At 37.2% G+C, this 144,179-nt stretch overlaps 5 protein-coding genes across 7 annotated transcripts; 3 read left to right on the top strand and 2 right to left on the bottom strand.

The window, feature by feature from the left end:
* Positions 1–2,639: 2,639 nt before the first annotated feature.
* LOC131681350 (activating transcription factor of chaperone) lies at positions 2,640–84,324 on the bottom strand. 2 transcript variants are annotated; one of them, XM_058962106.1, is made up of 4 exons: positions 84,163–84,324; positions 77,581–77,862; positions 77,395–77,517; positions 2,640–4,522 (listed from the first exon to the last, which is right to left on the bottom strand). In XM_058962106.1, exons 2-4 carry the CDS (start codon positions 77,693–77,695, stop codon positions 3,570–3,572), a joined length of 1,191 nt encoding a protein of 396 aa, XP_058818089.1. In that variant the 5' UTR covers positions 77,696–77,862; positions 84,163–84,324; the 3' UTR covers positions 2,640–3,569. The 2 variants fall into 2 exon arrangements, with proteins under 2 accessions (XP_058818089.1, XP_058818090.1); XM_058962107.1 differs by lacking the exons at positions 77,395–77,517; positions 77,581–77,862; positions 84,163–84,324 and adding an exon at positions 54,809–55,955.
* Positions 84,325–89,069: 4,745 nt separating this feature from the next.
* On the top strand, positions 89,070–95,353 carry LOC131681351 (large ribosomal subunit protein uL30-like). The gene is made up of 4 exons (XM_058962108.1): positions 89,070–89,176; positions 89,256–89,596; positions 89,708–89,900; positions 95,020–95,353. Exons 2-4 carry the CDS (start codon positions 89,256–89,258, stop codon positions 95,284–95,286), a joined length of 801 nt encoding a protein of 266 aa, XP_058818091.1. The 5' UTR covers positions 89,070–89,176; the 3' UTR covers positions 95,287–95,353.
* Positions 95,354–98,288: 2,935 nt separating this feature from the next.
* LOC131679755 (large ribosomal subunit protein uL30-like) lies at positions 98,289–104,474 on the top strand. Its single transcript, XM_058960500.1, has 2 exons — positions 98,289–98,513; positions 104,208–104,474. Exons 1-2 carry the CDS (start codon positions 98,289–98,291, stop codon positions 104,472–104,474), a joined length of 492 nt encoding a protein of 163 aa, XP_058816483.1.
* Positions 104,475–112,508: 8,034 nt separating this feature from the next.
* LOC131681352 (DNA topoisomerase 2) lies at positions 112,509–130,015 on the bottom strand. The gene is made up of 6 exons (XM_058962109.1): positions 129,637–130,015; positions 126,387–128,934; positions 113,935–115,379; positions 113,765–113,875; positions 113,381–113,701; positions 112,509–113,319 (listed from the first exon to the last, which is right to left on the bottom strand). The coding sequence occupies exons 1-6, from the start codon at positions 129,649–129,651 to the stop codon at positions 113,242–113,244; spliced, it is 4,518 nt and encodes a 1,505-aa protein (XP_058818092.1). The 5' UTR covers positions 129,652–130,015; the 3' UTR covers positions 112,509–113,241.
* Positions 130,016–138,150: 8,135 nt separating this feature from the next.
* Positions 138,151–140,439, top strand: LOC131681355 (putative uncharacterized protein DDB_G0268364). Of its 2 annotated transcripts, XM_058962111.1 has the most exons (4): positions 138,151–138,361; positions 138,427–138,676; positions 138,841–139,090; positions 139,862–140,439. In XM_058962111.1, exons 2-4 carry the CDS (start codon positions 138,660–138,662, stop codon positions 140,009–140,011), a joined length of 417 nt encoding a protein of 138 aa, XP_058818094.1. In that variant the 5' UTR covers positions 138,151–138,361; positions 138,427–138,659; the 3' UTR covers positions 140,012–140,439. The 2 variants fall into 2 exon arrangements, with proteins under 2 accessions (XP_058818094.1, XP_058818093.1); XM_058962110.1 differs by having other exon boundaries at positions 138,151–138,676.
* Positions 140,440–144,179: the final 3,740 nt, after the last annotated feature.

The following is a 144,179-nucleotide window of genomic DNA, read 5'->3' on the forward strand; positions in this document are numbered from 1 at the left end:
AGCTCTTTGATTGCCTTTTTCACCTCTTCTAGCGTCGGAGGCTCCACAGCTTGTCCATCGTCACTTATCCTTATTCTGTTCGTTGCCGCGCTAACATTCTCTCCATTCAACAATGTCTCGAAGTGCTCTCTCCACCTGGCTGCTACCATAGTTTTATCTGTCAGCAAGTTACCTTCACGGTCATTGCACATGACAGCGCTGTTTTTCTCCGTACGCCATTGACATTGCTCGGTTGCTGCTTGGCTGATGGTAGCGCGAATGAAAGCTACTCGCTGTTGGATGCTGTGTCCGTCTTTCGCTGCGTCCGAAACGATCCCCATATCAAAGACACCATATAGTTTTCAAACTTTATTTGGTATCACAACATCTCTATCCTACAGTCGCCTATAAGGTACTCATTATTGTTCAGTTTCGCAGGCAGCGCCCGTTGGGTGAATTCTTAAGCAGTGAGAAAGACCTGGTGTCTCCCCGTAGACAAATCTTGGCTGAATTCCGGGAATACGACTTTGCGAACTCTTCATTTGTTTGGGTATTTCAAGGTGGTGTGCGATTCAGTAAAGCGAACTGTAGTAAAAAAGGTTTAAACGTGGCTTGCCGACATGAAATCACAATACCTTACTTAGAACAGTTGGATTTGAATGTTTCATGTTCCACTCGTCAGTAACTGACAGTAACTGCTATCTGTTAGACTATATAGCCAAACTAATACCAAATTGGCACTTGTTAGACACTTAATCCAAACAGTTCACACAACATGTTGGACAGACTAAAGCAACTAGCTGGTATCGGATAATGGTCTCGGTTAGCCAAGCACAGAAGCTCTGGGTCGCTGACGAGTAAACGAGAGAAACGAAATGTCTTTTGACATGAGAGCCAAACGCCTGTATGTATGCAACATATGTTTTGCCCAAGGTAAAAAAAATGGATGAACCAATTTGCACATGATGGCTCTCATACCAAAAGACAGATTTCGTTTCCCTATACTCATCAACGACCCAGAGCTTTTGTGGTTGGCTAACCGAGTCATCACTCAGTACCAACCAGTTGTTCTATTCGTTCACATCTGTTGTTTTTTACCCCATTTGCTCGGCGTTTGAATGAATGTTACGAGTGTGTACAAATCTTTGGCAAATTTGTGATCGATCTTTGGCAACTGCGACGCGAATATGAATTTTCATTGTCTATTCGGCAGATATTCGCTTCCACAAATGCTAGAATGGCCATAAAAAATCTTAAAATGAGTTACCGCAAAACGTGGTATCTTTGATCACCGGGGTAAGTTTGATCAAATGAGACTTTTTTCAGTTACGTACGATATGATGATTCCCTCTGACAAAATCATCAAAAAAATACAAACCATTTTCTAAACATATTCAGCATCTACCGGCAACGATTATTTTGTCCTTTGGTCGGTGTTAAGTCAGACCGGACTAAGTGACAAATTATTGATTTCGAGAAAAACGAGTTTAAAGTTTGGATCGCAGCATCCTTTACATTATAATTAAAAATATATTTTTGCCACAACTATTGCTTATTGTTACATATTTAAAATCTGGCAAAAATCGAATGTAGCGGAAGATCTTCTTTACCCAGTCCTATCATTATCTCATTTTTTGATGTTTTGCGACTTAGTCCCGTCTGACTTAACACCGACCATTTAATGTACCTTTTATAAACTCAAACTCAAATTAAAATGATACAACTTTCATGCATCATTTCAATCTGTTCAAACAATTCCTTTTATATTAATGAAATCAACCAAGTTCAACTGAACTGATCACTTTTTTCGAAACCTTAAATATTTCTATCCAATAATTTATTTAAAAATCCGCGATTTTTATTGCTAACTGTTTTATTTCGACTGTTTTCCCGAAAAAGTTCGATAAAAGTCGGCCGTATCCTTCCAGGCAATTTTGTTTTCTTACGGGACGACACAATATCGGGCCATAAAATCGCCTGCTGATATGCAATTTACACAACATTTGAAGCGTTATTTCTTATTTCGATACACATAATTTGCTAATCAAAGTTACCTCAAAAACAACGAATGAAAATTTACAACAAATTTATTTTATTTTCATAGTAAAACGAAATAAATTACCAAACAATTTGGACGTTTTCAATCTGTGGGTGCCAGTACTTGTTTTAAAAATGCAAACAATTACATCTACCTGATTTGAAAAAAGTTATTCGAAAAAATGTACAAAAATTGATCAATATTCCCCCGTTGTACGGTAACTTGTTTTTATTGTAGGTTTCAAAATGCTAAAGATTCTCTCAGCGACTAGTCATCGAAAATTTCAAATTTGAGGATTTTGTTCCAAAAACATGGTTTTTTGACCTTGAGCTTGTGCGACCACCCCTGGCTGCTACTCCTTTATCGATCTGGACTAGCTGAAGCTGCACAGGGAATAAGTAGATAATTATGCTTGGGAGTAGAAACCAGAAAAGAATAAAATGATACAGTTACAATGTTATAGATTATGACTAGTTTTCGTTTTTCTCTACCTCGAAATGAACTTTTTTCTGTTGCGCCGTTCATGCACCGAGTAAAATTTGTGTGGCCAAAACGGACCGAGAAACAATTGGCTATAAACCCGTATCAAAGGACATTTTCGGATGTTAACTAATCGAATAGCTTCTGTTCTTCTTAACCCTTTTTATTGCACAATAAAACTCATAGATCCAGGCTAAGAAACGTTGAAATGATCTCAGCGATTGACGTTGGTATAGAGTACTTTTCAAACAATTCATAGCTATTTTTATCCATTTATGCTTTATAATGCAATTATGTTGGCATCAGTATGATCTTAATGATGCCATTTTCTTAACCATTAAGCTACATCGTAGAAAAAATCATTAGGCCGTCCTACTGTCTCTATCGAATCGTGTCCGATTCACTGTGAGTGGCTAACAAGCAGAGCCAGTGCTAGGGAAATAGAAATGTTCAGTATCCATCGTTAAGAAAATGCCACTTGGAATTAAGAAGATTTCAATTTTCTATTAAAATGTGCATGAATACCGCAGCCCAAGTAGAAAGGGATGCATTTGAATTTGAAATTTATTCTTCCACTTATAACCAACACAGTTTCACCCGAGAGACCAATCGAAAACGAACACATCAAAGCTTCGGTCACGCTTAGCGGACGTCATACGCGAGTGTTTCTTTTTACAGCTGATCTCTCGCAATGGTGAACTACAGAAGACAGCATTTATACGGCATTCATCAGCGATTCAATGTGTGGATTTTTATTGGATAACGATAATCGATTGAGCTACACACTTCACTAAAGACTACAGATTACAGCAATGCTACTTTTACAACGTACATTCGGCCAGTATGTTATCAGCTTACCCACTAAGTTTCTTGATTACAAGCTAGTAAAAGATTCTCAAACAAAATACACTGTCACGCATTGTAGTTTAGAATGAAGAATCGAAGAAAACAAAACTTACCCACTAGTTCACTTACAGATCTAATTGTTTGACAATGGAACGAGTTAATATGATATTAGAGAAAAAATCAAAGGTACTTAAGTATCTTCAAACTCCGTTTCTGAAAAAAGCAATTAGATCAAACCTTTCGCCTTGCAAACTTCGCGCATCAAACTTTTGAGATAGCGTATCTCGCGAGCGATGTCGGCAGATTGTTCCTTCAACTCTTCATTCTTGTCTCTCAGTTTGCCCTCTTCAATAAGAATCTCTTCGATCTCGGCCTTCTTTTTCTGGCGGTATCGTGTGGCAGCGTTCTTGTTCTGCTCCTTCTTGCGCGACTTTTTATCTTCGTGTCCGCGACCATATGCACGAGTGCGTTTCTTAGTTACGCCACCACCGGAGACTTTGGAACTTTTCTTGCCACTAGACGGACTCCACTCGTCGTCTTGATCACGGGAATACGCGGAACCACAGTAGGACGAGCTAGAATCACTCATCGGGCACGAGCTGGAAATGGAGCCGTCCTCGGAGAACGAGCAAGAATCGTCGTCATCGTTGCAATCGGGAAGATCTTTCGAACGAGAACGGATGATCTCGTCGACCAGTTCCAAATTGCGTGCGATGTTCTCTACCTCATCCACCGGCTGAAAACCAAAGCTGTCGGCCAGTTGATATTCTGTGGATACCGGCTGCTGCGGCTGGTTGATAGTTTGGGCCGAATTAACCAGCAAACCATTCATTGGGGCTCCGAACCCGTAGAACTCGGTGGCCGTGACAGGGACGACCTCCGGCTGGTGCTGCTGTTGTGGCGGGTGTGCAGACAACGGCAAAAACAGTGCCGGTTGCGGTTCCGACTGACCAACGAAGTTTGCCTCCTGTGGTGGTGTTTGTGGCGGTGTCAAATGAGTCAACTCGACGTTCTCATATACGTAATCAAATTCCATCAGCAGGTCCTCGGTGTTCTGCACTTTCTCCGGTTTTTGCTGGTGGGAGAATGGGCCGATTTCGGGACCGATGACCGGTGTAGGCGAGACATAGCTACCGCCCACCAGATGGGGCAATTTCAACTTCTCACCGAGCCATTGATCTGGAATGGAAAGAAGGGTGGAAAGGGTTAGTTAACTCAACAGAAGTTAGGAAGGTTTCATGGGTACTTTTTATTAATTCTTTAAAAAGGTTGGGACACATTAAGTCACTTTTTAATTGTTTCGTGTTTACAAATGCTGCCAAGTTTGAAGTGCTTGAAATTACTTTAAATACACAGGATTTAGGCAATAGATAGTTACATCAATGTCCTGATTAAAAAAACTACGAGTCCATGAAATTTGATTTCAATTCGTTGTGATGTAGAATACGGTTGCGTATGCAATGCGCATTCAGATAACTCACCTACCAACGATAGCTATCGCCTCTACAATACTGAGATTTTAAATATTAGACAATTTTTCGAAGCTGCTAATAAATGTCTTGGAATCTTGAAAAAAAACGGTTTTCACAACCTGACGAGCAAACACTTTACCACATGACTATACTGACAATTATATTATCCAGTAATCCAGCGACAAATTCCTACTCATTTGAAATGGCAGTTATTGCAATAAAATACAATATATTTTGTATAGAATTCTCAATCAGGCCGGTAATGTCTGAATTGTGTGATGAATACTTTCGGGCGTAATGCGAGTGCATGGTCAATTGAGGTTAGATATCGAGTTGTTCATCGTTACGAACGTGTAAAAAATACATGATTTTATATTATACACAATTTATACAAAAATAAATTCGTCAGAATAATTTTTTTTTTAATGAGATGAGATTTTTTTAATCAGCTCTTATCGATTTCAACTGCCGCTCAACGTCCTTTATGAATCGGTCGGGAACGTTCGACTCTTTCATCATTTTTATTTTGTTCGCTATGGTGGTTTTGATCGATGTGTCACGCTTCTTCATGGCTTCTTGCATGGCAGCATGTTCTTTCTTCGAGCGAAGCTCCAGCTCGCGACGCTCCTGCTCCTTCTGATTGATCTGGCGAACGATCTCCGCGCGATATTTCTCCCGAAGCTGCAAGAGTTTACGCTTACTCTCGATTTCATTTTGCTCCTGCTGTTTCAACTTTTCAACTGCTTTTTTGTGGTCCACATCGTCTCGGGCAATCTGCATGGCTCGCTCGGTTTTCACCGCTTCTAACTGTGCCGCTCGAGCTACTGCTATTTGTTGCTCTAATTCTCGTTTTCTGCGCGCGGCTTCCTTTTCGCGTCTTCGAAACTCTCTTTCTATGTGCTCCTGGCCCCTTCGTAAGTCCATATCATTTTTAACTGTTTTAGTATTTAGTAACTTCTGCTGGATTTTAAGCATTCGATCCTGTTCCCGTTCCTTTACTTCAGCTGCAATCTTCTTCTCAAAATCGAGCTTTGCTTGACGTTCATTACGCTGTCTAGTGTACTCTTGCACTTTCAACTCCGCAATACGTTGCTCTTCAAAGTCCAACTGTTTGTAGTACGCAGATAGTTCATATGCTTTTTTTAAATCTTCACGAATCGCGATAATGCGGTCAATTTTTTCCTTTTCTTTGCTTTTTTCTTTAGCTGCAATAGCCATCTGTGCTTGCTTCAACACTCGTGCCTCTTCCTCAATTCTCTCGGCTTCTTTAAGTTTCATTTTTTCTTTCTGTAACAGTTGATTGCGTATTTCTTCAGAATGAATTGTACTCAAATGTTTTGTCTGATCTCTCTTTTTTTCTTCCTCTTCTAGAGCTTTCTTATTTTCTTCTAACATAATTTTCTCCAGCCTGAGTTCTTCGGCACGTAGCTCTCGTTCTATTTCCTGCTTCTCTGCTATCTGGGCGTCTCTTATAATGTGACATTTAGCAGCAAGAATTACTCTATTTGCTTGCTGAACTTCCTCCTCTTGTTCTTGCTTTGCAATTAGCGCCCTGTCAATAATCTTTCGTGCAGCTCCATCAAACACAGGATCGTGCATTTCTTCTAGTACATTCCCTGCACATTTTGCTTGTCGGTCCCGATCAATTTCTTGCAGGCGTTTTTTTCGTTTCTCGGACTCATCCAACATGTTCTTCTTGTTCAACTCATTGAGCTTGAATTCATTGAGCTTATCGTCCATTGATTTCAGTTTTGCTTTATTTTGTAGCTTTAAATATTCAAATTTAGGCCACAAAACCGGAGCCATCGACATGTTTTGGCAGGGGATCGCTATGCTTCGGTAATCTAATGATTGGTAAAAGAGATTTCTCGTTGGTTCATATAATTATTAAAAGTTGTTTGTCACACAATTTATATTTAATTTGATTGATTTAATTTGCCTTTTCTTATAACATTTGACGAATTACTTTTGTTGGAATGCAATATAGTGCGTATTTCAAGTAATAACTCGCGTTCTCGACCGTTGCGTTCGACAACAAATACACGTCGTCATGGCTAAATTGTTACCTTGGATATATAGCGTTACGATTGTTACGATAGTGGATACTTGCAACGTTTTGTGTCTAAAGTAGATAGGGTAGCTAGTGGTAAGTAGGGTCAGCGGGGTAAGACGAATCAGGCGAGATTTATGTTGTTTTCGTTTTTGAAAGTGCACTACACCGATGTAGTCGGTGTTATACTCATTCAAATTTGAGTGTAATCAGTCTGTCTCTTTTTTGTACTACACCGGTGTAGCACTAGGTAAAAACGAAAACGCTTTAGATGGTGATTATGTATTAAGGTTTTTGATGTTACTGGCGGTTAGTGTACATATTTCATATCACCCTAATATAAAATGCGTTTGACATGAATATAAACAGAAAAAAAAGTTTTACTGAGTTGACGAGATTCTTTGCCGGCTCTCAATTTTAACATTATGAAGTGAAACTGCATTTCCTTGCTGTGATCTAATTTATAACGCACATTTGAGATAATTGGAAATTAATTACGTAACAGTTATCCAAATGCATCACTGCCCATTAAAGCATAAGAGTCCCATATTAAAAAAACAGCAAACCGAGAAAAACGCTGTAAAAGATTTATATTTTCATAGAGCCTTATGGATATAACAACCATGTTCTGGTATTTTTTCGATATTTTCTGAACAATTCTTGGTAATCTTAATTGTGCACTGTAATTCAGTGGTAATACAGAATACAACCCAACAGCTAACCCATTCTCGACAAAAAGCCATATGCTTTGATGGCCAGATTAGTGGTTGCTAATTGAGGAATGATCCATCTGAAAATCTCTAAAATCGTGACCGACCATCTTAGATTCCGATGAAACTTCACAGGTTTAACCGGCATGGAAGACTAAACATTTTCCACAGTAAATAAGATTATTTTGACTCAAGCGCAATTTTTTAAAAGGGCGTAGACGTTTCTACTTGCAATAATTTCAAATTTTTTTGTTAGATTGCACTAATTTATGCAGTAAAACTTTCTGAGAAAGAGTTACAGGTAATGAATACTTCTGCACGAAAAAAATACACTCAGAAAAAAAATTTGTGTCAAAAATTCATGATAAAAATTCAATTTGCAAAAAAAACATTTTTTCTGATTTTTTATATTTTGTCAAAAAAAACTAAAGAGAAAAGAAATATTTTTAATGTGACTTCATGATGGAGAAATTATCAGCACAAAAGTTTTTCCAACAAAAACTTTATACATGTATTTAAATTTCATGCTAGTTGACATACAAAACTGTATTTTTGTTACAGAATATAATTCTAAGTATCATTTTAAATCAAAATGCATTTGACAAATGTTTTCCAAAATGCGATAGTGTTCGCGATATTTGGAATTTTGCTCCAACAAAAACAATTAATTCATGTAATTATGTCCTTTTTAAAAGTTGTTTGCGTTACCCCACCATAAATTGTCAAAAGTCTAATGTTTATCGTTTTAAAGACATAAATGAAGCTTTTTCGGTGTATTTAGATCATGGAGAAGCTTTTAATAAAAAAGTTTTCCTAACAATAACTTTTGACAAATTTTTATGATTCATGCTATTTGCAGTCAAAAGTAGAATTTTATTTATGAATACGATTCTAAACGCCATTTTAAATCAAAATGCTTATAACAAAAAATTTCTGAAATGTAGTTCTCGAGATATTTTAAATTTTATTTTAACAACACAATTATTTTGTTTTATCACGACTTTTTCAGAAGCTATTCGCGTTTCTCCAGCAACGACAATTAGCTTTTCGAAAGGCCCATAATATTTCCTATAACTTTCCCATTGACATCAAGGCGATATTGAATGCTACATGAAAACAACCAAAATATAATTCAACTATATATTTAATCAAAGACAATAATAATTTAATTTAATCATCAGACCCTTCGGTTTTGCTGATAATTTCTCCATCATGAAATCACATTAAAAATATTTCTTTTCTCTTTAGGTTTTTGTTGACAAAATATAAAAAATTAAAAAAATGTTTTTTTTGCAATTTGAATTTTTATCATAAATTTGTTTTTGTGAAAAATGACACATTTTTTTTCAGTGTTTATTTTTTTCGTGCAGAAGTATTCATTACTTGTAACTCGTTCTCAGATAGTTTTACTGTATAAAATAGTGTAATCTAACAAAAAATTTAAATTATTGCAAGTAGAAACGTCTACGCCCTTTCAAAAAATTGCGCTTGTATCAGAATATTGCAATTGCCAGAGAAGATCGTGGAGATTCATAAGCCGTACACAAATGTAAAGTTTCGTTCGAATAGACGATGGTCATATTTTGCGGTCGGCCGGTTTCTCATGGAATCCCTCTCAATTCAGAGATAATTGCTCTGCAATGTTTTACTCTATAGTTGCGAGAGAGATGATTTGGTAATTTATTGTGGCCAACATCTTGAAATATGTTTAAATACGGCAATTAAATTTCATTTGTGTTAAAACTATGTAATATAAAAAAACAAACAACTCTGGGTTCACGTCTTAACCCAAGCTCCTCTGTTGTTTTCTTTTTCAAGCGGACACGGCGACCGGTTGCTTACGACAACCGTTCAAGTTGCTTCCGTTGTTGAGGATGCGTATCACGAATGTGGTTAATGTGATTCTACATCTCGTACGAACTCAATGGAAAGTATGCTTCCGAGCTAGTTTTTGTTTACTACTTTGAAATTCCAATTGGAGACATTAGTTTTAAACATATACTCCAGTAAATTCCTAAGCTATGATGTTATGCGATTGGTTTTAATTCGAGGGGTTATGGAGATCGTAAATTCGCGGTACAGTTGGTACGCTCGAATATTTACAACATTATTGCGGTATGATGTTTTACGGGGGATAAACAAAACAATGATTGAAAAAACGACTACACAGGTGTATCTAATTATTATTTTATAAAAACATATAGTCACTGCATAATTGATTACAATAAAGAACCAAGGTAATTGTCTGTTCAGTTTTTTCAAGTTACAATTTTTGGGACCGTTCATAAACCACGTAGACCGAAATTTGAGAACTTTTAACCCCCCCTAGTAGACCTTACCCGAGCAGAAGAAAATAACTGCGGAATACTAAATTTAGGTATCAATACCAACGACTGTTTACCACAATATCGTATTAATGAGCTCTACATAAGAGGTAAAATACCAAAAAAAATAACACAGATATGTTCTACAAATAACTATTTGATAATAAAACGAGTTATTATAATACCTGAATAATAATAAAACATTTTTCAACTTTCCAGTAACAAAATTCACTCTATGGAGATATTCAATAAGGTATTGATTTGGTATTTAAAAAAAATCACTGGAATACATAAATAATACTAAAACAAAGTATTATACCTCATTGAGGTATTAAGCAGGTATTGAAAAATGTTTCTTCAATACCTGCATAATATCTCAATGAGGTATAATAATCAATTAATACCATGTTTTGGTATGAATACCAAAAAATAGTATGCTCGGGCTATTGCCCAGTTATTTTCTCCTGGTCGGGTAGTAGACTTTTACCAACCCCCTCCCCCCGCCAAAAGTCTACGTAGACTTTTAATTTTTTTTATTCGCAGGAAATGTGAATTTAGCAAGAAGCACATTATAATGTTCAATTAAAAATAAGCGTTCAGATTTATTTCAAGCTTTTTAAATATTAAAGAAAGATTTTTCACATTGGTTTTTTGTCAATTAATACCGATTGAAGGTGCTTTCCAACGTTTGTGTAGCGGAATACTTCTTTTCAAGGTTAGTCACTCAAATATATGTATAAAGATACATTGCTATAACTAGCTTAAATTTTGGCCGCAGTGCGACCTACACCAACAACGCAGAATTGCTAAAAACTTTTTGAGCCTTACTGGTGCATTCAAAATTGTTAAATTATAACAACCAATTACAAATTAATACTGTCGATGTGTACTATCATCTAGCCTAAAATAATAAACCAAACATGCACACAAATTTAACTTTTCGTGAACAAATTTCAATATTTCTAAGATAATAAGATAATCTAAATTGCCTTATTTTATTAAGGGAACGAAGCTATTTAAATCTTCCCAAAAATATTTATATTTCTTATGAAATTAATAGCCGTATCACCTTAGAGTATTATCGCAAAGTATCAAAGTTTAACTCCGAATTTTTTTCGAAGATAAATATAGTAGAGCCGGTTTGCACGGAGTTGCATAGGGTCAAGACGTAAAATTTAACACTCGGAATACCAAGGGGGTAAAAAGTTACGCGGACTACCAAGGGGGTCTAAAAAAATGGGAACGCTTACTTTGACCGGTCATATCTCAGCCGTTACATAATCGATTTTAAATCTGTCTTCACCAATAGAAAGATATGTCTTTTGTGAATACGTCAAATTAAAAAATATAAGAATAGAGTTGTCTACCGTAAGTTACAGTAAAAAGAGTATAACAAAGTCAGTGAGAAAAAAAATGGGAACGCTTCTTTGACTTGCCATATCTTAGCTGTTTGATCACCAATTTTAATTCTTTCTTCACCATTGGATAGGTAAATCTTTTATAAAAACAGTGAACAAAGAATGATGGAAATCAAATTTGTATATCTGAAGTAATTGTAAAAACAGTAATTGAGAGTCAGTACAGAAGAAATGAGTTTTTCTGTTCAAACAATCGTATCACGACCGTTTGTCAACCAATTTCAATTTTCCTTACACCAATGCAATCCTTAGAGCTTCTAGACTTGTAATATATGCAATAAATAGTAGATTTTCAAAAATTACTATACTTTTTCGAGTTTTTAGGAGATAGGATTTTTACAATGTACGTGGCATACGGTTGATTGAAATTCTTTGCGACTTGTTAGTTTTACGGTTTGAAAATTACCTGTTTACTCAATAGTTCTACATATTATACATGTATATTATTATATCAAAATGTTTGCACGAACGTGGAGAAACACATTATTGTATGTAAGTTACTAAATAATAGAGTATGTTAGGACGATTCAGTAAATACGAAAAAGTTCAGAATTTTAAAATATTCATCATATAACTTTAAATTTGAAGCGATGACCTATACATTTTAATACACCAGTCGATTGTAATTGATGGCGGCTACAATTTCTGAAAAAACACATTTTTATATTTTCTCAAAAAATAGCCAAAAGTACGTAGAAGTACAGAAATTTCATTTAGTTGGCAAATAACGTCGAATTCAAAGTGATGGCATATACCTTTTTATATACCAATCGATTATAATTGATTTTGGTTACAATTTCTGAAAGAACGATTTTTATATTTTCTCAAAAATAGACAAAAGTACGTAGAACTACAGTAATTTCATTTAGTTGACAAATAACTTCAAGTATTCAAAGATATCACCTATGCATTTTATACACCAATCGATTGTAATTGATTTTGGCTACAATTTCTGAAAGAACATATTTTTATATTTTCTAAAAAAATAGCCAAAAATACGTATAAGTACAGAAATTTCATTTAGTGGGTAAATAACGTCGAATTTTAAGGGATGATTTATACTTTTTTATACACCAATCGATTGTAATTGATGGTGGCTACAATTTCTGAAAGAACACATTTTTATATTTTCTCAAAAAATAGACAAAATACGTAGAAGTACGAAAATTTGATTTAGTTGGCAAATAAGGTCAAATTCAAAGTGATGACTACACTTTTATATATACCAATCGATTGTAATTGATTTCGGCTACAATTGTTGCAAGATAAACTTTTTATATTTTCTTAAAAAAACGACAAAAATACGAAGAAGTACAAAAATTTCGTTTGATTGACAAATAACTGCAAATTAAAATGACCTACACTATTTATACACCAATCTATTGTAATTGATGGCGGCTACAATTTCTGATAGAACAATTGTTTATATTTTCTCAAAAATTAGTCAAAAATACGTAGAAGTACGGAAATTTGTAGTTATGTGCCAATCAGACGAAATTTCTGTACTTCTACGTATTTTTGTCGTTTTTTTGGGAAAATATGAAAAGTTTATCTTGCAACAATTGTAGCCGAAATCAATTACAATCGATTGGTATATATATAAAAGTGTAGGCCATCACTTTGAATTTGACCTTATTTGCCAACTACATCAAATTTCCGTACTTCTGCGTATTTTGTCTATTTTTTGAGAAAATATAAAAATGTGTTCTTTCAGAAATTGTAGCCGCCATCAATTACAATCGATTGGTGTATAAAAAAGTATAAATCATCCCTTAGAATTCGACGTTATTTGCCCACTAAATGAAATTTCTGTACTTGTACGTATTTTTGGCTATTTTTTGAGAAAATATAAAAATTTGTTCTTTCAGAAATTGTAGCCAAAATAAATTACAATCGATTGGTGTATAAATTGCATAGGTGATAGCTTTGAATACTTGAAGCTATTTGTCAACTAAATGAAATTACTGTAGTTCTACGTACTTTTGTCTATTTTTTGAGAAAATATAAAAATTGTTCTTCCAGAAATTGTAACCAAAATCAATTATAATCGATTGGTATATAAAAAGGTATGGGCCATCACTTTGAATTCGACGTTATTTGCCAACTAAATGAAATTTCTGTACTTCTACGTACTTTTGGCTATTTCTTGAGAAAACATAAAAATGTGTTTTTTTAGAAATTGTAGCCGCCATCAATTACAATCGACTGGTGTATTAAAATGTATAGGTCATCGCTTCAAATTTAAAGTTATATGATGAATATTTTAAAATTCTGAACTTCTTCGTATTTACTGAATCGTCCTAACACACTCTATTATTTAGTAACTTACATACAATAATGTGTTTCTCCACGTTCGTGCAAACATTTTGATATAATAATATCCATGTATAATATGTAGAACTATTGAGTAAACAGGTAATTTTCAAACCGTAAAACTAACAAGTCGCAAAGAATTTCAATCAACCGTATGCCACGTACATTGTAAAAATCCTATCTCCTAAAAACTCGAAAAAGTATAGTAATTTTTGAAAATCTACTATTTATTGCATATATTACAAGTCTAGAAGCTCTAAGGATTGCATTGGTGTAAGGAAAATTGAAATTGGTTGACAAACGGTCGTGATACGATTGTTTGAACAGAAAAACTCATTTCTTCTGTACTGACTCTCAATTACTGTTTTTACAATTACTTCAGATATACAAATTTGATTTCCATCATTCTTTGTTCACTGTTTTTATAAAAGATTTACCTATCCAATGGTGAAGAAAGAATTAAAATTGGTGAGCAAACAGCTAAGATATGGCAAGTCAAAGAAGCGTTCCCATTTTTTTTCTCACTGACTTTGTTATACTCTTTTTACTGTAACTTACGGTAGACAACTCTATTCTTCTATTTTTTAATTTGACGTATTCACAAAAGACATATCTTTCTATTGGTGAAGACAGATTTAAAATCGATTATGTAACGGCTGAGATATGACCGGCCAAAGTAAGCGTTCCCATTTTTTTTACCCCCTTGGTATTCCGAGTGTTAACGAGTGTTTAAAGATTTTTAAATCAGTGTAAATGATTTTAAGAGAAACTGATTAACTCGAGTAAACACTTTGTTGTAGAAGTTTAACTACACTACTGCTTTAACCATCGAAATTATTAAATAAAAATAAAAAAATTAATCTACTTATTGTTAAAAATCGGGTGTTTTGTTGTTACAATGCTTAACTTTGAACATTTTTTAACTTTTTATGGTTCATGCATTTAATGGTCCATGCATGTCTGCTAACTAGTGGTGCTTTAGATGATTTCACAGTCAAAATCTTCCGACGAGAGGAATTTTTGGCGATCGTCTTTGGAACTGTCATTTTGTATTATTCCCAGATCAAAACTATATCAAAATATACGCAAGAAACAAAAACGTGTGAGGTTGTCCAAAAAAAATCGTGGGTTCTGGGTTGAGTGGTCGCTTAACGAGTAGTTACCTCAATAGTGTACTAGCTCTGAAGTTTCTGCATAAATACTGAATAGACCGATATTTTGAATACAACTCTCTTTAAATCCCATTCATAATTAGTAATACGAGAATAACAAAAAATAAAAGTCTACGTAGACTTTTTCAAAGACCCCCCTCCCCCCTCGTAGACAAACGTAGACTTTTGCCAGACCCCCCCGTCCCCCCTATGAGTCTACGTGGTTTATGAACGGCCCCTTTCAGCTATTTCAGAGGTAAAAACCAATATTAATCCACCAAGTGGTGCAATTGCACCTTTCTCATTTATCCAAACTATGATTCATTAGCTGGTTTTGTTCAATAGAATTTTGAAAATGTCTATTACATTCTTATTTCACTAAGCACGACTACCACGAAAGTAGACGCAGACTCACTTTAAACAAAAAAGTATAGGAGAGACCGGGGCTAGTTTGGGGTGTTTCCATTTTTTACCGCTTTGATGTAGATAAATCTTGCAAAATAGAACATGTGGCTGTAGCCAACATCCCTGAATTTTATCAGTGTTTGTTGCATTGTCTTTGTTTTTAAAGACAAAAACGTGTGACACGGAAATCCCGCCAATTTATCCCGGCCCCGGGGTAAGATGGCGGTATGTATGAATACGCCAGAAAATGGAGATTCAATTATATCAAAGGTTCATGCTGAATGTCTTTTCAATAAAATTGTATATTAACCGACGATTGCAAATATATTTCAGTCTCAATACCTCGGCATTTTACTTTGACGCGTATTCCATATTCAAAAGCATATTTTCAAAATTCTTCAGGCGATTGGCCGAACTGTCGAAGGTCCCAAATTGTCACGAACGGAAAAATACGGTGGGAAAATCACGGGCCGGAAACTGTACACACAGAGATGCCGACGAAACCTCATTGTCTCACCATGGATGATGGAGCTTACATCAAGACGGACTTCCGGCAGCTCCCGGCGCTACTGTGCTTCTCCGCTCAGCACAAGTTTGGTGTTCCGGAGGAAGTAAGAAAGCAGAAACTAAACTAAATACAAGATTTGGCAAGTGATCTGCTCATGTGGCAAACGGAGTGCGGCCGTTCGTGACAACCGGGACTGTAAACGGGGAGTTCTACCTCAAGGAGTGTCTACAGAAGTGTTTGCTTCCTCTGTTAGAAGCAACACCCTACTATCTCCTGGCTGAATATTGTCTCATGTTACTAATTCAAATGTTGTCCTGAAGTGGTACGAAGCCAACGGGGTCACTTTCGTACAAATGACTTGAACGCCCCAACGCACTGGAACTAAGGTCCAAGGGCACTTATGAAACAGGCACTACGGAAGCATCCCAAGGAGGTCAAATCTGAGGAAGACGTGAAGAAAAAGTGGGTTTCCGTACAGAAGAAGCTGCAGCCAGATGTTGTATAGAGCCTAATGAGTAAAGTAAAGCGTAAGATGCAAGCTTTCGGTTATGGTATTGAAATTGAATGAAATAAATATGTCAAAAGCTTATTAACACTCGGAATACAAAGAGAGTAAAAAGTTACGCGGACTACCAAGGGGGTCCAAAAAAATGGGAACGCTTACTTTGCCCGGTCATATCTCAGCTGTTACCTAATAGATTTTAAATCTGTCTTCATCACTAGAAAGGTATGTCTTTTGTAAACACATTGAACCAAAAATATAGAATAATATGGTTGTCTACCGTAAGTTATAGTGAAATGAGTAAAACAAAGTCAGAGAAGAAAAAAATGGGAACGCTGCTTTGACTGGCCATATCTTAGCTGTTTGTTCACCGATTTCTATTTTTTCTTCAGCATTGGATAGGAATATCTTTCACAAAAACGGTGATCAAAAAATAATGGAAAACAAATTTGTATATCCGAAGTAATTGTAAAAATATTAATTGAAAGTCAGCACAGACAAAATGAGCTTTTCAGTTCAAATAATCGTATCTCAGCCGTTTGTCAACCATTTTCAATTTTTCTTACACCAATAAAATTCTTAGAGCTTCTAGATTTGTAATATATGCAATATCAATACATATTACCAAAAAAATACTGTATTTTTTCGAGGTTTTAGGCGATATGGTTTTCACAATGCTCACCGCACAAGGTTGTTTGAAATTTTATCCGCCTTGTTTAGTTTTACGGTTTCAAATGTAACATGTTTACTGAATATTTCTTCATATCGCATATGGATACTATTATATCAAAACGTTTGCACAAGCGTGGAAAACATTTTGATATTATAAGTTACAAAATAATGGTTTAGAATTTTTAAAATATTCGTCATATAACTTTAAATTAAAAGCGATGACCTATAGTTCTTTATACACCAATCGATTGTAATTGATGGCGGCTACAATTTCTGAAAGAACAAATTTTTATATTTTCTCAAAAAATAGACAAAAGTACGTAGAACTACAGAAATTTCATTTCATTGGCAAATAACTTGAAATCCAAAGCGATGACTTATACTTCTTTATATACCAGTCAATTGTAATTGAATTTCGGCTACAATTTCTGAAAAATAAATTTTTATATTTTCTCAAAAATAGACAAAAATACGTAGAAGTACAGAAATTTCATTTAGTTGAAAAGTATCGTCGAATTCAAAGGGATGAGCTAAACCTTTTTATGTACCAGTCGATTGTAATTGATTTCGGTAACAATTTCTTAAATAACAAATTCTTATATTTTCTCAAAAAATAAACGAAATTACGTAGAACTACAGAAATTTAATTCAGTTGGTAAATATCGTAGAATTCCAAGCGGTGACCTATACCTTTACATGCACCAATCGATTGTAATTGATTCCGACTACAATAACTAAACTTACAATTTTTATATTTGCTCACAAAAATAGACAAAAATACACAGAACTACAAAAACTTCATATAGTCTATTTTCTGAGAAAATATTAAACTGTGTTCTTTCAGAAATTGTTTGCTGAAATCAATTACAATCGATTGGTACATGTAAAGGTGTAGGTCACCGCTTTGAATTCGAAGTTATTTACCAATAAAATTAAATTTCTGTACTTCTACGTATGTTTGTCTGTTTTTTGAGAAAATATAAAAATTGATTGTTCAGAAATTGTAACCGAAATCCAATTACAATCGATTGGTGTATAAAGATGTATAAGTCATCGCTTTGAATTCCAAGTTATTTGCCAATGAAATGAAATTTCTGTAGTTCTACGCACTTTTGTCTATTTTTTTGAGAAAATGCAGGAATTTGTTTTATTTCAGAAATTGTAGCTGCCATCAATTACAATCGATTTGTGTATAAAAAACTATAGGTCATTGCTTTAAATTTAAGGTTATATGACGAATATTTTAAAAATTCTGAACTTCTTCGTATTTACTGAATTTTTCCTTATGCACTATTATTTTGTAACTTACAAAGTTGTGTTTCTCCACGTTTGTACGAACATTTTGAATATTTTTGCGTATTACAATATCCATATGTAATACGCAAAAATATTCAGTAAACGTGTTACATTTCAAACCGTAAAACTAAACAAGACGCAAAAAATTTTAACCGGACGTGTGCCACGTGCATTGTGAAAATCAAACCGCCTAAAACTTCGAAAAAGTGTAGTAACTTTTCAAAATCTACTATCTATTGCATCCATTACTAATCTAGAAGCTCTAGGAATATCATAGGTGTAAGGAAAACTGAAATTGGTTGACAAACGGCTGAGATACGATTATTTGAACTGAAAAGCTCATTTTGTCTGTACGGACTTTCCATTACTATTTTTACAATTACTTCGGATATACAATTTTTTTCCATTATTTTTTGATCACCGTTTTTGTGAAAGATATTTCTATCCAATGCTGAAGAAAAAATTGAAATCGGTGAACAAACAGCTAAGATATGGCCAGTCAAAACAGCGTTCCTATTTTTTTCTTCTCTGACTTTGTTTTACTCATTTCACTATAACTTACGGTAGACAACCCTATTATTCATTTTTATCTTTGCGATATGATTACGAAATACATACCTTTCCAGTGGTGAAGAGATATGACCGGTCAAAGTAAGCGTTCCCATTTTTTTTTGACCCCCTTGGTATTCCGAGTGTTAATGGATTATATTTTATTGTCGTAAAGTTTGTAAAGGATTCACAATTTTCTAGAACTTTTTTCCGTAATGCAATTTGATGTGGGACACCCTATGCCTGATGATAATGCCTGAGGGTAGTAAATTACCCTTGAATGTACAACTCCTGTTAATCCCATGTTAATATTGATCAATACCGGCACCGGCCAGACCCGAACGTACTACAAGTATCAGCCTGTTAGTAGCAATAAGGATTCGATTAAAAATTGTGCTGTATATTACCCGCTATTCAACATTTCAGTTGTCTGGGCGTCCGAGCAACAAGACACAAACAAAAAACCTGTTTTAATCCACCTAGCGGTGCAATTGTGCCTTTCTCAATCATGAACACGAGAATATTTAAGTTGTTTATATTCATTAAAAGCTTTCAAATGCATATATTACATTTTATTATTATACATGACATGACAACTGTATACAAGAAAAGAAATCATTATTCGAGTTCTAAAATTATGTAAAAAAAACAGCCACGGTAATATTGAACTGAAAAAAAGGTGCGAAATCGACAAAAAGTCGATTTTCATAAACAAAAAAAAATCGTGATAACATAGAATCTCGACGTTTCATGCATTTTAAAGATGTTTGGCATCAAAAATACGAATTCGATTTCTGAAATTGCATGGGGTCCCCCCCTTGAAAAAAATGTTGTGTTCCTGCTTATATGGGAATTTCATATGTGACCGGACGGTTCAGTCTATATTTCCGGAACCATATAAGCGATCCGTGCGAAATTTTACATACATCTGTGGGGATAATATAGCTATCATTTGGGATTAAGTTTGTGGAAATCGGCCCAACCATTTCCGAGAAACTGATATGAGTTTGCTAGTTTTGAAAGATGGCTGCTTTTCCCAGGCACTTCCGGAACCGTCTATGGTGGTCAATGTAGTCAACGAAAGTTTGGTTGGCCGTCGGTGATCTAGAAGTGCAAATTTAAGTTGTGTGAGAGACATTTTAGCGAAATTTTTACCTTTTTTGCTTTCATCGGAGTATCGGTTTGAATCACAATTTGCTATGTGATCGCACGCCACAACCCGTAACTACGGAACCGGAAGTCGGTTCGGGATAAAATTTAATAGCCATTTACGGGGACGCAACATCTTTCATTTGAGACTAAGTTTGGTTGATTCGGTCTAGCCATCTCCGAGAAACCGATGTGACTGTTATTCTGAATCTGGATACTTCCGCCGGGGCTTCCGGAACCGATGATGGTGGCCAATGTGACCAAAAAGACTTTGAATGGGTGTTAGTGACCTAGTACTACAAATCGAAGCAGTTGTGGTCACATTTTGGAAAAAATTTCACCATTATACATTAATTGCAGAATTTATTAAAATCGACATTTTCTACGTGATCGTACTCATCACCCTGTAATTCCGGAACCGGAAGTCGCATCCATTAGAAATTCAATAGCAGCCTATGGGAACGTTGCACTTTTCATTTGGGATTAAGTTTGTGAAAATCAGTTCAGCCATCTCTGAGAAAAGTGAGTGAGATTGTGTTCGCGTACACACACAGACGCACATACACACACATACATGCACGCACATATACATACACACACAGACATTTGCCGAATTCGACGAACTGAATCGAATGGTATATGTCACTCGGGTCTCCGTTAAAAAGTCGGTTTTCAGAGCAATTGCAATACCTTTCTATTGAGAAAGGCAAAAAGAACAAACACCAAATAGTTTCGAAAAAAATAATCGATGGTAGTGTACAAACTGAGGCTACAACTAAAAAACTACCGATGGTATTAGCGAAGAGAACAGAAAATAAATTAAGCGGCCTAAAATAATAAAAAAAAAGAAATTCTCAAAGCCCCTCTCCCCTCATATTGTGACAAATGTCCAAATTTCACATCATTTGGACAATTCTAGACCCCACCCACATCGCTTGAAATTTTTGAAAATGGTACTATGGGGCCATGCATAAATGACGTAGCATTTTGGGGCGTAGGGAGGGTATACCAAATTTGTGACGAAGTGTGACGAGGGGGAGGGTAGGGTCAGAAATTGCGCGACGTAAGTTTAAAATTTTTTAACGGGCATCAAAACCCATTGATTAGAGAAAAAATTCAATGTTTCTCCATTCACCACGCCCCCCCCCAATTCAAATTCACACAAATTACTTTTCATGTGGTTTTTCATGAGGTAAATTTTACGATTCGCGGACTTACAAGCTCGCAAAAATACGAAAAGATTCAGTCTGCGGATTTAACTTGCTACATTAGTTAGCTAATGTTGCTAACTAGTAGACTTACTTTGGTAGCTGAATTAAATTTTCACTTCGGATTCAAGCAAACGAAATTTAGTTATTTAGATTAACGTATGCTTCTTAGAATCATTGGCAGCTGCAGGATTGTGAACTGAAAGAACTTCTCTACATGCTCCCCTTGACATATAAAATTCAAAAGAAAACTATCAACACTATATTTGTCGTTTTAGAAATGTTGTAATGTCGAATATCTGTAAACTGTCTAGCCTAGTTAATTAAGTTTTTTCACAGAAAACAATCCAAGAATATCGAGGGTAGTGTACAAACTGATTGTACAACTACCAATTCTATTAGCTAAGGGAATAGAAAATCATTTTGAGCGACCTAAAATATGCATTACCTGTACCGAAAACATTACTTTGCATGACGAGCACATTAGCAATTTCAGGCGCGTGTCATTAGTTATTAATATAACTACTAGAAAAAGAAGCAAACAGTTACGAATAGATTAGAAGAATGATTCGAAATTAGGTTACTAATTTAGAATAATAAATTAGTAAGTCTAAAATACGTAGGAACTGAAGAAGATAGTTATGTTTTTGTCGCTTCTTATGACATGGGAGCAGGAACCCAGGGTATCAATTGTTAGCATCTGCCTTCGGATGGCACACGGCATCTAGTTTGGGTATGTCCGGAGCTAGGGGGGGTTGGTTTGAGGACTACTCCCACTACTACGCCACTGAAAATGGGTACACATGTTTCATGAGATTATTATAAGTATCCTCAATCGATTCTTTGGACTTTTTCACATAAGAAATACCAATTTTGGTCAGCCGAATACAACTCTTGAATATAAACTAAAACAAAAAGAGGATTCGGGACAAAATGAGCGTGATAGTGTACCGTGCGGTCATTGTAAATGCCTGAAATAAATTTTTCAAACTCTGTTACATAAAGAACACTTTTTTTGGTAAACTTTTTCCAGCCAAAAAGTTATGCGTACAGTGTGTCCCACATTTATACGTTCACCCTGTTTTTTCAGTATAACTTTTATTTCGTTCGAGTAAACTGCACCAAATTTTCAGCGTTTGTTTTAAAACTTAATCAACGATGTTTCTCGAAATTTCGAAGCCCTAGTGCGTTTTGTTCGTTTGTTATGTGGCGAAAAAAGTGGTGTCCCACATTTATACGTTCACCCTACTATTTTTTGGATAACTTTTTTTTCTATTCACACAAACAGCTCCAGATTGTCAGCGTTTATTTTAAAGCTTAATCAACGATTTTTATCGATGTTTGGAAACCCTGGTGCATCTTGTTCGTTTGTCATGGCAATTTAAGTGAAAAATGTGTCCTTTATTTATCCGTTCCCCTTATTTTCTCAGATTAACTTTTTTCAGTCAAACGTACTGTACCAAATATTCTAAGTTTATTTTGAAGCCTAATTTACGAAGTTTCTCTAAATTTGGAAGCTTTGGTGCGTTTTGTTCGTTTATTATGGCAGTTTAAGTGAAAAAAAAATGTTCCTGCATTTATACGTTCACTAAGAAAAAATAATTTTTCTCAAAAAATGCTTTATTTAAGTAATAATCCAGTAATAATTAACACTTCATGTAATAGTGAATCGAATTCCCATCATTTTTGAGTACAAGTTTCATTCGCTTCGGCATTTAATCATTACGATTTTTATATTTCTTGCACTAAGTTTGTTTTAGAATGATTTGATTGCTGTCTTGAACTTTACAACTGACGAATACTGCTTAGCGTGGTTATATACATCACGAACCATCATACTCGAAACATTTTCAGTCGGGATAACGTCTGGAGAAAGCGATATTTTAATGACCTTCGTTAGCGTTATCTCAACTCCATGTTGACACCAGCCACTTGACCACTAGTTTGTCTAATCCTACGAAAAATCTGTAATTTCAGACATCGTAATAAAAATTAAATGTCGCATTGAGTCCTCTTTTATGTTGGTCCCGATCTTCTAAAGAGGAGCTGCCGAAATACAGTGAAGTCCTTGGTCCAACGATTATTGACCACTAACAATTATTCCTTATAAGTATTCTGAATATTACTCTGGTTTGAATTTTGATTATTCCCACGTTTGTCGATACAGTGATGACCCGTTTTTATCAGTCCCTTTGTGAATTTTAAGCTGATGAAACGATGACATTGACAAAATTGGGACATATATTTTTCTTACATTTTCATGAACAGAAGCTCGTATAATATTCTTCCTTAGTCCCTAGATATAGCGTCATAACCCTTTCTGATTATTTAGTTTAATTTAAAAGGTCTAACAGTGCAAAATTTAAAATTTTGATTTTTGCATATTTCGGATCTCTAACATAAGAAAAATTTGCTCAAGAAAGGATTTTCTCTAAATCAACTTAGTTCGTCTGCTAGAGCCCATCAAACTAATAACTATCAATTTGCATATGAGGCTTACAAAATCGAGTCAAAAACAAAACAACAAAATCGGGAGTAGACAAAATCGGGGGCTGTTAAAATCGGGGGAAGATAATATCGAGTCTTCACTTAATTGCTGGAGGCTGGAAGATGAATTGGAAAATTCTTCAAAATTATGAATCTTCAAGATGACAAATTCTATTCTCCAAACGAATCGTTCAAATGAGTTACTAGAGTATTAAGGTTGAACAGAGAATGGGCAAAATCTAAAACGAAAAAAGCAGTACTGTAACAACATTCTACATAAGCTGATTGATTTTTATAAAAATCTAACACACGGTGTGGAAAAAAACTGCTTTTTTAGTGTTCGATTTTTGCCCATTCTCTGTCAAACCTTAAAGGGTTTTAAAGCAAGACAAGAACAATTTTCGTTACAAAGTCTACAAAGGACGTGAGAAACATTCATCTGTAGATTAAAAGGCGACGGAGTCCCTTAAATGAATGCAATCGGCTCGAGCCATTTAAAATAACCAGGCTCGATTGGTCGAACTATAAAAATAACTCTATAAAACTCAACAATCTGTTATCATTCAGTGCTGCACTTCATTTCTGAGAATTAGCAAAAGTAAAACTTTGGTTTTACTGTCTGTGATACAACTTGATAATCTGATCTAGCAAATTTCGTCGCCAAATCTTAGTGTACTCAATTAGTGTATTAATATCAATACTTGAAATTCATTTCGTTAGTCCGGTCCAACTACGCGTTCCCAAATCATTATTTCAAAAGCTTCAGTGATACTAATGCCGGCACCAATTCCTTATGTACTGAATTCTCAGATATCAGAGACTACAGTAGTATTAAAACGCACAAATACAAATGGTGGAAAGAATTTTGAACATGTTTGGTAGTCGTTATAAGAACAAATAGTCGGTGTTAAGTCAGACCGGACTACGTCGCAAAACATAAAAAATAAGATAATGAGAGCAATGGATAAAGAATTACGTCATCTACATTCGACTTTTGCCAGATTTGAAATATGTAACAATAAGCAAGAATTATGGCAAAAATAAATTTCCATTTATAATGTAAAGGATGCTGCGATTCAAACTATACTATAAACTCGTTTTTCTCGAAATCAATATTTTGTCACTTAATCCGGTCTGACTTAACACCGACCAAATAAGAAATAGACTCAGTTACACAATAAATGTTTCAAGCCCGCAATACAAAATATTTCGACACTATTTAAATATAGCAATTTACAATATTTCTTATTTTTTTCTGGCATCGTACTGCGTTCATATGCTTCTGCAGAGCGTAGATATTTTCTGGTAAGACAGGTTTCAACAACTTCAAATGTATAAAAAAACAAAGCATTGCGTAATTCTTATTTTTAGAGTCAACCCCAAAATGAAAACAAGCAAACTCATTTAGCATCGAAACTTTCACTGCAGTTTCCTGCACGGGTGCCATCATAATTTATTCAACCCTTCATATTCCAAACGGTCGCCGCCTTTCATTTACCTAAATCGATAAATTCTACATCACACATTTCCGCTCGTAACGTGTAGAGTCAAACTTTTCCGCTGTTGGCGCGATTGGGCACGCGAACGGTTTCGCCCCTCCTGCCAGGCACCTCCTCTGCTGCTGCTTGACAACCCGTCGATTCGTATCTTCATTGACACCAATCTTATCGCTGTTGGAGTGGTAATCCGTATCGAAATTTCAGATACAGCAATCGAAGGACTCCGAGTGGTGATAGTTTTCAAACAACTGCACTAGAACTCTCCCTGCAACGGCCTGTTTATGACTAACCCCACCAGTACCGGCCAATAGTCTACGGGTGCTATCACTCAAAGTAGCGATAAGCCATGTGCGTTCTTGAACCATATGCAAACATGACCAGACCGAAAAACCTTCAAGTTTGCCCAACATGTTCTCATTTCGCGTTGTGTGCTCTATTCTGTAGCGAGAACTCTCGTTCCAAGTCTATCGTCTTATCAGGGTGATTTGCGGAGATAATTCCGCGGTTCTCTTTACACCAAGGCAATTGGAAGCAATATTCCGCAATGAATTCCCATAATGTGCAATGATCTTTGCGCTGACCCCTCAAGCGAAAGACAATCAACAGTTGATAGGACCCGCCCGAATGAGTCGAGCACGGGCGCCAACTTTCGCTTCGAGCGCGTCTTTTGATCAGTTTACCTTGGGCCAGAGTCATGTGTATCTGCCGTGCCGTGGATGCCGCTTGAGGTTTCTTTGTACGCTTGATAGGCGTCGTTCTGGTAAATTTTAATTTCACATACAATGTGGTAAACGTTTCGTAAACAGGAAGAATCGTGTGCGAATCAGCCGAAAGTAATTATTGAATGGAGGTTTTTTGCAGTCGCATCCCAACTTTTTTCGTTATTCCAAACCATTCGTTTTATTTTTGTTGGACAGTATAGTACTGGCCTTCTGGAAACCAGTTTTTCGATATTATAGGCTTTATAACGGAGCATGAGACCGCTTCATGTTTGGCTTGCCCTTACACAAATAAAATATTTGGGCAAGTTTTGTATCCAATATTTTACATCACACGTGTATCGTTGTTTCTTTTGGTAACTCCACCGAAAGGATGCTGGCCTTGTTGTGTGATCTTACGTTAAAACTAAAAACAATCTTTACAAAGATTCGGACACATTTGGGTAGCGTAACCTGATAGTTTCTTTATTGATCGCGGAGCAACTCATAGTCACACTATGGCCGGTGTCCACACATGCCAACAATCGAAAATATATTCTCCATTCTTTCGTTCTTTATGTAATTTTTATACTTATTTTGATATGGATGCGAAAATTGGAACAATTTTTGGACAGAATGGAAAAAAGGACTAGTGCTTTATTTCATTAGAAAAATATTACAACACGAGGCGACGACTTCAATCACCCTTTTGTAATTGTGTCTAGGGAAATTTTAATGATGAACCCTCAAAAAGGCGCGGGGTCGCAGAGGCCCGGATAGTTACAGTTCTCTAGTTTCAGTGGACTTGTAATTTAAAATAAAAATGATCGAAACTTTTCGGGCTTTCGATTCTCTCACTGATAAAACTACAAAAAATAGGCTTTTGATTTCATTGGCTCTTACAGGCGATTCTTCTTCAAGTCACAATTTTAGCTTACCTTTTTGAGGGTTAAAATTGGTTTTTGTGTCAAGCTAATTATTATTTAATAGCGTAAAGTTATAAACTGAAACCATTTCGTGATGTAAGACAACTTCACAGGTGATCTTTTCCATGTGGGTGTTCATAACAGAGTTTTGCCTAAAGCTTGCCCACTATTTCGAACACCAAGCTGATGTCAGCAAAAAAATGTGAAACCGATCGCTTATTTTAGAAAGTAGTGTACCTACAGAAAAAAATAGCTTATGATAATTCTATTGTCTGTAAAATTCTAGAACTTTCTGTGCAATACTCGTCAATCCATATTGCACAGAAGATTCCGTATTCATTTTATCTTGAAAACATTGATGTCATTTGTTATCCTGTTAGTTTCGAATAGTTTTTTTTCCTTAATCAGAGATTATTACTGTTCTTGGCAACTGAAACGTTCAGCCGTCCGAGAAATAAAAAATGGATGAATATTGTCTGAAATTTAACGTGAATAAACAACAGAAAATGTTATTTGAAAAAAAAGGAAAGTGAGAGGTATATGCAGGGTTGCTATGAAAGACAACAGAATAAAAACGCGCCAAATCCGCGCAATATTTTTTGATTTATATATAATTATTTCCTATACATCTTCAAAACTTGCACTGGATTTTATTTGAATATACTTGGAAACTTCTTATGTATTGTCCACCTGAATCTTTTATTACCAGGCTAAACAAATCATATCTTGTTAGTTGAAACAATATATGGGCGACGAAAATTTTGATTACTTTCTTCATACTACACCGTCTCACCGTGCATCCACATGCTGCTCATTCTACTAACGAACGATGAATAAAACAGTTAGCATAAAATGCATGCAGGACTTACATAACTTCCCAATATTCGATTAGGTCCCTTAGGTAACTTTTCCTCCTATTTCTTCCGAATTTTTCAAAACCTGCCTCTATATTAAAAGGTAAGTCGTAGTTACGATAAAAGAATATGCAAAACTTGGAAGAGATTCCCCAAAAGTTACTAGTAATGATTGCAATCATTTTATTACATTTTTTCTCATGAACTCAGCTGACTACAGCTGCTTTCATTGCGCAGGAATTAATAAACTTAGAAGACATATTCAACTTTAACCAACTTCCACCTGTGAGTGATTTAGAGGTTGTGAATAGCTCTATCTCAAGTTGTGCCCCGATCTTGATGAAATTTGTTTTTTTTTAATTTTTGCGTAGCAATGTGTAAACTAAGCCACGAAATGGAACCTTAATAGCAGTTGAAGGTTATTCTGATTTGATTTGGATAGCTGTACTCTGCGCCGAATTCGATAAGATTGCAAATATTATTGAGCAAGTGAACAACCCATCCGAAGCCTCGAACAACAAACAGTGACCAAAATCCAGGTCAACGACCAGATGCTGATGAAACTCGATGGATGTGTTTTGATTGACAATGATTTCAAATAAATTTCGTGGCTCCAATTTATCGCGGATAGGATCATAAAAAAAATTATGATTTGACAAGGGATCTGTCCCTGTAGCAAAAAAAAACCTGCGTTTTCGTGACAGATAACTAAGCGTTAATTCATGACGTTACGTTTTGAACCGACGTAGACAGCTACCATTATATCAAGGACGTGCTATAATGATGCGACAATGGAGTCTAGTCCGTCCTAAAAGAGCAGAATCCATCAAATTATCCCCAGCTCCGTCCAATAGCGAAATATTGGGCGATAAAGAAGCGGAAACTGATATGGAGAAGCACAGTCTCCAGTAAGATCGATCGGATGGAGTGCTGGTGGAATCAACAACATGATAAATGAACATGTTAGGACAGATTCTGATGAAATAAAACACTTTCAGAAATTGAATTCGCGCCAAATCCGCGCGATGCATCAAATTGAGAACATAAAACGTGCCAAATCTGCGAATATCGCGAAATCCGCGAAAGAGCCCTCTATATCAAGGAAAACTAAACAAATTTTCATTGAAATGATCATAAAGACATGTATCTAAGTTTCCTCTAATCACATGTTCTACACTTTTACAAAAAAAAGGAAATTATATTAAAATAAAAATTTAAACTCAAATTTTCAACATAAGCTTGATGAACTATAACATGCTATAGCCAACAATGTAGCCGACTTTATAATTAATCCCGTTTGCCACTTCCAAACATTGTATTCTTCTAGTAGACTTATCTTACATGTGTCGAATGCAAGTGATGTTGAAATGAATGTGCCTATTGCTGTTTATAGATTCGAGTAATGTTTATGTTTCGTATGAAAATTAGAATCGTTTGGGGGGTTACACATTTGTCGTTTTACACACACAGACAGGTTTTTTCCATTTGTATAATGTACTAGCTAATACCCATCGTGCGTTGCTGCGATATTCAATGAAATGGGTGGAAAACATAATTTGTTCCAAAGCTCCATCTGGCAAGCAGATAATCCCCAACCAATATCACACAAACACGCCCCATAACAAATACATACTGTGTATAAATTTTTACGGAAATCGATTAAGCCGTTTGGGAGTCTATAAATCACATACATACAAACTTTGACTTTTATATATAGAAGAAAAAAGACTAGCTAATACCCATCGCGCGTTGCTGCGACACTCTGCGAAATAGGAGGAAAACACAATTTGTTCCAAAGCGCCATCTGGCGGGCAGATAATCTCCAACTAATAGCACACAAACACGCCCCATACCAAATACCTACTGTGTGCAAATTTTTAGGGAAATCGGTTGTCGTTTGGGAGTCTATAAATCATATACATACAAACATTGACTTTTATATATATAGATAGATAGATAGATAGATAGATAGATAGATAGATAGATAGATAGATAGATAGATAGATAGATAGATAGATAGAAGAAAGAATAGAAAGATAGAAGATAGATAGATAGATAGATAGATAGATAAATGCATATTAAGAAGTATTTTCACAGGAAATTTCATGTTCATCTAAATAATATTGTGACTAAACACATATTCTTTAAAACGAAGCGTTTGCAAACGCGTACAAATAAACTTTATTTTATAGTGATAATATTATTATATTATTTTAGTTTTAAGAAGCACTTTGAGTCACAATTTTGTCGAAGATTGAACCTCCACCTCTGAGTCGAACAGCTGGAATTCTGTAATTATGCGACCCCAGCGAGGATGCGATTTGTCGACATACTGTATCTCAAGTTTATGATTTTTAGCAAGACGATATCTTTGGAAAAAACTGCTCAGCAGATCAAAACCTACGAGCTGGTATATCGAATTTTTCTGGATTCTGTCAATAGTAGGCGCTAGTGAGCATGCCATCAGAGTTAAAAACAATCGAAGCTCTATTTAGACGGCTGAAGATGAACCTGATGCGACTCGTGGTGAATAGAGAAATTCTTCATTCACAAATCCATGTTATTCAGTCAGTTGAATATCGTACAGTAATATTCACTTCACCAATTATCTAGGCAAATGTTTTCAAATGCCAGTAAACAACAATTATCATCGCTTACATTATGCCAGGGTCTACTTCGATGCGTTTAATCCGTTGCTGCACATTCGCTTCGTGTAATAATCGGAGGCGAATCAAAATCTGTATGGATGAATGGGAGGCTTGTTCGTTTGACGTTTTCAACTGCGTCGATGAATATTGAAAATGAATGCGGCTGAATAGGGTGATGAGCCTATTTTGGCACCATTAGGGAGAGAGCCGCACTATTTTTTGAACAACTTTAAAAGAAGCCATATTATCTATAACCTTTCTCAGAATAAAGTATCAGTGTACTGTTTCTTAAACATCTATATAATGCTTATTTAGCAGAATTGCCTCAATTTTCAGCATAAATGAAAATAAATGTTCCATTCTGTGCATCTATTCCCACCTCAACGATCTAATTATCGCCTCATGGGTCTGCCAATTTCCACCTCATCGAAAAACAATCTAGTTGAAACGCAATGCCTCATATTCCATTTGCGTCGATTCTAACTAGGTATCCAGATCATGGACGCCAACGTGTGATTTGTAAAACGAATCATTCTGCTTTTTTCAGCCAATCAAAACAAACGTAAACATCACGCACATCAATGAAACTCATCAGCTGTTAGTAGAAGAGCGCCCAGAATTGCGCACGCAGAAAAAAAACCATTCGAAGGTTAGCAACTGGAATGACAAGTTTCACATCACACATTGCTTTCTCCCGATCCGAATTGTATGTGCAGATGAAAATAAAATATCTGCAATCAACAATTAGTTGAATAACTTGAAATAATTGATTACTTATACCTGAAATTGCATTACATTATATTTACAATTTCATGTTTTGGTTTGGCCGCACTGGTGATTCTTTTCTGTATGATGGATGCAAAAAGTTGGTTTTGATTGTGATAGTGTATCAGCAAAACATGCCAATAATAGGAACCCCCGTATTTAGTTTTATCCTATTATAACACTAGGCCTATTCTAGTGTTTGACGAGTGATTGTAAAGTGAAACTATCGTAAAAAGATTCTCCAGCTAAAATAAAGGTATGTAACAGTGCAATGTTTAGTATATTTGTGCTGGAATAACGAGATGTGAGGCGGTAAATGCTAGATCGTAAGTGTTTATTTTGCTAAGCGCCGTTGCATCCAGTTTCGGTTCACTACGTGAGTGAGGTGGATTAGTAGATATTTCAATAAGGTGATTTTGTTCTAATTAAAAGTTGGATTTAGAGGATAGTTCTAAATACATATGTGCACAACAAATAGAGAATATAACTTGAGCTTATTTTTTCTCACCTGCTTTAGCCAAATCGATAGTGTCATTATCTCATATGCTTGGTTCGAAACCAAGGGGTACGAAATAGGGTCACAATAGGCTCTACTGCCATAATAGGCACATCACCCTAAGATCAATTTTTTTATTCAATAAGATTAAGTATTTGTAACTCTGCATGCCATATAAAATTCTAACAGGTCGGTGTGTCTTCGACAAAGTTGCTTAGGAGATCAAAACCTGCGAGGTAGTGCCACAAATAGTTTTAGATTCTGTCATTAAAAGAAGTGCTAGAGAATGTGCACATTTATGATTACAGCGACTGTTTAGAAGTGCAGTGCCTTTGCTATAGTTGTTGGTTTAGAGAGTGTTCCCGATTGCAACACTGCAAACAGATTGACTTAATCACCAGTTGACTAGTTTGTATTATTGCGAATGGCATGAGCGTTTCTATGTTATGTCGCATATTTTTGCGTGTGCAAATTCGTCAGAGTTGGTCAGCATACGCAGGACAATAATGTTAATTGGATATTGTTTCACCGCATGGAGCTAGTGTATTTGTGAAATAATACAGTATTGGACCTAAAAATAAATGCCCTTCGTGAAGTTGTGTAGAAGGACATGACCGTACTATGCGTACTAGCGCCATGTGTCACTAAATCAAACAGATAATATCCACACGGTCTTGTCCTTCTACACAACTTCGCGGAGGGCATGTATTTTCCGGGGAATGGGGATCACCAGATAAAACATAGAATGTACATTTTCATTGAATTTGTAAGTATTTCTACTCAAACATGAAGGTAGCAGTACATTGCAGTGTTGCCACAATTAAATCTGTACCTGGAGTTGAAAAATCTTTTCTATCTGTACTCTTCTATAGAAAAATCTGTACCGGATTCTGTACACAAACAATAACAATGTTCTTTTATAAATATAATTTTTCTTTTACATATTTTTCATTCGGGGAAGTCAAACCAGACATTCTGACTCGGTTGTTTTATTTGAGCTGGAATTCCGCAAGAAACCAGTTAGAATTCCGGATGAGTGTGACTGGGTAAATCCAATATCAGCTCCAGCTCAAATTCTCGCTCCCACTTTGTTTGCAACCAAAGGTGGCCAACAGGGTGGCGGCGAGAAGCTGAGATGGGGCTGGTAATATCAATAGGATGCGACAAACCTGCTTGCAGGAATTCAAATGGAGCAGGTCAGAGCAAATGTATGCACTCCGAGAAGATTCGCTCTGCTTTCACTTAGACATCATCGCTTTGATTTGCTGGAAGCAGGTTTCTCGCATATCGCATTCTAATGTCAACTTCAGTTCAAGCTCAATCAGTACCAGCTCCACTTCAGATTCTTCCCATCCCTGCTGCCTAACTCAACGTTTACCTGCTGTTTACTGGGATGCATCGCAGGGTTAAATTATTTTACCTCGCTGTCATGTGAAAAAATCTGTACCATTCTGTACTTTTTTACAAAAATCTGTAACCTGTACCGTACAGAATCTGTCCAAAAATGCTTCAAAAATCTGTACCTTTCCAGATAAATCTGTACTTGTGCCATCACTGCTTGACCCGACCGTTTTGAAGGAACCGTGCATGCACTAGAAAAAAGTTGAGCATTGGTTATTGGTTATTAGTCCACGTCTAGGATCTAACGAAGAATATGTTAACATCTTTCGTTTTCAAAAAAGGAATATGTCCTGATTTTGTCATTATCCAAATATTCAGCCTAAATACACCATGGGGCTGACAGCATTGAGCCATGACTGTATTACGTTCATTTTAATAGAAATAATGTAATGATAACATAAACTCTAAAAATAATACACCAATATTCCACGTTTTGTTTAAAATTTCCCAAGAACAGATTTAATAGTTCATTCAAAGCGATTCAAAAGGAATTGCAGATATTGCGATCTGTAATTCCTTCTAAATCGGTTAAATTCCGCTTTCAAATCAGCACAGATAGTGTCAATTTGAAAATCAAATACTTCCAATCAATCAATGCCACAGATGAACCGTAACGATTTGAACGCATTATCACGCGTGTGCAGTTGCTGTGCATTATCAGCTAACGAGGGATGCAATTTAAAAAGTGGGACGACCTTTGCCCGGTAAGGTTCACATTGAATAGAAAGTTGTGAACTGTGCGCGCATTCTGCTCCGTTGTAACATCTTGGTTTGTTGGCCATCCCCATGTAACAGATTCGAACTAATCTCAACGCGTCAATTCACGAAACGGTCGTAATGGCCCAGATACCGACGATGATGTTTAATACACTCATTCTCCGAGTGGATGATGAAACTAGGTCGCTCATCGAATAAAGTTCATCAGCAGACGGACGCCTAACAAAAATATCAATTGGTTCACGGTAGGATTAGATTATAGAGAGCAAAATCACAACACAACATCATACAGGAAACTAATGGATTGACAGCAGTGTGTGATGAGGGTGATTTATGTTTGAACAAATAGTACATCTCAAAGCGATGTTGGTTTGAAGATGTGAAATTCAGTTTATACTGACAAGTAGTGCGACTTGTGCCACATCAGGGGTATAATCGAAATAATACCGAAAATATGGGCAAGAGTTAAGATTGATTCCCGAATCCGGATAAGAACTGTAAAACACAGTTTGTGATTGTTGAATCGCGAATGATTTTTTCGTAAATTTAGTTGAGCTGTGCCACAGATCGAACTGAAGAAAACTCAAAACTAGTATCAAGTGGTTGTTACAACAGCACTATAATTCATCCAATGCTTTGGGATAGATAACGATGGCCATCTAATTCGATGCAAGCTGATCCGCAAACACCCACCATGTCAAAGCTTATCAGCATTTATGTGCATGGAACACGGCTGAGATTGTGTGTAAACTTTAACCTAAACAATGAAACAAAGGCGAATGGCGGTAATCAATTAGGCGATGCCAATATTGGTTTTGGTCTCATCGACCTATAATGTATTTTTAATTGCTTTAAAAATCAATGAAAAGTAACACTCTGTTGCATCAATGAACGCAATATTTCTCTCCTACATAATTTTGTCAAACTTCTCGAAGAGGATTCGTGTTAAAAGAACGAATACTATTTGTGTCGGTTTCATTAAAAAAGAGTCACGATGCGCTATACCATACGTCCGTGAACAGATTCGATCGTCATTGAGGCTTATTGATAAGAAGGGACCTCGCTTTTGAAATTAGAGCCAGGTCATTGGAAGCAATTCCTTCTTAGTTATCATTACCTACTGATTAGGGGCGGGTGATAAACGGATCTATTTTTTTTTTTGCAAAATATTGTTTGTTTACAAGCGAAATGGGGTGATTATTTGGGATTCTAGTATGAAAACTATTTTGTAATTATATTTGAAAGGCACTAATTATTATCATTCGTGTAACGCTACCTAACGTAACTCATTGAGGAAATAAAGTAAACAACATTAAAAACAGAGAACCGCTTCGTACCCTTCAATGCAGGTGTTCGCAGTTGAATTTCTAGTAAGCAGATACAGCATAGCCAATAAACAAGATACAATCATACAAAAATAATGAAAAAGTACTATGCTATTCAGAACTAACTAACCTGTCTAGAATGTTCAGATATAGAATATTCGTGAGCAGAGAACAGCAACACAAAGCCACAAGTCTATTTGTCTTGGAGAAAAATATTGAATAACACTTCGGTTCGATCCCGTGCTATTGATAAGATCAGATCGTTTAGTTGAGAGCTTTGATTTCCATCACGGCATAAATAAAATGGAGATTAATAGGCAAATCCGCACTATTTGACTAATTAAATCATCTGCGAAACCAGGCGTCGAATCTGTTTGCGAACAAGGTGTTGCAAAGGCGAGGCAAATAATTTATTCAAAATTTTGCAAATGTCTGGTGCTATAAAAATGTACCTCCAGCAAGTGCGCGCGGGTGTTTTGCGCAGTGCATGTGTAAAAACAACTTCTTATTTGATCTGACGATGCCATTCCAGAGTAGCCCAGAAAAAATCGGATGCCAAGCACCCCAGGATTTTTCCCAGCAGCAGTAATATGATGGTTGAAGTATCTGTAATGCAACCTTAATCTACCATTAATAAACCGCACGACGAAACCTAAATACAATGGAAAATACTAAAAAATACGGTTTTCGGTCATTTGACCGACTGCTGTTTGGCCAAACGCTATTTAGCCGAACGCTATTCGGCCAAACGAGTCCTTCTGGCAAAAACGGTTCATTTTGGCCAAACGGGTCATTTGACCGAACGGATCATTTGGCCGAACGGACCATTTAGCGAACGGATCATTTGGCCGGTGGGATATTTCCGAACGAATCATTTGACCGAACGGATCATTTGACTGAACGGGTCATTTGGCCGAACGGGTCGTTTGGCCGAACGAGTAACTTGGCCGAACGGATCATTCGGCCGAAAGTCATTTTAGTGATAGCCTTCACTAAAATGAAATGCTGAATGTAATTTGGTCGACTTGCTTTGGCCCTAAACTTATTTGGACAAAACTAATACCAAAAAGCACTTGTATTTACAGTATTTCGTAGACGCACATACACACACACATACATACACACACAGACATTTGCCGAACTCGACGAACTGAATCGAATGGTATATGTCACTCGGCCCTCCGGGCCTCCGTTAAAAAGTCGGTTTTCAGAGCAATTGCAATACCTTTCTATTGAGAAAGGCAAAAATATTACAAAGGGTAAACATTTCTTTTAAATATTATGCTTATAAACCCGAATACATTTTCTCTATCAATACTTTTCTATGGATATGGAAAGCACTACTCAATTTTCTTGTAAACATATATAACAGATTCTGAGGATATTATCGGCTGAATCAGTCTAAATAAAACGGCAAAAACGAAGTATTGCTTCTTAATCCGACAGTTTCGGTGGTTTTATCTTCGTTTTTGCCATTTTATTTTGACTGATTCAGCCGATAACATCCTCAGAATAATTAACAACAGTCGTCAAACAACTTAAAACATATATAACAGAAATGTATAGTAAGAATAGCTCATGTCAAAAAGAAAGAAAATACCCACAGAATGTTTAGACCAATAACTTCTAAACATTCTGTGGGTATTTTCTTTCTTTTTGACATGAGCTATTCTTACTATACATTTCTGTTATATATGTTTTAAGTTGTTTGACGACTGTTGTTAATTATTCTGAGGATGTTATCGGCTGAATCAGTCAAAATAAAATGGCAAAAACGAAGATAAAACCACCGAAACTGTCGGATTAAGAAGCAATACTTCGTTTTTGCCGTTTTATTTAGACTGATTCAGCCGATAATATCCTCAGAATCTGTTATATATGTTTACAAGAAAATTGAGTAGTGCTTTCCATATCCATAGAAAAGTATTGATAGAGAAAATGTATTCGGGTTTATAAGCATAATATTTAAAAGAAATATTTACCCTTTGTAATATTTTTGCCTTTCTCAATAGAAAGGTATTGCAATTGCTCTGAAAACCGACTTTTTAACGGAGGCCCGGAGGGCCGAGTGACATATACCATTCGATTCAGTTCGTCGAGTTCGGCAAATGTCTGTGTGTGTATGTATGTGTGTGTGTATGTGCGTCTATGTGTGTGTACGCGAACACAATCTCACTCACTTTTCTCAGAGATGGATGAACCGATTTTTACAAACTTAGTCCCAAATGAAAGGTGCAACGTTCCCATAGGCTGCTATTGAATTTCTAATGGATCCGACTTCCGGTTCCGGAATTACAGGGTGATGAGTATGATCACGCAGAAAATGTCGATTTTAAGAAATTCTGCAATGAATGTATAATGGTGAAAATTTTTCCAAAATGTGACCACAACTGCTTCGATTTGTAGTACTAGGTCATTAACAGCCATTGAAAGTCTCTTTGGTCACATTGGCCACCATCATCGGTTCCGGAAGCCCCGGTGGAAGTATCCAAATTCAGACTAACAATCACATCGGTTTCTCGGAGATGGCTAGACCGAATCAACCAAACTTAGTTTCAAATGAAAGATGTTGCGTCCCCGTAAATGGCTAATAAATTTTATCCCCAACCGACTTCCGATTCCGGAGTTACGGGTTGTGGCGTGCGATCACATAGCAAATTGTGATTCAAACCGATACTCCGATGGAAGCAATAAAGGTAAAAATTTCGCTAAAATGTCTCTCAAATAACTTAACTTTGCAGTTCTAGGTCACCGACGGCCAAACAAACTTTCGTTGACTACATTGACCACCATAGACGGTTCCGGAAGTGCCCGGGAAAAGCGGCCATCTTTCAAAATTTACGAACTCACATCAGTTTCCCGAAATGGTATAGGTTTTTCAGTTCAATATTACCGTGGCTGTTTTTTCTTTTACAAAATTTTAGAGCTCGAATAATGATTTATTTTCCTGTATATGGTTGTCATGTGATGTATAATAATAAAATGTAATATATGCATTTAAAAGTTTTTAATGAATATAAACAACGCACACATTCTCGTGATTCATGATTGAGAAAGGCACAATTGCACCGCTAGGTGGATTAAAATAGGTTTTTTGCTAGGCAGATGGTGGGCTTCTTCAATTTTACCTTTTTTAGTCACAAAAATTTGCAAAGGTTTGATTTATGATTTATTTGGTTTGCTGGATTTATTGACTCAAAACAGTGAATTCAAAGAAGTCTAAAGAAGCATGAACTATTTCATATACAATATACAATTCGTTTTTTTTATTTTGACGTAATTGTTCGTATCTTCATTTAAGGTTTTTGGTAATGTCTTGCCTTTATTTAAGGTTTTTGGTGATGTCTAATAGACTAACAGGTTTAAGGGAGTCCTCTGGTTGAAGGCCCGAATTTCGAGCATTTTTTTCCAGGATGGATTGCAAAGAAACTGCTGAAGATATTTTAATTGGGTTTTTTTATTTTGTTAGTCAACTCTTCTTCTTACAATTTTCAAATTTAAAGTGTTTATTTATGTAGAATCTTAACCTTGAAACGCATGTAATAGCGACTCCGCATAAAAATTGCAACCCACTTTGTGGTAAGCTTTCTCCGGCTCGAATGGTTCAAACTGGGAAAGAGCGATATTTCTGTAATTGTTATTACATTGACTATAGACTGACAGGAGCTATTTGGAAAAAATATTTCGCAAAAATATAAATATTCAAGCAAAAAATAATCTCCATTTTTTTAGCTATAAAATACTGTAATGACGAAAAAATTTTTTTTAAAGAAGTCAGGCCATAGCGACACTTCTGCTGGATAAATGAAAACTCAAACACTCAATATTTTAGACATAAGGCATGCCAACACTAACGACAAAAACGACGTGCGAGTCGAATGTGGCCATAAACGGTGCCACGAAACCCAACAGATTTTGATCAAATCCATCATAAGGTACATTTGTAGTAAAGTATAGATTCCAAATAGGGTGATGAGCCTATTTTCGCCATGTTTGTATTATCACCTTACCCATTTGAAGCCGTTGGTTAGAGCAACGTCTGTCATCTTTGTTCAGCGCATTGAGTCAAATAGTACCGCACTCAATTCGAGTTTTCGTTGCGCTTAAACACGAGAATTTCACTGTTTTCAGCACATGAACCGACATAAACACCACCTACGCCAAACGTTGGGAACAATTTAAAAAGACGGGGCAGGTAAAATACATTCTTAAGTGGTGGTTATGCAATACAGTCACAGTAGTGTTTTATTCTCAAAACATCGAATGGAGGTAATAAATTGACCATAGGTTGAAATGGTATTCGACCAAATTACATTAGGCTAAATAGTATTCGGGCAAATAGCATTCGGCTAAACAGCATTCGGCTAAATGGCCCTTTCGCCCAAACAACTTTCGGCCAAATGGCCAAACAACCCTTTCGGCCAAACGATCATCTCAACCAAATGGTATTCTGCCTAACGGCATTCCACAAAAATACCCATTCGATCAAATGGCATTCGACCAAATGGCTTTCGACCAATTGACCTGGAATTAAAGAAAACATTGATTTATTATAAGTGGGAGTACAAGGACGTAATATCGTCGCCGGGTGAATCTTACACTTAAATTGGAGCTTCCAAAATACTTATGAAACAGGTTTTTATCATACCAACTTTGGCACAAGCCGGCAGGATAAAGTAATTGAATCCATAAAATGAACTGATCGTGCAACAGATATTCTCATTTCTGACAAAGGGATAGGCACCTCAAATCAAGTCAAACCAAACTGGTTATAGTAAATGCTTGAAAGATGTGTGATGTGTAAAACTGTGTATAAAACAAGATTTGACGTCGAGGTGCGCTGTATAGAAACCCTCAGGAACATTCATACCCATTACGACAGCTCGCTACGATAAGAATAAATAATATCAGTTGAAGGTTTACATATTTACATGCACTAGTTGATTCTGTTTACTTGTAAAACTGCGGTTCCCATTCCATATGATTTATATTATATTCAATACATCTGTTTTCAAACGATACGGTGGCAAAGAATTGCTCACAGTATAATAAAGAGGATGGAGGGAAGCTACGAATAATTGTATGGCAAAGGTACATCGGTTCCAACCGCAGAAGTTCTGGTAATGACGTCTCTGACAAATCAACGTCATATAGCAGTGTATGTTTTCATGGAATTCAGCATATCTTGAAAGCCAAGAATAGAAACGTGTGATTTAAATCACTGATTTTCTTGTTGTTTTCTATTCCATTAGTATGTTTTATTGAGTTTACATAGTTTCCAGTTTTGTAAGCCTTGAACCCTTATCAACCAATGATCGATTGCAAGCTCGTGTTGAAAATCAAGTCACTGGGGGATCTGGTTTATAATGCGACTGTGATATGATTAGCTTGTTTCAACGAACCAACCAACTGAGTTGATTTTATTGCTTTCTTTCTCTCCGAACACAATAGTGAAGCAGTAGAGCACCAATTCAGTTGACAACTTCCAACTATATGGTAAATGATAGCGATTTTCAAAATATCATGGCGGAATAGCAGAATCCTTGAGTTTCTTCCCTATTAACAATTTCACAACTATATTCTGCTATCGGCTGTCAGTACAGTCTAGATAAAGCAACTTTCCATATATACTTCAAGAAGTTCAGTGAGATTACAATTGAATTAACGGGGTTACACCACTGTAGAGTACTAAAAAATATACATTTTCCGAGAATTTTGCTTGGCGCAATAAAGAGATGAATGGAGGTTTTGTAAAATAGGATTTATAACATAAGTATTGAGTCACACAAAATAATTTTTTAGAGCAATTTCATCATAAGATGGTGGCACATTGTTTGAAGGGGTCCACGACCGGAAATCTATCTCCCGTAATTTTTGACCTGGAGCCAAAAACTAAAGTTTTTCAGATGCCTTATGTCAATAGCAAGTGACGTAAGTAGGATTTTTTTGATATTTTGATTTTACGCGAAATGGCGCACGTTTGAGTAAAAAAATGCCGAAAATGTCCTAAAGATCGACACAAAATTAATTTAAAAAAATAAAGCAATAAAGAAATAAAATCCTACGTACGTTGCTAGAGAAATCAATTTTGAATATACTGTGAAAATTTCAAAGCGATCAAAAATCATTTCCGGCAAGCTCAAAAAAGTGGTTTCGAGAAAAACGCGGTTAAAGTTTTTAGTACATACGGGATATACATAAGAGGCGTTGCGACAGAAATGATTTTTTTTTTCGAGAGTTGTCCTACTGGAGCTGTAGAGCTAGATTCTCGGAAGGGCTCCCCGTCAGAATCACATACTACAATTTGCAGACGAGACAGGCAATGTCGCCCACTAAAACACTGCTTCAGGCTAATTGCAGCGGGCCGTGATTCTGAATGTGATATTCATTGTACGGTTCAGGTATGTGCGGGCGTAGGGACTCGCGATCGCGTGTATCATCGCGAAGAGCTCGAGCATTTGTACGGTAACGTGTTCGATCGCGTGTGCCTTTGTATGTTGCGTGTGCTAACGTGTATGTAACTTCGCGTGCATAAATTCTATATAAATGCCGTTTGCTTTTGCATATTCGCGTGTATTCTAGAATGATCGCGCGCGGACCGTGAATCTGATACTTAATTTTTCGTGTGCGGTTCAGATTCTGGAAAAAAATGGGTTCTTACATATCACTAGAGTTCTCAGTCATGTCGCCAAGGAACGTGTTACCTTGTGGATATGAGCTTTATTTTTCGATTGGTATAACTGAATATATGGACCTAAGTTACTAGAATTGAGGATAAAGATTTCCGGACATTGACCGATTCATGATCGCGCGCGTTTGCGGTCGTGCGTGGATGATCGCGAAGGACTCGAGCGTTTGTATGTGCTAGTATGTATGTAACTTCGCGTGGACACATTATTTTTATAAGCGTGTGGCCATTCGCATGTTCGCGTATTCTTCAACAATCGCGCGTGGACGTCTTGTCTAGTTTTTATTTCTATTGGTCCAACTAAAGGCATGAGTTTGGGCTGCTAGGATCAAGGGCGGAGACTTCCGGACGTGACCGATTCATGATTGCGCGAGCTTAGGTTCTTAGGTTCCAACTTTCACCTAATCAATCAGGGTGTTTGAATATTGGCGAGATTGCGGACGTTCGTATTTGTAACCATGTTTGTGTTATCACGTAGGCCACGTTTGTGCGTTTGGAATGAGAGATTGTTAGTGTATATGAGAGTATAAGCCATTTGTGTTAGTGAGTGTCAGCATGGATCTAATTGAAAATATAGCAACAAAAGAAGGGTGCCTGCAGAGAGAATTGGGCCCTAAACCCACATTGTATATTATTTGACCATGGCAGTGGATAATAAAGGTCGCCAAGTTAAGTACTAAAATTGATCACAATGTAACTTAATGATGATGATGGTGGTCCCACCTCATACCCCCACAAAGGTGTGAGCTGAACGAGTTATCTAGAAGATAATTAATATTTTAAATCATGACAAGACCAGTTAACAAAAAAAACGGACTGGTTCAATTTACAGACATAGCCTTTCCTTCAAAAGAACGTAACCAGATATATTTCGAATATTCCATCAACAACCAGGGTCCATCAAGAAAATTTCCATTCCGGGAAGATACTTGATAGAATCGGGAATTGAACCCAATAGCTTCCATTTCTGATAATTCTCTGTAAGACTCCTCCCGCCTGACCAAGACATCGGTACTACCACCTGCTAAGGTGAGAAGTGACGAGCCTAGTGGCAGTGCAGAGTCTAATCGAGTTATATCATCCACATCAGGCCCCTTTATTGAAAGTTGCGTACCACTAACCCAAGGCAACCCAGGGATATTCCTTTCCGGGAATACCCTGGATTGATCAGGAATTGAACCCGATATCTTGTTTTATCAGAAGAAATCACCAAGCCCCCCACTCAACGAACCAACTCCGTTATTGCCGCTATGGCAGCAATAACCGAGATTAACTCTATTGTCGAGCAAAGCCAGCAAAGCAACTCCATCATCAAATCAGACCCTGATCACAACAAAAGTCTAAAAGCTTCAATTCAACCCGATGAGCTCTTAGTACTGGTCACCACGTTCGATTTCAAGTTAGTCTCTATCTGTTTATCGCGCGCGTGGCTCAGACTTCTGTAGACATCTCATTATTTTTAAAAACTATAATAAACAATTAACAAAAATCCATCATCATCATAGCGAATATAATAACTTAGTGTGACTAAATGCAAATAATAGAAGAGAAAAAAAAAATACAATCTTCGTGGTATTACATAGTTATTCAAATAACTCCAAAATATGAAAATTCAACAAATCTGTCTACAAAGCAGATTTTACGTGTGAAATACATAGTGTTTTGAACTCCGCTAATGTTGCCGCACGTTTAATATGTCTAGGCATCGAATTGAAAAAACTTATTCCTTTGTACAACAAGGAGTTCTGTGATCTACTAAATAAAAAGTTAGGTGTTCTTGCATCAGACGCGTTTCTAGTGTTGTACCTATGCACATCACTTCCTCTTTCAATTCGATCACACAAATATCGAGGTAGCATTCCATTAACACTCGGAATACCAAGGGGGTAAAAAAAATGGGAACGCTTACTTTGACCGGTCATATCTCGGCCGTTACATAATCGATTTTAATTCTGTCTTCACCAATATAAAGGTATGTCTTTTGTGAACACGTCGATTAAAAAAAATAGAAGAATAGAATTGTCTACCGTAAGTTACAGTAAAAAGAGTATAACAAAGTCAGTGAGAAAAAAATGGGAACGCTTCTTTGACTTGCCATATCTTAGCTGTTTTCTCACCAATTTTAATTCTTTTTTCACCATTGGATTGGTAAATCTTTTATAAAAACAGTGAACAAAGAATGATGGAAAACAAATTTGTGTATCTGAAGTAATTGTAAAAACAGTAATTGAGAGTCAGTACAGACGAAATGAGTTTTTCTGTTCAAACAATCGTATCACGACCGTTTGTCAACCAATTTCAATTTTCTTTACACCAATGCAATCCTTAGAGCTTCTAGACTTGTAATATATGCGATAAATAGTAGATTTTCAAAAATTACTATACTTTTTCGAGTTTTTAGGAGATAGGATTTTTACAATGTACGTGGCATACGGTTGATTGAAATTCTTTGTGACTTGTTAGTTTTACGGTTTGAAAATTACCTGTTTACTCAATAGTTCTACATATTATACATGGATATTATTATATCAAAATGTTTGCACGAACGTGGAGAAACACATTATTGTATGTAAGTTACTAAATAATAGAGTGTGTTAGGACGATTCAGTAAATACGAAGAAGTTCAGAATTTTAAAATATTCGTCATATAACTTTAAATTTGAAGCGATGACCTATACATTTTAATACACCAGTCGATTGTAATTGATGGCTGCTACAATTTCTGAAAAAACACATTTTTATATTTTCTCAAAAAATAGCCAAAAGTACGTAGAAGTACAGAAATTTCATTTAGTTGGCAAATAACGTCGAATTCAAAGCGATGGCCCATACCTTTTTATGTACCAATCGAATATAATTGATTTTGGTTAGAATTTCTGGAAGAACAATTTATATATTTTCTCAAAAAATAGACAAAAGTACGTAGAACTACAGTAATTTCATTTAGTTGACAAATAGCTTCAAGTATTCAAAGCTATCACCTATGCAATTTATACACCAATCGATTGTAATTGATTTCGGCTACAATTGTTGCAAGCTAAACTTTTCATATTTTCCCAAAAAATCGACAAAAATACGTAGAAGTACAAAAATTTCGTCTGATTGGCACATAACTACAAATTTCCGTACTTCTACGTATTTTTGGATAATTTTTGAGAAAATATAAACAATTGTTCTATCAGAAATTGTAGCCGCCATCAATTACAATAGATTGGTGTATAAATAGTGTAGGTCATCCCTCTTAATTTGCAGTTACTTGTCAATCAAACGAAATTTTTGTACTTCTACGTATTTTTGTCGTTTTTTTTAAGAAAATATAAAAAGTTTATCTTGCAACAATTGTAGCCGAAATCAATTACAATCGATTGGTATATATAAAAGTATAGTCATCACTTTGAATTTGACCTTATTTGCCAACTAAATCAAATTCCCGTACTTCTACGTATTTTGTCTATTTTTTGAGAAAATATAAAAATGTGTTCTTTCAGAAATTGTAGCCACCATCAATTGCAATCGATTGGTGTATAAAAAAGTATAAATCATCCCTTAAAATTCGACGTTATTTACCCACTAAATGAAATTTCTGTGCTTATACGTATTTTTGGCTATTTTTTAGAAAATATAAAAATGTGTTCTTTCAGAAATTGTAGCCAAAATCAATTACAATCGATTGGTGTATAAATTGCATAGGTGATAGCTTTGAATACTTGAAGTTATTTGTCAACTAAATGAAATTACTGTAGTTCTACGTATTTTTGTCTATTTTTGAGAGAATATAAAAATCGTTCTTTCAGAAATTGTAACCAAAATCAATTATAATCGATTGGTATATAAAAAGGTATAGGCCATCACTTTGAATTCGACGTTATTTGCCAACTAAATGAAATTTCTGTACTTCTACGTACTTTTGGCTATTTTTTGAGAAAATATAAAAATGTGTTTTTTAGAAATTGTAGCAGCCATCAATTACAATCGACTGGTGTATTAAAATGTATAGGTCATCGCTTCAAATTTAAAGTTATATGACGAATATTTTAAAATTCTGAACTTCTTCGTATTTACTGAATCGTCCTAACACACTCTATTATTTAGTAACTTACATACAATAATGTGTTTCTCCACGTTCGTGCAAACATTTTGATATAATAATATCCATGTATAATATGTAGAACTATTGAGTAAACAGGTAATTTTCAAACCGTAAAACTAACAAGTCGCAAAGAATTTCAATCAACCGTATGCCACGTACATTGTAAAAATCCTATCTCCTAAAAACTCGAAAAAGTATAGTAATTTTTGAAAATCTACTATTTATCGCATATATTACAAGTCTAGAAGCTCTAAGGATTGCATTGGTGTAAAGAAAATTGAAATTGGTTGACAAACGGTCGTGATACGATTGTTTGAACAGAAAAACTCATTTCGTCTGTACTGACTCTCAATTACTGTTTTTACAATTACTTCAGATATACAAATTTGATTTCCATCATTCTTTGTTCACTGTTTTTATAAAAGATTTACTTATCCAATTGTGATGAAAGAATTAAAATTGGTGAGCAACCAGCTAAGATATGGCAAGTCAAAGAAGCGTTCCCATTTTTTTTCTCACTGACTTTGTTATACTCTTTATACTGTAACTTACGGTAGACAACTCTATTCTTCTATTTTTTAATTTGACGTATTCACAAAAGACATACCTTTCTATTGGTGAAGACAGATTTAAAATCGATTATGTAACGGCTGAGATACGACCGGTCAAAGTAAGCGTTCCCATTTTTTTAGACCCCCTTGGTAGTCCGCGTAACTTTTTACCCCCTTGGTATTCCGAGTGTTAATAATTTTAAAAATGAACACCATTGTTAAGTAATAAATTCTTTGCTTCACAGAGAGCCATTGTAATGCGCTTAGCATGAAACTAGAGGAAGTGTATCTGTTACATTTTAAAATTAATCGCATGATTCTATTTTGCAATCGCTGTAACCTCAATATTTGTGTTTGATTGGCAAGAAACAAAATGGACGGGCAGAAGTCAATATGTGGTGAAACAATAGATTTATATAATAAAATTTTACTACTAATTGTTAAATCATTTTTCAGACGACACAATATACCATACTTTTTAGCAATCTTTTTGATGACATTGTCGATGTGAGACTTAAAGGTTAACTTATCATCAATGATTATTCCAAGATATTTTAATTCACTAACGCGATCAATAGTCTCACCATTTATTTTAACGTTAACGTCAGGCCTAGTATTAGCCGAAGAGATAATCATATATTTAGTTTTAGCAACATTTAACTTTAATTGTTTAAATTTTAACCAACGAGCAAGGGAATGCAAATCTTCGTTCAAATGCGCCACGGCTTCATCTATATCCTTAGCTGCAATGAACAGAACAGTGTCGTCAGCAAACAAATTTAGGTCACAAAATCGTAAAACTCGCCTAATGTCATTTATATACATAATAAATAAAATAGGACCCAAGACACTACCTTGCGGCACTCCAAGAGGATTGTCGAGAGGACTAGATACAAAATCGTTAAAACTAGTTTTCTGAGTTCTATCACATAGATAGTTTTCAAACCACTTATGTGCTATCCCTCCGATACCGCTCTAAAGTTTTCAAAAGTAAAGGTCTCGAAATTGTCTCAAAAGCGCGTTTCAGATCCAAAAATACAGCAAATATAGTCTCTTTAACCTCGATTTTCTCTTTCCATTTTGCTAACACTAGATTCAAAGCGGTTTCGCAAGAGTGTCCCTCTCGGTATCCCGATTGCTCCGGAATTAGCAAATTATTATTATTCAAATAACTCATCAGCTGGCCCTTAACAACAAGTTCTAAAATTTTCTCTAATGTGTGCAACATGTTAATGGGGCGGTACTCTTCGGCTTTATCCGTCCCAGTAACTTTGGGAATAGGAATCACAAGTGACTCCTTCCAAACTGTCGGCACGTGCCCAGTTTGTAGCGATTCATTTACAAGATCCAGCAGATCGTGTCCGATGACATGAAAGCAATCCTGTATCACTTTTGCAGTGACATTATCGATACCAGCCGATTTTCCCAAAGAAAAACAAATATCTTTCAATTGTTCAAAAGTGATTGGGTGAAATCCGTCAAATCTACAGTTAGTATTAATCGGCTGTGTTATTTCCACAGGTTCACTGACCAGCTCAATACTTTGATTGATCAGTTGGACACTGTTAACGAAATAACTGTTCAATTTTTCAGCTATTATTTGTTCAGATTGTTCTTCTATCCCGTTAAAAGTTATAGACTGCGAGGAACTACGTTTAGGTTTAATTAAATTCTTTAGGATTTTCCATAACTCTTTGCTGTTGTTTTGATGTTGATCGATCTTCCTTTGAATATATTCACATTTGGTCTTCTTCAAGGCCCGTGAATAAATATTTCGCGCGTGTGTGTACCCATTCCAAAGACGTTCACTATTAGTTCTGCAAAATTTCTTGTACTTTTTATCCCTTTTACGTTTAAGACGCAAAAGATCTAAAGAGTACCAGCTGTTCGATTTATTTGAATTAACAAACTTTTGAGAAACTAAACTATTTGTACACTCTTTTAACACGTTAGTTAGAACAGCTGCCTTGTTATCCAAATTTCCATTCAATTCCGTAAAATCCATGCTTCTCGAAACCAGTTGAGACATAGCTTGTTTCGAATATCTTTTCCAGCACTTGATTTTAACTTTATCCTCTTCATGGTTAGGTTCATTCTCCAGTAAAATTGAAATTGTCTCATGGTCTGAAATTTTACAATCGGCCTCTACATACGAATGAACCCCATCAAAATTGGAATACACGTGATCTATCAATGTTCTACTGTGTCTGGAAATTCTTGTAAACTCACTAACCGTTTGCTTGAAATTGAAAAACTCTGCCAACTGCTTCAACTGATTCGAATTTTGATCATTGAGCCAATCAATATTGAAATCGCCCGAAATTACATTAAGTTTACTTAAGTCAACGAAATTCTCCCACCAGTTTTCTAAAATTTCTAAAAACCGTCGATCGCTTGAACTAGGAGAATGGTATACTACTGCAAAATTTCCCATCTGCATGCCTCTTTCAACTGATATACCCAAGAACCAATTATTATCAACTGCTTCGTTTAACCGAACGTTGAATTTAATCGATTCTTTGGCGTAAATAGCAACTCCACCGGTATGTCTGGAATGAGATAGGCAAAAAGCAACTTTATAACCCGGAATGCTATACTGATCAAATGCATCAGCATCAACAATATGTGTTTCTGATATTAAAACCAACAATGGACGTTTGTTTTCTACAAGATATCGCATTGCGACAAAGTTTGTAGATAACCCAGCTATATTTAAATACAATGTTTCAGACAACCTCTCGTTTGTTAGTTGCTATTCACTTGACCAAACGTTGCTTTTTTTCAATTCTAGCAGTCTCCGATATACTGAACACTGCTTACTAAATGCCGCATGATTTACGTCCAAATTCATTTTACGTTCATTATTCTTTTTAATACAATTAACGCATTTAAAATCCGTTGACGAGCATTCAGATGTTCTATGTGCTCCATTACATCTGGAGCATGTTTCTTTATTCACGCATCCCGTGCTCTTATGACCATATTCTCCACAGTTGAAGCAGCGCAGCACGTTAAAGGCCTCAAAAACAGAACACCTATCCCAACCAATGTTTACCGCACGGGCTGACATCAGGCTGCTATAAGTGTCCTTATCAACTTCAATTATAACATTGTATTTGTTATATTTGAAGCGTGGATTTTGGAAATTGGCAACAACTTTAACATATTCAAACGGAATACCCTCATTCTGACTCTTCAATAAGTCAATGAAGACTTCTTCAGAGTATCGATCACTCATCCCCATTATTTTTATCTTCGGTTTACCGGGTATCGGTATAACAGCATTATACTTTTCACCCAGATTGCTTACAATGTTTTCTTTCACCGACTCAATATTATCCACAATAATCGAGCCATCTTTACCGTTTTTAAAGTTGCTAATTTTGTGCACCTTTGGATCTAATTTATTTTTTAATTCATTCCTCGTGTCGTCACTCGATTGCAACGGCTCGACTGGTTTAATCACAATGACCGGGCGAGCCTTACGTTTCGTTTGACTTCTAGTTCTAATTTTATTCGTCCCTGTAGCTCCCGACAAAACATTCACATTCTACTATTTTTATCAAAAACCTCGTCATTATTTCCATCATCGTCTATTTCAATTAACATCGGTTCATCTTCTTTATTCGTCAAAATTTTTCGTTTTCTACTGGGATTCCCGTCCGATTCAGAATGAACCTTCGTATTACTAAAATTCCTCTTTCTGTTCATTCCAACTAATTCAATTTCACGCTTAACATTTTCATTAAAACAACTTTTAAAATCTTCCAACTTTTTGGCAACACTGTTTTCCAAGCCAGCCAATTTACTCTCGAGAGTTGTTGAAAGACCTGATCAGTTTTTCTATTCCGTTTTCTACTGCGATGTTTATCTGTGCATCGATGTTTTTTTCGGGCATCAGTGAGAGATTCAGAAATGGAAGCGAATTGTTCCATTTTCTTATCCAACTCAATGATTATCGAACTGACATCCTGCACACCAGAAGACTGGGTTGATAAACATTTTGCACATTTGTAGCAAAGACTTGCATTATCAGCCACCCAATTTACCATGGCCTTTGTTAACCCGGAACATTTTTGATGGTATTTATCGCCGCAAAAAAGGCATAGTACAAGACCTTCGGCGAGACTCACCGTCACTTAACTAAAAAGAAAATAATCGTATCCCAAGTTTCTGTTATATAATCACTGTAATACTGCTTTGGTGGAAAAGCCCCCGGACCACATCAAGGTACAGTATCGTGCCGAGAGCTTGCGACAGAAATGAAAATTTGAACATTTATGTAGTTTTCGTCTTCCATGTTTTGGGATATCATTTTTAACATCCTAAAACACATTTTAGACTAATAAATAGAAAATCGATGTTTCTTTAAAGTCTACAGTGATGTAACCCCTTAAATATAGTAGAAATATTGCCAGCTTTTGTTCTTTCGCATAGCAGTAATCGCTTTCGAATTTACAATGCACACACCAAAAAGTACGAATTTTATGTTTAACTTTATTCCAAATATTTTTCATGCGCATTGCCATACAATTATACTAATCAACGGGCGAATGACCCCCCGGTAAAACCATCAATAAACAAATTACAGTTATATTAATCAACATTTAAAACGGCTTTTGTGGAGTAAAATTACGTGATTTATGAATTTCAACGATGAACAATAAAATTGAAATCAAACGCAAGACTGTCATTTTTGATGCTCGTATATATGCCATTACATGATTTTTAAAAGTGTGTAGGCACAGCTTATGAAAATCGTAAAAGAGTCATGATAATGCAATAATAGAAAATTAGTTGCAAAGAATAGAGCCCAACTATGTAGTAATACGTTCTTTGGACATCGAGAGCTCCGTAAAGCGATTGAAATCATGAATTATGAGCCTCATATTCATGAAATTATTAGTTTCCATAAAACTAATTAACATAAAAATTATAAGGGTATTACGAACTTATTTCTACAGCGAATTCTTGATTTAATTAGCATTCAGTTTCGTGAAACCTAGTAACACTTTCCTGAACGTGTTCTCGTGAACGTGTTACTCGGTAGCTGGAAGTCATTCAGGTTTAATTGTTGAATGTTCCAGGTTTTGTCTATTAATCAAAATAAATTTTTATGAAGTTATAAAAATTTAAAGCATTTCAATGACTTTTTCAATGAAAATTTGTTAAAAAATGGTCTTTAGAAGCTCCTGGAGCTTCATCTGTCATTAAACATCGGCAAAATGCAGTCTCCGTTATAGTATGGGGTGGTATATGCAACAGTAGAACACTTCCGGTTTCTGAAGAGAAATACGGGAAAGACGTATACTTCAAGAACTTTGTTAAGGTTTTAGTATTTACATGAGCCCAGCAGCACATTCTAGGTAAATTAAGCTCACAGAGCTTAATTTACTCAAGATCGGTGTTACGCTTATTTTCCAATATAATCACATCTCAAGAATGGTGGCTTTTTACTTATCGGATCGTAAACCCCTAAATTTCAACATTGGACTGCCCAGAACTAAAAAACGAATTTGTGAAAACTCAACCCGACCCTGAGTCGATTCCTAATCTCACCAGGAGTCTCTGCTTTAAATTTGAATAAAAACGGGAAATTAAGCAAACAATCAAACAACTTCGAAGAAGACTGCAGATCAATCCAACCTCCTTAGGAGATGTTATTAAACTTTTAATGAAGTGATGTCTGATTCGGTTTTGCATAATACCTAACAGTACATGGTGATGAATCAGTAGTCTCCCACGATTTTTTTTTTTTTGCAAAATAATGATTGGATTTAACAGCATTTTAGCACATGATATATGTCATCTTTTTACTACAAAATTTTATATTCCACTGCACAGAATGCGCCAACACTAACTTTGAGAGGAAGAGAGGTAAAAATATGACTTTGACTTCTATAACTTTGTAACAAAGACCATATTTCTGTCTCTTTCCTTTGAAGAGTTAGTGTTAGCGCTCTTCTATGTAACGAAATGAAGAACAAAAACTTCCTAGTTAAGAGATGACTCATATCATGTACTAAAATTCTTTCAAACATACTATTCAGCAAAACCCAATTAAAATTTCGCAAAAAAATGTTCGTGGGAACCGATTACTGATTCACCACCATGTGCTGTTAGGCCCCATGCAAAGCTAACTCAGAAGTCTCTTCATCTAAAGTTTCATAACATTTCCCAAGGTAGTTGGATTGGTTTGCAACCTTCGACAAAGTTATTGACAATATTATTATCTTATTTTCATTAGCAGTGATAAAGTGATGCATCCAGTGCCACCTAGCGGTGACAATGCAAGATGAAGGGCTTTCTTCACGTAAATTTAAAAAAAATCCATGCAAACTTCAAACACGTTGGTTCGTTATTCAATTTGACTCAAATTTGGAGCAGATACACGCTTAATTCAGTTCGTTAATTTCCGCACAGCTGAACCATCAGTGAAATTTTTCAACTGGTAGTTTAGCAAAGTTGGTTTTAATTTACTGATTTTCAGCGATATATTTTTCCAGTTTCAGCAAAACAAACGTCACTTCTACTGAGATCTCAGCCAAAGTTTTGTTAGCTGAGTGCTCGGCTGTGTAAAACTCGGTAAAAGTTGCGAAAAAGGCTGGGATTCGGTAAAACAAAATTAAGTGTGTACTCCTGGTGGAACTAGGAATCGAACATTTTTTCTTGTCACACTATTAACCTTCCGGAAGTCCGGGCTAGTGCGCGGAGTGCACGCTGCTCTGAAAATCTAGCGAAATCGTCTTAGCGCACAAGCAGCTGCTCGTTCAGTGGGCCATTTGCGCGACTTCCGGAGGTCCGGTGATCGATTTGGCAAACAAGTGTTTGTGGTCATAATTGTTTGAGATGAAGGAACTGCTACCCTTGGCTGAAAATTTCATAAAGTGCACTTACTTCTTCTTACTGGAGAAAAATTTTTAGGTGAAAACTATTTTTTTCCATTAAAGAGAAAAATGTTTTAAACCATTTTTGCGCGTGAAGAGCACAACCTATAACTAAATTAGTTATGGATGATTTGCGTTTCGATTTCGTCTCATCAGAATCCGATACTAACTTAGTGACATGACTAAGCTAGCGCCGGATTTACGCTAGCTCAAAAAACACGAAAATACTATGTGTTTCTGAGCAAACCCCTAGTCCTGCGTGATGTCTCGCCAGAAAAAAGCTCTGATTAAACTGGTGAGAATTAATGAAATCGAAACTTGGTTTGGCTTAGCAAGCCAATGCAATATGCACTATGCTATATTTCTTCTTAGTGAACTTCTTTTCTTGCAGGACATCACGCAGAACTAGGGGTTTGCTCGATGTTTCGATGATTTCATCATGATGATTTATCATGATATTTTTCATGCGGAATTCAGGATTTCTAGGTTTAGTCACGATTTTTCTGCATGTTATCAAAATAATTTATTCTAAAGAATGCCATCGGCTTTTTACGAGAATTAATGTCACTCAATTTTCACAATTTATGAAAGAGTACTCGATCGACTGTAGCGAATATTATTGGCGTACAATATATTTTCATTGTTTTTCCGGACATCAAGCTGAACATAATCAGCACAGAAAACTGATGAAGTCAGACTGCAATCCGCCAAAATCATCACGATTCCATTACACCGTATAATGATACCAGTTCACCACAGATGGCTCTGTGAACCGTTCTATCATTACCGACAGTATAGTTGTCGGAAACGTCAAATTCAATACAAGTTTGTGTCAGAAAAAAATTGTTTTTTTTTCAATTAAGTGTGCGCCAATGAATTAGCTTATGATAATTAAGAAAAATGGACTATCACGTTGAAGGTACATGTTCTTTAATAATGCATTGTCTGTTCTTTTCTAAGTGAAATGTACAAAAAACTACCGGTTTGTCCGGAATTTCTTTTCAAAGAGAATTTTGACAGTCTTTTAAGTCGTAATCATATGTTCGTCGAGAATTTTACTATTGCGTCAAACAAGTTATGGGGAACTAAACACGATTCTTTTTGTGTAAACATAATAATAGGAACTAGAATTTGGGCGACATATCATTGATGCTATCAACATTGAAAACATAAACTGCTCCAAATGTACGTTATTGCAACAACCCTGTAATTGTCAAGTCTGCAAAACCTAGGTTGCCATGTTTTATCTTTCTTATAATTTAGATTTGAATCGGAATGTATCACCAGGCATTTATGAAGCCTTTGATTTTGAGAAGCTCGTGTAATAAAGCTAGAAGATTTTATTTCAGGCACCCTTTCTTCTGTCATTCTATGTTTATCCCACGATCTTAGTATTTCCCCAAAGATAACACAAGAAAAGGGTTTTTCCCGTATAAGCGTTCCCAAAATTATGAAAACAAATGTAAACCACAAGCTAGCGCATATTAACCCGTTAACCCCATTAATCCTAAAACAAATAACCAAACAAGTCAGCTTTGATTCAAAACGTAATTCCCGCAAATTGTTTGCGGCGTCGTCGGTGAAACTGGAAACGGCCGAACTAGCAAGTATTCCTGTTCGTAATGCCCGCTTAGGAGGAAGGGTGTAGGTAATGCTCAATACGAATAAAATCAAATCCGCAACAAGCTAGAATAGAAGGTACTAACCGTAAACGTTCATTGCGCTGGCCGGTGCGATCGTGGCTTCCCAGGCCATGTACTGTTGCTGAGTTAGGAGTATTTTCTGTCGCGCTGTTTTCTGCTGCGTAGTGCTGGTTACTTATTTGGTTAAATTATTTATTAACCGGGTCTCACCGACACGGCCAGGAAGCTCAACACAAGCTTGCTAGTGTATTGGGACGGTTTTTTTATCGTAGCGATGGAGGTCGCTAAGCACGCCGGAGCTTTTCTGTATCGAAACTCTCGCGCCTGTTCTCGGTGTCGAAGAACAGGGGAATAACACCTACAGTAATATGATTACAGCTAGAAATTCAAAATATGGCTAATTGACTATCGATTTTGTTGATTCACGATATTAGAATAAATTGGTCTGACATTCACAACTGTTCCTCATTCAAAGAAGTCCTTTATCGAATCGTAAGGAAATATAGTTCAGAGAAAAGAATTGCAATTTTTCGAGTGTACAGAGTGATAGAGAGAGTATCGATAGGTTCAATCAATTCATGCTATTTCGAGTTACTTTTTTTAACTATTACTGAACAACAAAACTTCACAAATAACACAGCAATTTTAGATCACAGATATAATTTAAATTTGCCTCAGATCACTGATGCCAAAAACAAAATTCGATATATTGCTTAATCTCTCTTTTTCTCTGGTACGCTTTCTAACCGCTGAAAAGAAAGTTCCACGTGGTGCCCTCTATCCAACGATGTCCTTACTCCGTATTCCAGTTTTCCAGCTGCGATAATATCCTCCCGAAGAAAATACTCCCCAGCTCTCATGCAACAGTTTTCGGCCGTCTCTTAACCAGCTTTTGTGAGTTGAAGACAATCTCGCGATTCCAGGTGTAACGATAGGCAAATGCGACGTTCATGCTCACGGGTAGCATTCACTTCAATATTTAATCGAAATCCACATCAAAAGTCCTACACTGAGACCTTGACAAGGCCCAAAAATCATCACACTCCTTAGTTCGTTTTGCTCAGATATTCCACTCTGTTACGGGTGAAACGCACGCTCAGCGTTGCTAATTAAGTTCAATAAAAAATGCGACACGGGGGCTGCACAGTAGTTTACTACCGATCGAACCGAAATAGACACGTTTGCCACGACACAACGTATCAGACTGGCGGAGCCTTTCGCGCAACTTGTATTTCAGGCTTATTGCAAACGAATGCTGAAGCTTTCACACCAAGACAAGTTTCGACGATGATACAGTATGTAGTCGGCCGTCAGTAATTCATGAAATATCAACAACAAACAGCCAGACACACCATCTACGCAGACACTAGAGTGATTAAGCTATTTTCATTACAAACACTGACCCATTACTCACTGTCCCGTGCAATGGGTCCAGTTGGCCCGAGCCTAGCAAGCCGGTTTGCCACTTTAGTTGATAATAGGTACCATCGACGGCGCGTGTGTCTGTGAGAGACACTGAGAGAAGGCGCGTGTTCGCGATCGATCGCGAGGTATACGTTCAAATCGTCCCATGTCCGTGGGGCCTCAGCAGGGAAGGTCCAACGAGAATACAGCCCTGAGCGGTTAAACAGTGTTGCTATACTGATAACACAGCTGAAGTAGAAGTCAATGCGATTCACGTGGCCATGTTTGAAAACAAATGATGGCTTAATCATTGATTGGGTATTTAAAAGTTAAAAGCATTGAAAAAGGTTTGTTAATTGTAGTCAGGAATTTCACTAGTTGGTCGTCACTCATTTAATCAGTCTCATCCACTATATTTCGATCACTTTCCCGGTAAGCTTCAATTTCCAATTTATGCTCGCTTTAAATGTATACTGAATCACACGGAATCATAACTCTATTAGTATATTTCTGAAATTCCAATCATAACAAAGAATGACTATGAAAATCGTTCCCAACATCGTCAGTGAAAACTCAATAAATCTTGAACAAATTCCAGCTCACAACGATCGGTGCTTATCCAGTGTTAGGTTTTCGTCGGGTTATCTAACACCTGAAACAAAAATCTCTTGCATTAATTGCAAGCGATAATTACTTGCAAACAATGATAGTATTTCTTACAGTTACTCGAATCAAAGCTCATCGCAATTTTGCAGTTACATCGAATTAGTTCATCTTAATGATAATTTTTTTAATAAATTGAAATTGAGGTCACAAGTTTACATATTCGTTCTTAGAAAAATAGAACACGTAAAATTAAACGCAGTTTTAATGCATTATCGTAAAGCTAATATCGTATCTAAAACATAAAAACCACACCAAAATAAAAATCTACTGACATAATAAAATTGAAAATGAAAATTCTAAAGTTCTAAAAACGCGTTCTAAAACACGTTAAAAAAGTTTCACGCTTGCGGAAGTCATTACGGAACAAAAACGAGAACAATTATAGAAAATTGAAAAAATAAAACAACATAACTTGAACTTCAACAACATCACCATCCTAGTGGCCTAACAATCCGTGTATTCCATATCAGGACCGAATGTATTTTAAATTTATAGGTTACTTATGTATTTTAAATTTCTAGTTTCCACGCGCATCTTCAATTGCACACAATCAGCGAGTGCGGAGTCTGCCCCGGAGTCAACGCCTCTTCCAGGTGCTCTGCTGATCTCTCTTCCCACATTCGCACGTCTAACCCACTGCAATCAGCTGTGTTTTTTTCAGCCTTCCAATGTCAGCATGTTTGTATACTTGGTACAACTCGTGGCTCATACGCTTGTGCCGCCGATTATTGAACGAATAATTACTCTCTCAAACATACCGAGCACTCGTAGTCTATTTCCTTCAACACCTATGCCTCATGCCCTTACAGGACAACAGGTAGTATCAGCGCTTTATATAGTGCAAGTTTTTTGCGCGCCTCTAGGCTGACGACGTAAATCATAGAAAATTCTATTCGCTATCGCTACATTTCTTACACCACTTAGCCGAACGATACATAAAAGGGACACCCTATATTGACAGCTTAAATGTGTTCTACACTAAAAAATTAAAAATTATTAGGTGCCGCGCGAATAGCTTCTTGTGCAAAGGGAACCATTTGTGATGTTGCTCTTTTGTAGAGTCATCGTTGCTAATGTTGTACAGACTAAAGAGACTAGAATAACAAAGAGACGCCATCTTAATTCAGTGAAAACAATTCAACTAGCATCAAGGCTACAGGTCACAGGCAACACTGCAAATGTGCAATGCTTCACCGAACTTGTTTGTTGTTATTCCGTTTCTTTCTTCTAACCAATATAAAAATCCGATGCGACTTCTGGTCTGCTGAGTTCCTCGACCAGCTAAAACATAGTTATATCCACAGGAATCGTATTTTGCCTAAAACCATATTAGGCCAAAATTTATTATTTCCATCATTTGGTATTCGTTACACTCATGCTGAATTTTGTGCTCCCATCAAACCAAGCCATTATTTCTTTAGCGTTTCTAGATGGTATTGTAACAAATTTGGTTTGAAGATATAATTTTTATCTTTAAAATCTTTAGTAATTTTAATGAATTGCATAACAATACTTCCTTAAAAACAATGCCACATAATGCTAAACATTTACGATTGACAACTCTCTTGTTCGCTTGAAATGACCTTGACAGTAAAATTGGAATTCCAAACGGAACATGGCGTCTCTTTGTTATTCTAGTCTCTTTAGTACAGACCATCTTATTTGACATTTGCTTCTACCCAGTATGCGTTGCTCCATGAACAGCATCTACTAGTTATTTGTTATTCAGCACTTAATATTGATGGCTCTGTGTTGGATTCGATTTCATTAGATATGTTTTTCTTGTGTTTCTTGGTTGTTGTGTACCGGCTGATTATAGAATTATCACGAAGCAGCCTAGACTCGATATGTCCACAGCGATATCTGAGAATTGATGATGCCTCGTATTTGGTATAGAAGGTTCAGATAATGGACACTCAAATGGCAAAATTTGCTTGCAAATCGACCATATTTTGATGGACGGTTTACATTTCTCCGATGTTATTGATTAGGGTTCGCAGTACCGACCCTTTTTGGCGAGAACCGGTACTACGGTACTAAAGCCCTACCGGTAGTACCGGTACTCGAATATTATTTTAAAAAATCGAAAAATTCTTCAAAGGGAAATTGAATGCCCAAACTGATAACCTTATTCTCAGATTATTGATTTGTGCTGATCAAAATAACATGTTTATTGTTTTTAATTGCTTCGAAATGGCATGACTCCTTTCAGCAGAAGATATTTTTCATAAGCGGCACCTTCTTTCATTTTGAAATCTAGGTTACCTTGAAAAGTTATTACTGCTAAGCGGTGCGACTTTCGTCGACTTCAACAGATGATAAATATAAGAAACCCTATTAACAACAGTGAATCAAAACGAGAAAGGCAGTAAATCCGAGCAGGTTGCATGCATTTCCTCTCTTGCTTTTCTGTTAATTGGTTTAGATCTTTATGTCGTTTGTCTACTATTCTCTAATGCATAGCAAGGCTCCTTGCTTTCCTGTAAACTATGGAGTTTTGCTGAATTTCCCGATCACCAATAATTACAAATCGCCCCATTTGAAGCAGTTCACCAAGTCTAAACTAATTGCTAAATCGCTGTTCGTTCTTTTATGGATAAAAGTTTAAGAGCAAACCAAATACAGACATGACTTAGACCATAGTCTTATTACGCGCCACCCAGTGAATAATGGAAACCAATAAGAATGTCGCTAATACAAAAAATCATAGCAAATTTTTACGTCTCTTACGCTAGATGGGAATATTTTGAAATTTAGTACAAGATCGTTAAAATTTAATTTCGACAAAATAGTGCAGGAATTTAAACATACCGTTCAGCACAACGGGAGCTAGTAATGTTTAGCTTCTAGAATTATGATGATGGCCCCACCTCATTCCACCACAAAGGTGTTAGCTCAACGATTTATCTAGAAGGTAATAAATATAATTAAAAGTCATCTTGCAAACCGATATTTTGAAACAGGTCCCCCTAGAGGGTTCACATATTTTTATAAAAAAAATTATATGGTACCGAAAATACCGGTACTGGCTTTTCTTCAGTACCGGTATTTCGGTTCCAAAAATGGGTCGGTATTCCCGGGATTTTCGGTACCGGTATTACCGGTACCACAACCCTATTATTGATGTCAGGACCTTCCGAGAACCGAACATTGACTCTGACCATTATCTGGAGGTGTATAAGATTCGTGCAAGACTATTCAGCATAGTCGATTCCAGGCGTTAGAGAATTGTGCGACTAAACATACAGCGACTATCTGTTGACGGTGTTGTCGAGGATTATGCTCGAAAGCTCGATGAACGAATCGAATATCGGTCAACAATAGATAATCTGAACACAACATGGCAACAGGTCCATAAGACGGTCAGTGTAACAGCCATAGAAATGTTGGAAACCAGCAGAACTGTAGGTTCGACGCCGAGTGCCAAAGACCGACGGACGAGAAAAACCAGGCCAGAAGCCGAGTGCTTGCAGCGGCTACACATCTGAACAGGGAACGATATAGTACCGCGCGGAAGTTCTACATAACGATCCACATGAGGAGGACAAGCACCTCGACGCCGAACATGATTAACGATTCGGATGGCAAATCGTGCAGGATTGGTTGCCAAGTTGAAAAACCTCTTTGCTATTGAGTGGCCTATGAGCTAGAGTAGAAGCCATAAACCGAATGTGGATTGGGGATAATGAACAAGCACTAGACGAAATTTGAAAGGCTATCCGAGAGATGAAAAACGGTAAAGCCGTTTAAAAGGACAGAATCACGGCCGAATTTCTAGAAGTCGGGAGAGACCACCAGTACAAAGCAATCGAAATGATCTGGGTGAAAGAAGAAATTACTTCGGATTGGTTGGATGCGTCCGGATAACGATCTTCAAAACCGCCTACAAGGTGTCTGGTGTTCTGTTTAACAGAATACGGCTGTTGGCTTCATCCTTTATCGGCGAGTACCAAAGCGGGGGCCACATTATGCACTCAAGTTGAATCGCCTTTTTTATATAACCTTGCATTCAATCAACCTTTCGTTTCGAGATGCGCACTGTCAACCCGGGTTTCGAGAAGGACGATCAACGATGGACCAAATGTTTGGCTGTGACAAATTCTGGACAAATTCTAGGGATACTACATGTGGATTCACTATCTGTTTGTGGACTTTAAGCCGGCGTACGATTCAGTGAAACGATACGAACTGTAGCAGATAATGCTTGAACATTGTTTTGCGACAAAACTGATTAAGCTTACGATGCTAGCCGCGAGGTAATAAGGCATGTTGCGATTGCGAATAGTGTTTTCTAAGGTTTACGTAATCAGCTGATGTCCTGCAGCCTAGAGACGCGCAAAAAGCTTGCACTATACAAAGCGCTGATACTATCTGTTGTCCTGTAAGGCCATGAGGCATAGGTGTAAAAGGAAACATACGAGTGCTCGGTGTGTTTGAGAGAATAATTATTCGTTCAATATTCGACGGCACATACACAAACGTATGGACCACGAGCTGTACCAAGTATACAAATATGCTGACAATGGAAGGCTGAAAAAACACAGCAGACTACAGTGGGTTGGACATGTAGTGCGAATGCCGGAAGCACTTTGTACAAAAACTAAACTACATTAATTTTCGACGTATGTAAGATTAGTACAAATAATAAAAATTGGCATACCCCATTAGGCATAAATACGTTAGGCATACGGACGTTTGGCATACGTACGTTAGACATACGTACGTTAGGCATAAAGACGTTAGGCATAATGGACGTTAGGCATAATATATGTTAGGCATTATGGACTTTAGGCATAATGGACGATTGGCATAATGGACTTTAGGAATAAATTATCATGTATCACTTAGAGGGACTTATTGTTCGGCGGTAATGGCAGCGGGTGATACGAGCCTGCATGTTTGATTTTTTTGATATTGTATAATAACAATCAACAAATAAATCACTTTGATTTTATGTGATTATTTACGTAAATGAATAAATTTCACCTTTCGAAAGACGTAGTTCCTATAAATTACATCTGACATCCTATCGGATTTACACATAAACCTTGAGTGATGCGACAATGAATCGTGAAACGTTAATTTCCTGCGTGAAAAATAATAAGTGAACATGGAAGAAGTGAAATGAATTCCATTGTGGTAAATTTTTCAACGTAAGCTTTACTCTTTGTTCAATTCCACGGTGGTTTGTTGGTGTTTCAGAACCTCTTGCTAGTGTGGACTTTGTGGAGTACAAAACATCAGCCCTGAACGATAAATTTAGCATAATATTAAATTGATAAAATCGGAATAATCCTTTTTATGTCTAGAATGGAAAATATTCGAAAATAATTAAATTGGGACGGTTATAATAAACCTAAAATCTATGTATTTTTACATGAATTTTTGTTAGTAGGTATGTTAAAATCGCGTAACTTTTATCTGGAGAGTCACTATCTATATTTTACGGGGCCATCCGATGTTATTTACGTGAATGAGGTGGGTTAAATCTATGTTTGTTTTCATGTAGAAATAACAAGATTTATTTTTTGAGTGTACTTTGGAGCTGATCGAACTCGAACAAACTTTTTGTTCTGCTGTATATATTTGAAGAAATCTTTGCTCAAATAAAAGAAGCAAACCAAATGCTTAGTACTCAACTTGCGTTAATTTTCCGACATACAACCGATAAAATGCAGATGACTAAAATAGGCTCAACGATTGTTTTAAATACATCTTATTTTCATTGAGGTATGAATAACGCACATCAACGTAAATAAATTCATACATATATACGTGGTGCGATTGTCCAAAAAGAAAATATATGCCTTGAAGAACAGCTCATGCGAGAAATAATGATGCATTTTATTATTCATTCAAGGTATATACAAATATTGCTGCTTGTATATTATCTCCCAGGTCAATGATTATATTCTTGAGACCATCAAGGATAGAACTACGGAAACTGTCTGATACGTGCTTTTTCGGGTACTGTGACGAGTTACCAAAACAAATAAGTTATCGTTACAAATAAAACATTCGTAGCCTAATGCCGATACTGTCCGCAACACTTCAAGTTTCCATAGGTTCCAAAACTAAACGTTTGTTCAATATTTTACTTTATTTTTTAATATTCTGATTCAATTGTATTGGGAAGACATCTAATAGGCTCGAAAAGCGCTTGAACCAAAATATTTCATTTAAATGAAGAAAACATCTAGCTCATCCACGGAAAAATAAAAAATAAATCATTCTATATTTTTTTTTTCATTTTGCATTTTTTTATTTCATTTTGCAGTCTTTCGTTAAAGTTATACGAAGTTATGGCATAGCAAAGTTTTTTTTCTAACCCAAAAACACGAGCGTAAGGTTGAAATCTTTCCAATAAAGTGAGCCTTGCGAGAACTTTTATATTTTTGTGAATTATGCCTATCGTCCATTATGCCTAACGTACATTATGCGAATCGTCTATTATGCCTAACGTATATTATGCCAATCGTCCATTATGCCTAACATCCATTATATCTAACGTACTTAAGCCTAACGTATGTATGCCAAACGTACTTGTGCCTAACGTGTTTATGCCTAACGTCGCGCTCCAAATAAAAATATCGTTCTTCAAGTGTTTTGAAACCGACGCTCAAATTCGCCGTAACTGTTCGCTGTATATATGCCCATAAATTTAGTGGGTTGCGTAAGCCAGGTTTTGCTGTTTTGCTGACATTTTTTGCAGTCGCAACCAGTTATATTAAAAATTGCGACCGACCATCGTCGATTCCGATGAAACTTTACATGTTTCACCAATTTGGGAGGCTAAGTATTTTCCACAGACAGTCAGATCATTTTGACGCAAGAGCAATTTTTAAGAAGTGCACAGGCGTTGTTTGAAAACCGTTATTTGAAAAGCAAAAGTATCTGAAAAATAGCAGCCGGGAATGAATCCTTCATTGCGAAAAAACAGAATGGAAAATGTTTTAAAATATACAACAAAACTCAAAACTGGTATATATCTACTTAAAAAGTCCAATGAAAAAATAATTCATTTTTATATTTTGCTTTGTTACAATAAGCTTAAAAGGAAAGGAAACACGTTTTTTTTAATTCGTTTATAGAGGTTTTAACTTTATGGACATTATCCTCTGTATTCGGGTTAGAAAAATCTCTAACCCGTATGTGCGGGGCTGGGAATTGAACCAAGATGAGTTTCGTACATATAGTAATCGATTAACAAACATCGCTATGCCCGCCTCTAGAAAGGAAACATTTAAGATGTAATTGCATGATGGAGAAAACTGTCAATAACAAAGTTTTCCTAACAATGTTTAACATATTTTTGAAATTCACACTATTTATAGATAAACATACAATTATACAATCCTTATACAATATATTTTTAAATATCATTTTACATAAAAAAGCTCACAAAAAAATTGCGACATTTGGTCGTTTTCGAGACATTTTAGACTTCTTTCAACAAGAAGACAAATTATGGCCTTTTTAAGCTTTTCATGTGTCTCCATCAAGAACAATAGGTTTTTCTAATAGGTTTCACGTGACTTGCCTTTTGGCATCAAGACTAGCTCGAGGGTGTATGAAAAAATACTTGAACAGCACAGGCCTTTCTAACTAGTGCTGTACTGCCCATATAAGCATAAGAGTCCCATATGGATTTTTGTCGAAAATGAGATATCTGTTGGATTGTATTCTGTATCACCACTGAATCGTGATGCACAAATACGATTACCAGGTTTGATCAGAAAAAATCGAAAAAAATACCACAACATGGTTGTCCCACACATAAGGCTCAATGAAAAATGTAAATTTTGAACAGCGTTTATCTCGGCTTGCTGTTTTTCAATATGGGACTCTTATGCATATATGGGCAGTGTAGTTCTAAATGACTGCAAATTATGGGAGCAATTGGTTTCGCCTCGGATTTGCGCATCGCTCTTAAAATTTATATGAAAATAAGAAATTTATATGTTTTCATCTCGCCTCTTACAGAGCGCGATTCCTTGAAAAACCAATGCAATGAAATAGTAGTGTAGAAAGTAGTAAACATTTTTTTCAAAACCGTAACTTGCTAAAATTTTTAATAAAAATGTTATGATTATAAGATGGAAGGGTTAAAAAATTCGCAAAAAATTAATAATTCAATCGGGAATCCAGCATCAATCCGGCGCTAGCTTAGTCCCGTCACTAAGTTAGTGTCGGATTCTGAAGAAACGGAGTCAAACTCCATAACTAATTCAGTGTGTGTGTCGTTACATGCTATTGGCAGAGGCCAAATAATCTGACCAAAGCTCGTTCGTGATTAGATCCCGCTAATTTCTTGCACTGAGCCGCAAATCTTGAACAGAAAGAATTGTGATTTTAGTCGATTTCAGCAAGTCCACTTGTCGGATGTCTGGAGACTGTATTTCAACACCGGGAGATTCATTTGTGCAGCTCCGTACTAGTAACCAGGACCAATTAAAAAAATCTCCCGCTCGGAAAATATTTTTCTCGGCCCTTATCAGCGCTATCAAACCACTCAAAAGAAATAAATTTAAAAATCTTTTCTTTCGCCAACTATGATTTGTCGAAAACGTCAATGTATAAGCCCGAAGATATGTTTCGTGCTTTTCATATCACAGATCAACTTTCTTTTATGACGTTTGGTAAAATTATGACCGATTGACAACCTATACCAATTATGTTAGAATCGCATCCAGGATAACAGCAAATCCTGGAAATAGTTAGTCAGAAGCATTCAACGAGAACCGAAGCCAGCGCATCTCCCTTACTAACGCTGACGACAACAACGCCAATAAAAACGATTCTTTTCATTTTTCCAAAGAATAATTTAAAATATTCCTCGTCCAAATCATTTTTTATCCGAAAATTCCGATTCACATTAAAAGACGTAAAACGTTGATAGTGCCATGTCCAAATCCCTATCATATCTATTTCTGATATTTCCACTGTTTGTTGAATTCACGCAAAAAATGTAGAAAAATGCAAGTTAGAACCTCAACCATAAATTATTCAGGAACTAACTCCTCAAGCTCTTGAACTCGTTCATTGCCCACTTCATCGAATGCATCAAACAGGTTAAAATTATTCTATTTCAGCTGTTGCTAACACATCCAATGAACAGAATAAATGCAATTAGAGGTGAACTGATATAATTCACACGTCTGGTTGAAGTGCTTGATAACCGCTTTCAACCAGCTTCTAATACCAGTTCCCTACCATCGGCATAATATAAGTACTGCTCTGTTATCTTCAGAATCCTGTGATAACATTTGGGAGATAACAAATCATATTTTGACATAATATGGGAATAGTACTCTACCCCGGTGTACCAAGGTTAAAGTCATTGACATTAAAAGCACTTCTGCAAAAAATGGAAATTGCGATAGTAAACCAAACTTCGATCGAATAAAATCATGCTGATACAAAGTGTGTATTTGATCAAATTAAACACACTAAAGCACCAATTTCAACTCGCCTGCTTTATTATACATCCGACATCCCTACGTTAGGCGCCGTGCTACTCATTCAACCGGTAGTGTTCGAGTTCGAATTTTTACAGGTTTCTTACAACTGGTTCGCCTCAGCAAGCCGAGGGAAGAATCAAAAATGTGATTTGCTAGACCGTTCACTTCCGAATAATTGGTTCACTTTGCACACGCAGTCGACTGTTCGCTTTTCGGTGGCTATTGGATTCGTTAAAGTCAATGCTAACCACTTTACTAGTTATGCAGGTAAGGTGGGGCAAGGTTGTTCCTCAATTCTCTGATGGGTTTCTATTATTTTTGTCGATTCTTCCGGAAGACGGTACTAAATATTTAACACGAAATGGTTAAACTATTTGATTTAACGTCCAATCGAATATAATAAATGAACTATTATGTATGTATTTGTTAATCGATTTCCCCCAATCCGTCTCACACGATGCCGTACGAAGCCTACATGACAACTAAAGCAACAAAAATGTTTGTTCAATGCGAGCGATTTTGGCCCTAAGCTATCCATCAGGCAAAGCAAATAGTTCACCCCCTTAAACGAGAGTATAGTAACATGTGAGGTGTTTAGTCAAAACAAAATGTACAACGCGGTAGAACCGGTTGATTGGGAATAACCAGCGGATTTTCACAGAACATCGTTGGCTGTCGCAGGCGGTAAACAGAGCAAAACTAAAAAAGAAAAAAAAACTTGCAAAGAGCCACAGCGCATTGCAAGCCCATCCTATCAGAATGTGACCGAAGCATATTGATTATAAATTGACCGCTTGTTCTGCGTGTAGATGTGACCCGCCCTCGTTACGCGCTCATCAGCAGCACAGGGGACTGGCCCCAGAGACGGTGATGATGTGGGAAAAACGCGCAGTGAGTACAAATTGATAAATTGAACACTAATCGTCTCTCGCCGTTAGTTTTTTTTTCGTTCGGCCTTGGAAAGAAGCAACTGCCATCAAGCGAAAACAACTAGCGACATCACTCATTCCGCGGCCTGTATTGTGATGGCGGGCCAGGATAACGTTGAACGAAAGTCCATCGAACCGTTTAATAGCATGAGCTTTGAACGATCGTCAGACAGGACGATGTTCAATTATAACCATCAATAAACATAGTGAACGTCAATAAGGCGGTCTGCGTTTACAGACAAGGTTGACAATATCTATAGTTTAGTTATACAATAATGGGTAATTGAGCTATTGTTATTAAAAAATTTAGTCAATATTCAAAATTTTTGTTTTCTACACAGACTTTCACCACTAACTTTTACTACACCGTTGGGTAGAAAACTATTTTTATTTTCCTCGACGCTGCTTGTGCATAAAATATGTACCATTATAGTGTAATCATGCGATTAATTATTAACGTAACTTAATTAGGTTGGAGTTAAAGATATATTTGCAAAAATTTATGAACCTTATAGTGGAGATATCTTTTTAAGTTTTTACAACAAATTTGTAGACTTTATTTGCAATCAGCTTTGCCGAAGGCACGTAGCTTCTAGCCGGTTCAAGTGACACTAAGTAAAAATAAAAAGACATTTTAAAACAATATGTATTTCTTGCAAATTGTTCTCAAGGCCGTTACAAATATTTTTAAAATATTATTTCCAGGCACAACTTTTATTTTGAAGGTTGTGTACAAGACACGAAAATGGTTAAATTAAAATGCTGCATGCCTAGCTAACACTTTGCGCAAATTTTAAATTTCTAGATTATCAATAGTTTCCAGATTATTTGAATAATTTGCGCAAATTGTTTCTTGTTTGTTTTATAAAAGATCGTTTGACCTGAAACACATTTATCAATGTGGCAAAATGTCCGGTGAACGAAATGAATGAAACCAATTGTGAAATGACACACGTTTCAATTCAACTGATTTTCTATCATGATTCATTACAAAATTAATATTGATTGTATTGATAACTACAAAATGTTCATACTATGTTGCGTTTCGGCTTCGCCTCATCAGAAACCGACACTAACACATTGTCGGAATAGATTAGCGCCGGCTTGACGCAAATCCCTTAAAACTAAAACACACTATGTGTTTCAATCAAACGACTGATCAAACGTGATATCCCGTTCGAGCAGAAGTTCTGTTTATGCCGATGAGACACAAGTGAAGCCGAAACTTGTCTTGGCTTAGCAGGCCTATGCGAAAGCACTATGCTATATTTCACCCTAAGGAGGAAAATTTGGTAAAACCAAAATTTCTCACTAGGGTGAAAATTTGTTGGTAAAAACCAGTCTTTGTACAGGAGGGCACAAATCCTTATTTCATACTATGTTGCGTTTCGGCTTCGCCTCATCAGAAACCGACACTAACTTATTGTCGGCGCTAATCTATTCCGACAATAAGTTAGTGTCGGTTTCTGATGAGGCGAAGCCGAAACGCAACATAGTATGAAATAAGGATTTGTGCCCTCCTGTACAAAGACTGGTTTTTACCAACAAATTTTCACCCTAGTGAGAAATTTTGGTTTTACCAAATTTTCCTCCTTAGGGTGAAATATAGCATAGTGCTTTCGCATAGGCCTGCTAAGCCAAGACAAGTTTCGGCTTCACTTGTGTCTCATCGGCATAAACAGAACTTCTGCTCGAACGGGATATCACGTTTGATCAGTCGTTTGATTGAAACACATAGTGTGTTTTAGTTTTAAGGGATTGGATTTGCGTCAAGCCGGCGCTAATCTATTCCGACAATGTGTTAGTGTCGGTTTCTGATGAGGCGAAGCCGAAACGCAACATAGTATGAAATAAGGATTTGTGCCCTCCTGTACAAAGACTGGTTTTTACCAACAAATTTTCACCCTAGTGAGAAATTTTGGTTTTACCAAATTTTCCTCCTTAGGGTGAAATATAGCATAGCACAAAATGTTATAATTTTCAAATATTGTTCTTTGGTTAAAGCATATAACTGGTCATTATCTCAAGGAAGCCACTTGGGACCGTTGACGTTTTTGCTATACTTCAATGATGTACATCTAGTTATATATTTTCCCCTAATTCGCTCAATTGAAGATTGAAAATTTCTCCAACAGCAGCTTCAAGTCTTTGCTGATTGATGTAACACGATCCGCGTGTTGGTAAAACGTCTCGAGCACTGGGATGCATCTTCAGGATAGCCAAAAATTTTACGAATATTAACTGTCTCAAATCGCTGTACTGCTCTTTATCACGATCAATCTTAGAATATTGCCCTGAAATGTAAAGCCCAAACTACAATAACGGCGTTGAGAGAATTGAAACCTTACAGCGTCGCTTTTTACGTTTCGCGCTTCGTAGGTTGCCGTGGAGGGATCCTGTCCGCAAGAGCTTTGTTCATCGCCAACACTTTGCAAGATCGTATAGATCAGTGGTTTTCAACCGGGGGTGAATTCACCCCCAGGGGGTACATTAGACTATAGCAGGGGGTGAATTATGCGGGACAAATTTTATCTTGTTATCCTAACATTCCTGTCGGTTGTTTGTTATTGTATTTGTTTCATTGTGTCAAGAATTAAAATGCTTACTGATAGTGCTCAGGAACAGGCCTCTGATTGAGAAATTATGGTTTTCGTTCAATTGAAAATCATTTTCTTCTGACAGGATAATAATGGTAAACAATTTTCAGAATGGGGTACATCATGGTTATCAATATTCGGAAAGGGGTACAAGGAACGAAAAAGGGTGAGCCATCTTTCGAAAGAAGACTCGGTCCCCCGAGTTCACGGACGAGCAGATAGCGATCGTGAAATCAGTGGGTGACGAAGAACTACCGCGGGACGTCGTTCGAGGTGGACGACGAGTTACTCTCCGCTCTCGAAGACCCACATTCCAGGAAATGACAGCTACTATTCCAGCGCCAAGTCGGCCACACCCCTCGAAGTAAAATATAAGTTTAAATATAAATTTGGAAAAATAAATCAATAAATAAAGTTATGTTGTACATCGCCATAGATGGATGTCAAAGCCTTGCCGAGCAGTCTGGCCATCAATCATCCAGTGTACCAGGAAGAGTGTCTTGAGAAAATTCTTCTGCTGTTCTTAAAGGAGCATCATGCGGATGGGAAGTACGTCTACTGGCCGGACAAGGCGTCTTCCCAATACGCCAAGAAAACGCTGGAGTATCTTGAACAGAAAAAGATACTGTACAGGCCAAAAGAAAGGACTTGATTTTAAACTACATGACTGAAAAAATCTCATTTTTTATTGAACACCCGTCATTAGGTCACATACAAAACTGACTCAGACATCACTTCATTCAAAGTTTAGTAGCGTCTCTTAAGGAAGTTGGCAGGATTAGCAGTCTTCGACAGAGTTGTAGGCAATACAATTATCTTTCTTATTTTCACTTGCAGTGATAAACTGATGCATACAATGCCACCTAGTGGGGAAAATACAACTTTATGCACTTTCTTTATGTAAATTGTCGAAAAATATCATACAAACTTTGAAGACGTCGCTAGACTCTTCCGATTTGGTTCAAACTTAGAGCAGACACTGCTGGTAGGACTAAGAATTGACTGAGGGGTTTTCAAAAATTTGTTTTTTTTCTGTAGTCTAGTGTACACCGCATTTTTTCGAGGTGTCTATGGAAGCGTTACTGTCACTCGTCAGATTTTCAATATTTTGGTATAAAAATTCAGAAACATAGAATATCACAATGCACCGCCGAAGCAAAAAAATTATGGATTTTTTTCATTGAAAATACCATACCTTCCTTAAAGGGGAAAGCGTTTTCGGTGGAAAAATAGTCGTTTTTAAAATGTCTTGGCTATACAGAGAGTGCATTCAAGTAATTTCCATACAATACAACGTTATCAATATTTGGACATTTTTCTAAATTTTCTTCTCAAAACCTACTGGATCAATCGTTTTGAGACAGTGATCAGCTATTTGCGTCCGAGTCGCTTATCACCTATTTTCATTAGATGATTCACAGACTAATAGTGCCCCCTTTCAAAATCAGCCACCTCGGTTATGCAACTATTTTTTCCATTCTTTTTTTTACATGGCTGCGCCATCTGGATGTATCTTATTTCAAGATATAACAACTCCGCCATTTTACAGTCGATTTAGACAGATAAACACAATTCTGAAACGTCATTTTGTGCCATTTTAGTATGAGTCGAGTTACACCAAAAGAACGCGCTGAAATCGCAGCGCTTTACATTAAAAACGATCGTTTAGTAGTGAAAACTATGTGTGCTTATCGTTAAAAATATGGCACACCAGCGGAGTAAATAAACAAAATTGTCGAATTTGGGTGACATAGAACCCATACGTTATACATCAAACACCACTGCACGACCAGAAAGTAACTGTTCGGGCCGGAGTATGCCCCAAAACAATCATCGGTCTTTATTTTTTCAAAGAGGTAGAGACCATCGACGGCGCATTTGGATTTTGGCGCACTTTGTCTGTGCACAAATGTAAAAAAAGGTCTGAAAAACTTCTATTTTCAACAAGACGGGGCACCTTGCCACACCGCAGCCGCTACAATCAAATTCTTGCAGATTAAATTTCCAGGACGCGTTGTCTCCAAAAATGGTGATTTGGAATGGCCTCCTCGTTCTCCGAATTTAACGGCCCAGACTTTTTGAAAAGTAAAGTTTATTCTAGCAAACCAAAGAAGCTTGACGAACTCCAAGCGAATATACGAGCAGAACTTGCTGCGATTAAGCCCGAAATGCTGCCCAATGTCATGCAAAATGTCCGCAAAAGAGCTGCTTTTTGTGTATCAAATTGGTGTGGTCATTTAATCGACGTTGTATTCTAATTCTGGTTTATAATAAATGGCATAAAATATCCTAAAAAAACTTGTTTACTTGTCAAAATCGACTGAAAAATGGAGGAGTTGGTCCATGTTGAAAAAGGATACATCCAGATGGCGCACCCTGTATAAAGCGATCCTACCTAATCAGGTGCGATTCTAACGGCGAGAGCATATGATGCTTCCATCTTGGCCAGAATTAGATTTGCATGTTTTTAAATTACAAGGGGACTTGGTCAAATTTGATCCTAGTAAGAGTTTATGAATCGTGTCAACCGTTTGGCAAAATCAGATGTTTTCCTGTAAGCCTGATCAATAGATCTAAATATTGGTCGCAGTGGTCCGTCTCCAACAAAAAAAAAGCCTGATCAACTGTCTTGAGTCAATTCCTAGTCACACCAGAAGTGTCTGCTTCAAATTTGAGCTATATCGTCCAAGTCTAAGTACCGGACCAACGTGCTTGAAGTTTGGGTAGGAATTTTTGATAATTTACATGGAGAAAACCAAACTGGTTGTATTTTCGCCGCTAGGTGACATTATGTACACTAGATTCTCATGACAAATAGCACTATGTAGACGGGCATAGCGTAGTCGGTTAATCGATTGCCTTGTACGCAGCTCACATGGGTTCGATTCCCAATCCCTCACATAGGATTAGAGATTTTTCCAAAAAGAGATTTCTCTATCCCGAAAAGAGGCGAATGACCCTAAGGTTAAAACCTCTATAATAAAAATAAAAATAATAACACTTCCATTTCAATGGAGTGAGACAGGAAGTTGGTGTTTTCCTCAAAGTCAACGGCCTATCTAGCTTCGTTGGAAAGTTAGTGGCGGTGGCGTCTTTTATCTGATGAAATTAGGAAATAATACTTTCAAGCATTAAAATTTTTCGGAATGTACATATTGTTTAACCCTCCGGAAGTCGCGCTTATGGCCCACTGAAGCAGCCGCTGGTGCCCTAAGACGATTTCGCTAGATTTTCAGAGCAGCGTGCACTCAGTGCACTAGCGCGACTGCCGGAAGGTTAACTGTTTTTTGGTCTAACCATTTTTTGGTAAAACAAATAAGTTCGTGAATATCGACTTCTGAACCATCACTAGACTGCCCAGAAAAATAATGAATTTTTGAAAACTCAATCCGCCCATCCCATAGTCGATTTCTAGTCCCACCAGGAGTACTTGCTTCAAATTTGAAGCAAATCGGACAAGTCTAGCTACCGGACCAACGTGCCTGAAGTTTGTATCGGATTTTTCGGCAATTTACGTGGAGAAAACCCACTAGCTCGCATTTTTGCCGCTAGGTGGCACTGTATGTATCGTATTATCACTGTAAGTGAAAATAAGAAAGATAATTTAATTATCTACAACTTTGCCGAAGACTGCTAGTTAAGGAATCGTTATGGTACGAAAAAAATAAATCACAATCATTTGAAAAAAATTGAAAAAATCGATTGTGTGACAATGTCTTACTTTATGACCATGTTTTACCTAAAGCATCTGTGGTTAAACCTTATAACACTATAACAAAGAATTTGATTCCTATGTGCTTTTAGTGTGTAGAAACTAAAAGAATTCTCACGCCCAATTCGCATTCCAGTCGTGATTTCGCCCTTCAGCAATCGCCATTTGCGAGAGGGCTAAACCGTGAACATGATTTTCAGAAGGGCGCAGTAAATGGGCTAAACTGACTCTGTCTTGCTGGGTAGCGCTGGGTAAATAGGCGAGCTTGGCAGGATATTTTTTGATAGGGCTCAGCAAATGGGTGCATAGAAACACAATGCAAATGAAAGGGCGCGTGCATTTTTTCTTCAAATTTCACGAAAATATCGAAATGTTCGAATGTTTATGTGCAGCAACTACCGAGTAGACATGATCACAGTAGATACTAATTATCACTTATATAATAGAACCGCCCTTTACAGAATAATTTTGTGAATAATAACCATTCGCCCCAGTTCTGTCAAAAAATGTTAGTTTAGCCTTTATATTCCATATGAGAAGAAGGGACTAAGTCGAAACCTGAAGAAAATGAATGTTTCGCCGTTTTGTTTTTTGTTAAATTATATATAATATCTATAAACCATTTTAACTAATTTTCACCCCAATCTTGTAGTATTTTAGCCTCATAATGCCATAATAGGGAAAACGCAGTTTGTTTATATTAGCGATTTAAGTCCTAATGAAAAATCTATGTCGTTTTCAAGAAAATCGAGTTTGAAATTTGAATTCAACATTGCTCTTGGTAGACGAAGCGCGCTTAGAAGCTCTGTAACTTTCGATCTATTTCTCGTATCTCTATGATGTGTACTTTCAGATAAAGTTGTAAAATAGATTTCTTGATAAATAAAAAGGTATGTAACCCCTTTACTTTAGTTTTAGCACCAGTTTGTTTTCACCCTTTTTTTAATCGAAATTTGCTGTTGTTTTTCCTTTTGCAAGTTTGTCTTCTGTAAAAATGGTATTTGAATCATATAATTCTAAATTCTAGATATTGTCTCGTTATTCACCATTAAAATATTCCTAAAGCGTAGTTAACGCACAATATTTCGAATCCCTATCCTTACTAATAATCTCCCTCCTCCCGCGACACTTGTGGAATGCGCATTAGTATATACGACCTCCAGCAAAAACAAGGAGCGGACTAACATTCCTTCCCTTGCCTGGTGCGAACTGCGTTCGGGCATGCCCAGCGCCAGTATTGATCAATAATCAAGTTTTTTTATTATAGAGATTTGAACCTTAGGATCATTCTCTACTTTTCGGGTTAGAAAAATATCTTGTAAATTTCTAACCCTTTGTGTGGGGGTTGGGAATCGAATCCAGTTGAGCCGCGTACAGGGCAATCGATTTATCAACTATGCTATGCCCCTGCCAATAAACAAGCTAGGATTACAAGAAGTTGTACTTTGTAGGACGATTTGATACTCCCAGGCTATTGATTCTTTGTGCAAGTTCAACTAGTTCCGATCAATAACGGAGTAGCAATCAGGGGTGGTCGCACAAGCTCAAATCCTACTGGATAAATCATTTTGAAATTTCACAAAGTTTTTCACATCAATCACTGAGAACTTATTATTATTACTTTTACAATAACACAATAGTGCAAGAAAAGATAGAAAATCGAAAAAAGGATGTGCTCCCGCAGTAACGCGGGGACAAATATAATGTGCGAAATTTCAAACCGGTTGATCAAGTAAATTTCATGTTAAGCTGTACACCATGAAACTATCACTCGCTCAATTTTCAGTATATTGCAATGAAAATTTTAGAAAATATTGTTCAAATGTTGCATTTTTAAATGGAAATTGAATGAAAATACTAACACTCTTTGTAACGCCAAAACAAATTTTTGAAAAAATGTCTTGCTGAAATTACTTCTAAATCTCTCCCGCCCCCTCGTTCGCCTAAGAAATTGTTAGGTGACCTTAGGAATAAAAAAAGTTTTGAATTCGTTCGCAAAATCTCGAGGAAGTATGGCATTAGTAGAAAATGTGACTCTATAACATTTCCCTGAAAACCATTCCCAGAACAAAAAATGTCTAAGTTTTTTCTCCAGAAATACATTTTCCAGAAAGTATCAATTTTCAGAAAACTAATCCCCAAAAAGTACCAAAGCCCCGATCACTTTTCCATAGAATGTACCAAAAATCCAGAAAATTTATCTATAGAAAGAACCAAAACCCAAAAAAGTATTTGATCGAAAATGCTCTTTTTAATATTTTCTTAATCAAGTTCGTATCAATTCGTTACACTTAGACTGTGTGCTCTTAAATCCCAGTCATGATAGGAATACTCAAAGGGGAGGTTTCATTTAAAATAGGCCGAAAAACAAAACGTAAACAATTCCGGTTAACACTTACATCAAATGGACACTAACAAAGCTTTAAACACACCTTAAATAAGCCGATTCTGAAGCCTGTTGGCGAAATAATAGATTATCGAAAAGGCACATAAGCAAAATAACTTGTTTTGCTTATGTTTCCTTTCACTTCCCCTCAAAAACTGACGGTTCATATACACCAAACAACAAAACGGAAAAAATTGTTTATGGGCCCTTTTCTTAATGAAAAAGACTATACTTGAAAAGGGAACAAAAACATCGCAACACCAAGAAAGGGATCAAAATAAACGTCACATAATCATTTGCTGTAAACAAAAGGGCTCACCCGCACGCACTATAAGCTAACGTCTCGCCGAAAAGGGATTATAGGAGAGGGCACAAAACCAGTGCGATATTTCAAAAGGGGCCAAAATATTTATCTGCAAAAATCGTTCAGAATACAATTTTTTAATAAAATCTGGTATATTATTCGAAAAAAATGGTTAATTTAACAAAAATGGTCCTTAAATCAAGCTCCTGTTCATAAATGGAAGTACGAGGTAATTTTTCAGACGCCATTTTCTCAACATGAGCATATTGTATATAATGCCTTATGAAATGTTGACGTTGAAATATGGTTTCACGCATATCAGACCTATGCATTATAGCTCACGTATTGTAGTAAACTATAAACAAAAGCTTATGACAGTGGTATCCAGCCGTAGACAATTGTTAGAGATGAATTATGAGGGTTGAATTTGCATATGTTATCCTAACAGTCCCGTCGGATATTTGTGTTCAAATATTATTTCAGTGTGTATAGAATTAAGATGCTGACTGCGAATGCTTAGGAACACGAACAGGAATTGAAAATAGTAAAGAGCTGAAAACAATTTTGTATATCCTAACAGCGTGATAAGCAATTTTCAGAGAAGTAAATAATGGAGATCAATATTCGTAAAGGATACATGGATCGAAAGAGATTGGAAATGTCTGATTTAAGCTGTTACATTATGATACAGTAACCAGAAAAAAATACACCCAAAGGAATGAGCTAATCAAGTTGCGAAATTATGAGTTGTTTGTTAATGAATTTCGAAAAGAAGTGGTGGTGTTGGTGGTCCTAATTTAACTATTTGTAATGAAAGAATCTCCGAACTCATATTCACAAAAACAAATTTGTAAAAAGAATTTCAATCTACAAATTAGGAACCTCGAACATGCACGTGAAAATATCGTGTATCTACGCTATTGCCCGCGCTTCGTGGAACAGCTCTCTGAACGAGGGCGTATTCTATTATTTTGCCCCGCGAATTCAGTATCGTTTAAATATTTTCTAGTTGTATTGCAATATTAAATGACTACATGAGTTAAGTCTGATTTATTTGACACAAGGGTGCTTAACATAATGGCCTTTTGGCATGATTTTTAAAATCACGCCCAAGAATTGACCCTGAGAATTGATCACGTCTAATGTGGCTAACCCACGTGAAATGTGTCTGGACAATTCGTAATACTAACCTTTCTCGAGTTTCTCAGCTGATGGCAAAGTGATGATTATAGGAAGGTCCGACATAAGATCCGTTGTAATGATCGGTTTGGTCTCCACGATAACATCGAAAAGAGCATTACTGAAAAGGCCTTCTAAAATGAAAAAATAGAAAACAGTTATACCATGAAGTATCCGAATTCAACTTCCTATCGTACCCTTGCAGAAATCGTAGTCTTCGGAGAAGAGCTCCTCAACATAGGAGGAGTGCTGGGAGGATGGAGATGTTGGCTCCATTTTGCCCTCCCAGTCCAGGAATTGATAGGAATCCATCGATGCTGCTGGATAATGTCAATAGTGCAGACGACTCAACAATCAACGATGGGGAATTTAGTTGGGATAATGTGGGTGAAGATATTAATGAGGTTGTTTCTTTAAGTTGAAAACTCAGGTCTGTCGCTTGGGACGCCATTTTGCTTGTATAGGATGCCATTGTGGCCCTGTAAATAAAAATAAGAACGATAACGGTGTAATGGGATCTACTGGTTTTAGGTTGAAAGCAATGATAAATAAGGCAATGTAATAAACTGAAGTTGAATCCAATAGAGTGGATATTTTTGCGATGTTATTTACGTGATTTTCCTTTCCCCTGATCATATCACAAGTTTAAGTTAACAGATCTCCATATATCATTATTAAAAAGAAAAGGCTTTCTACAATAATTTGTAATGAAGGAAATAAAACACAGAATTGCTTATCCGTTTCAAAAATTGTGAATAAAAACGAGAAAATAGAACAAATTGCTGGAATGATTTTGAATCGATTGGAATTCAAAAGTTGTTAAAATAAAATCATAATTTTTGCTCACAAAGAAAATGTACCTTATATATGGTAAAAACATATTTGAAATTAGTTAACCGAAAGCTAAGATATTACTGGTCAAAAACAATCACATAAGACAAGAATTCAGTGTATTCGAAATTTGACTGGATATGAGATATGATTAAAAGTATAGTGAAAAAATTCGTAATTATTGAGATGTTAACGACCAGACATTGGGTTCGATTCTTGATCTCATCACGTCATTGCTAAAATGTCATTGCTGGGTGCTGGTTCTGTTAAAGGAAAATCCTTAACTTCAAGATCAACCCCCCATTTATTGGCTTCTAAACAAATCGTATGAGGTGGCACCATCGTCGTCATGAAATGAGAAGAAACTAACAACGCATGATCCACAAAATCGAAAGTATAGCATCTGCGATTTCTTATCAACTACCCATCTTCGCTACACCGTTTTAATGTAGAATACATTTAAGGTTTCAATATAGGGGTCCCGTTTCAAAATATCGGCTGCGGCGCCGCGTCAGATTTTGAACGTTAATAACTTTTATCATACTTAACAGAATGATTTGATTTTTAGACCAATTTGTTGCAAATATGTTCCTCTATGCTGTATTAAAATTTGAAGTATGTATATCATGTACTAATAACAAAAAAAATGTGTTTTGAAAAATCTTTCGAAAACGACTCGGAAAAGTGAAAATTTTCAGCCCATCCCGCACAGAGCCGTCGTTATGGCAGACCTACCGAACAATAAAATAATGAAAAGTTTATATATAGGTCCATTACATGTTTGTTCGTATGGTTATTCGCATTGGGTTGCTTGACGAGAGCACTTGGTGGGGGAAAGACGGCATATTCCTTTGGTTAGGCCATTAGAAGCCGGACGGAAAGGAAAGGCTCATGCACGGCACGAGAACGAGCGAGAAAGCGATAGTAGTGCATATTAGCGCGATTATATAAATATCTGTCGGTCGGTTTTTCTCATCATTCGTATTCGTTCAAGCACTAGCAAGCAGCCAGTCCACCGAAGAAAAGCAGTCGGCGATGACGACGGCGGAAAAAGTGCCCCAGCTACTGGTGACTCATCGCAACCCGATCAGGAACTGTCGCCCTGCAAGAATTTCGCCCCAACTAAAGGGCAACAGAGTAGGCTATCGTTCCAGCGTCTGGGTCGTGAGATTGTGCAGGACTGCAAAGTCGAGCTACGCTTACAAAGCTCAGTCGTAATGATGCCCCGAGAAGCCAACGATGCCTACTTGGTCGGTTTGTTCGAGAATGCAAAATAGTGCTTTCTAGCTCACCGTGTCCGCGGGGAGTGCGTCTGAATTATGCTCCCGCAATAAAACAATAAACGGTTCTTTACAGGACCAATTAATTGTGTTCTAATAAGAGTTAAACTGAAATTTACATTTTATGGTGTATAACAAATAATTTTCAGAAAGCAATATAAGAAATACGATGTGTGGAAAGAAAGAAAGAGAATTTAAATTATCTTCTCTCGCTCGTTTTCGTGCACTGCTTTTCCATTCCTTTCTGCTGCTACTACCATCATAACTAAAACGAATGTGCGTGTTCCCCCACCATCTCATGGCCAGTGTTGCCACAATTGCATGTCGCTATAACAATTTGAATTATTTTATTGATCCTCTCTAGTATTGATAAAATATAGAACATGCAAAGTACACTAGTCGCATGCTTTTATTCGAACTTTTTGGCAGCCTCCGTTGATTAACTGCATAAATCGATTTGTTTGTGCAGCTCCTTGCTAGTAGCAAACTAAATAGCCTTTATCAGCGCTAACAAATAAAACAAAAGAATTTAAATTTGTGAAAATCTTCTCTTTCCTTCTTTTCAAATCTGCAACATTCTTTGAAAATATTGTTGGAATGTTGTTATTGAAAAACTGAACATGCAAGTTTGCTAGCACTGGCCACTAGATTGAAGGCGATGGAAAGACAGAATATTCGTTTTGGTTATGCTAGTATTGGTAGCCGAACGGAAAGGAAAGGCACAGGAATGGCACGAAAACGAGCGGGAGAGCGATAGTAGTGCTTTCTTGTGTTTTCATATATGAATATTGGTCGGTCGGTTTTTCTCATCATTCGTATTCGTTCAAGCACTAGCAAGCAGCCAGTCCACCGGAGGAAAGCAGTTGGCGATGATGACGGTCCGCAAAAGTGCCCCAGCTACTGGTGGCCCATCGCAACCAACTACCGATCAGGAACTGTCGCCATGCTAGTATTTCGCCCCAACTAAAGGGCAACGGAGCAACTAATCCGCTGGCTAACATTCCAGCGTCTGGTTCGTAAGGTTGTGTATTACTTCAAAGTCGAGCTACGCTTACAAAACTCAGCCATAATGAAGCCACTGATGCCTACTTGGTCGGTTTGTGGGAGTGGGCGTAAATTACAATAAAAGCAACGGTTCTTTTCAGGACCAATCAATTGTGTTCTAGTGAGAGTTAAACTGAAACTTTTATTTTAAGGTGTGTAGCAAATTTTCAACAAGCAACATAATACGTTGGGTGGAAAGAAGTAGCTTGCACACGGAACAAAAATTTAAATTATCCTCTCGCTCGTTTCGTGCACTGCTTTTCCATTCCTTTCTACTGTTATTATCAGTATTACCAAAACGAATGTGTTGTTGCATGTGTTTAAGAGAAACGTTGAAGTCGCATGCTTCTATTCAAGCTTTTTGGCAGCCCCCGTGAACTAACTGCATTAAATGATTTTTTGTGCAGCTCCGTGCTAGTAGCAAACAAAATGGCCCTACCAGTGTCTGATTCGTGAGATTGTGCAGGATTTCAAAGTCGAGCTAAGCTTATAAAGTTCAGCCGTAATGGTACCCGAAGAAGCCAGTCTTGTCGTTTTGTTCGAGGCTACAAAACAGTTCGCCAGGCACGTAACTATCATGCCAAAAATATCCAACGATCCAGCGCATCACCATCAACACCAACGCCGATACCAAAGGTTCTTTTCAGAACCACCATTATTACCATAGAGAATTATTTGAAAATTTCCCATTCAAACGTGATTCTGTTGAATATTATTAGATTTAAATTAACGTCTCGAATTGAAATCACGACGCTCCGGTTATGTGACAGACATTACCCACCCATCTTTTTTTATTGTGACCACGACACCCCATTTCAATATTTCTGAATGAACAGAAGGTCGAGTTTGGAAAGTTTGTAACTTTCATTGTATTTAACCAAATTACACAATGTTCGCACTAATGATTCAGAAATATGATCAGGAATCTTCTGTTAGATTTGTAAGTATGTATAATTTACATGAATAAAGAAAAATTGATTTTCAGGAATCAATTATTATCTGTTCTTCCATTGGCCAGTACTACGCGACTTCCTCATGCTAACAATTAATTTCATCGTTAGCCATCTCCCTCACCAAGGCCAACAACGCCAACAAAACCGGTCCTTTTCAGGACCACCATCATTTTTGTAAAGAATAATTTGAAATATTCCTCGCCCAAATCACCTTTTGTCCGAAAATTCCAATGAGTATCAACATATTTGAAGAACGTGTTCCTTATGTATTCTACATCTCTCCGGTTATGTCGCAGACATTACCCACCCATCTTTTTTTTTCCCCTTATTGCATTCCACTCTTTATTCATAGACTAAATAAATGGCCAGGTTAACCAGAGAACAAAATGCCATTCACACGAGCGCTGTCTTTCGTCACAGGTACAGGACGTCAACGTAACGTCAAAATTAGTTACATGTGGATTCTAAGGAGATATTCAAACACAACATCAACGACACGAAATGTATTGAACGTGCTAACGAAAAATGCATTTAACCTATCCTTGCGGAACGGTGACATGACGTTGACGTTCTACTCCGTTGACGGAAACTGGAGTATCGTGCGAATCGGAGTAATACAGAATGTTCCGTCACTTTTCCCCGTAACTCTGCCCAGCAGAGCTATTCTAGCGGCATCCATCCGATTTCTAAACCTACGTTTAACTTCTAAACCGGGTTTAACACACCGTTAAATTTGGTTTAAAAGTAAAGTGTGGGTAAAAGTCCTTTTCTCTCTCTATATATACAAGAACTTCGAATGTGGGTGAAGAAACTGACCCTTATTGCAGTATCTTTACTGCCGTTACCCGCATAACAGTCCCATATGCATTTTCATCAGTTTTGAGTCAACCTCAGGGTTTGGCCTCATTTTTTGTACTATCAAATAACGAACTGAAAATTGATTTATTGAAAAAATGTACAAAATACACCAACTAATATCAGTCCCATATGCATTTTGGATGCAACCTGCAAACAATATTTATGTTATACAGTGGAGGCCCGATTTTATCAGCTCCCGTTTTTACCTACCCCCGATTTTATCAGCTTCTTGACCCGATTTTATCAGCTTCATATGAAAATTGATAGTTGGTAGTTTGATGGGCTCTAGCAGACGAACCAAGTTGAATTCGAGTAAATCCTTTCCTGGGCATATATTTCTTATCTTAGAGATCCGAAAAATGCAAACATATATTTTTTTTTAATTTTGCGCTGTCAGACCCCCTTAAGGGGAACTTAAAGTAAATAATCAGAAAAGGTTGCTAGGCTATATCTAAGGAACAAAAAAGAATATTTTAAGAGCTTCGGTTTATTGAAAAGACAGAAAAATATATGTCCTGATTTTATCAATGTCCCTGTTTTATCAGCTCTATATTCGCCAAGGGGCTGACAAAAACGGGTCTTTACTGTATTGGAATTGTGAATTTTTTTGTCTTTCCTGATCAAATGCACCTCAATGAAACTGATTGGGGCGGTAGTAGGGCATAGTGTAGTAAATCGTACACAGCTCACCCTGCTACAAAGTAAAGCAAAAATCTTATGGGTGCATTTTCTCGACATGATGATTTTGCATATGGGACTGTTATGCAAGTACAGGCAGTTCAGTACTATATGAATAATTTTTAGTGCTCCAATGAAAGATAATGGTCATTAGTACCCTTACTTGTTTTTGTGTGCAAATATGGTTCAACCTAGATTATCAAATTGAATAAAAGATCATCTACCTAATTCTTTTCGTCAAAGACTGTTCTAAAGCGTAAGAATATCGCCGAAACTATTGCGATGTGGCTTGGCCCCACAGCCCAGTTCTAGTATCGAAAGCGGCGCTTATCCCCTGACGCGGTCCGCCCGATGAGATGACCGCAAATCCGCCGTACATATCCTCGACCTGATATACAGTCCTGTACAGACAGATTTTCGTAGCCAATAAAACAATGAATTACAAATTTCAATTACAAGCAGGTTACCGTGCTCAACATTATACATTAATGCAGTGATAGTTTTCCTAATTATAAAAAATGTGCCTTCACTTTCATTCTATGCATTAAATATCTTGCATATAGAAAATCCCCTAGAACATGGGAATTTAATGTTTATAGCGGCAGTTTAATTTTACATAAAATTTATTTATGGAATAATTCAAAACAATCCTATTTAATTTTGTTCTCATCTAGATTAAACCGCACTTTTTTCATTTTGCATTCGAAAGTTTCTTCGATTCACATACCTATACACAAATTGATATCTAGATATACCTAGCTATACATACAAATTCCACGAAATCAAAGCGCCTGCCATATTTGCTGACGTTCAACGCTCTCCCCCGAACGAGCTTGAATTACGTCATTTTTGAGGAGATATTTTGGAATGTTTTTCCAAACAAAAACATCATGTAGTATCTGATGCGTATTCAACTACATCCACTACGCTTCTTTTAACCGCGCCCGACGGGAGAAAGAGCAGATAATCCAGTTATAAATGCATACCGCCTAGCATAGCAGCCCATTCAAGCACAACCGATCATTGATCATCAGATTGCGTAGCATGAATGACATGGCGTCGAGACGGACTATGCTCAGACGAGAAATTTATCCATCCACTATCCGGTCCCATTAGTCGCTGGAAATGTACTTACATCACGCTAATTCTCTAATTTCTTTTCGGTTGTACTGGGCACCGAGGTGCGCTGCTAGCTGCTTGCAACTAGTAATCCATCTTCACCTTTTAATAAGCACAGGTAAAACTTTCGACACACTTATTTGAGGCAACATTAGGAAATGGGAAAGAGTTGAGTAATTCATGCTTGTTCCCACTTTCGACCTGTACCGATTCAAAACAAACACACGCGAGATACTCTGAGTTCGTCAGTATTGGTGAGAATTTGACAGTTTGACTATTAATGTCATTTTTTTAAAGTCTACAAAGCTTTGCAGTGAGAACAGCCTCATCGACCAAAAACAATTCTCGAGTACTTTTCAAATGGACGTTTGTAATATTTGGTAGAAACCGAGAGAAACGGGTTTGAAGTTACTAGCAGAGCCTTTTAAATCCTGTTTCAAAATACTGGACAAATTCCAACATCGCCTTTACCAATGCATTACTGGTCAGAAATATTTTTTCATTTCAATTTCCACCTCATTTCGTGGTATTTTCCTAAACACGATTTTTAAACGTTCACTCTTCAAAATAATTGCATTTTTTTAAAAATAACAAAAATCCGTTTATACTATTTCATGATCATTCTTTCAATTTGAAGAATCATTTGATTTTTTTCAAATCGGATGAAAATTCGCAAAGTTATAGTATTTTTTGTGAAAAAAGTCAAATCCGCGATTTTTTTTACTTTTTACTTTGTTCAAACCAATTTATTTATCATTGATTCAATAAATTCCTTATTTTCACTTACACATCTGTTTTCGCAATTAAAAAACGAAGAAAATGATGTATTATACATTTCTTTTGTTTGCATTTTTACCTGCGAAATTTGCGATCAAACGCGTGGGGTGCATTCATACCTAGAGGCAGATCACTCTAGAAATGTATAACAAATTTGCATCAAATTAGAAAAAAATGCATTTAATTTCCATTTTTGCATCAACTTTGCACTCCCTCGCAGAAAAATTTGTTTAACAAACGTCCTACGCTGATTCACTTTGTTCGACGTTTTGTTGAATGTAGGACTAGTGTTTTGTAGGGTTTTGACGTCTTACACACAACGCAAAATACATTGCACGCAACGGAAAATACATTATGAATTTCTATTTTGATGGAAAGAAATGCATTTAATTTAGCTGATTTTTAAAAATGCATCACAAGTGATCTGCCCCTAGATTTATACCCCAGTGCAACATTCTAGGGTGGGAAACGCAAGTGCAACGTTCTAGGGTTAGGGAGGATTTTTGAACAAATGCATTGCCGCATACAGGGCATTTAAACGATCTCTCTACGGTGTGTGTATAATGCGTTCGAATGTTGCTATTGAAGAATACCGTGCTACAGATAATACAATCGTAGGATAATTGGCCACGATGAATTCAGACGTGTTCTTCAAAAATCCGGAAAAATCGCTTACAACAAACGAACTCGAGTCGCACGTTTTTGTCGAACATTTTGCTGATCCGGTGGAACGGGACGAAAAGTAGCACAACGCACGAGCTATGGTAATACGCCTAGTTAATTAACAAACTCAACGGTAGTATCGTACCCAAGCCAAATACAAATATGTTAATACGGAATGCTCTGATGATTTTTTGAGGACACATTTTATAAGCCATGTACACCGATAAAGGTACACTGTCAAAGTGACAGTGAACTTTGATGGAATAGTGCTAAAACTGGCTGCACTGAAAAATTATAAACAAATTTGTTGTTTCTACGGTTACTAATCATATACAACCAAACAGGTTGAAAACATTTTGCAAGTTTGCTGCTGTATTGATATCTATAACCAATTATTAATTGGATCGGGTAATTCAACATAAAATTGCCTAAAATAACGTTTCTTTACTCAGAATGTCTATGATTGAATCATTTGAGACAATTTTCTCCGTCCGTTTCAGGATAAAAAAAAGGAATGAGTTGTCCAGATATACCATTATATTGACGGCTATCCGAAACGTGTTGCATGTGCATCTACGCCCCGGAACGAACGGTCGTGGTTAAATGGATAGTTGAATTCTTCACATACCACTAACCGTATCGTGGGGAATTAAATTTTCCTTCTTCTTCATAGCGTCCAATAGTTCGTAGTGCATATGGTGTAGGCTAAATTGATTCGAGTTTTGAATTAGACTGATCAGATTGATGTTAGGATCGTTTTCGATCCGAAGAAAGTATCAACCCAAGGGCAGCTGCTTCCGGAACGATCGTGGAAAATTGATGGCGTGGCAGGGTTGATTTGAGGTTCCAGGCACGACACGAACTTTTTCAGCATATGCGAAACTATATCGAACCACAAATCCCCACAGAAACATAAACAAATATCAACAAAAAATAAACTCAAGAACGGCATGCTCTGATCGGATTTATCAAAATGTGTTGCCATTTCATATTACTTTTCAGTGTTTGTTAGTTATCAAGCAAAATTCATGCATAGGGTTCATTAAATCTAGTTTTCGGAGAGCCAAAAAATGATTAACCTTTTGTATGGGACCTTGGCGTATTTAATTTGTATTTGCCCAGGCTATGTTCTTCTCACTCACGCGAGAAGAAGCTTATCCATTGTCCAATTTTTCTGAAATAAAATGAGTCTGTTTCCATGAATAGCGTGAGAATAATTTTTCCGATAAAAATTATCTATTTTCCTTCTCACTGAAGAAGGTGATATTTTTGACGTAGGACTACGTCTTTGTTTTCGATATAGGGGTGCACGTTGCAAATTCTACCAAAATGGTATGTAACGAAAAGTGGTCCAATTTTAAAGGCATATAATTCAGCCATCTCACGATAAATTTTAATTTTTTTTGTTCATATCGCCCCGAAATACTTCTAAGAATAGATTCCAATAGATAAACCCAAAGATTTTTGATATCATGGCATTGAAAATTTAAATAATGAACAACCTAGTCAAAATATCGCGCATTTACACACAAGATAGCGCTTCCCTAGTCCAGCACGACAGATTTGTGTACCTAGCGTGCTACGCTTCTATGAATGACGTCATCATCGACTATTTAAATGGACGGACTTGGCCAGACACGCTCAGTTACCTGTTGAACGGCTGGCGAAGCAGATCGCTGCGCTGTGTTTTTTACAGCCAGTGTAGCTGAGTTAGAAGTCCGTCACACTGGCTGTGGAGGTACGCTATCCTGTGCCGTCCAACAGGCGACCGCTCCAACTGCTTCCTAAATGCCGCTATAATGCTGCCAGCAAATTTTTGGTTTAACTAGCACATGTATTTGCTATTTGCGCTTGAAATTAAGTAATGTAGTGGTAGTAATAAGCTTCCCATTTTGGTTTAAACGCAAGGACAGTTTTTAAAACAGGATTTAATTAATTAGTTTAGCTCATTTAAGCAATTTTATCATTTCTGTAATTTAAAAGGAATTTTACGGAATTTGGCACCGCTTGCAACTGGTATAATCAACCTGCACAAAGTGTTGCATAACTCAGGGCTGTTTTTTGGAACAAAATGTGTTATCATTCAGCCCTTCGCTATGCAAAATCACGATATTAAAACACGGGCTAAGCGCGGCCGTTCCTTCAATCGGGAAAGGCCGCGTGGAATTTTGGTGAAATGCGCTATTAGTGTCGTGGTGGTACTAGTTGTCTCTTTCGCTCTACCCATCATCATCAGCGTTGACTCATTTTGCATTGTGCGCTTAGGTTCAATGTTTGGTGCGAATGTGTTGGTAGGTAGGGGAATTCGCGGTAAAATGAATACGTTAAGCAGTCATTATTTTCTAACTAATAAGTGAATGAGATATTACGATCACCTTATATGTTTCTTGTTAGACATGTTTTGTACATATCTGGTAAAAATACTTCGTCATAAACACATTTTTATCAAACATGATTCTTGATTTCTAAACATGTCCAAAAATGATACATGTTTATAGCGAGTGGGTAAAATGAACATGTGGCGGTGGTAAAATGAACAGTTTCTGGCGACCTGCAAAATGTCCTGTATGTATGCAATGCGAAGCGTTGTACAGCATTTTCCGATCAAGGCTGATATCCCAGCAATTCATGAGCTTTGCATACACACAGGGAATTTTGCAGGCAAAAAAATGGTCACGGAAGAATTGAATTTTCATGACGTAATATTAACCATTTTACAATCATGTGGCATCGAAACACATCTACATACTTGGGGTTATCCATGGGTGTTTGAACTTTTAGGATCTGTTTAAGAGCAACTAGAAAGCTTGGTCTATACATGAGATGTGATTATATTGTCTAAAATTTGATTTTTCTTCACCGGTCCTGGTGTTTTTTCCCACACACTAAGTACTAAGAAAATATTTTACATTAAGTAGTATAGTCCTACGTCTACAGTTCGTGCAACCCCATAGGGCTGCCCCTTGTAGTTTTTTTCGTGGAAATCAATAAAAGTGTCAAAATATACACTTCATTTCCTGGAAAAGGGGCAAAAAGCACGGTAGACTTGTTTTGTCGTGTTTTATAAAAGCTTCAGCAAGGCAACCAGCGCAAAAATAATACCGCGATAAACTAATTCGCTCATTCTCCGTCGGATTTATTTATCCGGAGAAATAATGCGATGTATTTATCTGGAGAAGTTGTGCGAGTGCCAATAAATTTTTGTGTAAAATTATGAGTTTCTTGCCAGTCTCGTTCTCCGGTGAGAAGGGAGAAATCAGTTAAATTTTATTTGATAAAAAATATTCTCACGCTATTTGTGGAGACGGAGAATTTTACAACTCTTCTTGTCCCGGTAAAGTTGGACGTCAGATAATCTCCTTCTCGCGAGAATTACAATGCTGGGCTCTTTTATGTCACAAAACAAAAAATAATTGATTTTATCGACTGCATATTTAACGCCCTTCTAAAATGTTGCCCTAGAATTGTAGACTTCCACCAAAATGACAGTTCTCAACTCCGTAAAGCTGTCAAAACACAATGCTACCAACCTATGTCAACTTCCTTCTTTTACGGTCTTTTCGACGTACAACGTGCTGATCAATAGAAAGGTGCTTTGTTTTTCTCTTCGAAATTGTCGTATTTTTTGTTGAAAACTCCAATTAATCGTATTTAACTTGTCGATTCCAGATGCCTGCTGTGGCAAAGACTGCTCCGGCGTCGAAGGCGCCGGCCGAGAAGAAGGTCAAAGTGGCCAAAAAGGAGAAGAAATTGCCGGCGGTGCCCGAATCGAAACTGAAGGCAACCAAAGCGAAGACAATCGCTCGACCGGGAAGTTTACGTCGTCGTCGTCAGCTGCACGCTGTCAAGTTGGTTCGTCGGCGCCAGAATCTGCTGCGGGCGGCTAAATATGCCAAGAAATATTTGCGGATGGACCGTGAGGTGGTGCAGAAGGCACGTGAAGCTAAGAAAGCCGGTAACATTTACATTCCGGCCGAGCCGAAGGTAGCCTTCGTGATGCGTATTCGAGGGTGAGTAAAGGTTTTGATGAATCCAATAACTGGTGGAAACGGACTATTGCGCTTGTTAGAGATTTTATCCAGGTTGCTATGATTGTTCAATATCATTATTCTCATTTGCAGTATCAACAAGGTAGCACCGAAGGTCAGAAAAGTGTTGCAGTTGTTCCGTTTGCGTCAGATAAACAATGCTACCTTCGTTAAGCTGAACAAAGCTACCAAGAATATGTTGCGCATTGCGGAACCATACATTACCTACGGATATCCAACGCTGAAGTCGATTCGGAATCTAATCTACAAGCGTGGATTTGTTAAGGTGAGTCTTACCCAAAATCATAGATTTAAGATTGGATGAGTACCTGTTGCGGAATGCGCTTTGTGTTACTGGTATGTCCATCAACGTTGCGGCGACGTGTAGTATTAAGTACGATTTATACGATACAGCAGACTTCCAGCACGTCAAAATTAGTTACAAGCAGTTAAATGGCTAAATTTACACAACCGACACGGAACATTTTGAAAAACGGAGCGTGTGAATGGGCACATGAGACGCATTCAGCTTATCCCGATGGTGTCGTCACGATGACGTTCTTTTCCGTTGACGGAGGTATATGCAACGTTTGAGTCGGAATTTACACGCAATCGGATGCAGACCAGTTCGGATACTGCATAGCTTCTAATACTTTCATACAATGCCACTATGTGTGTATAGGAGCTATGCTCGAAGGTATTTAAAACGTAGATTGCTTATTCAAGCAGTGTCCATTACTTTAAATATTTATAGGAGCTGCATATCGAAAAATTATATACACCGATGAACTCTTCGGTCTATGATTACTTTCTTGGTACTAATAATGGAGCAAACTTATGGCGATTTTGCTTGAACCCGAAACTGAGTCAGGTTCTAACCCCAACCGCTGTCAGTTCATACATTTTGACAGCAGTTGGGGTTAGAAACTGACTCAGTTTCGCTTCAAACAAAAACCATTAGTTAGTTTATAGTTTGGTACCACTGATATATGATTATTGTATTTGCTTACGACCCGAATTGTATTACCTTTTGTAATACAAACGAGTTGTTTTTTCACCTATAAATGAAGACAACATATTGAAGGTGCAATAGAATTTTCGAGAAAATTTAGATTTGGACGCAAGTGACTGAGAGATTCTCTAAGATGTTTCTCTTCTGTTTATTACTCGATCGTTACAACATTTACGGCTCAACTCTGCATAATAGTCTACGACTTTCGATTTGTCCTGTAAAATTAGTGCAAAGTGCTATAGTAAAGGCGTAATTCTAATTACCGAAAGAGAAAATCAAAGAAGGCTCTCAATATTACGTAAGTTCTAATCTAAATTTTCTCCAGAATTCTTCAACTGAATAAGTTGATTTTTTGTTGTGTACGAGATGCGATCATGGTATTAGTTAATGAGGCATGTGGACTATGTCGCTCTTGACCGAGCTCGTCTGAGTGGAATCTTGTTTTTGTTGTTTTGTTATAATAACAATAATGAGTGCGAGTGAAATGCAAAATATACCGGTCTAGTTTGACATCATATTTTCGATATGTAAGCCCAACAATTAGGCACGCTGACGAAGTCGATATAAAAATGACTTTTATTGTGAGCCGTGTTTACCAACATTGCTTCATAGCTTAATGGCAATGTTGGTAAACACGGCTCACAGTAAACTTCATTTCAATATTAATTCTACAAAAGGGCTAAAGAGATGTTTGTAAACACATCCTTGTTCTCACTTGAGTACTATGGCTCTAATTTTCATAAGTTCCCCTACCCAGTAATCTCTAGCTAATTGAATGTCGTTAAAATGTAATAAAGAAAATGTGACTAACATAGCCGAAATAAAAAAGGAAAAAAGATAAACTTATTTCGCTCATTAGGGACCATTCATAAATTACGTAACGCAAAAATTGCCCAAAATTGACCCCCCCCTCCCCCTATGTAACAAATTGTCACAAATTTTTCCATCCCCCCCTCCCCTGTTACGTAACAAATTCCAAGAAAAAAAATTTTTTCTTCGATGAAAACATGTTACGTAACGATCTAGTTAACACCCCCTCCCCCCTATGTCACAACTTGTCACAACTTGTCGTACCCCCTCCCCCCCCTAAAAGCGTTACGTAATTTATGAATGGTCCCTTATTTCGCTGTCGAGTTGAATTTCATGAAAAATGCACATGAATCAACAATCAATTGGTAGAATAAATTTGAAATGTTTTCAGCGTTGAAATTACACTCAAGTTTTTTTTACGCGGTTTTTTTTGCGCGGTATATTTTTACGCGGATTTTGAAATTTACGCGGTTTTCATTTACGCGAATTTTGAAATTTACGCGGTTTTCATTTACGCGGATTTTGAAATTTACGCGGTTTTCATTTACGCGGTTTTTGGAATTTACGCGGTATCCATCAATGAGGTTCCCTTTATCGCGGATTCTTAAATTTAAGTGGTCTTCATTTACGCGGCTTTTGAAATTTACGCGGTTTTCATTTACGCGGATTTTGAAATTTACGCGGTTTTCATTTACGCGGATTTTGAAATTTACGCGGTTTTCATTTACGCGGATTTTGAAATTTACGCAGTTTTCATTTACGCGGCTCGTATTTCCCGCGCAAAAAAAACCTGAGTGTATAACAAATTAAGAGAAATCGGCAAAACAAATGTTTACAAATCGTATTAGCCCTTTTCAAATGGGCTAACCTGTTTGGCAAAAAGTCATTTGGCATAAAGTCGTTTGGTATAAGAAAAAAATGATAGGCCATTTGGCATAATGGTCGTTTGGCATAAAATGCTATTGCGATTGTTTGGCATAATAGTCTTTTGGCATAAAAGTCGTTTGGCATAACGGTCGTTTGGCATAAGAACCATGTGGCATAAAGCATAAAAAATACCCGTTCAAATGTTTATGGCGTTTTGATTCACTGAAATAAGTACGATTCCAAGAACTGCTCATGTTTGGCAGAAGGAATCAACTTCAGAATATTTCTGTGTCAGATTGATTACATAGAAAACTAAAGTAAGCATGGAATTTGTGCATTGATAATATTTGCATTTAGAACTATGTTGGTCATCTTGCACGAAAGTAAAAAAAAATTGTGAAATGTCATGCAACAAAAAATCTGTAATTATAATCTGCTAATGATAGGCTAGTTTAACCCTTTCATGCCCAACTTTTTTCTGGTGCATGTAGGGTTTCAAAACAATTTTTCCTTGAAAACGGTGGAGTCAAGAAACTCGAAAAGCCTATTTTCATAAAGATAGGTGCTTCCATGGCAGTGCTAGAAGCTGGTCAATTACCTTCTAATGATCAATACAATTCTCCTAGAATAATTACAATAGTCCAATTACGAGGAAAACGTAGCCAACGACAGCCTAAATTGATAAGTTTTATCAGTTTTCAATAATATTGCACCATAACGAAGATATATGAAAAAATCATTTTCCGTCGTCAACGTAAACTTCCTGGCAGCACTGCTTCATCGGAATTCAATCAGACTAATTGCAATTACTTCAGTTCTAGAGCTGATCCTTGTAGCTGTTAATACTTAAAGGCAATAGTCACATTAATGAGCCTTACTTATTTTTGTGAGCAAATCTCGCCTCAATCAAAAGTTATAGCTGTTTAAAAACGTTGATGTCCACAAACAACATGGGCATGAATGGGTTAAAACTACAGATCTCATGTCAAATCAATTAGAGGGAACGAGCGAAGGAGAACCATTGTATTAACCATTCCATTTACAAATATTTGGATTGCTACAATTTTTTAACCTAACTACTATTTATACAATATGAAATGTTTGTTCTTTTGGCGTTTACTTTTGTTTGCTGTCTAAATTCAAAAGAAGGAAAAATCTCGACTAGTTCATATTCACAAGAAGAAAAAAGCACAAAGCAATAAAGTTAAAAGCAATTTACTACATATATATAAAAGAAGGCAAAATCTCAGACGCTTTAAGTTATTATCGAAATCAAAAACTTTCGAAGAATTGACAATATTCAGAATAATGTAAACTCTTAGAAATTCATAGTTGCATTTAAAATGAATAAAATTCAAACAAATTTTCATGTTCAATAGAAAGTGGAAAGCTAAAAACGCTGTTGGTTGTATAGCAGGCCATCTGGACAAGTTCAGTGTTGACTAGTTTTATTGTATTTCCGGAAAATTCAGGCAATTTGTGTAATTGTTCAACTAACGAATTTGATTCGCTAGTTGGACCGAAAATGCATCTGGTCACATCTCTAATTATTGTCAGTTTGATTGGCAAAGTGAATTTGACATGAGATTTCGACATTCAGATCCAAATTTACCAACCAGTGAATCACGACTGTAGTCCATATCGTGCAATGGTAATTCGGAAAACTGCATACCAGAAAATTACCGATTTTGTGTCCTATTATTTCCTATTATTATTATACCTGAGAAATTAGGTTTAATGTCTATTATGCCAAATGGCTTTATACCAAATGGCCACTTGAATCGCGCTATGGTTATGCCAAGTGGCTTTTTTGCCAAACGACGTTATGCCAAATGACTATGCCAAAGGGGCTTCCCCCTATTCAAAAGTTGATATGGATTTTTTGTCGATTTATCAGTCGACTTCGTCAGCGTGCACAGGCTAATAAACACAAGTGAAGGAAAACATTGTCAATCCCACTAATACAGTTACAGCGTAGAAAGCGCACTGTATAAACAACACTAGCGTATTACCAAAAACGTAATTTTATCTGTGACGGTAAAGAACTTACAACATTAGTTTTTGTCGTTCATGAAAAAGCAACAATTTCAAATACAATTTTTCAATGCCGTGTTGGCTGTGATAAGAAGGATTTGTATACCATTAGTAGTGGATTTATCATGCCAAGAATCCGTAAATTTACACGATCATACGAGACATGTGAAGCAGCTTGCTTCCGTTTTCGACATTCCGGTGTACAAGTTCTTGACATCTGTTGCAAAAAGTTTATTCCCGAGAAGATATTTTATATACAACGAAAATGAAGGTGGATATGGACTCAAAATCGATAAGAAGTTTCGTCATTTATGTATGATCCATTTATTTTTGCTATCTACGAATGGCATTTTTGTCTAGATTTATATACTCTGATGGAGTACATAAGGCTAGCCAAAAATCCCAAATGGAGCCTTTCTGCGTTCACTTTCTCTTTCGATTATTTAGGCGTTATGATAAAACTATTTAATAATGACTCAGTATATATCAAGAGACTTTGATTTAGTCTAGCATATTATACAAAATTAGGGATCAAACGTTGAAGCGGCCCAGTTATTAACGGAAGAGAAAGTAAACACAGCGAAATTTGCGCTTAGGACCTTTTGACATGTTTGTCTAGAAATATTCATAATATGCTTGTTTCTGTATATGTTACTAAAAAAATCTTATTTTGCATTCACAGCACCGACACAGCCGCATTCCAATCACTGACAACTTTGTGATTGAACGCAAACTGCGCGCCGGTTATAAACTGCAATGCGTCGAAGATCTAGTGTATCAGATTTACACCGCTGGGGCCCTGTTCCGCAAGGTCAACAACTTCCTGTGGCCGTTCAAGCTTAACACCCCAACCGGTGGCTGGCGCAAGAAGAATAACCACTACGTCGAGGGCGGAGACTTTGGCAATCGTGAGGATAAGATCAATGAACTTATCAGCCGTATGGTTTAAGTAAGACGTTCAAAGTAATCGAGGTTGCGAGAGAGCGTGATAAGCAAATAAAAATCTATAAACATAATTCTTTGTGAGATTTGTGTTAGGTTCTATAGAGAAAGCTGTTTCTTTTTATACTATTTGCTAAAGCGTCATGAATACCGATCAGCAGTATGCGGATTGATTTTCATAAGCATTCAGTAAGTGGTTTTTTCGTTTTCAAAACTCCGATTTTCGTAGTTGGTAGATATCCCAATACGCTGTTTGAATCAAGTTAGGCCATAAATTTCAAGCATAAATTTTTTTTAGTGCCTGACACTTAGCGATCTTGCTGCCACCTATTAGCAAATAGCAGAAACCAGTGTCAAGTTAAGCACTAAAATTTATAATTGAATCAAGCTAATTTTTTCTTAAATTTTGATGAATGCATAATTTTTTATGAGCCTGCATGTTTAATATAAAGTGAACTCTACGAGACAAGGATATTGTCAATAAAATATTTATTGACTGTTTTAATACGTCAATTCCTTTTCAGTAGAAATATTACCAATAAACCAAATATTATACAATACAGCACAAATTCGTTAGTTGGCGGTTCTTTAGATGGGGTGTTCGCAAATTGGGTCGTGCCCCTACTAAAAAGCAACTGGATGTCCACGGCTCACAGAAACGAGGTTTGCTACTCCGCGAATTGACAGTTTTCGGTGACGTCAGAGAAATCGTTGAGATATACAAATGGATTTCTCGAAAGTTGATAATTGACAATATTTAAGCTCTTACGGTGGGAAAAAAAATAATGTGCAACGGATTCTTGATGTAAATTACGCCATAATTACACTAGACACAGTGGATAATCAGTGCATCTATGTGATTATTAGTGAAAATTGAGAATTTGGCTGCATGCCATAGAAAACATCAAACCGTAATTTCCTGTTCCCAGCTAAGGTTTTGAACATCGCCATAGCTTTCTTGTGATCTATCAGGTGCCGATCATCCATTAGCAGCAAACAATATATGAATTTCATCTAATTGTTTTCGCCGACGATTTCTGAATACTATTCATATTAGTTTTTTGTTTTTCTTAACATGACATGGGGCATTGGAAATATGATTGTAGACATATGGCTAGATCGATAGAGAACATGTCCCGTTATCCTTCAGCGCATTAGCGATTCTAGGAAAACAACTGCAGCCAAGAAATCCGAAGACATTTCATTGTTTATATTCATAATAGTTTTTTGCTTTTCTTAACATGACATATGGCGCATTGGAAATATGATTGTAGACATATGGCTAGATCGATAGAGAACATGTCCCGTTATCCTTCAGCGCATTAGCGATTCTAGGAAAACAACTGCAGCCAAGAAATCCGAAGACATTTCATTGTTTATATTCATAATAGTTTTTTGCTTTTCTTAACATGACATATGGCGCATTGGAAATATGATTGTAGACATATGGCTAGATCGATAGAGAACATGTCCCGTTATCCTCTAGCGCATTGGCGATTCTAAGAAAACAACTGGAGTCACGAAATCCGAAGAAGCATTTCATTGTTTACGTTCATATTAGTTTTTTGTTTTTCTTAACATGACATATGGGGCATTGGAAATATGATTGTAGACATATGGCTAGATCGATAGAGAACATGTCCCGTTATCCTCTAGCGCATTGGCGATTCTAAGAAAACAACTGGAGCCAAGAAATCCGAAGAAACATTTCATTGTTTACATTCATAATAGTTTTTTGTTTTTCTTAACATGACATATGGCGCATTGGAAATATGATTGTAGACATATGGCTAGATCGATAGAGAACATGTCCCGTTATCCTTCAGCACATTGGCGATTCTAGGAAAACAACTGGAGCCAAGAAATCCGAAGAAACATTTCATTGTTTACATTCATAATAGTTTTTTGTTTTTCTTAACATGACATATGGCGCATTGAAAATATGATTGTAGACATATGGCTAGATCGATAGAGAACATGTCCCGTTATCGTCTAGCGCATTGGCGATTCTAGGAAAACAACTGGAATCAAGAAATCCGAATAAACATTTCATTGTTTACATTGTCGCATGATGAGCGTTTGTGATTTCGTAAAACTGGGACCATATTTCGTATTCACCGAAACTGACCATCGCTGCCAAATGCCCTCCAAACTTGTTTTGAATGCATTGATATATCTTGTGAAGCTCAGTAGATGTTCTTTATAAGTCGCAAGATAAAGGTTTGCGATTTCTTAAAAACTAGGGGTGGGTAATGTCCGGGACATAACTGCAGTGTCGACGTTGGCGTATCATATTAAAATTCTGCTTATAACTATGAAGGTTTGCGATTTCTTAAAAACTTCCCTCTGGAACCAGATTCCGGATTCACCGGAACTGCCCATCGAGGCCAAATGTCCTCCAAACTTGCTTTGAATGCCTTCAACCGTCTTTGTGAAGCTCAGTAGATGTTTTTTGATATGTCGCATGATGAAGGTTTGCGATTTCTTAAAAACTTCCCTCTGGAATCAGATTCTGGATTCACTGGAACTGCCCATCGAGGCCAAATGTCCTCCAAACTTTTTGAATGCCTTCAACCGTCTTTGTGAAGCTCAGTAGTTGTTTTTTGATATGTCACATGATGAAGGTTTGCGATTTCTTAAAAACTTCCCTCTGGAACCAGATTCCGGATTCACCGGAACTGCCCATCGAGGCCAAATGTAATATGTATTGTTTATATTTTGGTTTGCATTTTGTCCAACTTTGATAGTCGAAAACACAATTAAATTTTACAAAAATATATGATTGAGAATACGCATTATAAATTATTGGGTATTAATTAACGTTCAACGAAGACCAGAAGTTTGAAGACTTCTTTATTGTATACCAAGAATGGTCCAGAAATGTTTTGTTTTTGCGTATAAAATTTCACACGCTAGGACATAATGGGTTAAAAACACATACGAGCATACATATAGTTATTTTTATTTTATTTAAGTACATATATCAATGTATATCAATGCACATACATTATGCCGCTTCTTCGGCCCAAATTCTGTTTTCCCGGCGCGGTACCTCTTCGTGCGGTCCCTGTGCCGGTGCTGGTATCGGTGCTGGTGCCGGTGCTGGTACCGGTGTCGGTGCTGGTGCTGGTGACGGTGCTGGTACCGGTGCTGGTGCCACCGGCTCCCGTTGAGGCGGCGCCCGCTGCGGTTCTGGGACCGGCCTGTCATCTACATATATCCACAATACTTACCGTAAACCCCATACTTGCGAACAGTCAACTGCTTTCGTTGAATTAGTGCAACTTTCTAATTCTGTTGGCAATCCAGGGATGCCATATTTCTTGAAATCTGCGCGCAGACCATCAGGGTGGCCAGATAGAATTTCTCAAAATCGGTAAACTCTCTAAAAGTTTATCGGTAAGCCGTATGTTTATTCCAATTATTTGTAGTGTTGATGTAAAATTGTAAAATACTCAAACGCGGGAACGACAAATGACCGTTTGAAGAAATTGAGGAAAGATGTTTGGTTATTGGACCTGTGCACTCTGAGTTTTGCGATTAAACCCAAATAAATAATTAATATTGGTAAGGCCAAGGAGTTTTTATTCTCAGGTGATACGATCCTCAAAAATGCCGATCAGCCATGTTGGTTTTAGAAACGACAGCTACCAACATTGTTTACTAGTTCTCTCCATCAGTTTGCTTGGATTTCAGTAGGTAAACAAAGTTGTTCGCTGTCATTTTTCTTCCCCGCAGTCTGCTGCACGCTTACCTCACTCCTCACCTAGTTACTGCCAAAGACGAATCACCTTAGAACTCTAAGCACCTTGGGTAAGGCTGTGCTCAAAATCAATGAAAGTCGGTAGTTTTCGGTAGGAATAAGAAAATATCGGTAGTTTTCCCCTGGTCGTCTGTGAATCGGTAGAGAAGCCCAAAATCGGTAGGACTACCGATGCCACATTGAAATCTGTGTTTCGGTCAAAAAAATCTTTTCATCATCTGCGATGACTAAAACAGAAAAAAAATCTGTGAATATCTGTGATAAATTTCCTAAAAATCTATGAAAAATCACAATATTTCCAAAAATCTGAAATTTTCACCAACATGCCAAAAATCTGTCATCCGCGAAAAACGAATCTGTGATCAAAAATTGTGAAAAAAATCTGTGACATTACAGAAAAATCTGTGAATATGGTAACCCTGCTACCGATAAATCGGTAGATCTGGCCACTCTGAGCCCATGTAAAAATCTCAAAAAAATTATCACGTTCAAATCACCTGAAAATTCCTGTAGATTAGAGCACTCTAGTTAGAGTGTGGCCATGACGTATCCAAACGGACATGGAATTTGACGTATACACAATAGAAATACGTCAAATTCCATGTTCGTTTAGATACGTCATGGCTTCTTGGCCACACTCTAACTAGAGTGCTCTACTGTAGATTGGTTTTAAATGTCAACCTCAATGTTTCACATGTCTACGAAAAGTATTGTTCACATCAATGAAATTAAATGAAATCAATTTGATCAACACATGATTTACGTGATTTTTGCAAATGTAAAACAAATCTACGTGAATTTCCGGTGTGAAAATTTCAAACCACAAGGCGGATAACACGAAGCATCGGAGCATAAGTACTAATTCTCGACAAACATATGATTAGGGCCTAAAAGCCGACTGTCAAAATTTACTTTGAGTGGAAATTCCGCAAAAACTGTTGCTCGCCAATCCCAGATATTGGTAGTAAACAAAAGAGAAAAGTTTTCTTTCATTAACTGCTCCGAACTGTGTTTGGCCATTAACGGTTTGCCCGGAATTTCCTCTCAAAGAGAATTTTGACAGTTGGTTTTTAGGCCGTAATCATATGTCGAGAATTGTAGTGTATTCCAGATTGTTTAAAACTATTTTAGACTTAATATATTCGAAGAAAATACGAGCAATTAACTTTAACTTAATTAACTAACGAGATATTAACTCACAGTACTAATCTGCATCAGAAAATGCCTTAACCCGCACACCCCTAAAGATCCCCATTCTTCACTGATAAAAATATAACAGTAATATCTATTAATTTTACACATAGATTTTCGCAATTAGCGGCAGCATATGCAAACTATTTGCTTGCACATAAATCTGATGAGAAAAATATCAATACATACTATTTTTTATAACTTCGACACTTAAAACACGATTCTATAGCGACACGTACATATAATTTATGTGTGAACTTGTTGAATTCTACAGTTTGCACTTGAAATGTATGTATTGCGCTTGATGAATATATCCTTTTTGCGCATATAATTACTAAGTGCGGGTAACAAATGGATTGTACAGTTAGATTATTTTGAGTGTACATAGCTTTCGAACTGTACAATTTAAACTAAAAGTTAAAAAAAATCGCCAAATCTGCGATATTGTCGGATGTCGCGCCCACCGGAGTAACGTCAGAAAAAATAATCAGCTGATCAGAAACGTCTCATGAATTGCCTAATTACACTTTTATTGAAATATTTTCATTTATATCTGAAGATTCCTAATAGCCCTTTTGCAAAAGTGCAAAACGATCAAGCAAGAATACAAAACTTGTGCCATTTTTATATTAGAAGCAGAAGAATCATCTCTGGTCATAAATTTGATCCATATCCCTTTGTTACATTAACATTAACACCGGTAAAGTAATACTTCGAAACCATTATTGAGTAATATTTCACTAATTTTTTTTAAATTGAATAGCAATTAAGCGAGAGTTAATATTTTACCTAGAGGTGTGCGCCGCGCCGCCGATGCATGTTACCTACAATCCTCGGCGCGGCGCGGTGGCGCGCACCTCTAATTTTACCCAGTTTCTTATTCAAAAAATACGTTATTTATGTATCGGACGCAACCATGGGTGGAGAGAGGCAGCCGCGAACCGAGTGTTAAGGCTAGTTTACAGTTCGGGAAATGGATCACGGGATTTCGCACGGGATTTGCGTCGGGATTTGATCAGGGAAAATTTCCCGCTGAGATCTCTCCAAACTGTCAAACCAAAAACTCTGCTGCTTCTTAAAAATACAAACAGTATCCAACTTGCAGCAAATCGCAAACCTTCTAAAAATACTATTTTCCCCGTCGGAAACAATTTGTGTTGAATTGTTCCCGGCCGGATTTCTGTGTGGAGAGTTTTAAAATCCCGTGATGTTTCCCGCGGTTGGGTTTACACTTCAGGAAAACTGTTATTTTTGTGTAGACTCATTTCCCGTCACGGGATTTGAAATCCCGAGCTCCATTTAAAATACACAGGGACCCAAATCCCGTGACACGTTTTCCGAACTGTAAACTAGCCTTTATGGAGAAGAATTGTTGATCAGATCATATCAAATTAATTGATCATACAAATAAATAATATGCCCGTCGCTTTAATTCTGCTGTGATTTGTATGCATTTTCTACCATATTGATCTTCCTATTCCGGTTAAAAAAGTAATGGTGCTGAATTATTTCGTGAGGAAACAAAAAAAAACCAGTTTAAGTAGTTTAACAGTATGCTATCAATGACTAAATAAAGTGCAGCGTGTAGGTACTACTGGTTCCCATTCATGGGTATTTCCCAGTAAAGTTCAACCGGAAATGAGCCAAAATTTCGGCTGGTTCCAGTTCGTACACCGGCTCCAGTGACACAACCGATTCTAACTAGAATCGGTTGTGTCACTGGAGCCGGTGTACTATCTGGAACCAGCCGGAATTCCGGCTCATTTCCGGTTGAACTTTACTGGGTTTGTTTTATCCGTGTAGAATTAATGGGTACTTTATTTTATCTGTGCACTGCATTGACGGTTAAACGTCGGTAATGCAGATGCCCTGTGCTCAGAACTGCTATATTCGTCAAACATCGGTTTATCATTACGAAAACTAGCTTGACATTTGAGCAATGTTTAGTGAAATTTGCACCTGGGCAAAATTTTTACAAAGCAACATCCCAGTAAAGTTCAGCCGGAATTCCGGCTGGTTCCAGTTAGTATCCCGGCTCTAACTAATCGGTTGTGTCACTGGAGCCAGTGTGCGAACTGGAATCAGCCGGAATTCCAGCTCATTTCCGGTTGAACTTTACTGGGATTAGATCGCCACAGGAATGCTAGGAGCACAAATTAATCTGTGTTTCACAGATTTTCAGCGTACTGCACAGATTTTCAAAACTGCAGACTTCCACAGTTTTCTGTTTTAATGCACAGATTTTTACTGTTATAATGCGCCAACTAGCACAGATTTCTCGATTTTTGACCTCGCGCTCAATGTTTGCTTCGCACAAAAACAAAAAAGGTTGTACTGAGACAACCTTGTACACTCAAATATAAATTCACGTCCAAGTTACGTGAAAAGTAATGTGAATATTTTCCGTCCTACTTTTCACATAGAATGTACATGGCTGACCAGTAATCTGTATCTAATATTTGCGCATTCGCACAAAATTCCACGTGGCATTTCCCGATCGAAAGGAACGGCCGCGCTTCATGAAACACTGCGCTTAGCTAATCTGTCATAATGTCGCAAATTTGCATAACGTAGGGCTGAATGAGAACACATGTAGTTCAAAAAATGAGCCCTGCGTTATGCAACGTTTTGTGCAGGTTAAGTATACCATATTCAAGTGGTGCCAAATTCACCACGTTCAGTAAAATTCAAAAATTCTTTTTAGATTACAACATTGAAAAAAATGGTTTAATGCGCTATACTTATCAATCAAATTGTTTTAAAAATTGTCCTTGCGTTTAAACTAAAATGGGAGGCTTATTACCATCGTAAATACAAGTACTAGTTACAAAAACTTGCTGGCAACCTTAGAGCGGCCTTTCGGTGAATGTCTCAATCCATTATCAAGTAGTGTCATTCATATAATTTTCAGTAGCTTTCAATTTTGAAACCTTCTAAACGGTGGTTGTTATTGTAAAGTCTATTAGAATCTATATTTTGTTGCCGTAATTCTTATAGGGTATCTCTTCAAAATTTACATTATGGTGCTTAAAATACACCTACAACTGTCCGCTAGTTGAACCATTAGGCAATCCATTAGACGTTTGTTTGACAATTCAGCGGTGGGTTCTGTCAACAAGTATACTCCTGCGAACAGAAAAACTCGTCCGACAAACAACTTTGTTAGTCCGATTCGTTTGATGTTGGATCGAATCAACGATATTGTCGGACGTCGCACCCCTCGGAGTAACGTCAGAATAAGTAAAGAAGAAATAATCAGCTGATCAGAAACGTCTCATGGATTGCCTAATTGTCCAACCACAGAGAACAGACGTCCAGATGTTTGCCGGAATGGAAAAAAATAGTTCTGATGATTGGATTTCCTTAGTATAGCCAAGTACAAATATGTTGTATTTGGTATAGCGATCGGCCAATTAAATTTAGGACCTAATAATAATAGTATTGCCCGCTGTTATTTGACCGATTTTTGAAAGCCATTAGCTTATACAGTCCCGAGAAGATATTTTGTATACAACGAAAATGAAGGTGAAATATTGAGGTAAACACTCCGGCAGAGTGATATGGATATGGACTCAAAATCGATAAGAAGAAGTTTCGTCATTTATGTATGATCAATTAATTTTTGCTATCTACGAATGGCATTTTTGTCTAGATTTATATACTCTGATGGAGTACATAAGGCTAGCCAAAAATCCCAAATGGAGCCTTTCTGCGTTCACTTTCTCTTTCGATTATTTAGGCGTTATGATAAAACTATTTAATAATGACTCAGTATATATCAAGAGACTTTGATTTAGTCTAGCATATTATACAAAATTAGGGATCAAACGTTGAAGCGGCCCAGTTATTAACGGAAGAGAAAGTAAACACAGCGAAATTTGCGCTTAGGACCTTTTGACATGTTTGTCTAGAAATATTCATAATATGCTTGTTTCTGTATATGTTACTAAAAAAATCTTATTTTGCATTCACAGCACCGACACAGCCGCATTCCAATCACTGACAACTTTGTGATTGAACGCAAACTGCGCGCCGGTTATAAACTGCAATGCGTCGAAGATCTAGTGTATCAGATTTACACCGCTGGGGCCCTGTTCCGCAAGATCAACAACTTCCTGTGGCCGTTCAAGCTTAACACCCCAACCGGTGGCTGGCGCAAGAAGAATAACCACTACGTCGAGGGCGGAGACTTTGGCAATCGTGAGGATAAGATCAATGAACTTATCAGCCGTATGGTTTAAGTAAGACGTTCAAAGTAATCGAGGTTGCGAGAGAGCGTGATAAGCAAATAAAAATCTATAAACATAATTCTTTGTGAGATTTGTGTTAGGTTCTATAGAGAAAGCTGTTTCTTTTTATACTATTTGCTAAAGCGTCATGAATACCGATCAGCAGTATGCGGATTGATTTTCATAAACATTCAGTAAGTGAAAAAAAATATAGCATAATTCAGTAAGTGGTTTTTTCGTTTTCAAAACTCCGATTTTCGTAGTTTGTATGTAGATATCTCAATACGCTCCCTAACGTTATCCACTTCGTAGGGTTACTGCTCCCTAATTCATCTTAGCTCCTCTATTCATCTCATCCATTTAAACACGTTAGTTAGAGCAGTATCTGCTATCTGCTATTAGCTCAAATGGTAGGATGAATAAGGGTACGTTGTACTCGACTTTTCGCTTCGCTCAAACGGGAGCATTTCACATTTTCCAGGCAAAACTTTTAACTGTACTGCTTCTTAGGAACGTAGCAAAGATGATAATACCTATTTAAGCGCAATCCAGTAACTAAGGGTCGATTTCTTCACCTTCGCTTAAGTTTTAAACCAGGTTCACCAGTACGTTTAAACCTGGCTTAAGCGCTAAGCGAGGGTGAAGAAATCGGTCCTAAGTCGAGTTATCAACAAAATAGTGTGACATACTGACTAATGAGATGAATAAGGGCATACCGGTGAATGACCTATAAGGTTAAAACCCGCTCCAATAAAATCAATCAATCAATCAATGAATAAGGGCACGTCTACCCTTTTTATCACAGTTGTTTGTTTTAGTCGTTGAGGATGCCCTCGATTAGTGGATTAGTCGACAGTTGGCAACTGACGTGAAATTTTTCTCCAGCACGATTGATGTCTGAGCTTTCTAGGTTGGCTTTTATATGGGAATCTTCTGTTGGATATCAGCTTATTTTGCTTCACCTGACGGCGCTTACGATGTGTTTTGGCGCAGTTCATCCACACAGGGACGCCATAGGTGAGAACTGCCTGGAAGACTCCTTTGTAAAGCAGCAGTTTGCTGTGAAGCTGGCGTCTTGATCGCCGTAAAAGGAGCGGGTGAGCTTGTCACATTGAGTAAGCAAGTGATTGATGCGTTTGTCAGATTTCAGCTTAGGGTCTAGGATCAGTCCCAAGGTACACAATGATCGTTTACTCCAATCTCGACGTCCGGAAGCAGCTGGGGACAACGATTCCGCGTGAAGAAAACAGTTTGCGTTTTAGTTGCGTTGATTTTTATTTTCCATTTGTTCTGGAACTGATCAAGGCTCAAGTATTGATTTTTTGTGTTTCGAATTCGTCTCGTCAGTAACTAGCACCACCTGGGTGTCTAGTTACAGGATGTATCTAAACTAGACCTGTGCGCCACCGCCGGTAATTTTTAACGAACGGCAGACCGCCGCCGATGCATTTTTCCCACGCCGACAATTCGCGAACTCGAAAATTGTTGACTCATTATTTTATTAACGAATCTAGGAACATTATCTATGTACCGAATATACGACGTTTTATCACCATCTTGATCATTATTTGGTATTAGTGGTTGTCATTTGGATTGCAAAATTAAAATAGCCTTGATATTTTCTCGAAAACCATTACACGACGCTCGGAATATTATTCATGGATCCATTCTTGATTCGTGAACGGGGTATGATTCCGAGCATATTAGTTAAAATTCATCATGCGTGTGCGTGAAATAGTCCACAAAATCAAAAAAACACTTCGACTTTCAAGATATAGTTAATAAAATTTGCGATTTTGTGCTTGATTCCTAGTATGCTAGTCACGATTCACCAGTCGAGCTCGTGAAACAGTTCATGATATAGTTCACGAAGTAATTAATTTTCTACATGATCTTAATAGATTTACGTAAACAATTTCAAGGAACTCAGACTATTCATGGATTCGAGAACTGTTTCTTGTGCGCTTCCGAATGCCCTCTTGAAATTTCTACGTGATCTATTGTGTACAACTGCTAGCAACCAGTCTAATAGGCGCATTAGATAAAAGGAAGCTACTAGGGTAACAGAGGTATTTTGGCCACCTCACATATTTTGGCCCACCCAATCACTTTTTTATGTTTATTAAACGAATTTACATAAAATTTTGAAAATCTAGTCGCAGTTTTCTTGAAAAACTCTTATTACAGTTATTTTATACCAACATTATTGTTTTTTTTTTTTTTTGATTATAGAGGTTTTAACCTTAAGGTCATTCGCCTCTTCGGGTTAGAAAAATCTCTTATGAAAAATTTCCAACCCTATGTGCGGGGTCGGGACTCGAACCCAGGTGCGCTGCGTACAAGGCAATCGATTTACCAATACACAACGCCCACCCCCTCAACATTATTGTTGCAGATACATATTACCATTATAAATCGCAAAATTGTGGAAACTCATCAACCTCTATACAGGAATGATGGAAAAACTGGAGGAAGTAGCAATGTTGCGAACTACTTTCAAAACATATTGTTATTAAAATACGTCATTTTTTGTTGAACAAATCATGTTACTGTAATCATAACTAATTGACGAAAGTAAAATTGCGTAAATTATACGAAAAATTACATCGCAGATCATACAATAAGCTATGACCACAATATATTGTACGATTTAGGGATAAAACACATTTCTGCCATATCTTCTGCAATTTACCTTTTCATCCGTTTCTTGACGTTATTGCTACTCAATGAAGAATGTAGGCGGCAAAGCTTGTTGTTTCGCATATTTTTCCTTCTTGTTTATTTGACACGGGGCGATGCATTAGCATAAATGAGTCGTGGGACTTTTTCGATTTTTATACCATGTAAAAATTAAAATTAACTTTCTAAATGCCTGCCTATCGGGTCTTGTTGCCACAGCTCGACGCTGCGTGTTGAGATTCTCTTTCTTGGCTGTGAAACATTCTGTGTTGTCGCCCGGACTATGGAGATCATTCGTTCCGTCTTGTCACGCGTTTTTGCTCACGTCCATGTCGTCTTCGGTACTGCATTCATGATGCTAACAGTCGCATGTTTTTATTTGCTTCTTGAACATATAACTCGCTTTTGTAAATCCGTTTCCATCGGCATTTGATTCTTTATTGATGGTGTTTTTTTAATTCGTTTATTTGGCACGGGTCAAGGCGTTAGCTTCACGGAGCCGTGGGTCTTTTATATATTTACATGATGAAAACAATAAAAATAACAAACAATTAATGCTAAAATCGATGCCGTACGCGCGACTTGCCATTGCGCGCGGAGATCCGTTTTCGTGTCGGGGAAATCCTTGCATTCACGTCAACTATATCAAGGGGGTCATTTGTATCTTTGTCGTCTTCGTACTTGTCCGGGTCATCATCGGGGTTACTGCCTTGATGTTCGCGATCAGGTGTTGTTCCTAACTTCTTTCCCTTTCGGGTCACGACCGTGAACCCTCCGCCATTGCTAGTAGCTTCCTCGTTGCTGGAATTAACTGTTGAGTTTGTGGTACTTGAAGCGGCTTTCGCAGTTGTCATTATTGCTTGAACAGCAGCCACAAATTTGGCAACCGTTTGTGGCTCATGGAATGATATTGGAGACTGAGTGTTGGTATTTCTTTCTGTAGATGAGCTTTTCTTAGCGGTTTCTGGGCAGGGTTGTCCGTAATGTGCCGTTTGTTCACAATTGGCACGTGTTAGTTTGTCCTTGATATGTACATAGAGTTTGCTGTATAATGGTATCACCCCTTCTGTTGTGTACTGCAGGGTAAGGTAAGAGGGAATGGGTTGGTCTACCCGCATTCTCACCACAAAAACACCATTTGAAATACACTCAGGTTTATTTTTTACGCGGGGGATACGAGCCGCGTAAATGAAAACCGCGTAAATTTCAAAATCCGCGTAAATGAAAACCGCGTAAATTTCAAAATCCGCGTAAATGAAGACCACTTAAATTTAAGAATCCGCGATAAAGGGAACCTCATTGATGGATACCGCGTAAATTCCAAAATCCGCGTAAATGAAAACCGCGTAAATTTCAAAAACCGCGTAAATGAAAACCGCGTAAATTTCAAAATCCGCGTAAAAAAAAACCGCGTAAAAAAATACCGCGCAAAAAAAAACCGCGTATAAAAAAACTGGAGTGTACCTGGAAAGTAGTTCCTCCACATATCCTCCGTGATTGATTCCACTTCTCCGAAATACGACATGAATCTTTTAATGGCCACTTTGCAAGTACGTGGTGCCAAATCATGTAATTTAACTTCCACGTTTCCGTTATCCATATACACAGGGATCTTGATTTTTGCGGTGTCACAATCCAGAACGTGTTTCAAGTTGTTTTGCGAAATGATTTTTTTGCCTGGGCGAATTTGTTGAACGTTATCAGCACCGCGTGTCTGACGTGCTCCAACTGAATGAAACTGACGTCTGAAAACCGAAGCTGCATTTTCTCCTTCAGCAAATGTTCCACATCACCAATACTCGGTCTTATGCGGAAAGACCGGAAGTCAATGGCCACCGTGTTGGCCCGAAGAATCACATTTTGTTGTCGAGACTCAGTCATCTTGATTGAATAATAGTAACGGTTCCCTTTGTTCTTCAGACAAAGCACACAAGAAAAAAAGCATCTGCTTGAGCTGGCTTGGGTAGCAGCAGAGAGCACACTGGTATTGTGACTGATGCCTTTGGTGGTTGAGAATAGACTGAAGCTTATTGATGGTGTTGGTTGTTAGTTTGGAGGCATTTGGTGTTATCATTGTTACTTCACTCTTGGTAATGACTGTTTGTTTAGTGGTACTGGGCCCGATCGTTGTTGATCTCGTGTTTGTTGCTGCTCGCGGCATTATTCAGCTCATTTGAATAAATACTGTTGTTGCATATAATAGACTTCCATATTCGAGAAAATATGTATAAAATACTTCCGTAAACAATTGAATGAAATTCCGTTGAAACACTTTCGCTGCCGTACCAGTATATTCCAAACTAGCGGTATAAGCTGTCAATACAGTCAAAAGCCAGTACTTTTGAATAATCCATTCGATCTTACTCAAATCAATAGCTCGAGATGGATGTTCACCCTGACATTTTCTATAGTAGACCAGTAGTTGAAACTGACGTAAGATTTAGAAATCAACTAAATTTGTGCAAATAGCCTTCTACGAGAAAAATAACCATATGTACATATTAGACACGAGTATTTTTATTCAGTTGACGTCATCTTGCAATGGTCCATAGAAATAAAGACGTTGAATCTCTAGTATGACGATTTGTCATTTCAATTGTTTGTTTACCATTTACCTAACAGTGTCATTCCAATCGAGAGCGAGACGTGCCAATGGCCCCATGGTATGTTATGCGATTGGAATGACTTGACAGATACATGGTAAATGATTGAGATGGCGAGTCATTATTCAGAGATTCAGTCACATTAATAGGAATAACATGGATGAATCAAAAGAGAAAGCTGGAATAAAAATAGAATTTGATAATTCTCTATTCTTTATTTCTGTGACGGTAGTTTACTACACCAATATTAAATTACTGCGAGTATACACGAAGTGGGCGACAATATGTTTGCAAAATTGTTCCCATGGCCAAAATATATTTCCGCCACGGGCCAAAATGAAATTTGGGTGGCGGAAATAGAAAAAAAAAGTATTTTATGAAAAATACAACTTTTGATTTCTTAGTAAATTATACGTTTTTAAGGGATCTATATTGATGGTCAGATGTAAGCCGATGTTGTGTGTGAGTATATTTACCAACCTTTGCAGTCTTTATGTCTTATTCGCTGCATCGAGCACCAAAAATACATTACATAGACACAATTCATGTCCGTGAAATAATTAAGAAAACTCTTAGATACGTGACTCTGTGTAAAAAATCCGACGGTAAGCTCAACACTAAAATATCACGATCCCATGAAAAGAATTTTTTAGTTGATAAAGTTAATACAAATCAGTGTATTCTCAAATTATGAACTAGAAACATAAAAATAGTAAACGTATTCAGACATAACCACAGTAACTTTACTAAACATTAGAGTATAACGCCATTTTTGTTTCATTTTTCGTGTGAACTAGTTTTGTGAAAACACAAAAATTGTCTTCAATACGAAGTTTATTGATTAAATCGTGACCTCATTTTTTTTGTCAAAAAATTGTTGGACAGAATGATCTTGACTTTTCGCGACGCTGGTGCACTGAATTGGCGATTCTGATCTCATAAATTAATCGTCGTGTGGTTGAACCCAACGTAGGAAAAAATTTCAGTGTCAGCTGCACCAGCCCGGTATCACAGACAAATGGACGTAATACGAGATGAATTTTCATCATAATTTTTGACACTTCGCTAGTCTGTGTATAGTGTCTTATTTTGACACAGAGCTAAATGCGTTACTTATAGCGTTTTTGCTTGACCGCGGAACTAAGTCAGGTTCTAACCCCAACCGCTGTCAGCTTACACATTTTGACAGTAGTTGGGGTTAAAGCTGACTCAGTTTCAGTATCTCATGCAAACCAAAACAAACAAAATGGACCGGAAATGCGAAATGCATTCTTGTCAAAGTGCCCAAGGCAGAGTTGTTCAAAATCATTTCATTTTTTTTTTTTTACCACACGATGCCGACAGGTGAGTAAGAACATAATAGGATGTTACTAATTTGATTCGGTGTATCGAATCTAACTGGAACTGATCGAGAAATTTGCGGGGGCAGGAGCTGTGAAAACTAAAGATACGCAAAGACCATTGTCAATCAGACATATTTAGTGAACCGTTTCAACCCAACAGGAGGTAAAACATCAAATCAAGGAATTATCATGAATGATATTAACTGTATATTTGAGTTTCGTCAGGATGCAGATCTGTATGATACCAGTACATCGAGCATACTTTGCACTCAAGATAGAATATTACCTTAATCCCCGATTATGTCGGCGTTCTCTGCCTATCATGGGTCAGTTGGTACTTTCCCTTCGTTCTTTCTTCTTTCTTAGCCTTTATCCGTTCTGTTAGTAAGCTCATTGTGTCCACGATTTCATGGTTTATTTTTTCTTATCCTTTGTACTCTACCCTTTTTTGTTTGTTTCAGTGCGTTCAGGAGTCTCCGGCGTTAGTGCACTTGAATATTTCTTTTCCTTTGTTTTTGCTTATATTCATGTGTATTTATTAGTTTCATTCATTGTTTCCGAATCTCCCAGGATAAAAGGGATATCAGCAGATCTTTCTTACTTAGCCTTCCGGTGGTTGCGTTGATTTGTGCGACATTAACCAGCAGTAAATATTAGATATTTTGAGACCATATTTCTCATCAATGTGGAATCGAGGAATCGAATGCTGCTTGAGGTGCCAGTGCTATGTGTGCATATGGTTGTAGATTCTCGATCAGCGATATACTGAGAGCTATCATCTTTTTGTTCACTCTTGATAAACCTATGCATGCGTTTTTGCACATCATTAAGCCTTGGTAAATCTTGTCCGCTTCTCCAGAGAAGAAAAAAATAACTAAAACGATACAGAAAGGAAAAAGGTGAGTGTTATGAATAAATAAATTTATGTTGGCCACTCAGAATGGTTCAACGGACATGAAACAGGAACATGGTTAGTCATATTTTGTGATACATACACTGCGTTTAATTACATTATAGTTTAGTGACCCGAAGCGGTTGGCGAATTAGAACTATGTAAACTAAACCGATTTTAATGACGTACATGTTTCCATTTCTAAGTCTTCGATTGATCCCTGACAGTAATTGCAATCGGTTCAGGCTCTTTTGTGCGTCATGCATTCACTGACTCACAATCGAATTGTGCCTTGACCAACCTGACACAACGCGCCTATTCCCCTTACTGAGCAAAAGTGCAGGGTAAACGAGAATACAAACCACTTTCGAACGAATCTCGCATTCGTCGTAAACAAGAATAAGGGTGGTTCACATCTGATCTTGCTCCAAATGTATGTTATATTAAAGGCTGATTTATTACCCTGATTTATAAAAAATAACATTACCTTCAAGGATGTGATAAAACATTCAAGAAACAACGCTTCTCATAGTGATATCTACAGCTCGTGTTGCGTAGAGTAAAGAACATTTTTTCGTTCCGCGAAAACAAGTATGCTGCAAAAATTGAACATGTTCACATACACATTTTTCCTATTCACATTCACACACTTACAGTAGGATGCAATTTTTTTCTCAAAAAAGATTGTTTATCTGCTTGTTGGGGGAACAATTTAAAAAAAATTCATTATAGTTTGAACATTTTGCAGGAATATTTGCTTTGGTTGCCAATGCGATAAACAATAGATTTTTATTTATACAATCGCCGATTCTTGTACAAAAATTATCCTCCATTCAATCATTCAGTAAAGCACATACACACACAAGCTCAAACTTTGTTGCAGCTATGTTCACACACTTGTTTGGTAGATGTAAAACAAAGTTGTACAAATGAATGTATAAATTACTTAACCTCTAGGGGCGTGGATGAATACTTCTACAATCTAGTCTTTAACGGTAAGCTACGTCTATACCGCGCTAAAAAAATCTGTTCTTGTTCAAATAGAGCCAAATGTGTAAGATCAAAATGATAACATGAGCTACAGTTGGGTTTCTAATGTACCAGCTCAATGGTGGTGAATCGTGGCTGTATAAAATTCTGGTTTGTAGATGCGTGTAAGACAATACAAGTGGCTAAATTAACTTCCTCGGCATCACAAAAGTTCAACTTTGAATCGAACTACCCGAAGTTTGTTGGATTCACAAACCGTCTTGCATTCCTGCCTACTCAAAATCCGAATCATCATCGTAATTTTCTTCGCTTTCTTCAGATTCGCTATCCATCTTCTTCTTCTTGGGCTTCTGCAACCATAATCGAAACGTTAGTATTGTGAAGATTAAACTGTCAACAGCCAAATTTTACCTTCTTGGGCTTCTCATCCTCACTGCTGCCTGCGCTTGCCTTCTTGCGGCCACGCTTCGCTGCTGGTCCCTTGGCTGGACCATCCGTTTTCGGGCCCAGTTTTCGTTTCGCTGCCGGTTTCTGTGGTTTTACCGGTGAATCAACCTCACTGTCCAAGGTGACCACATCGTTGCCTCCAACTTCTTCTATATCGCTGTCGTCATCAATCAATCCGGGGGCCACTCGACCTCTGCTAGCTTCCGGGTTGTTATCGAACAGCTCATCGTCCGACTTGTCAAAATTGTCATCCTCGTCCTCGTCGTTGAAGGAATAGTTGATTTTCTGTGGGGGAATAATATGATGATTGAGCTTACGTACAATAAAATGCTTTGCATTTGTCCGTACCTTTGAAGCCGCTCGTCTTTCAGTTTTCTCACGCGTCGGAACATTTACTGCAGCTCCAAAGTCATCACTAACGTCGGACATGTCATCTTCGTCATCAGATGTCTTCTTCTTCTGCGTAAACAAAAATTAATTAATATATATTGTATAAGAATATGGCCCATCATACGTACCCTTCCTTTACCAGCACCTTTTGCGCCAAAGTTAAGCTTAGACTGCTTCATACCGTCCTTCTCTTTCTTTTCCTTCTCTTTTTTTTCTTTCTTGACCTTCGGTTCTTTCGGTTCCTTTGGTTCCTTCTTCGCTCTTGGCTTCTTACCTTCTACCAAAGCATCAAACTCATCATCTCCACCACCCTCGCCGGGTTCCTTCTTCTCCTTCTTCACTCTTGGATTAGCCGCAACTACCTTCTCGTATTTTTTAAGCAGTTCTTCGGTCATCTTGAATTGAACTTCCTCGCCCATGTCACTCGGTTTGGTCTCATCGAGAGCTACCTTCTTTCCCAAGGTCTTTACGCCGCGACCGGCGCTCTTCGCTGCTCCAGCCTTCAATTTTTTCTCTGTGCTGATAGCATCCAGGCGTTCTTTTTCTTCAACTTCATCCAGTTTCTTCAAGAGCGTATCCAAGTCATCCTGCCACAACATTTCCATTGTCTTGTTCTTGATAGCAGCTAAATCGGCCAGTTTTTGATCACGCTGTTTCAGCAGTTCATTCTTCCTTTCCTCGGTCAACATCCACATTGACATTCCTAGCAGATAGTCAAACTTCTTCACATCGCTCAGCTTCTGGAAGGCCTTTTCCGGGTCTACTGGCTTCTTAGGCTTTCCAGGTTTTACATCTTCACCATCACCCTCCTCTTCCTCCGCATCGTCAGCTTCTTCCTCTTCAAGAGCCACGGCTCGCTTCCATTCCTTAACTGGATCTGGTCTATAGCCTTTCTTGATCAGTTCATCGATCAACACCTTTCGTTTCTTGTTTTCAACAACAAGTGAACGGTCGCATTTCTCCACAATGAAACGTGCCTGATCAGTCAATCGATCCGCTTCAGCTTGCAACATACCTTCAAGGTACGCCTTACGCTTACCGTAGTATGCCAATCGAATTTTGTAGTATTCATGGAATATATCATTGGCATGGTCGTATCGTTTCAGATAGTTTTTATCATCGAAAGCGTGCATACAGGTGGTCGAGGTTGAGCTGATCAGTTTGAACACCCGATGGAAACCACCTTCCTCGGAGTAAATTCGATCGTACTCACCCGGTAAGAACGAAACTACAAACCGCACCGTTGTATCCGTGTTGTACTCCTTGTAATCGGAGATTACTGCCTTCTGCTTTTCCGATCCGTGCAACAAGGGTTCCAATGTGTTTTCCTTGTATATCTGGGTCCACACACCGATTGGTAACTCAGAGATTTCGATCTTCTGGTTGTCCAACAGAGACACGTTGCCCACGGTTAGATACTTCTGGGCACCGACGCTTTCGATTGAACCTCGGAAGTTCTTGTACCATGGATGCAAAACCTTTGGTTCCTCCCCGTTAAGCATACGACGCAGATTGGCGATAATGTCCCGTGGGTTGTGGTTCGGAATCTTGGTGGACCAACCGGTGCCGATACCTGAGGGGAAAGGGAAAACATGTGTCGGTTAATAATTCGTGTCGATCGAGCGATTGTATGTCTGTTGATGAATTCCAATGAAGCTCTAAACTAAAAAAATTTAGAAGGAGAACTGCGAAAAAATAGACAATTTATGTCCTGGCAAAGCGTTGCCCAGAATCGTATGGTAACACGTCTAATGCTATAGGGATATGCAGTCGTTCGTTTGGATTCGATTTGGTCAGCTAAACCCTAACCCAAACTATCCTAAATGGAATCCTCACAGTTCACTTCCTAGAGTTTTTATGCTCTAAACACTTTAACTCATGTTAAGGGGCTTAGTATAGTGATGATCTTTTTCTATTGGGTTTAACTAAGAGGGTCATTCGTCGGAAATAAGTATTCTTTTAAGTGTAGCATTGTTGTTTTCATACACTGCTACCCCGTTTGGTATAAAATCGTTTGTCTTGGCATAAAAAAGAAGATAGTAGGCAATTTGTCATAGTGGTAATTGTGACTTTATCGAAGAGTTTATATATACACTAGTGATATGCGATAACGATGCTAGTCGCATGTAAAAAAAGGTCTGTTGCGTCAGCTGTCAATCAGCTGAGAGCCATAGCTTACGAATGTCCTATATAGGCCATATTCGATTATCCGTAGTACGACAATCCGAAGAAATTGTTTCGATTATCGGCACATTATTTTTTCTCAAGCTACATTACACATTTACAATTTATTATTTGCTACTAACTGCAGTTTTTGAAAGAATAACTATTTTCTAAAAAATAATGAAAACTTCGTAGAAATACAGAAATTTTAATTATTTAACATATAATTTTGAATTCGATGCGATGACTTACATATTTTTGTACACCAATCAATTACAATTGATACAATTTCTGGAAAACTAGAATTTTATGTTCTCAAAAAATATTCACAAAAATACGTAGACATACAGAAATATCGTATTTTTCACAAAAAAATATTTTTTTATCCCAATATTTACCTAAATACAAAAATCGATAGAAATTGATATCAGCTACAATTCCTGGAAGCACAAAATTTTAAACTCTCGTAAAAACTACAATAATTTGGAAAAATAAAGAAATTTCATATAATCAACAAATCTTTCAATTCAGTGCAGTGTCCTATAAAATTTTATGCACATAATAAATTGGCTGCAAACTATAATTTCCTGTAGATGCCAGCTATAATTAATAGAAGAACAAAATTTTAAAATCTGTGATTTTTTCTGTAATAATGTATAATGACCGATTTTGTTATCCCCATTATGTATTGAAGATTGACAAGATGTGAACATATATGTTTCATATTGATTGGGACTATCTAAAGTATGATATAAAACCCCACTCAACTCTTCGGAATCAGTCTATTATCGCATCAGTTAAAAAAATCGAAGCATTTTAATCACTTTAAGAACATCGACATTTTGAATTCTTAGCTCACTGAAGTAAAAGGCTTTTGCTTGAATCCCAACATGTAACATAGGAGAATCAAACCACAAGACTTAGTCTTGAATGTGGCTGACAAAATCGGGTCAAAAATGTGATAAATTCGGAGGCGGACAAACACGGAGACTTATAAAATAGGATTTTCACTGTAGTCAGCACTTTGAACCGCTTTAAAAAGAACAGCGCTAATAATTTGTTACGAAGCATATGCACTGAACATCATTTAAGTGACTCGGCGACGTAGAACGCCGAACAATGACCATATAAAGATTCTGGATGATGTTTCCACCAAGCAAACAAGAGAAAAAAGTTTACTGTGCGACAATGTATAACAAACTGAATCACTCAATGCGTTTGAACATACTTATAGCTAAAAAATTCCAAGAACCAAGAAACAGCTAGTTTCTGAGTAGCTCTCCAAAACCCTAGAGCGCAAGACGACGATGATGATGATGCTGATGATGATGGTTTTTTACTTGTAACGTGTGCAAAATTCATCTTCTTAGAAATCCATGTTTTAAAATCGTCCAATGCTGGTCTTTCGTTGGACCAACGTTAAGCGACGCCCAGCAGACCGTTCAGCAGAAATCGACCCTTAAAGGATTCCCAAGGTTTTGTTGTTATATGCGTAATCATAAATTCAGTTGTTATTTCTGTCTGAATTTACCGAAACCAGCATTAAGTTAACTGAAGTTTCACGCAGAGAATTTAGTGTTATGCGTCATGATTATTAAACCAAACATAAGGATCCCAATCAATCCAACACAATACTTTAAAATAAAATAACTTGGCTATATACCTTATTTTTCTTACATGTCTTACTATCACTTTATAGAATACTAGCTAATACCCATTGCGCGTTGCTGCGACTTTCAACGAAATAGGAGATAAACATAATTTGTTCCGAAGCGTCATCTGGCGGGCAGAAAATCTCCAACCAATGGCACACAAACACGCTCCATAACAAATGCCCTCTATGTATAAATTTTGACGACAATCGGTTAAGCCGTTTGGGAGTCCATAAATCATATACATACAAACATTGACTTTTATATATAGACTAGCTAATACCCATCGCGCGTTGCTGCGATTTTCAACGAAATAGGAGGAAAACACAATTTGTTCCAAAGCGCCATCTGGCGGGCAGATAATATCCAACTAATAGCACACAAACACGCCCCATACCAAATACCTACTGTGTGCAAATTTTTACGGAAATCGGCTAAGCCGTTTGGGAGTCTATAAATCATATACATACAAACTTTGACTTTTATATATATAGATAGATAGAAGATAGATAGATAGATAGATAGATAGATAAAGCGATCGATATTCGTTATTAAAACAATTTGACCAAAAAAATGTTCCATGAGTCAAACATAGATGTATGTACCTTAGTTTTTGAACATATAACAAATATATTTTACGAAGAAAAAAAAACTTTTGTTTCGATTCGATTATCCGAAGCGAAATTTTTCTACACCCTACGGATAATCGAATCTGGCCTTTATGGTTCTATCACATTCGCCCGAATGACATTCGCCCGAAAGTCATTTACCCGAATGACGTTCACCCGAAAACCATTAACCGAATTCCATAAACCCGAATGGACCACTCGCCCGAATGTCATTAACCCGAATACCACGATCACTCAAGCATAATATAAAATCGGTAATTGTCTAGTTTAGAGACTTTAGTGATAGAGGTCCGATTTGAATGCGGTTTTTTGTCAAAAGGGAGTATTTTAACCTAAATAAACCAAATGCGAGAGCGGAAATGTGAAATATTTAACCAAAGTTTGATAAACTGAACAATAACAAGTGAGCTTATGCAGCGGAGCTAACGTGATGCGACTTGGTCGCATTTCCGAGTCCAAGGATTCGAAGCGGCGCAAAGCCGCTGAGGTTCCGTTGGACGAGGCGTTGATCCATCCGTCGCCGGAGTTATAAGCAAACCTGTGATCCTCTCGTTTGCCCGGTTTACTCAAACAAAGGGGCTGTAGCTACTTTAAAGCCACCTGAGCGGCAGCGAGGACACTGCACCAGAAAGCGATGTGGCGTAGCCACATTAGTCTACCGAACACTGACCAATGTGGCTATGCCACAACGCTTTTGGGTGTACTGTCCGACACCGCTGATTTTCCGTTGCCAACGCCACAAATGCTCTTCAGGTGCAAACTGATGCATGTAGGGCGCAGTTGTCAGCTCGAGCGGTGGAATCTCGCGATTAACCGGATAAATAATAAGAAATCTTTCGGAAACATCATCAATCGAGGTAAATATATATTAAGATGTTCCGTTAACAAGTTGAATCAATTAAATTAGTAATTATATCATGCAGCGTGGAAGTCCATTTGACATAACGTCGTTAGTAAATAGTAGCTTATAAATAGAGGTGTGCGCCGCGCCGCCGATTTCAGGTAAAGGTCGGCGGCGCGCCAGCGTCATGCCGATGTGCTTACTATTTTTACATGTAATCGTCGGCGCGGCGCGGCGGCGTGGCGCACATCTCTACTTATAAAGGTTATGTGGCGAAGCTAGTGTGATGCGGTTTTGCCACAATTGCCGAGGTCGAGGCAGGGCCGTCGAGAGCTGCGTCGGGCCCCAAGGCTTGTATTACTGCCGGGTCCTTTTAAACCTAAGCCCTCTAGTTCAGTATGAGTTAGTACATCTTGAGCCATGGAAAAATTCGTAAGTCCGTGGTTTCTATTAGTCTCCGGTTGACTCATATTGCCACATCCACAGATAGCGTGCCAAACAGCTTCTTATTTCACGGTATCCAAATCGGATAAAACTACCATAGCTACGAGTTTTTCAATTTGCGGATACTCGGTTGCGTAGAAGGCGCCAGTACTAATTTTTCAACGGAGAGAGATAGAAATTAGGGGTCTTCCGCAAAGTTGTAGAGCAGGCATTTTGCAATATTTCTTTTGAACATCTCGATATTCTATCTCTCTTTTATGAAAAGTTAGTGCTGGAGCCCTCTATGCGACCACAGATGGAACTAAAATTTTCCAACCAAAATATAACTCATATTATGTACTACAATTCTTCTGAACATACTATTGAGCGAAATCTAACCATTATTTCACAAAAACGTTTATTTCATGCGAATCGAGTACTGATACACAACCATGCACTGCTAGGCCCCATGCAAAACTGACTCAGACATCACTTCACCAATAAATTAATAACTTCTTTTAACAAAATCAGATTGACTAGCAGTTTTCGACAAAGTTGTAGACAATTAAAATATATTTCTTATTTTCACTTACAGTGATAATACAATGCATACAGTGCCACCTAGAGGCGAAAATGCGGGCTTTTGGATTTTCTCCATGTTAATTGTCGAAAAATCCCATAGAAGGTTCAGGCACGTTGGTCCGGTAGCTAGACTTGTCCGATTTGCTTCAAATTTGGTACAAGAACTCCTGATCGGACTAGGAATCGACTCAGGGGTGGGCCGACTGAGTGTCCAAAAATGCATTATTTTTCTGGGCAGTCTAGTACCCACCCTTCCTCGCTTCTCTCGTTTGACATGCCGACTATTTAAATTGACGATTTAGTGCCTATAGAAATGAGATTCGATCCGCGGTCGAAAACCTAATCTTAATTTGGTATATGCGTTTGATCATTGATTTGTAAAAAGATTTGCATGTATACTTGGTTTAATGCTAACTCTACCTAGATGTTTGGTTGAAATTACGCAAACGTCTATTGTGGATTATATTTGCAAAGATATTTCTTCGAAAAATCGTGCAGAATTTGCATTTTGATTTTAAGTTTATTGCATCATCATTTATTACATGAAGGCATACGAGTTTAGGTAACGCATACGTATATTTGTTATTGTTCGGTGTCTCAAAGCAGTATAAGAAGATTCTATATTTGCATTTAGATTTTAAGCTATTTGACGACTGTAGAACTTTAATTTTGGGATGTTATCGGCTAAACGCATTTTTGGCGAGGCCCAAAATCACCGTTCTATCTCAATACAATGCACTTTTGGAAGAAAAACTCCTTGAGCTTACTATGAAACTACAAAAATTATCCATTTTAATCACCGGTTAATTAAGGTCGGTCTACCTTCTCATCTCGCCCACGTTAACATCATCTTCGTATATATAGGCAAAGGCTCTAGAGAGATGTGCTTACACGAATTATCTACACACGCACCTGACGACGTGATTAACAAATTTATGTCAAGATACGGCGAAGTGGCTTCCATAAGAGCTGTAACTTCGCATTTTTCCGGATGTCCCTAACGTTGTTCTTGTGGTGAGAATGCTTCCGTATAAACCAACTTTTTCATACGTAACCATTTTATGCGGATCAACCAAAAATGGGATCCGCATAAAATGGTTATGCAATCATGGAAGATTCCTATGCGCGAATTCTACAAAAAGACACTGCACCACGGAAAACTTTGTGCAAAAGCAGCTAAGAAAAGCCCACTTACTATAACCGTAAACCTTCGGGTCTGACAGAAATAAATATTCATTCAACAATCACGCCCAGTGACTCCAAGCCAACAACCGGTACCACCAGCAAAGAAGCGAACGTAGAAGAGGACGGATGCGTTTGTCCGTTGGCTCGCATTTCTGTTTGATCGATTCAAGCAATAAAACTCGTATTTTAAACTTGTACACTATTATATTACTATTGCTATTTTTAGCTCTTCTATGAATGGGCGAACACCATCTTCAGGGTAAAAACGCGGGCCCCAAAATATGACCCGGGCCTCAGGGCAATTGCCCTGGCTGCCTCCCCCTCTCATTGGGCCTGGGTCGAGGAACCGAAGCGCAGGTCCCTCCTCAGCAAACCTGTGATCCATTGGTATGCTTGGTTTACTGAAACATAGGGGTTGATTCCTTCTTTAAATATGAGGAGTTCTTTGAATTTGTATACCAAATAGCGCTCGCAATCAAACTGGTGATCCACTCGTTTGCCCGGTTTACTCACACCTAGGGATTGATTCCTTCTTTTAAACAAGAGCAGCTCTTTTCTCACAATTAGGGGTTGATTGCTTCTTTCAAACGTGAACAAATCCTTGGATTCTGAAGCTCGTCGAATACAATCAATTATAAACAAATTGTTGCCTTGGCTTTCTTGCCCCATCAAGGTCTTAGAATGGCAATCGAAGAAATGAGGAAAAATTGTACAAAGGTTCTCGACGATTTTTTGGATTACATTAGTAAAAATTGTATTTTCGGTAGGAAGGAAGCTAACAAAAAGTTTCTCGATGACCGCTTCCCCCCGCTTCGTGGTCACTTTTCGAAAATATATCGAAAAAGCTTCCTAGGACCACCAATAATGTGGAAGGCTGGCACAATAAATGGAACGGTTTGTTAAGCCGTGGAAATTCTACATTCTATGGTGTTTTGAAGCATTGCAGCTTGAAGAGAAAAACCCTAGTACGGATATTTTACGTACACTACAAGCGGTACCAATAGCTAAAAAGTCTAAAAAGAATTCACGAAAGGACTTTAAACTGGAAACCCGTTAAATCATACAAACCAGGTGATTGGATTAACTATTTGACTAGTATAGTTTTAGTATTAATTTTTTCATAGCATCAATGTTATAAAATTTGTATTTCAGCTTAATAAATGAAATTTTTTCGATTGACATTTCGATGTTTTTCAGGTGTATGGAATTCGGGCGAATGGCATTCGGGTTTATGTTGCATTCGGGCGAATGTCTTTCGGGTGTTCGTGGCTTTCGGGTGAATGACATTCGGGTTTATGTGACATTCGGGTAAATGGCTTTCGGGCGAATGTGATAGAATCGGCCTGTATATCTTCTTCATATTTGGTCGGTGTTAAGACAGACCGGACTAAATGACAAAATATTGATTTCGAGAAAAACAGGTTAAAAGTTTGAATCGCAGCATCCTTTACGTTATAATTGTAAAATATTTTTTGCCAAAATTCTTGTTTATGGTTACATATTTCAAATCTGGTAAAAGTCGAATGTAGAAATTCTTTACCCAGTGTTATCATTATCTCATTTTTTGCTGTTTTGTGAATTAGTCGGGTCTGACTTAACACCGACCATTTAGTGTGCGATTAATTGTTGTTTCATTTGGAACTCTTGTTCTGGACATATAGTATAATGATTCCAATACAAGTATCCTTCTCTTGTCTACTAGTTGAGACTGCCTTTAAAGCTTCAAGTGATGCGTTCTCAGTTTAGGGCAAATTCGGGCATCTAAAATCTTCGCTATAAGTTAGAAGATGCACTATCCTTGCATCCCCCATCGAGAATTCCGGGGGACATTGGGGGACTTTTTTTCCCTGGATCCAATTTGTGGATACTTTACATTGAATAGTTATTTTTCTTATAACTCCATAGCAATGAAATATATATGCATTTCCAATAATATAATCATAGTATTCTTAGCTTTAAAATGACATATTTGAACACATGTTTACCATTAGAAATTCAGCAAAGATACGTACAGTTGAGAAGACGTACGTGATGTCTATTTTTCATAAGTTTTATCTTTAGACATCCATATTACACAGTTTTGTCAAATATATTTTCAAAATACTCTGGGAATTTCTTAGCTAGAGTATAAATAAACATTCAGTATAGAATTGGTTTAAATTGGAGTTGATGCAATTTTAGATTTTTGGCCGCATGCCTCCCCATAGTGGCTGTGGTAGTAGTTGTAGGTGCTGTGCGATGTAAAAATCAGAATAACATCACAGAGTCAATAATTTTGACTTTTAAAAAAGGTTCTCCGTCCAATGTTTTACTATAACGTTCATCGATGTGATTCAAATTGCTGTGGTTCGGGTCGCACATCGCGACGTCGCCGACGTTGAATAATTCGGCGTTATGCACGTTTACTGATTGTTGACTGAACCTATAGCAATTTTGTAAACCGAGCAAACGAGTCGATAACTTGTTTACTTGCGAGAGCTATTTGGTAGAGATGTAGATTTCAATAACTGTCTTATCCTATTTGAAAAAAAAAAAAGAATCAACCCTTATTTTTTTAGTAAACCGGGAAACCGAGTGGATAACCAGTTTGCTTGCGAGAGCTATCTGATATTCAAAAAACTATTCATGTTTGAAAGAAGGAATCAACTCCTGTTTGAGTAAGCCGGCCAAACGAGTGGATCACTAGTTTATTTGCGCGGGCTGGTTGGTCTACACATTCAAAGAACTCATGTTTGAAAGAAGGAAGTAACTCTTATGTTTCAGGCAAGTGGCTATTGATGTTAATGCCGCGAACGAATGTTGTTCCAAAGACAACGGAGCAGGTGGTATCGACTTCAGCCGACAGCAACCGGGAAATCAGAACAATCCCAACCAATACCCAGAGTCGACGACAGGAATGATGCGGAATGCATCAATGATTATGACGAAAGTATGCCCGTAACTGTTTTCTGGGCATTAAACTTCTTTTGAGATTAAGCTGGCGGTGGTTTAAACGATGGAGATGGTGGTGATGGTGACGATGTCGTTTATAGTTTTCTAATCTCACGAGGTTTCCGAACCGCAAGGGCGGTATTGATATAGAGCATGATGAAGATGGGTACATGGTGATGTTGATTTTTAATGACACTGATATGAGCAACACGGTGCGATATGCAATTCTTCGTTTGTAAAACCCTGAAAAATCGATTCACTATCCGACATTTTATGAACTGACCAAAGCAACGAAAGCTGGTGGGAATGGCTATATAAGCATGCTTTCTTGTTGGAATCTAGAATTTTTTTTTCCTTTTGTTGGAATCGAAACTATAGTAAATGATCTTATAAGCAGCATGGATTTGATTTTATATTATGTCGAAATGACTGCGGTATTCGGGTTAATGACATTCGGGCAAGTGATCTATTGGAGTTTATGGAATTCGGGTGAATAGTCCGTTCTGGTTAATGACATTCGGGTAAATGGTCCATTCAGGTAAATAGCTTTCGGGCGAACGTCATTTGAGTAAATGACTTTCGGGCGATTGACATTTGGGTGTATGTGAAAGAACCATATAAACACCCAGAATAGAAATTTTCCAAGCCAACCACTGATAACTTAAACAAAACATACGTCTGGTGGATCGCAGTTCACATTATTATTGTTGCTTAGGGCAGCTTTAACCTTATGGGTAATTCATCAGATAAACTAGACATTTCGACACAGATTTTTCATGAGGGCCTAAGTCGCAATGTACTCAAATGGAGAAAAATCAGTTTCAATATTCGGCGATGCTTTTCTAAATGTAGTTTTTATTGTAGGTATAAATTACTTTATGATCATGTTTTCCCTGAAGCATCTTTGGTTAAACCTTATGACAATATAACAAAGAATTTAATTCCTATGTGCTTTTAATTGGTAGAAACTAAAAAAATGCTTACGCCCAATTTTCATTTCAGTCGTGATTTCGCCCTTCAGCAACCACCATTTGCGAAAGGGCTAAACCGTGAACACAATTTTCAGAAGGGCGCGGTAAATGGGCTAAACTGACTTTGTCTTGCTGGGTAGGGCTGGGTAAATGGGCGAGCTTGACAGTATACTTTTTAATAGGGCTCAGCAAATGGGCGCATATAAACCCAATGCAAATGAAAGGGCGCCTGCATCTTTTCTCCGAATTTCATGAAAATATCGAAATATTTGAACGTTTATGTACAATAACTATAGAGTAGACATGATCATAGTATATATTGCTTATCATTTATATAATAGAACTGCCGTTTAAAGAATAATTTTGTGAATAATAACCATACGCCCCGGTTCTGTCTGAAAATGTAAGTTTAGCCTTTATATTCCATATGAGAAGAAGGGCCTAAGTCGAAATCTCGTAGGAAATGCATGTTTCGCCGTTTTGTTTTCTTTAATTATAAATCGAATTAAAAACCATTTTAACTAATTTTCACCTCAATCATGTAGTATTTTTGTCGCATAATGTCATAATAGCGAAAACGCTGTTTGTTTACATTTGCGATTTAAGCCCTAATGAAAGATCTATGTCGATTTGTCTGTTATACCAAATGACCTTCAGTGTGAATACTTAGCAAAATTATACCAAATGTCCTATATATCAAATGACCCTCACGCTACACAAAATAAGAAATGCCACATGTCCCTTATGCCAAATGACATTCAGCGTGATCAATTCTCAAAATTAAGCCAATGATCTTTATGCCAAATGACCTTCAGTATGATCAATTCTCAAAATTATGCCAAATAACCCTTATGCAAAATGGCCCATCTACCTATCGTACGTTAAACCCCGCAGCTAGCAGAGCTATTTTGCTTTATACATATGGTCGGTGTTAAGTCAGACCGGACTAAGTCGCAAAACATCAAAAAATGAGTTAATGATAGCACTGGATAAAGAATTTCTTCATCTACATTCCACTTTTACCGGATTTGAAATATGAAACAATAAACAAGAATTATGGTAAAAATTATTTTCCAATTATAATGTAAAGGGTGCTGCGATTCAAACTTTAAACGCGTTTTTCTCGAAATCAATGCACTGTCACTTAGTCCGGTCTGACCTAACACCGACCATATATTAAAACACTATATGTGTATAACTTACCTTCGGCTCCATTGACCAGCACCATCGGAATGATTGGTAGATACCAGACCGGTTCAATCTTCTGATTATCCTCGAACTGATACTCCAGCAGGGGGTCATCCAACGGATGGAAGATTAGCCGCGTCAACGGTGACATCATGGTGAAAATGTAACGAGGGCTAGCACTGTCCTTACCACCGGCCAAACGGGTACCAAACTGTCCACCCGGATAGAGCAAATTGATGTTGTTGCTGCCGACGTAATTTTGCGCCAAATTGACGATAGTTGAGCACAGGGACGTCTCACCGTGATGGTATGCGGACATTTCCGCAACGGATCCGGCCAGCTGAGCAACCTTAACTTCGCGTTTATCGTTACGCTTGAAAACAGTGAACAAGACCTTCCGCTGGCCGGGCTTCATTCCATCTAACATGCACGGAATGGAACGAACGTTGTCGGAGTTGGAGAAAAGAACCAACTCGAGATTTACGAATTCTTTGTAGCTAATGGCGCGAGTCGATTTAGTGTACAGATATCGTTCCGGCAGACCAACCTGCTTCCGGTGTCGATTCTCTTCCATGTGAACTGTAAGCCATTCCTTGCGCTGCTCAATGCACTTCCTGGAGAAGGCCATAGTAATAGCATCATCGTCAGTGTTAGTGTCGTACTTGAATAAAATTCTGTGGCGTTCCATGTTTTGGAAGTACTCCTTTGCCTCTTTGGAGGTGGAAGTACCCAAACCCTTATAGTACTTGATGTTATAGGTGTGAGAGTTGGCTGTTTCGGTTTTCCATTCTTCGAATTCCGGCAGCGAGAAGAAAGAATGCTCTTCACCATTCTTTTTGGTTGCCTTCACGATTGGAGTGATGAATTCTTCGAGGAACGGCAATCGTAGCAACTCCGGCCAATTGGTATGAATAAAGTTGATCAAAAGACCCTTAATGTGAGATCCGTCCTGATCCTGATCTGTCATAATCATAATTTTGCCGTAACGGAGCGTTTTCAAATCTTCTATCGTGAGATACTTCTTTTTGTACTGTAAACCGACGATCTTGATCAGATTGTTGATTTCAGCGTTTTCCAGGATCTGTTTATGAGTAGCTTCTCGGACGTTCAAAAGTTTACCACGTAGCGGAAAGACTCCATAAGTATCACGACCTACCACACCCAAACCGGATACAGCCAACGTCTTAGCTGAGTCTCCCTCAGTGAGAATCAGTGTGCAGTTCAGCGAATTTTTCGTACCAGCATCGTTAGCATCTTCCAATTTGGGAACTCCCTTGATCTTAGATTTCTTCGAACCGGATGCTTTGTTGAGTTCGGTTTGAGCCTTGAACTTTGCCCACTGCAAAACCGATTCGACAATTCCGCTCTTCGCGACGCCTGTAATGAATTTCTCCGACAGAGTACATTTGGAACCAAAGCTCTTCGATTGTAGAGTCATGTTTTCCTTCGTTTGTGAATCGAATGTCGGATTGACAATGAGACAGTTAAGGAACACCCACATGTGATTCTTGACTTGGAAAGGTTTAATGTTGACACCACCCTTATTTTTCTTTTTCAACACTTCGATTAGCTGTTTTACAATCATATCCGTGACATAATCTACGTGCCGGCCGCCTTTAGTTGTAGCAATAGAGTTGACAAAGGAAACCTGCTGGAAACCACGATCTGAAAGAGTTACGGCTACTTCCCATCGTTCGTTCGCATTCTCGTAGCAAACTTTCACCGGTGCGCCGATGTCATCTTGCTGATCCTTGATGTACAGGTCGATATAATCCTTGAATGTCTTAACCGGAAGTTTCTTGCCGTTCAAGAACACACTAACGCCCCGAGTGGAAGCGGCCACATCGAACGCACGTCGTGACATCAGTCCCACTATGTCGTCATCTAGCTTTTCCATCTTAAACTTTTTCAAATCCGGAGAGAACGTTATCTTCGTATAATCATCCCCGCTGAAGTCTTCCCGAATCTTGGGCTCCCCAGCCTTACCCATGTTGTCAGCCCAAGTTTGCTTAAAACACTTCTTGTACTGCTTGGTGCCCGTTTCGACAACAAACTTAGTACTGAAAATATTACACAACTTTGCTCCGTAACCGTTCCTACCACCAGTAACTTTCTCCTCTTCATCATTATAATTGGAGGACGTCAGCAAGTGGCCGAAAATCATGGTGGGAACGTACATCTTCTCTTCCTTATGCATTACCACCGGAATACCCTGTCCGTTGTTCCAGATTGAAATTGTGTTCGTCTCCTGATTTATATCAATCTTTATCGAAGACATTTTTGCATCTCGTTGCTTGTTGTCTGCAGCATTCACCAGGATTTCGTCAAAGATCTTGTACAGACCGGGAACATATGTTATCTCCCGTTGAACCATTTTACTATTCTCCGTATCATACACCCACATGGTGTCCTTCAGGTGTTCAACCGAACCGATATACGTGTCAGGACGGAGCAAGATATGTTCCAGTTGGGATTTCTTCTGATAGATTTTTTCGATTGATTTACCCCCGATCTTTGGGCTTCCTGTTGCACCGGAGCCATTCTGCTGAGCAGCAAGGGCTGCCTGTGGGAAAAATTCACAATAAAAAAAAGTCAATTACTGTCATAATAATTTTGAAACAATCAAAAAAGAAGCATCATCTGATTTTCCGTCAAACTAGCAACACTGCCTAACATGTTTGGCTGTTTGGTTCAGGACCGTCAAGAACAAAGCAACATAAGCCCGCTCTGAAAATCTTGAATCAGCATAAAGAGGGCAAAAAAAACTACCACCAGACACAGCAACCCGCTTTCAGGGTGCCGGTGAGTAGAGCGAAACGGGTACAACAAAAATGGCGGCATTTGAAAAATTCCGCTGCAGAAGGCTTTGAAAAAGAAATAGTCGATGCAAAACAATAAACTATTCATAAATTTTTTAAGCTAACACCAGTAGTGAGAAGTGAATGAACAAAAATCCACGAAAATTGTGCTAGTTTGACACAAAATCAATGAACAGTTAACAAAAACGACAATGGAAAGTAGCGCTAGCGCTCAAATGACTTTTTTCGCTGCATACATTTTCATTCATCTCCATCACCGATAGGGTGCAACAAGCCTACAGCTTTTCATAGGTTAACATTGTTATAGGTGTGTGTGATGAGGCAAGATGCAAATTTTCCTCCGCTACTGCCGGTATCTTCTACCGGCTCGTTGCCTTTCCAACCCCTTATTTTACAACCCTAGCAAATTGAAGTTAGCTTCCCGAACAAATGAGACAAAAACTTACCCTGATATCGGTCATGTTGCTTCCTAGCAGACGTCGCTGGCGTTGAAATAAGTTACGAAAAATCCCTTTTCAGCAAGAAAACGCCTCGCCTTCAACAATCAGAAGTTACTAGACCACTATAATTTATTTCCTAGCTTCTAGCGAGTTTTCCACCAGCGATGCAGACAGCAATCACACTTTCACTGGGAAACGATTGACTTTTTGTAATTACAAACTTTTACACTAGAATAACACTTCAGCTTTTCAATCAGAATGAAACGAACGCGTTGATTGATTGAATAGCAAGCAAAATCGAAGAGAGACGTTCCAACTCCGATCAAAAGACCGCCATTAATAGCAATCGAGAGCAGAAAGCTGTTCGCCGTTGGCCGTCCTCAAGCGAAATGGGAAAATGAGACAAGCGAGCGGCTAACGTATTTGACAACGGCTCGATTTATTCAAATGTGTGAGCTGCGCCCTTGAAGAAAAATTCAAACGACTAACACGCCTTTTCGAAAAATATCCAAATAGGGTAAAAATATGAATACCTGGTAATTTAAAATCTCTATCCATCTTTCGCCAACTCAAAACGACAGAGAGGGATAGAGTGTATTTCAAGCATGATTTTTGAAAACACCGTAACTAACAAATGTAAACAAACTGAGATTATCACTCCCCCGCATTCTACGCATCTTAATGTACATGCTGACAAACATTCGTTTCATTATTCGGTAATGCAGCTGAAAAATGCGCAATCGAAATAATGACGAACAAACAACTGACACGTCAACAGTGCATAAATACAGTTTCGTCATGTTAGTTACGTTAGGTTTGGTACTGATGTAACACTTACGTTATTTTAATTTAATCGGTTTTTGTAACTAAATTAGTAAAATTTACTACAATCTTTCTACTAAAATGCTCAATATAGGTAATGTTTCTATAAGGGGAACAAGAGCACACAGTTCCTTAATTCTAGCCAATATTTTAGAGATAAAGAATACAAGTAATGTTATTCTAAGCACCACTAATGCACATTCAGCACATTTTTATTTTTGATTATCTAAATCTATCCTACAGTAGATCAAATCTAAATACTTGTGACAATGCGAGCAAAAATGAGACACTAAAATCGACTAATTGAAAAATGTCGAAAGTGTAAGAGTGATGCTCAGAATAACGTAACCTTTATTTGTCTTCAACACACTGCTCAAAAGCGACAAACTACAAATGTTGGTTGTCCTCATTGGCATACTGCCTCGGCGGAACAGTTCAGTTATAGAATTGATTAAAAAATAATAAGATTAGTCACCACAATTGACGAAACTGAAATAACGTAAGTGCAACAAAGATACCAAACCAACGAAAGTAAAACGACGAAACTGTGAGAAACATCGTAACTTTAATTTTTCTTCAATCCGCTCTTTTAAATGTCTTGATCGCGAATGTTCGTTCCATTCAATGGAAAGGCGTCTTTGGTGAGCATTTTGGACGAATAATTGGTGTAAAAATCGGTATGGTTTTTAAATAACATTTAAAACAAAACTTCGAAAATGTCATCGCCGTTTTCTCTGTTTGGGTGAAGTGCGAGTTTCGCTGTTTTCAAAAATCATGCTTGATTTGTACTTAAATTAATAAATGTTCCCCAGACATTTTCTGTTTCCGTCTCGTTTATTCTGCTGTCTTTTCTGTGAATATTTTAACATACACATCTATTACGCATTCATTGGGTGGATAGACCGAATATGCATATAATTTTCAGCAGAAGAAAAGAGAAACAGATAGAAAAATATGCTTGATCTAGTATACTACAGGGAAAAAAGTTCAGAGGAAGTGAAATAGATCGAAGTAGATTATGCGGACAAATCGGAGCTTCCGAATATCACTCTATAGTGATTCTGAAATTTGAACTGAAATTTGAATTTCGAATTGAACAGATACGATCTACCTTTTTATGTCCTAGCCGATGATGCATCCAATTTGAATTCTACTACATGTTTTTTTTACTTCCGTCTCGTTTATTCCACAGATAACAGACATTTAAGGTTAGTTCCAGTACCAGGAGAAACTGGAAGTACTCCGGAGAAAACCGTTTCTGTACTCTCTTTTCATATTTTCTCTTCTACTGGTAGGAAACTGGAGTAAAAAGGAGCAAGTATTTTCGCTCCGTGTGCTAGCACAAACCTATACTACCCATAAAAGCATAAGAGTTCCATATTGAAAAACAGTAAGCCAAGAAAAAGTTAAAGATTTACATTTTCATTTAGCCTTATGGATGGGACAACCATGTTTTGTTATTTTTTCGATATTATCTAAACAAACCTAATAATCCTATTTACGCATTGCAATTCAGTGATGATACAGAATACAATCCAACAGATAACTCATTTTCGACAAAAATCCATATGAGACTTTTATGCTTTATAAGCTAGAGCAAACCTTCCCGAAAAACCTGTGTAAACATTTAAATGAAAATACGTTGGAAATCACCCCCGCATACAGGTTCGCGTCGAGGTGTATACAGGTGTACACATTTTTTTCTATGTGTGTATCAGCTGTCACTTTTTTCGGGCAAACAAGAAGAAATGAAGAAGAAAACAGAAGCACGTGGTCCCATACTTCATTCTGATTGGTTAGTGATGTAAACATTTGCTCTTTTGCGATCCCGGACGCCATGCTTATTTTTACCACGTGCTTACAAGCTTCGTTTCAATTGGTCGGTTTGTTGATTATGTGCTTCGCAGTCCTGGGCCGCCATGATTAATTTCACTAGCAACAAACCAACACACTCAAACTTGACAAATGTGAACACCTGTACTATAATGCATCTCGGGTTCGCGTGCATGAATCACCAATGTATTCAAGCTTGCACGAAACGCCCGTATAGCGTTTGCTGGTCGATCATAGCGCCAGCTAGTGGCAAGTTGGTACTTGGTGGTGGTATTTCAAAACGACAGTTTTATTTCTTACACACATTGAACCTAGCATTGAACACTTTACTTGTATGTCAGTTCTCATTGTTTATTCTGCTATGATTTTTATACATTTTATGGCATATACTTCGAGAATGCATTCAAAGAGTGCATAGCTCGAATATGTTCAATGTATAGAATTTAGAGCAGAGAATAAGGAAGCAGATAGTCAAATATGCTATGTATATATAAAATCTAATCAAGGAAAAAAATATCCGTGGGTCTTCCCAGGGATCGAGGACATCAATATAAACTCAAAATGGAGTGGTCAGAGTTTTTCCGTATCACTCAACTACGCGTTTAAATTCTATTACCAACCAGTAGCAATTTAAATTACCATTCTTATTCCTCTGTTGAAAAACTAGTGGGGAGCATGATAATTAGGGTGGGACAAAAAATAGATTCCAGCTCCGAGCAACTTTTTAGGTACCATTTGGGTCCTAGAACAACTGTGCAAATTTTTAGCTCGATCTATGAAACTATATTTTTGCGCCCGCTATTTAAAGTTTACATGGGATTTTGTATGGGAAAATTAACTTTCACAAAATAATTCCTCCAGGAGTCGCCCATTACTTCCTAAAAATAATTCGTTATGTGGTTTTTATAGGAAATTTAACAAAGAAACAAAGTCTCGAAAACCACGAAACGATCTGATGCTTGAGAAAAAAGTTATTAAGCAGAAACCGATTGATGCTCTGACGATTGATAAAATGTTCATTTTTTCTAGCACCACTGCTGTTGGTTCTACAATTATAAGCAATTTTGTTTTAATCTTCTCTTAATGTGTCTAAATCATTTATCTATACTGTTTGGCCACTTCGCAAGAGTTTTAAGGGATAAATTGAGGCTTCTTTTGTACATAATAAGAGAAAGTTTAAATTTTTGTATATAATTCGACCGTCAGAAGCAGTGATGCTATGAAAAGTGAGATTTTTATCAATCTTCAGGGCATCAATCGGTTTTTGCTCAATAACTTTTTCCACGAGTATCAGATCGTTTTGCGGTCTTCTAGACTTTGTTTCCTTGACATATTTCCTACAAAAATCAGACATCTATTTATTTTTAGGAGGTAACGGGCGACTCTTGGAAGAATTAATTTACAAAAGACAATTTTCCCATACGAAATCCCATGTAAACTTCAAACCGTGGGCGCAAAAATATAGTTTCACCGATCGAGCAAAAAATTTACAGCGTTGTTCTGGGAGCTAAATGGGACCCAAAAATGTACTCGGAGCAAAATTTTATTTTTTTCATATAACCATGTCCCACTCTAATGATCATATAACCGAAAAGTAATAGGATGAAGTTTAGTCGACCCTGTAGAATATCCTGTTCTTTTTTTTTGGTAAAATTTAACTACCACTATTTCGTTTTCCATTGGAGGAAGGAAAATAATCTGACGTCAAATTACCTACTGCTAGGTAATGTAAGTGCCCCGTGTACTAGGGGCAGATCACTGTAGTAATCACAGTTTATAAAGAACAGTTGCGCAAAGACTGAAGCAAATCTACCTATTGAACACTCAAAACGTCTACCTATCGGACACGAAGAATAACAATGCTCAAATGCGTGGGGAGTATCGTTATTATGTGATTATAATTATGAGAAAAAATTGAATGATGTAATATTAACATTTAAATAATGTTAATATTTTGCTTAATGACAATTATTAAAAAAATATATGTTCACTGATATTCAAATTTGGCACTATTTTAAACACCGGAACAGCTCTTCCACCGACAGTGGAAATATGAAGGTATTTCTCATAGTTAAAGTGCAGCTAAAATTTTGACAAATTTGTGTATGTATTCCACTTATACATATGTACCTGTTTCAAATTTATCTTACGCTGCAAATTCGACTGTTTTTTGTCACACCCCAATCAGATGGCAAGCGGCAAAAATCAATGCATTTCTTTCTTAGTTGCGGATCAGTTGAGAACCGGAAAAAGCTTAAATTCTTTATACGATGTTATTTATCGTACTGATTTTTACAAAATAAAACTAAACACTTAATTTTAAATTTTTAAATGCGCAAAGTTAACTTCTAACTGAAGCGTTCGGGTTAAGTCATTTGAAATTTAACTAAAAATAAAAGGTTGCCAAAATTTAAAAAAGACCAATGATTGGTCCAATGTTGCCAATCCTCTTTACGCAACTCTACTATTAAAAACTCTGGTAGTAATGTATAACAAATTTGCATCAAATTAGAAAAAAAAAAGATTTACATTTTTGCATCGTTTGTTTAACAAATGTCCTACGTTGACCCACTTTGTTGGACGTTTTGTTGAATGTAGGGCTAGTTATTGTAGGGTTTTGGCGTCTTACACGCAACAAAAAAATACATTCACGCAACGCAAAATACATTATGAATTTGTATTTTAATGGAAAGAAATGCATTTAATTTCGGTGATTTTTAAAAATGCATCACAAGTGATCTGCCCCTAGGGCAGTTAGTCTAGGATATGCCACAAACAGGCAATGCGACCACGAAATGAATGGTTTATGTGGTGGGTTGGTTAGTCTCTTAATATGTACATGAATATTCAGAGCATAGATATTTAGTTACGTTTTCTGTGTTTAAACTCTGGATAGTCGGCCACCGAGAGTGATTTACTTTCTACTAAACTACAGCAATTTGAACTCCAAATAGCTGGTCGAGGAAGTATAGCTAAAACTGTGAGCTAATCTGATATCTGGTCGTTAGATGTGGAAATGGTCTCTCTAAATTTTAATTTTTCAAAGCTTCTTTAGAAGAATGTTGAGCAATTTTCATCATTTTCGTGAAAAAATCGCAAAATAATGGTTGTTTTCAAGTTGTCCTTAAAATGCAGAGCCTTTCTAACAAAAGAACGTAATATAGCATGCCGTAGATAGGTAATTTCTTCTTCTTTCCAAACCACTTAAAATATTAAAAATCGGTTGAAAAATGTCAGCGTGGAAATTTTTTTAGAGCCGAAAAATAGTTTTTAACTTATAAATGAAAATTTTGAGGGTATGAAACATTTTTCACACATCATTTTTGTTTTGTGTTTCATGAGATCTACTATAGGTCACTTAAAAAGTACAAAATCACTGTAGGAGCCTGTTATTTTATGAAATTGAACAAAGACCATCCATTTGTTAGGTTATCTGCACACAGATAAAAAATATTGGTAAAAATAGAAGTTTTTCACTCTTTCCTAATAAAAAAAATTATACACGAACTTTAACCCATATAGCCCAACGATTCCACGTATTGATTGGATTATACCCTGAACAGATCGTTAGGCTCTTGGATCATAAGATGTTTATTAGGGTTAGCAAAAGCAACCAACGCATACTATTTGTTTGAAAATAAAACTTTTATTTTGATTACTATTCTTCATTAGCTTAAAAGGAAAACTTTTATTTTGATTATTATTCTTGATTAATTTAAAAGTTTTACTTTCAACCTGATAGTAGGTGTTGGTTGTTTTTTACTAAGTATGGAGCACTCTTACTTTTACTAATATGTTTGTGTGTGTAATGTTTTTAACCCTTGTGGCAAAAGTAAGAATAGTTTCAAACAAGGACGTGTTTACATCTTCGTTAAAAATCAATAAAAAACCATTTTGAAGTTTTAAGTCCGGACTAACAGACATAACACTCGAAAATAATGCTTCGCCCGCTTTAACGGTCATTTTAAATATATTTGTAGTTGCAATTTTGGCGCCACTGACATATGAACAAACATATGAGTGATACTAGTGAAAAATCGTTCCCAAACCTGAGGGGTAACCCACCAGCAAATGAGTGTTTGGGACCATTAATAAAAGGTGGAGCTAGCGTTCTGGAGAAATTGCCAGATCGGTTTTTTGAGGGAATTCCCTCATAGTGTTGTGTCTGTTAGTCTGTGATAACACTATGAGGAAATACCTCCAAAAAATACCGATCAGCAAGTTTTCCCAGAAAATTAACTCCACCTTTTATTCACGGTCCCAAACACTCATTTTCTGGTAGCTTACCCCTTAGGTCTGGGAACAATTTTCACATGCGGGGGCTTGTTCGTATGTCAGTGGCGTCAACATTTCAAATGCGGCCTCAGTCCTAATCAGGGATGCCAGGTGCACAGATTTATCTGTGTTTCACAGATTTTCAATATGCTGCACAGATAGCAAGAACTGCACAGATTTCCACAGTTTTCTGCTTTAACGCACAGATTTCCACAGCTTTCTTCTAAAATGCACAGATTAGCACAGATTTCTCAATTTTTTACCTCGCGCTTAATTTTTGACACACGCAAAAACCAAAAAAAGGTCACCACATCTTGTTTTCAGCGAAATTTGTAAGTTTTCCGTGACACAGATAGACACAGATTTTTAAATGGGCTGCGCACAGATTTTTCAAAATATCACCTGGCATCCATGGTCCTAATGATAAATATATTTAAAATGACTGTTAAAGCGGGCGAAGCATTGTTTTCGAGTGTTACGTCTGTTAGTCTGTGTTTTAAGGCTTAAACGTATATAATTGCATTAAGAAAGATGACTTTTATTGATGAAGAATTTAATTCTTCATGTTGGATGTTATAAAATTATGAATTTTATCTCCAAAAATGTCAGTCGTAAAAATACGTACACGCAGAAAAAAGATTTATAGGTTCAGTAAAAATATGGATTAAATCTCGACAAACATATGATTACGGCCTAAAAGCCAACTGTCAAAATCCACTTTGAATGGAAATTCCGGACAAACCGTTACGCGCCAATCAGAGATGTTTATAGTAATGGAAAGAAAAATATTTTTTTTTCATAAACTGTTGTGAACTGTGTTCGGCTAGTAACGGTTTGTCCGGAATTTCCATTCAAAGTGGATTTTGACAGTTGGATTTTAGGCCGTAATCATATGTTTGTCGAGAAATTCAATAAATAAAATTATTGGTCGGGAGACAATACATTTATTTATTGAATTTAATAAAATTTATTTATTGTTTCAATAAAAAAGTTTATCGTTTTGCTTTCTAACAATTTTTTTATTGAAAATAAAAGAAAATTATTGAAATTAAAAATGTTTTTATTGAAAGCAAAAATACATTGTTTTTCTAATAAAAAAAATATTGTGAAATTAATAATTTTGTTGGTTAAAGTGATAAACAATAATTGATTGAATTCAATAACACATATTTTTGGTTTAAATATGCTAAATTTTTCTGCGTGTACGAATTGTGATTTTATTGAATAATTCTGCGTCATATTATAAAGGATATTTCACTTTATAAACAAAACATTTTGCACTGCAGAAACCGGTTGAGCTTAGGTATTTCGTGAGGCAAACAAACCAAAATCCTTTGACGATACATTGCTTCTGTGGTTGTAAATCAGCTGTCAGAAATCTTAATGTGAAATTGTCGAGATAAGTAAAATTGAATATATTACTGTTATAATGAGGTTTTCGAATTAACCGTATGAATGAGAATTCGTGAGTACAAATCTGCTGCATAGGCACTCATGCATTGTTGCCGTTTAGCATCTTCGCTCTTTCAACGGGCGGCCGTTTCTGATGCTTTGACAGCTGTTTACCTGTCAATTTGCTGATGGTTTTTTCTTCTTTTCCTATAATATTCACGTCTCTTGCACCCGCGCGTACAACCAAAACACTGCTTAATCAACGTACAGTTTGTTCAGCATTGTGGTTTTTTGAAGTTGCAAAATACGTGACGGTAAGCAAAAAAAACCTTTCCCCAACTACCCGCAACAAACGGTGAGAAAACCACTAGTAACCTGCGGGGCTACCTGCATATGCAGCAAACGAGAGGTAATCTTTCATTTTGAAGTACCAGTAAGTGAACAGTATTATTTCGATTTGCTGTCACAACAAAGGGAAAAGCAGTCCATAAAGGCCAGCGTATTAGAAGAGGGGGCTTTATTTTCATTTTGGCACCCCGTAAGGCGAGTGAAAAAGCGAGGATTTTGATTCGAAATATTCGCTATTCGCGACGGAGGAATCTCGGTGTATTTACGAATTAAAGACTAATTTGCTGCTGCATTACGGAAGTCCTATTGGTGGAATTGAAGTTGCATTTTTGGGTGTTTTCTTCTTTGCTGGTAAAATTATGGAACGAAGCATTGGGTAAGTAGTTTTCTTTTATTCACACTAATTCTTCCATTTCCGCATATGTGTATTGTTATGCTGCAGTTTGATTTGGAGCGGGAGTTTGGATCCATTTTATTTTCCATTACGCTCGTTGACTTTATTAATGTTTTGTTTTTGCTTTGCCTCATTTTCAATATTAGACGACAGGGACCTATGGTGTCCCCGGGAATGTCAAGACGGCCTGGTGGCATGCCGTCACGAGATAGCTATCAATCACATTCATATCACCAGCAACAGCAGACCAGTCCACACCAACATCACCAGCAACAACCGCAACAGCAACAGCAGCAGCAGCAGCAACCTCAACAGCTGCTGCAGCAAATACCAAGTCAGTTCCAGCATTCTCAGCATGATGAGCTGATACGATACATTAATGAAGCATGGAATAGCGTAAGTATTTTGGTTGTTTGTCTGTTTTTTCGAAAGAATGTGTGTCTTCTATTAAAACTATGTCGAGATGGATCGAAACCAATCTTAGAGTCAAATAGCAGAGCGAATAACCTATTATATTAGTAAAGACACTTTTGTCTAACTTGATACCCGCATCGAAGCATTATCGGAAACTCACGTATTTCGTCTTACTGCCTTCTATTGTGAACAATTCTTTGTGGTAGTGTTAGTTGGATTCAAGGTGGTGTCTTTGCACTTGTCAAGCAATTGTCCAACATACCGCACAGAGGTAAACAATTGGAAGGTGATATGACGCTGTTAAATACCAATCGTATATGTTGGAATTAGATTTAGCAAAACAGCGTTTATCATTATTTAACTGCTAGTCATAGCCTTAAGCTACAGATTAGTTTGTTAGGTCGAGAAATTTTAGTATCAGTCTTTATTTTAAAATTTTTATTAGTGTGACCTGAGAAGGTGATACTCGAAAAGAAATCCTTACAGTACATTCGAGGACGAATGTAGTTTCGAACAGTTCCTTCGAATGCCTAGTTGTGTTGATTGTTAGTATCTCTTATTGCTCAGAATGGAGGTTAATCCCGGCAGTTTCCGGATATCGAAGCATTTCGACGAAAGTCTGTAAACAAACTTCAAATTTAAGTCTGTTTTAGGAAGACTACATGCTACTTGATCGTCTTGTATCGTCCTTTAGTTCAATCGACATGGAACATAAGACCTTGATTATTTTTTCCTCTTTCCGTATCATTGCAGATTACACAAGACAAAAGCCAAACACCTCCAGTATTCTACAAGAGTGTACCTGAGCCGCGGTTGGCAGGTTTCACCCCGTTCGATCTGGAAGCATGGTGGGGTCGGCGGTTGGTACACAAGATCAACATTTCCACCCACGGTCACCAGTAAATCAGTGCGATGCATGCCACTAGTTTGCTGTTGTAAGTGCTTGTCAATAAATCGGAAGCAAATTCAAATATCTACTAAAAACACGAAGCAAACCATTAGAAAGAAAGCAGAAGAAGCAGGACCGCCATTGGAACTCTCGCCGTCACGAGACGAAGTCTAGGGTTTAAAACCGATATAGTTTCATCTATTTCGTAAAATACCTATTTTTATGGTGTTATTTTTGTGGGAGATGGGGACAAATTGGCTAAATTATGTCCAGGAGCAAATTAAATTATTTCTTGACGAAGAAATAACAGAAAAAAACAAGAATATCCTTGATTCATGCAAGGATCCCCAACACAGATGTTGATTGTGAAGAAACCAATGTCTTTTTATTACAAATTATAATATAAAGCAACCGAAATAATATTGTGAATACCGTAAAACAATTATAGATGTTTTTTATTCGTTCTTTTTTTCTGTTTCATCTCTCCGAACACATCTAATGTAAAATAAAATTACGGATGAATTGAGAATGTAATAAATAGAATGGGTCAAAGATAGTTCGTTTCCTTACAACAAGGCCGTTTGTATAGTAATGGAGATAAAATGAAAGAAATGTACGTGCACTTTTAATATCAGGTAATGAGAGATGGGTGAAATATTCTCCTGTGTCTTCGTATGCGTTTTTGTCAGTAGAGTATTCATAATTATTTTCACATAGGATCCTCTTCTATTGTATTCCTGGTCTCATCATAAGTCTTTCGTGTCTAAAGCGAACAGTAAAGCTGATATAACACAGTTTAATGTAACCACTTGCTGAGCTTTTTTATTCTTATTTTTTTTTACAATGGAGAATAAAATTTACGTACTAACCCAGTACACGTGCTATTAGTAGATGCCAAGCTACCACAACGGGGTGTGTCGGACTCTCATGGTGACGTCGCCATAACTAGGTAATACCGACTAAACTCCATTGGGCGCCGCCATTGTTCCCCCCCAAGGACTACCTCTCTACTTCTAGGGGAGAGCTTTTTTATTCAGTTTGTTTGATAGTTTTGAATTGAATTAAGTAAACACATTTTAGTTTGTATTCTGTTTGTGAAAGATATTTACAAATAGGTCTGATTCCAAGCTCGATATACCAGCAGTATCTTAGGGACAGAGTACGGTCAACGAGGACAGTGAACGAGGCAGCCAATCGGCATTCTGTTTTGACGTAGGACTACGTCCTTGTTTTCGATATGGGGGTGCACTCTGCAAATTCTACAAAAATGGTATGTAACGAAAATTTTGTAATGGTATGTAACGAAAATTTGTAACGAAAATTTGGTCCAATTTTAAACGCATATAATTTAGCCATCTCACGATAAATTTTCAATTTTTTTGCACAAATCGCCCCGAAATACTTCTAAGAATAGATTCCAATAGATAAACCCAAAGATTTTTGATATCATAGCATTAAAAAATTAAATAATATACAACCTTGTCAAAATATCGCGCATTAACACACAGAAGATAGCGCTTCCCAAGCCCTGTACGACGGATTGGTGTACCTAGCGCGCAACGCTTCTAAGAATGACGTCATCATCGACTATTTAAAGAACGGGCTTGGCCAGACACGCTCAGTTCCCTGTTGAACGGCTGGCGAAGCAGATCACTGCGCTGTGTTTTTTACAGCCAGTGTAGATGAGCTAGAAGTCCGTTACACTGGCTGTGGAGGGACGCTACCCTGTGTCGTCCAACAGGCGACCGCTCCAACTGCTTCCTAAATGCCGCTGTAATGTTGCCAGTAAATTTTTAATTTAACTAGCACATGTATTTGCTATTTGCGCTTGAAATTAAGTAATGTAGTGGTAGTAATAAGCTTCCCATTTTGGTTTAAACACAAGGATAGTTTTTAAAACAGGATTTGATTAATTAGTTTAGCTCATCTAAGCAATTTTATCAATTCTGTAATTTTAAAGGAATCTTACGGAACTTGGTGAATTTGGCCCCACTTGCAACTGGTATAATCAACCTGCACAAAGTGTTGCATAACGCAGGGCTGCTTTTTGGAACAAATTCATTCAGCCCTTCGCTATGCAAAATCACGATATTATGACAGATGGGCTAAGCGTGGCCATTCCTTTCAATCGGGAAAGGCTGCGTGGAATTTTGGTGAAACGCGCTAATAGTGTCGTGGTGGTACTAGTTGTCTCTTTCGCTCTACCCATCATCATCAGCGTTGACTCATTTTGCATTGTACACTTGGGTTCAATGTTTGGGGCAAATGTGTTGGTATGTAGGGGAACTGGCGGTAAAATGAACACGTTAAACAAAGTCATTATTTTCTAACTAATAAGTGAATGAGATATTACACCTTATGTTTCTTGTTAGACATGTTTTGTACATATCTGGTAAAAATACTTCGTCATAAACACATTTTTTCAAACATGATTCTTGATTTCTAAACATGTCCAAAAATGAGACATGTTTATAGCGAGTGGGTAAAATGAACATGTGGCGGTGGTAAGCATTTTCCGATCAATGCTAATATCCCAACAAATCGTGAGCTTTGCATACACACAGGGCATTTTGCAGGCAAAAAAAATTGTCACGGAAGAATTGAATTTTCATGACGTAATATTAACCATTTTTCAATCCTGTGGCATCGAAACACATCTACAAACTTGGGGTTATCCATGGGAGTTTGAACTTTTAGGATCTGTTTGAGAGCAACTAGAAAGGTTGGTCTATACATGAGATGTGATTATATTGTCTAAAATTTGATTTTTCTTCACCGGTCCGGGTGTTTTTCCCAAAAACTAAGTACTAAGAAAATAAATATTTTACATTAAGTAGTATAGTCCTACGTCTACAGTTCGTGCAACCCCATAGGGCTGCCCCTTGTAGTTTTTTTGGATAAGATTCGTCTATCGAACATCATCTTCAATAAATCGATGATTCCAACGGCCGTATGACTTGTTTCCCCAAATTATTTATATAAAACGTCCTCCATGTTTCGATATTGCCCTCCAGTATCAATTTTGAAGAGAATGGACCCAGCATGTCGTTCGCGTACAAACTGCACCACACAGTCACTGTATTGGAATGAAATGGGTTTTTCTATAGGCTCTTCTCAGGTCGCTGATAACACTGAATAGGCAGTATGGTTTATTTAAACCCCATGCACCAAAAATAAGGTTCGCTTGAAAGGACGAAATTTTGGTCATTTTTGTTTGAGCATTCCAAAATTTGAAGATGTTGTTCAGGCGCATATTTTTGCATGATAAAATTAAGCATGAGTATGATAATCGGACCATTCATAGTTGTTACTCCGTGCTTGGCCAGAACAAGCGAAATTGCATAGATAATCAACGAATGGGGCATAGGAGTAGCTATCCATCCTCAATATGCCCGTTTCGAGAGTTCTCTACTTTGACATGCCAATAACGACGCCGACCACAACCTCACAGTCTTTGGGGAAAGTAATGAATGTTAGTGTAACAAACGTAGTTATGGAGACCTTGGATACCTCTGCTTCTACACGTTTGCCACGTGAAAGAATATTTGTTAGTAGGAGCGGGTAGAGAGTCACACAAATCTGGATTCACCTTTATGAGTGATACGATCAATGCAACTTACACTAGTGATATCTTATGTTTATTGCTCTGGGCAGCCGGCTGCCGAGAATTTATGATAGATTTATCGTTTATTAAACTAATTTTGAAATGCTCGGTTTGTAAAAAAGAAAACAACTTCAGCTCCGGACAGCCGACTGTCGGGAATGTTGCTTATGTTTAATTGAATCAAATGGCAGATGAAAGATCTTATTATTCTTTGCTCTTTCATTCCGGCGACACACGGCATACTAAAAGCAATACATTATAATGAAAACCGATTACTTTTAGTGCCTCGAGACATTTGTCGACATATCTTTGCAATTAGATGTTGTATTACGTGTATTACAAACCCATTATTTATCGCGCATAACTTTTAGTATCATTAGTAATGGCAATTATGTATTGGCTTCATTCTCCGCGGACGATTGATTCTCATGTTATAATTACTCGCACGAATCGTTATGATAGCTAAGGTACATTTTAAATAGTATGAAATAAGCCCAACCGAAATACCTGAAACGAGTAACTTTGTATGTCGGATATACAACTGATGACATAATTTACTAGAACAAGATTTAAAACAA

This window comes from Topomyia yanbarensis, chromosome 2 (assembly GCF_030247195.1).
Source record: "Topomyia yanbarensis strain Yona2022 chromosome 2, ASM3024719v1, whole genome shotgun sequence".
NCBI classification, from domain to species: domain Eukaryota; kingdom Metazoa; phylum Arthropoda; class Insecta; order Diptera; family Culicidae; genus Topomyia; species Topomyia yanbarensis.

Excerpts from the sequence above, each read along its gene's own strand:
- LOC131681350 (XM_058962106.1), bottom strand. The coding sequence starts at position 77,695 with ATGGATTCCTATCAATTCCTGGACTGGGAGGGCAAAATGGAGCCAACA. Across the intron at positions 77,518-77,580 it reads AGACTACGATTTCTGCAAGG|AAGGCCTTTTCAGTAATGCT; the intron begins GTACGATAGGAA and ends TTTTCATTTTAG. Across the intron at positions 4,523-77,394 it reads AGCTGAGAAACTCGAGAAAG|ATCAATGGCTCGGTGAGAAG; the intron begins GTTAGTATTACG and ends TTTCCATTCCAG.
- LOC131681351 (XM_058962108.1), top strand. The coding sequence starts at position 89,256 with ATGCCTGCTGTGGCAAAGACTGCTCCGGCGTCGAAGGCGCCGGCCGAG. Across the intron at positions 89,597-89,707 it reads TTCGTGATGCGTATTCGAGG|TATCAACAAGGTAGCACCGA; the intron begins GTGAGTAAAGGT and ends TCTCATTTGCAG. Across the intron at positions 89,901-95,019 it reads ACAAGCGTGGATTTGTTAAG|CACCGACACAGCCGCATTCC; the intron begins GTGAGTCTTACC and ends TTGCATTCACAG.
- LOC131679755 (XM_058960500.1), top strand. The coding sequence starts at position 98,289 with ATGCCGCTTCTTCGGCCCAAATTCTGTTTTCCCGGCGCGGTACCTCTT. Across the intron at positions 98,514-104,207 it reads ATATATCCACAATACTTACC|CACCGACACAGCCGCATTCC; the intron begins GTAAACCCCATA and ends TTGCATTCACAG.
- LOC131681352 (XM_058962109.1), bottom strand. Across the intron at positions 115,380-126,386 it reads GCTGGTCAATGGAGCCGAAG|GTATCGGCACCGGTTGGTCC; the intron begins GTAAGTTATACA and ends CTTTCCCCTCAG. Across the intron at positions 113,702-113,764 it reads AAAGACGAGCGGCTTCAAAG|AAAATCAACTATTCCTTCAA; the intron begins GTACGGACAAAT and ends ATTCCCCCACAG.
- LOC131681355 (XM_058962110.1), top strand. Across the intron at positions 139,091-139,861 it reads TTAATGAAGCATGGAATAGC|ATTACACAAGACAAAAGCCA; the intron begins GTAAGTATTTTG and ends GTATCATTGCAG.